This window comes from Phodopus roborovskii, unplaced genomic scaffold (genome assembly GCF_943737965.1).
Source record: "Phodopus roborovskii unplaced genomic scaffold, PHOROB, whole genome shotgun sequence".
Classification (NCBI taxonomy): domain Eukaryota; kingdom Metazoa; phylum Chordata; class Mammalia; order Rodentia; family Cricetidae; genus Phodopus; species Phodopus roborovskii.
This window is the reverse complement of record NW_026126588.1, coordinates 2,526,669-2,659,327: the sequence shown is the minus strand read 5'-3', so window position 1 is coordinate 2,659,327 and position 132,659 is coordinate 2,526,669. Positions and strand designations below refer to the sequence as shown.

General features: G+C 48.4%; 4 protein-coding genes across 5 annotated transcripts; 2 read left to right on the top strand and 2 right to left on the bottom strand.

Annotated features, from left to right (window-relative positions):
• The first annotated feature begins 29,806 nt into the window (after positions 1–29,806).
• On the top strand, positions 29,807–65,167 carry Znf318 (zinc finger protein 318). Of its 2 annotated transcripts, XM_051204535.1 has the most exons (10): positions 29,807–30,349; positions 32,571–32,722; positions 42,543–43,182; positions 44,520–45,962; positions 48,860–48,959; positions 51,188–51,492; positions 53,856–54,056; positions 54,514–54,613; positions 55,093–55,211; positions 55,489–59,570. In XM_051204535.1, the coding sequence occupies exons 1-10, from the start codon at positions 29,861–29,863 to the stop codon at positions 58,621–58,623; spliced, it is 6,684 nt and encodes a 2,227-aa protein (XP_051060492.1). In that variant the 5' UTR covers positions 29,807–29,860; the 3' UTR covers positions 58,624–59,570. The 2 variants fall into 2 exon arrangements, with proteins under 2 accessions (XP_051060492.1, XP_051060493.1); XM_051204536.1 differs by lacking the exons at positions 54,514–54,613; positions 55,093–55,211; positions 55,489–59,570 and adding an exon at positions 64,877–65,167.
• A 5,935-nt stretch (positions 65,168–71,102) lies between these two features.
• Positions 71,103–73,749, top strand: Crip3 (cysteine rich protein 3). Its single transcript, XM_051204403.1, has 8 exons — positions 71,103–71,180; positions 71,445–71,539; positions 71,925–71,982; positions 72,072–72,203; positions 72,900–72,971; positions 73,079–73,173; positions 73,266–73,323; positions 73,489–73,749. Exons 1-8 carry the CDS (start codon positions 71,138–71,140, stop codon positions 73,548–73,550), a joined length of 615 nt encoding a protein of 204 aa, XP_051060360.1. The 5' UTR covers positions 71,103–71,137; the 3' UTR covers positions 73,551–73,749.
• Positions 73,750–74,195: 446 nt separating this feature from the next.
• On the bottom strand, positions 74,196–79,524 carry Slc22a7 (solute carrier family 22 member 7). The gene is made up of 10 exons (XM_051204388.1): positions 79,104–79,524; positions 78,432–78,535; positions 78,178–78,332; positions 77,890–78,058; positions 77,313–77,436; positions 76,568–76,677; positions 75,951–76,165; positions 75,735–75,843; positions 75,015–75,221; positions 74,196–74,500 (listed from the first exon to the last, which is right to left on the bottom strand). Exons 1-10 carry the CDS (start codon positions 79,494–79,496, stop codon positions 74,461–74,463), a joined length of 1,626 nt encoding a protein of 541 aa, XP_051060345.1. The 5' UTR covers positions 79,497–79,524; the 3' UTR covers positions 74,196–74,460.
• A 13,376-nt stretch (positions 79,525–92,900) lies between these two features.
• Positions 92,901–131,653, bottom strand: Ttbk1 (tau tubulin kinase 1). The gene is made up of 15 exons (XM_051204436.1): positions 131,403–131,653; positions 128,203–128,364; positions 124,272–124,419; positions 123,688–123,761; positions 123,316–123,456; positions 122,576–122,680; positions 122,372–122,437; positions 121,883–121,975; positions 121,678–121,803; positions 119,199–119,353; positions 116,978–117,209; positions 116,642–116,820; positions 113,688–114,252; positions 94,134–95,674; positions 92,901–93,508 (listed from the first exon to the last, which is right to left on the bottom strand). Exons 2-15 carry the CDS (start codon positions 128,308–128,310, stop codon positions 93,127–93,129), a joined length of 3,915 nt encoding a protein of 1,304 aa, XP_051060393.1. The 5' UTR covers positions 128,311–128,364; positions 131,403–131,653; the 3' UTR covers positions 92,901–93,126.
• Between the last annotated feature and the right edge of the window lie 1,006 nt (positions 131,654–132,659).

Here is a 132,659-nt window from a genome sequence, read left to right as displayed (position 1 = left end):
AGCCTTGTCAGCTGGATCTTGTGTAGGGAGATCGCAGTTGCAGGAGTCCATGAGAGCCATGGCAGAGGCGTGTGGGGACAGCACTGCCCATCATTCCTTCCCATCTTCCTGCTTTGTCTGCGTGTGTGTCTATGTGAGGAGGTCAGAGCCCCTGGAACTAGAGTTACAGACAGTTGGGAACTGTATGTAGTGCTGGGAATTGAACCCCGGTCTTCTGGAAGAGCAGCCAGTGCTCTTAACCCCTGAGCCATTTTCCAGCTCCCTTCCAGTATTTTCTTTTTTAATTTCATACAATATATTCTGATCGTGGTTTTCCCTCCCCCAACTCCTAGATCTTTTTCTCCTCCTGACCCACCCAACTTCACACCCTTCCGTCCTGTCACTCTTTAAAAAGCAAACGAACAGGCAAAACAAAACAAGTTAAAGGTAAAATAAAGCAAAATCCAAACTGAAATTAAAAAAAAAAAAGAAAAACAGAACAAAAAGAAAGAAAAAAGAAATGCAAACGCAAGAAACACACGCAAAATCCATTAAAACACAAAACCAGAAAACAGAATACACAAGCAAAAGTCCAGTAAGACAAAAAAATGTCCAAAGAAAGCAGTATGAGACAAAAAGTCTACAAAAATACCACTGTGTTTGTTTTTGTTTTATGTCAACCATCTACGGCAGGACATGGGGACTATGCGTAACTACGGTTAATACTCAGTGAGACTCCATTGGAAAAAAACGGTTTCCTTTGCAAGCAGGTGGCAATGGCAGATCGATTCTTGGTTAGGAGTGGAAGCTAGTGTCCACTTCTGCCTCTCAGTGCTTGGTCCCTCTCTGGCTGGACCTGTGCATGCTGCCACGAGTCTCTGTGAGTTCATGTGTTCAACAGTACTTTTGTTTCTGGAAGACAATGTCTTTTTGGGAGTAATTCATCCCCTTTGGCTTTTGTTTGCTTGTTTTGTTTCCCAAGACAGGGTCTTTCTGTGTAGCTCTGGCTGTCGTGGAACTCACTGTGTAAACCAGGTTGGCCTTGAACACAGAGATCTGCCTGCTTCTGGAACTGAACGCTTCCCACTGGCTCTTACAGTCTTTCTCCTCCTCTTCTGCATAGCTGTCCGGACCCTGAAGGGAGGGGTGGTAAGGACTTCCCACTAAGGACTGGGTGACTCAAGGGCTCTCACTTCCACACATTATCCAGCTCTGGTTTTCCATGCTACTTCCCCATCCGCGGCAAGCAGAAGCTTCTCTTAGGCACTGATCTGAGGCTCCCCCCCCCCCCCCGTGGCCACTGGGCGTCTCAGGTAGAAAGTGTTTCTGAGCAACTGTGGCTGACACAAAGGAATGGAGATGGGCTAGAAGGAAGGACTGGGAGGACCCACAGCAAGAGCAAGCTGAGCTGGGTCCACACTAAGAGGCTACAGGGCTGAGGTGAGAAATCAGGATGGAGGACAGGAAGGATACCCAGGCGTGGCTGGGTAGACAGTGCTTTTAGGTATTGGAGGCTGCCGGTAAGCAATGAAGATGGGCTAGAAGGCAAGGCCAAGAGGGGCTGCAGGATAGAGCGAAGAGGGTTTGCAGAGAGCATGTTGAATCTCCAGGGAGTGGAAATAGGCTGGGAATTATGATGTGTTTTCAGCAAACAGAATTAACAAAACAAAATTGTGACGGCTGATCTTGGCTATCAACTGTGATACACCTGGCAAGAGGGAGCCACAGTTGAAGGATTGCCTCCATCAGGTTGACTTGCGAGGCATTTTCTTGGTTGTTAAATGATGCAGGAGGGCCTGGCCTCCTGTGGTCGGGTAACTTCCCTAAGCAGGTGAACTGAGCTGGGTAAGAAAGCAAGCTAAGCAGGCCAAGCAGACCGGAAGGGGCAGGCTGGAAAGCATCATTCCTCATGGTTTCCGCTTTCAAGCTCCAGTCATGTCTCTCCTCAATAATGGCCTGTAACCTTGTGGGTGCCCATAAAGATGGCTGCACTCCATCTTGGCACAGAGAGTTCAAAGCTGTCCTCAGCAAGTCATAAGACCTAAAAGTCAAAGGTGTGGCTACAGAAGGATGTTTGGCTGTCTTAGTCTAAATAACAACAGACCTGAATCTGAGGTGTGGCTACCCCTGACCTCAAGGCTAGGAAACAGGAAGTTGGAGCTAAGGTGTGGTTACTGAACCCTTAGAATAAGTAAGGACAAAAGTCTGTTCCGTATTCATGATACCGTGTTCCCCTTTTGGGATAAGGTATATAAGAGTGGTGAAAATAAACTCCTGTCATTTCAGTATTGGCCGATCTGCCCTCCTGACCTTTATTCTGTCTCTCTGTCTTTTTATCATCTATAGCTAGCCTTTCCCTCATCCACACTCCGCCACTCAGGTGCGAACTTAGGGCCGCTCAGCTGGTTCTGATTGCAGCCCAGCAAAGACCGCTCCCGACAAATGGCGCCCAATGTGGGGGGACCTAAGCGATGGATGAAAGACCAAAAAGTAAAGTTAAATGAAGGACGGTCTGACCTGGAAAGCTAACCAATATCTGTTCCTTGGAATTTGCTAGCTTCCTCTTGCCAGGCCCTGAGATGACAAGAATTCACACTGCCCCTCCTTTCTGCCCATCCTTTCCTGTGAGTCAGCAGGTGGTGAATAGGGTCCTTAGGAAACAAAGAGATAGCTGTATCTCTGGTTTGCCCAGACAAGATTAATTAGCACACCTGAAGCCCTAAGGTCTGCTGACCCTAATAGCAGACCATCAGACCTCCAAGGGCCACGTAATCAATGGACAGAGGGTCCCCCCCCAAGCTAGTGGGTTTGCCTTTAAAAACACCTGGGCCCAGGGGAGGGGGCTTCTCCCTAGCCTGTGTGCTGGAGGAGCCCGTTTGCGCAAACGTTTCCTGTTCATTAAAGCCTCTTGCGTGTTGCAGCAACTGGACTGGACATTGAGTTCTTGGGGTATCGACCGAACCTGGGAGACTCCTCATTCTGAGGGTCTTACAATGGACACCGCAGAAGACTAGACACCACAGAGGTGAAGTGAGCGCTCAAGAAAAAGGAGTAAAGTGAAATGCTGTGAGTGAACTCAGTCAGGAGTAAAATTGTATATAATTATAACTATGGGACCAAGAAGCAGCAAGCAGTTGACAGGACAGTCAATTAGAGATTTATTAAGAACAATGCGTATAGAAGTTGAGCAGCAACGATTACAGAAATTTCTAGAATTTGTAAAGCAGGTATGTCCTGAGTTTCCCAACCATGGGACTGTAGACTCCAGTACATGGAATGAAGTCGGGTTAAAAATCCAACAGTATTATATTGAGCATGGACCTGAAAGCATATCTAAACATACTCTTTGGCTATGGACACTTATATGAGAGAATTTAGAGTCAAGCACCGGACAGGAGTATCTACCTCTGAACTAGTTAGTAGCATGACAGAATCCTCCATGCTTACAGAGGAGCTGCTAGACAAGGAAGCGTGCGCAGGGCAGCGTGATGGTGATGAGTGTAGAGAGCCACCGGTGCCATTCCCGAAGATGGCGCCGGTTTCCTGTCCATAAGCCAGCAAGGCGCAGTTGTTTTTGACAATGCGCATGTGTGATCCACGTCATGGGGTGACCGTTATGAGCGTTGCGGGCTGCACCTGTCAGTTTAGGACACGACTCCCTAAAGCATATATAAGCAGTGCCTTTTTCCTCCTTAGGGATCTTCCCTCAACTTGCTGTAATGAGCCGCACAATAAACATAGCTGCAGAAGAATCCTGTTGTTGAGTGTCATTCTTGCAGGCGAGGCGACAGCGCTCGACAGATGAGTATATAGGAAAAGCTACTGAGTACCAGAATGGAGAGATTGCGGAAGGCAGAAACCTAGTAGTAAGATTCAGCAGAAGCTAAAAGGTTTGAAAGATTTAGTGGAATTGCACAGGAGACAAGAACCCTTCAGGTTTCCTCAGACCAGAGAAGCATCTCCTTGTCTACTCTTGTGGCTAGTATAGATCCGACCAAGATGCAGGGACCCCACAAGTCATGGCAAATAGTTGCAGCAGGTCAGGTATCTCCAGTACAAGCTAGTGCAAGAGAAGCATTTTACAGAGGGGGAAGATATGCAAAGATTTCAGACATTTCCTGTAATCAAGCAAAAAGATGCTCAAGGAAATCTAGTTAGGGTACACACGCCGATACCATTTAAGCAGCTCAAGGAGCTAAAGGCGGCTTGTGTTCTGTATGGACCAACAGCAGTTTTTACACAGACGCTAACAGAGTATGCCTATAGAAGCTTTACCCCTGGGAGATTGGAAACAGATAGCCAAGGCCTGCCTATCAGGAGCAGTGTCAGGCTGCAGCTGGGAGAAATAGAGCCCCAAACCTTCCCGTTTCTTATGATATGCTCACAGTGAAGGGCAGTACAGAGATATAGATCAACAGTTAGGCTTTGAAGTGGCAGTGTATACACAGGTTGGCACAGCTGCCAAGAGAGCCTGGAACATGCTTCCAGATGCTGAGGCTTAACAAAGGTCAGGCAGGGACCGATGAGTTGTTTCTTTTGTCGCTAGGCTAATGCAGGCATCATCCAGAATAATGGGAGATACGGACGGAGGCTGGACTCTTGATGGTAAAGCAGCTAGCCTATGAGAATGCTAACGCAGCATGTCAGGCCGCACTAAGACCTTACAGAAAGAAAGCTGACATAGATGGATTTACTCAAATTTGTTAAGGTATTGGACCTGCATATACGCAGGGCTTAACTATGGCTGCTGCTTTACAAGGGACTTCAATTAAGGATATGCTATTCCTACAGAGAAAACAAGGCATAGGAAGGGAGGGAGGCACAAAGCCTTCTGGGGGTTGCTTTGGATGTTGTCAGAAGGACACCAGGTCACACACACAGTGTCCAAACAGAGAAACAAAAGGAGAAACTTGTTTGTGCCAGATGCAGGAGAGGAAAGCACTGGGCAAATGAATGCAAATCTAAGAAAGATGCCCAGGGGATCCCTTGCAGGGAACCTTCTGAGGCCCTGAGACAAATCTACGGGCCATTCAGCATCAGTCTCCCCCACAGGGAGATCATTCAGGACCTCTGCAGAGCCACAGCAGGACAGGACCTCCGCTCAACCGCTGACACAGTTTTAACCCCAGATACGGGGATGCTAGCTCTTCCCGCTGGTGTTTACTGTCCTTTACCAGAGGGCATGGTAGGATGGTTGTTAGGAAGTAGTGTAGGGCATGGTAGGAAGTAGTGTAACTATGCAGGGAATTTGTGTGGCTCCTGGAGTAATTGATGCTGATTTTGATGGAGAAATAAAGTTATGACTCATTCTCCAAATGGAATTTCAGTAATAGAGTCAGGCCAGAGACTTGCTCAGTTGATTTTACACCCCCAGGTGAAGACAGAAAAGCAGGTTAAGAGAGACAAAAGAGGAAAATCTGGACTTGGCTCATCTGATGCCTATTGGCTACAAGCCATCAGTCCACAGCACCCAGAAATCACCTTATATATAAATGGCAGGGCCTTTTCTGGCCTTCTGGACATGGGCGTGGACAGGTCAGTTATTACAGCCAGTCAATGGCCTTCAACATGGCCAAAGACCGTGGCCATTACACAGCTGTAAGGAATTGGTCAGGCTCAGAATCCTGAACAGATTAGCAACAAACTTGCTTGGAAAGATTCGGAAGGTCATGAAGGAACTTTTCAGCCATTCGTTGTTCCTAGTTTGCCTGTAAATTTGTGGGGCTGGGGGTTATGGCCCGAATCGAGTGTATTTGTATAGCCCCAATGCAGTTGTTACTAATCAAATGTTCAGGCAGGGATTTTTGCCCAATCAAGGACAAGGCAGGGGGAATGAAAGTGAAAGACCCTCAAAGCGAGGACCTTCACGCTCCAACTCAGAAAAGGTGGCACCCCAAATCACTCACGAGAGCGGTCTGGATGCAAACAGCAAGAGGACTTTTATTCCAAGCGCGCTGGGGTCCACAGTCATATGCCACACAGGGGTAGAGGACCGAGGACCCCAAGTGCAGAATCAAGACAGCTTTTATAGGGTTTATAACAAAGTCGGCGCATCGTAAACCAATCATCTCATAGCATCCAGAGCCCGCGTGGCACCCGCATGGGCCAATCAATTTAAACCATCCAAGCCCGAGCTTTATAGACCAATCAGTTTTCTATAGCCCCGGAGGTCTGCATTTCCTGGGTGGGGTGACAAATGGCAGTTGGGATAGGTCACTGGGGCGGGGGTTTTACAAGCAGTTTACAAAGTCAGATAAGCGGTTAGTCAGCTCATTTCCTGTTATCTTACTAGGCCAGGATCACGTACTCAAGGGCCTGTCATAAGCAGCAAGGACAGGGTCTGGAATTTGAGGTATTTAGGGCTTCTTAGTATTTCTAAACTTCTAGCTTCCTGGGGTCATTGGAGAGTTAGGCTGCATTTTTCATCCTTTCAAAAGGCGAGCTGATCCTATTTTGCCAAGTGAGAAACATACCATAACAGGACCGGATCATTTTTAGCGGAGGTCACTGAGAAGTCTGCACTCCATACAAACCCTATTATAGGGGGAAATGATGAATCGATATGGATAGACCAGTGGCCTCTATCAGAAGAAAAAACACAAGCTGCTCAACTGTTAGTGCAGGAACAGCTGGACAGTGATCATATTGTACCTTCTAATTCCCCCATGGAATCCTCCTATTTTTGTGATTAAGAAGAAGTCAGGGAAATGGAGACGGATACAGGATTTGAGAAAAGTGAATGAGACCATGCAGTTAGGGAGCTTTACAGCCAGGGTTGCCTATTCCCGCAGCAATACCAAAAGATACTTACAAGATTATTGTGGATTTAAAGGATTGTTTTTCCACCATCTCATTAGCTCCTCAAGATTGTCAGAGATTTGTGTTTAGTATTCCGTCAGTTAATTTGAAGGGACCCATAAGGAGATACCATTGGAAGGTCTTGCCCAGGGCATGGCTAATAGGGCAACATTGTGCCAGGAGTCTGTGGCTCTAGCTATAAAAGTGATTAGGGATGAATTTGCTCAGGTCTATATTGTTCATTATATGGATGATATTTTGTTTGCTCATAAGAATGAGGAGGTTTTGCTTGTAACATGGACAGCTGCGGCAGAACCTTGCCAGAGCAGGGCTAGTAATCGCCCCTGAAAAAGTGCAGAGACAGCCACCTTTTCAGTATTCGGGCCATGTGTCACATCCTGAAGAAATTAAGTCTCAAAACTTAGAAATCAGGAAAGATAGCTTACGATCATTGAATGATTTTCAGAAGTTATTGGGAAATATTCAATGGTTGCGTCCTTTTTTAAATGCACCTACTGGTGATTTGAAATCTTTAAACTATATCCTGAAAGGAGATAGTGATCCCCATTCACCTAGACCGCTAACTAAAGAGGGTAGACAAGTTACTATGACGATTGGAGAATGCAATCCAGCATCATCAGATATGCTATATTGAGTATGCAAAACCATGGGAGGCTTATGTGCTTCCCACGTCTGTCTTATGGCAAGGGGGACCATTGTTATGGTTGCACTTATCTGTCTCCCCAGCCAAAGTGTTAAATCCTTCTTTTGAAGCAGTAGCTTGTATGGTACAAAAATTCTGTATGGAATCTAGGAGATATTTTGGCAGGGAACCAGGCGTAATACATGTTCACTTGCTTTTGCTCCGTTTTGGGGAAAAATTGGTAATCAGTTTCTAGCTCAATTTGCACTACTGCACCCTTTTGTATTCCCTAAAATTGTAAGGAGTAATCCTGTAAAAACTGCTATGTTAGTTTTTACTGATGGTTCTTCTAATGGAAAAGCAGCTTATGTTATTGATGGAAAAGACTATGTAGTACAGACAGATCCAGCTTCAGCTCAGATAGTTGAGTTATGAGTTGTTGCAATAATTTTTCAGCTTCTAATTAATGATTTATTTAACTTATATACCGATAATCTTTATATTTTCAGAGCTCTTCACGTTAGAGAGACAGTTTTGTACATTGGAACTAGTAATAATCAGGTTAAAATACTGTTTGAGCACATTCAGAGTGCCACTCATCAAAGAGAGTCACTGTGCTTTGTGGGTCATATAAGAGCTCATTCAAACCTTCCCAGCCCACTGGCTAAAGGTAATGAGTCAGCTGATAGACTGACAAAAATGGTCGCTTTATCTCAGGGAGAATTAGCTCAGCAGTCACACAGCTTTCATCAAAATAGTAATAGTCTAAGAAAACAGTTTGGTTTAACTAGAGAGACTGCTCCGCAAATTGTCAAAAAATGTGATGTATGTCCACAAAATTTACCTGTAACTAATATAGGAGTAAATTCTTGAGCCCTGCTTCCTAATCATTTATGGCAAATGGATGTTACTAATATTGCAGAATTTGGCAGAATAAAATATGTGCATGTGGCAGTTGATACGTATTCTGGCTTCTTAATGGCTCCTGCACAAACTGTAGAAGCCACTAATCATGTGATAAGTCGCTGTTTAAAATGTTTTGCTAACATGGGAGTTCCAAGAATTATAAAAACAGACAATGGATCTGGATATACTAGTAACACATTTCATCAATTTTGTGCTCAATGGAAAATTGAACATGGAACAGGCATTCCTTATAACCCTCAAGGGCATAGCATTGTGGATCGTGTTCATAGCTCCTTGAAAACACTAACTTCTAAAAATAAGGAGAGGGGAGTTGTGACTCCAGTCTCCATATGATTCATTAAATCATGCACTCTTCATTTTAAATTGCTTAAATGTGGATGCCTGTGAGCAATCTGCAGTGGACAGATTCTGACATGATGGAACTCAAGTCAAATGGAAAGGTCCATGCACTAGAGTACTGAAAGGGCCCGGTCCTGTCCTAATATGGGGTAGAGGGCATGTTTGTGTTTTCTCACAGGGAGAAAATGAGGCCCAGTGGCTGGGAGACCGTTTGGTGAGATGTGTGGAACAGAGGGAAACCAGATCTGAGACCACCTCGGTAACCTGTCCAAGCCAGTTCGAGTGAGACTTGCTGAACCTGTGATCTTGACTCTCAAGAAAGAAAGAAAACAATTGGTTTGAGATTTCCAGAAGGAAAGGAGATTAGAGACTTTCAGTTTGGTTTGAGATTTCCAGAGTCTCAACAAGCCTGCTGCATTGATCAGTTAGCCACACCATGTCTTGGGACAATTGAAAGCTATTATGGATGTGGTGTGGGGAAAAAGCCCATCTCCAGTATCTGAGTGGACAATGGACAAAAGTTTTGCAGTTAATATTTAATACTCAAACTTATCTTTGGAAATTACAAGCAGCAGTGCATTGGACTTTAGAGAGGGAAAAAGAAAGGATTCAGAATTATGGAGTTATTATTCATACTTCATTAGCCATGAGAAAATTTTATTGTCCTTGGATTGAGTTGAAATTATGAGAATTGTAATTTAGTCAATTATGTGTCAATTGTTAATAAGCATACTGGAACCACTAATGTTTATAACCCTTGCTATACTAGATATATTATGGATGAAAAAGTCAGCTTATTCTGTTAAGAATTAGACAGGATGTTTATGAATTGTTAGGTACAATGTAGTTGAAGAGACAGATTTAGATTTTGATAGAGCAAAAGCCACTCAAGACATCCCAAACCAATTTTAAAAGGCCATTTTATCTTGATTCATCCTCTCCTTTTGCAGGAGATGCTGTAGCCACAAAAGCATGTGCATTATGGAGCTTGCTTGTCAACTCTTGATGAAAAGTTGGCTCAGGTGTGAGGCATCAAGCTATGCACTATCCCCTAATGTTATTTATTATAGAGGCTGGGAGTCAGAGACGGGTAAAGTCTTTTTACCTCCCAGCAACCTAAGACAGGACACATATGATGGAATGTCTGCTTCCCATGACAGGTAAGGCTGGAAGGTTGAAGAAGACTACCTAAGACAGACACAGCCATCTGCCCTGTAGCAGGAGCACAGGTATTATTTAATTATGTTAAGAAGGGAGAATTTGTAGGTGCCTGCACTACAAGATGGCTGCACTTCATCTTGGCACAAGGACAGAGTTCAAAGCTGTCCTCAGCAAGTCATAAGACCTAAAGGTCAAAGGTGTGGCTACAGAAGGATGTTTGGCTGTCTTGGTCTAAATAACAACGGACCTGAGTCTGAGGTGTGGCTATTCCTGACTCTCAAGGCTAGGGAACAAGAAGTTTGAGCTAAGGCGAGGTTACTGAATCCTTAGAATAAGTGAGAAAAAAGTCTGTTCCGTATTCATGATACTGTGTTCCCCTTTTTGGATAAGGTATATGAGGGGTGAAAAGTAAACTCAGTGGCATTTCAGTATTGACTGATCTGCCCTCCTGACCTTTATTCTGTCTCTCTGTCTTTTTATCATCTATAGCTAGCCTTTCCCTCATCCACACTCCCCTGCTCAGGTATGGACTTGGGGCTGCTCGGATTGCAGCCCCACAAAGACCGCTGCCAACATAACCTGTAAGATGTAATAAACTCATTCCTCTCCAAGTTCCTATTGGTCACGGTATCTATCACAGCAACATAAATCAAGCTAGAACAAAACCCTTGCAACATCTCAAAGATACAGAGCATGCTTTGTCCATCTTTATAGACAAGAACCAGAAATAATCCTTGATAGCTACTGTTAGGGAGTTTTATTTTGTTTTCTGAAACAGGGTCTGTGTGTGTGTGTGTGTGTGTGTGTGTGTGTGTGTGTGTGTGTGTGTGTAGCCCTGGTTGTCCTGGAACTTGCTCTGTAGACCAGACTGTCCTAGGAAGATCTGCCTGCTTCTACCCCCAAATACTGTAGTAAAGGTGTATATCACACACCTTTAATCCTAGCACTTGGGAGGCAGAGACAGGTGGATCTCTATGAATTTGAGCCAGCCTGGTCTACCCAGCTAGTTCCAGGACAGACAAGGCTACAAAGAGAAACCCTGTCTTGAAAAACAAAAACACCAAAAAAAGGAATAGCTATAATTACAATTTTGCAGGAAGTTTAGCAATCTATAATGCAGGTTAGCCATCTTCTGTGAGAGTCATTTTGAGCTGTTTATAAAGTAACCACTTTATACTAATATACTAATATAGGCAGAAGAAACTTTGACTTAGTTAAGGCTAGATTTCTTTGTTGCCAGTGATTATCCTTGTTAAACAGAAACCTTTTTTATTTTAAAAATTCATATATGTGTGTGCATATGTATGTGTATATTAGTGTGGGCCTTCATTGCACAGCATGGAGGTCCTAGGAGAACTTTCTGGGGTTAGTCACACCTTCCACTTTGTCGAGAAAGGGTCTGTTGCTGTTTCTGTCACTTTGCCATGTACTGTAGGCTAGCTCTTGGCCAATTCTTCAAGCTGTACCTTCCATGCCCTTAGGAGTTCTGGAATCATACATGTATGCCCCAACATGTGGTTTTCTATGTGAGTGAGGTCCATGGATGTTTTTAACTACTGTACCACTTCTCTAGCCCACTTTGTTTTAAGCCTGTTTGTTTCCAAAAGCATGTCAATATTTTAAGAGCACCTCTATTTTAAACAGGGAACAGAATTGTGTGTGTGTGTGTGTGTGTGTGTGTGTGTGTGTGTACATGAGTGTATATCACAAGTGTGCAAGCTGCCCGTGGAGGCCAGAAGAGGGTGTTGGCTCCTCTGAAGCTACAGGTGGTTGTGAGCTGTCTAATAAGGGATCGGGGGACCAAACTGAGGTCTTAGGACCAGCAGGGGGAGCTCTTAGTGGCTGAGTCCTCTTTCCATCCCCCAGTGTACTAAATTTTGACTGGGAATTTTTTCAATAATGGAGCTTGAACTCAGAGCCTTGCACACTCCAGACAGATACTCTCCCACTGAGATACATCCCAGCTCCACCTTAGGAATTTTAATAATCTTTTGTTTGTTTGTCTTGTTTTTTGAGACAGGGTTTTTCTGTGTAAAGTCCTGGAACTAGCTTTGTAGACAAAGCTGGCCTCTAACTCACTGAGATCCCCTGCTGGGATTAAAGGCGTGCATCACCACTGCCTGGCACTGCTTAGGTTTTTAAAAATACTCTTTTACTCATTTTTTTCTCTTGGTCCCACATGAATCTGAGGATTTAGAATGTTACATTTCGTAATCAGTTGGCCACTATTAACAAAGCTTCCAATGGCCTTGGACAGTGAATTCTTTGGTATAAACAAGAAAGCAGAAGGGAGAGAAAATACACAGGGCCATAAATCTGCATATGTAACTGTGCAGGTTAGTTTCGTATAAAGAGGCATCTGTCTCATTGCTGAACTCGGGTAGATAATAGATGGCTACTTTTCCCCAGAGAGCAAAGGAGAAAAAAGAACAGGAGAGGTTATCCAATCAGTGCAGCCTGGGCAGAGACTTTCTGTGGGGCTCAGTGCTGTCAGGCTGGATCCAGAGAGTTTGCACATTTATTTAAATACATACATAGCATAGAGGCCTTACGTCTAATATTGACACAGGTTTGGTACTAGGGATTTTAGGACGATATTAAGTTTTCTGCCATCCTATTTTAGAGAAAATGACATAAGATCTATCACAGTAACTCCAAGTGCAGTCTGAAAGAGAAATGAGATTTGCTACCTTTGTTTTTTCTATTTCTAAAATTTATTTAGATGAATGCTCTGTTCGCATGTACATCCGAATGCCAGTAGAGGGCATCACTTCCCATTGTACATGTGAGCCACCATTCAGTTGCTGGGAATTGAACTCAGGACCTTTAAGAAGAGCAGCCAGTGCTTTTAACCACTGAGCCATCTCTCCCAGGTTTACCACTCTTAGATAGTACTTCCTTAAATTAAAACTGAAGCTCAGAAAATGAAGCTTGCCATATAGACTAATGGTAGCCTTTTCTATTTCCAATCCTTGGCAAACAGTTCCAGCTGTAAAATAGTGTCGATTTATTTATTGCTTGCTTGGTTTGTTGTTATTGTTGTTGTTTTTAAAACAGAGTTTCTCCATGTAACCTTGGTTGTCCTGGAATTCACTCTGTAGACCAGGCTGGCTTTGAACTCACAGAGATCCACCTACCTCTGCCTCCCTAGTTCTGGGATTAAAGGCATACACCACCAAGCCTGGCAAAATTTATTTTTAACTAAAATATTTATTTTCTGTGTATGAGTATTTTGTTTGCATGTGTCCATGTGCTTGCTGTCCATGGATGTCAAAAGAGGACATTAGGTCCTCTAGAACTGTGGATGATTTCGAGCCACCATTTGGTGCTGGAATCCAGGTCCTCCACAGGAGCAGCAAACACTCTTAACTGATGAGCCATCTCTCTAGCTCAGTGTAATAGCTTAGAGATCCATTTAGTGTCTGCCCCACCCGCAACCCCAGAACTCAATACAGAGAGCAGCTGAACTGGATTACAGTCATATACTATTTCCCCCATTGTCAAAGGGTTATAAGCACAATCAGACCAGTCTTTCAGGATGCTTCAACAAAGCCGTTGTCAGAAATGGAGGCTACAATATTAATCATTCTAACAGAGTTCTGACAGATATCAGGCAAAGCATAGAGTATTCTTAAGCCAAGAAGGAAATCAGAAAGCGCAATGCTTCAAGTTGTCAAGGCAAACTGATGGGGAGCTAAGACCCACGAAAGAGGAAGTCCTCAAGGGAATCATTTAGCAACCACTACAAAATCCCTGTACAGACTGATTTTATGTCAACTTGATGCAAGGCAGAGTTATTTGGCAAGACGAGCTGCAATGAAATGTGCCCATCAGACTGGCCTTTGGGAAGTCTGTAGGGGTGTTTTCTTGATTGCTGATTGATGGCCCAGTGCACTGTGGACAGAACCAACTCCCTACCCAGCTGGTTGTTCTGGTGCTATAAGAAAGCAAGCTGAGGCCTGACAGTGGTTGAGCTCACCTTTAATCCCAGCACTAGGAAGGCAGAGGAAGACAGATCTCTGTGAGTTCGAAGCCAGCTTGGCCTAGAAAACAAGTTCCAGAACAAGCTCTAAAGCTGCACAGAGAAACCCTGCCTCGAAAAACAAACAAAAAGAAAGCCAGTTGAGCATGCCAGGTGGAATAAGCCAGTAAGCAATGTCCCTCTTTGCCTCCGCATCAGTTCATTGCTATAGGTCCCTGTCTTGTCTTGAGTTCCTGTCCTGATTTCCCTCAGTGATGGACTGATGGAACGGAAATACACCGTTTCCTATAACAGTCACCTGGTCTGGAGTCTGAGTTCCTGGTGTAGACCTCCATAAGGACGCCTCACTAACCCTGTCTACTGGAGAGTTCCAGAACCACCACAGAAGAGTTGCCACAATATGTAACTGGCATGAAGAAGCTCGTGCCACCTGGCACCACAAACATGAAGAAATCAATGTCTAAACAGGCTTTGCTCAGAGAGCTAGTGATCTGCAGAGACAGTGGGTCAGCCCTTCTAGAACCAAACTGCTTCCCGTCTCATTTCCAGCAAACAGGCTCTATCAGAAGGGAGCGATTATTCTGGAGCTATGGCTGGTCCCTTTGGTCACATTTCTGAGACGAATCATTTTATAAACGGTGTATAGAATCATGTGGGTGTTTTCAGTACTTTTGTTTTGTTAGATATGGTCTCATTGTGTATCTCTACTTAATCTGTAACTCACTGTGTGAACCAGTCTGGCTGAAAACTCACAGAAATTCACCTGCCTCTTAAGTGCTGGGATTGAAGGCAGGCACCACCATTCTGGGTACTGATGTAGGTGTTTTTGTTTGTTTGTTTTGTTTTGTTTTCTGTGTAGCATTACTATGAGGGGCTGCCTTCCAAAAGAAGCAAGAGCCATCTTGAGAAGTTGAGCTCTCTCCCTTGCAAAACTGATTATCTCAACTGGGCTTGTAGACTGTTTACATGCCCACGCAAATGGGTAGTGTGGGGGCAGGGTCATGAAGTGCTCAACTGAGTAGCTAGTGGCTCCTTACCACCTGTCGTATGCAACTTTGCCTGAATTGCAATTGACCTGAGGAGGCACTAGAGGATATAGGTATATAGATTATGTGGGTATAGAGTATATGGGTATAGAGTATGTGGGTATAGAGTATGTGGGTATAGAGTATGTGGGTGTAGAGTATGTGGGTATAGAGTATGTGGGTATGGATTATGTGGGTATAGAGTATGTGGGTATAGAGTATGTGGGTATAGAGTATGTGGGTATAGAGTATGTGGGTATAGAGTATGTGGGTATAGAGTATGTGGGTATAGAGTATGTGGGTATAGAGTATGTGGGTATAGAGTATGTGGGTATAGAGTATGTGGGTATAGAGTATGTGGGTATAGAGTATGTGGGTATAGAGTATGTGGGTATATAGAGTATGTGGGTATAGAGTATGTGGGTATAGAGTATGTGGGTGTAGAGTATATGGGTATAGAGTATGTGGGTATAGAGTATGTGGGTATAGAGTATGTGGGTGTAGAGTATATGGGTATAGAGTATGTGGGTATAGAGTATGTGGGTATAGAGTATGTGGGTATAGAGTATGTGGGTATAGAGTATGTGGGTATAGAGTATGTGGGTATAGAGTATGTGGGTATAGAGTATGTGGGTATAGAGTATGTGGGTATATAGAGTATGTGGGTATAGAGTATGTGGGTATAGAGTATGTGGGTGTAGAGTATATGGGTATAGAGTATGTGGGTATAGAGTATGTGGGTATAGAGTATGTGGGTATAGAGTATGTGGGTATAGAGTATATGGGTATAGAGTATGTGGGTATAGAGTATGTGGGTATGGATTATGTGGGTATAGAGTATGTGGGTATAGAGTATGTGGGTGTAGAGTATGTGGGTATAGAGTATATGGGTATAGAGTATGTGGGTATAGAGTATGTGGGTATAGAGTATGTGGGTATAGAGTATGTGGGTATAGAGTATGTGGGTATAGAGTATGTGGGTATGGATTATGTGGGTATAGAGTATGTGGGTATAGAGTATGTGGGTATAGAGTATGTGGGTATGGATTATGTGGGTATAGAGTATGTGGGTATAGAGTATGTGGGTATAGAGTATGTGGGTATAGAGTATGTGGGTATAGAGTATGTGGGTATGGATTATGTGGGTATAGAGTATGTGGGTATAGAGTATGTGGGTATAGAGTATGTGTGTATAGAGTATGTGGGTATAGAGTATGTGGGTATGGATTATGTGGGTATAGAGTATGTGGGTATAGAGTATGTGGGTATAGAGTATGTGGGTATAGAGTATGTGGGTATAGAGTATGTGGGTATAGAGTATATGGGTATAGAGTATGTGGGTATAGAGTATGTGGGTATAGAGTATGTGGGTATAGAGTATGTGGGTATAGAGTATGTGGGTATAGAGTATGTGGGTATAGAGTATATGGGTATAGAGTATGTGTGTATAGAGTATGTGGGTATAGAGTATGTGGGTATAGAGTATGTGGGTATAGAGTATGTGGGTATAGAGTATGTGGGTATAGAGTATGTGGGTATAGAGTATGTGGGTATATAGAGTATGTGGGTATAGAGTATGTGGGTATAGAGTATGTGGGTGTAGAGTATGTGGGTATAGAGTATATGGGTATAGAGTATGTGGGTATAGAGTATGTGGGTATGGATTATGTGGGTATAGAGTATGTGGGTATAGAGTATGTGGGTATAGAGTATGTGGGTATAGAGTATGTGGGTGTAGAGTATGTGGGTATAGAGTATATGGGTATAGAGTATGTGGGTATAGAGTATGTGGGTATAGAGTATGTGGGTGTAGAGTATGTGGGTATAGAGTATATGGGTATAGAGTATGTGGGTATAGAGTATGTGGGTATAGAGTATGTGGGTATAGAGTATGTGGGTATAGAGTATGTGGGTATAGAGTATGTGGGTATGGATTATGTGGGTATAGAGTATGTGGGTATAGAGTATGTGGGTATAGAGTATGTGGGTATGGATTATGTGGGTATAGAGTATGTGGGTATAGAGTATGTGGGTATAGAGTATGTGGGTATAGAGTATGTGGGTATAGAGTATGTGGGTATGGATTATGTGGGTATAGAGTATGTGGGTGTAGAGTATGTGGGTATAGAGTATGTGTGTATAGAGTATGTGGGTATAGAGTATGTGGGTATGGATTATGTGGGTATAGAGTATGTGGGTATAGAGTATGTGGGTATAGAGTATGTGGGTATAGAGTATGTGGGTATAGAGTATGTGGGTATAGAGTATATGGGTATAGAGTATGTGGGTATAGAGTATGTGGGTATAGAGTATATGGGTATAGAGTATGTGGGTATAGAGTATGTGGGTATAGAGTATGTGGGTATGGATTATGTGGGTATAGAGTATGTGGGTATAGAGTATGTGGGTATAGAGTATGTGGGTATAGAGTATGTGGGTATAGAGTATGTGGGTATAGAGTATGTGGGTATAGAGTATGTGGGTATAGAGTATGTGGGTATAGAGTATGTGGGTATAGAGTATGTGGGTATAGAGTATGTGGGTATAGAGTATGTGGGTATGGATTATGTGGGTATAGAGTATGTGGGTATAGAGTATGTGGGTATAGAGTATGTGGGTATGGATTATGTGGGTATAGAGTATGTGGGTATAGAGTATGTGGGTATAGAGTATGTGGGTATAGAGTATGTGGGTATGGATTATGTGGGTATAGAGTATGTGGGTATAGAGTATGTGGGTATAGAGTATGTGGGTATAGAGTATGTGGGTATAGAGTATGTGGGTATAGAGTATGTGGGTATAGAGTATGTGGGTATAGAGTATGTGGGTATGGATTATGTGGGTATAGAGTATGTGGGTATAGAGTATGTGGGTATGGATTATGTGGGTATAGAGTATGTGGGTATAGAGTATGTGGGTATAGAGTATGTGGGTATAGAGTATGTGGGTATAGAGTATGTGGGTATAGAGTATGTGGGTATGGATTATGTGGGTATAGAGTATGTGGGTATAGAGTATGTGGGTATAGAGTATGTGTGTATAGAGTATATGGGTATAGAGTATGTGGGTATAGAGTATGTGGGTATGGATTATGTGGGTATAGAGTATGTGGGTATAGAGTATGTGGGTATAGAGTATGTGGGTATAGAGTATATGGGTATAGAGTATGTGGGTATAGAGTATATGGGTATATAGGGTATATGGGTATAGAGTATATGGGTATATAGAGAGTATATAGGTAGGAAGGCCATTGGAGGAGGCTCCACCTAAGCTGCTATGGGGAAAGCCTCACCCCTGAAGGCTTTCAGGGTGCTGCCTGTTTCAGAGGCAGAGCATCCACACCCCTGTAAGTAACCCTTTACCTATGCTTGGTAAGGAAGCCCAATAAACTCATCGGTTCCCCAGAGTGAACTTTAGCATAATTGTACCTTCCTTTGTCACTGGGACGTGGATGGGGGTTAGCCATTGCTTCTGTCTCCCCCTAGGAAGCAAATTTAGCAATAAGCATACAATTTCTTTCTCTACATTTTTCCTGTTGTATTTACAGGGTCTCACCCTGTAGTCTGCCTGGCCTGGAACTTGGGATCCTTCTGCCTCAGCCTCCTAGGTGTTGGAATTACAGGTGTGACCCACATGCCCTGCTGCCTCCTCTTCTCTCTCTCCCTTTCTTAGTTTTCAAACATTTTCATTAGACCTGGAGCTCACAAATTTTCCTAGTCCCAGCGATCTGGTCTCTAACTCCCCAGCACTGGAATGCAGACATGCACTGCCTTGCTCTGAGTGTGTGTGTGGTGCTGGGGATTGCAAGTCAACATGCAAAGAAGCACTTTATAAACTATCTCCCCAGCCCCCACTCACTTTTCTTAATGTTTTCTCTTAAGCAGATGTTAATTTTAATCAAATGAAACATATGAATATGTTCTTATTTGTATGCTACTATGCTACCCTAGATTCCCCAGAAACCAGAACCTGGACCAGGGACTCTAAGGCACAGGTATAAAGACAAAAAGAATCAGAGAAATATTGAGTGGGAAATAAGATTCAGGGACACAATGTAGGCTGAGGGTGTTTATTCCGGGAGAAATCACTTACACCAGAAACAGATGACTGCCGTGGGTTCCCGCTCCAAGGATGCCCCCAGATGCTCTCTCCAACACGACCAGGAAGTAAGAGAGCAAACTGGGGGTCCAGGACCCCAGACCTAGCCCCAACAGGTCACCTCTGCACCTGTCCCCATGCCCCAATGGGCGTGGTCAGTGCAACAGCTGTGGGCGAGTGGATATCTCACTACGTAAGGGTCAGCATGACAGTGTACACTGGATACAAGTCAAACTGCTTGCTCAATCTGAGGGTTATGTCCTCACTAAAGAAACGGTATCTTTTTTTCTATCTACATGTCTTTACATACATAGTTATATACATATAAACTTGGGTTGGAAATATCGCTCAGTGGTTAAGAACATTTGCTGCTCTTCCAGAGTGTAAGTGTGGCAGCTCAGATGCTGGCAGAGCTAAGCAATACCACAGTCACGATAAGCAGAGCATCTCTGACCTAACAATCTGCTCCCATAGGGGAAAGTTTCCCCAGGGAACCCAGTACCGCCCTGCTTCAGTCAGCAAAAGTGTCACAGCTGTGCTCTGCTCAGGGTAGTGCACACTGCGCAGCAAACATCACTCAAGAGGTTCATTGGGAAGGAAGAATCCAGGAGGGTGTCTGTCTCTGCTAGGGTGAGAGGCAGCAGCAACTGAACACGGGATGGAGCTTATGCAGGGTTTCATGGTTATGTAGGGTTTCATGGTTATGCAGGGTTTCATGGTTATGCAGGGTTTCACAATGGCTTGAGGTTGGTTTGTGTGGCCTGATTCTCGGGAAAGCTCAGGGATTGGTAGGATTTCAAATCTTTGGCCCTGGTCTGTGGTCAAGTCAGGGTCAAGGTGTTTTTCCCCTTGGCTCCCTGAATTCAGTTTCCAGTATCCATAATGTCAGGCACCTCACAACTAACTGTAACTCCAGTCTAACGAGGCAGAAAGGAGGCCTGGGTTAGTCTTGTTCACCATGGTTGTCATGACAAATGCTTTAGGTCCTTACCGGAGCTTCACCCGAAGTCCACACTGAGCTAGCCAACTGAGAATACCCAGGTGGCCTGCTCAGGTCACTCTGGGGCCAAAGAGTTGTATTTTCCAGTAAAATGATCTTAAGAACCTCAGAGGCAGTGCTGGCACCCTCTTCAACAAAGTATATCTTAAGACAATCCTGGGTGCATAAGGTAGAGGAGGAAGTGGAGGGTACCAGTCACTAATGCCTGCTCTACTGTTGATCAAAATTCCTTCCTCTAAATGTGATCACCCTCACACTTCCCAGTCAGACATACACGCGTTTATACTTTTTTTTTTTTTTTTTTGTGTGTGTGTGTAGCCCTGCTGCTCTGTAAAACAGGCTGACCTTGAACTCACAGAGCTCCTCTTGCCTCTGCCCTCTTGAGTGCGGGGATTAAGGACGTGCACCACCTCTGCCAGGTAGCAACCAAGTTTCTAAAACTGAGAGCCCTTTGGGGGCCATGTCTTATCTAAGCTGCCCTACAGGAGTGTGTCTAGTCTTCATTCTCTAAAGACTGTCAGTGTTTTATCTTCCCACGCACTTGGCACAGAGCTCTCAATAAAGATATAGCCCCGAGCAGAAGTTTGGCAACTGCCTTGTTCATCTTGCATGTAGAGGCAAGGGTGCCCTTGGCTGTGAGCTGAAAGTCTGGCTCCAGCCCTCCTATTCCTAGGAGGCATTACATCCCCGTTTCTTCCCAGGGAGGCGCACGCTGACAGCAGCCCTTATTTACTGCTTCATTCTGGAACCCGGGTGGGCAGCAGTTTCTCTGTGTGGTGAAGAGTTTCAGAATGCAGGCTGCTCAGGCTCTGTATTAGTTTGGCATTTTGTTGCTCTCAGTACCTGACGTGAACAACTCAAGAGGGTGAAATATTTAGGCTTACGGTGTCAGTGTCCTTGGCTTCACTGATTGTAGCAGGCTTTCTCTTGGGTCACTGATCCAAAATCATGTCGTGGAGACTTAATACCAGTTATGAATGCTTGCCTTTATCTTATGCTTATCTCACTAGCTCTTATAACTTAAATTAACCTATTTCTCTTCCTACATTTTGCCTCAGGGCTTTTTAACTTTAATTCTGTATGTCTACTTCATGTCTGTCTGTCTGGTGGCTGCCCCAAACATCTCTCTCTCTTTCTCTCTCTCTCCCCCTCATTCTCTTCTCTTTCCTGTTCTCTTCTTGAGCCTGGATTCCTTCTCCTACTTATCCTCTCTGCTCTCCAGCCCCTCCTAGCCCTCTACTGCCTACCTATTGGCTGTTCAGCTTTTTATGAGCCCAATCAGGTGCCCGAGGTAGGCAAATCAATGCAACTTCACATCATTAAACAAATGCAGCATAAACAAATGTAACATAGCTTTACCCAGTCAAAGTAATTTTCCACAACTGAGTCTGTGCCAATAGTGATATGGAACATAATAGCCTTGGAAACACAAGGCTGAGGCTACTCACCTCTCATGGCAGAGAGGAAAGCAGAGAGAGGAGGGAACCCTGCAGGCCAGGAGGAACCTTCAAAATCCAGGGTTCCACATTATACATTGGAAACTTCAAGGGCAGGCTGCTGATAGCCCGTTTCCCCTAACATTTCCATCACTTCTCAGAATAGCATCACCACCAAGTCTTCACCACATAAGCCTATGGGGCATTTCATATTGAATTGGAACATTCAATCCCTAATCACCAAAGAAAGGTTCGTAGAGTTTGTATATCACAAGCTGCATTTAATCCCATTCCCAAAGTCCCTCAAATCTTAACAGTTCCAACATTGTTCTAGGAGCTGGAGAGATTGTTCGGCGGTTAAGAGCACTGGCTGCTCTTACAGAGGGCCCATGTTTGGTTCCCAGCACCCACATGGTGGCTCACAATCATCTGTAACTCCAGGTCCAGGGAATGGGATGCACTTTGCTGGCCTCCATGGGCACCAAGTACATACATGTTCATACAGGCAAAACACTCAACATTGTTCAAAAGTCCATATTTAAAGTCAATTCTTAGCTGTGAGCCCCTGAAAAATAAAAGATAAAATGTAAACATCTATTAAAATGGAACAGAGTAAACCTTCTTCCAGAAAGGAGGACTAGCAAGGAAAGATTGGACAGGAACCCATCAGGTCCTGTAACTCTGTATCCAGCGACCCAGCGGGCACCTGAGTGTGAGCTCCTCTGGGCTTGGGCAGCTCTGCTCAGATGGCATTGACATTCGTAGCCCATGTGGCCTGTTTCTTGGGCTCGCTCCATTTATTGTTGCTGACCACTTTCCTTCTCAGACTATCCACATTCCTGGCATCTCTAATATCCGGGGCCACCAATTAAGGTGAGACTTCACTCTTATGGCTTTGAACATTGATTTCTCAGGGGCTGCCTGCACGAACTTAGACCGTTCAGATATTGCTTGGTTTCTCATATTTCCTCTAAAACTTGAGTGAAAAACCCCTACCATCTCTACCACCATGCAAATTCTTTTGCCTGCAAATCAGCATTGTGTGGATGGTTCCAAGATCTGCCGTTGACTCAAGCACAAGCCAGGCCCCTTGAACCATGACCACATTATCCCTGAGCATTCGAGCGAGCGTGGTGAAATAAGTTCCGGGAAAACAACTTCATAGGTGTCTCTGTGTGAGCAAGGTGCCCTGGAGGTACTTTTTCCCCCAAGGAAAAGTCTTTCATATGACTTTACTCTTTCTTTCTCTTGAGTTGGTAACGGGTGAAGTCTGGACACTTATTTAGATTCCTTGGACATGCTTCCAATCTTCTGATGCAAAATGCTATGTTTTTTTTTTTTAAATTTTACTCATTTTTATGTGTGTGAGTATTTTGCCTGCATGTATGTGTGTGCACCATGTGTGTGCCTGATGCCTGTGAAGACCAGAAAAGGGACTGGAGTTGTAGGCAGTTATGAGCCACCCTATAGATGCTGGGAATTGAACCTGGATCCTCTACAAGAGTAGCTAGTGCTCTTAGCCACTGAGCCACCTCCCCCATTTTTTGAGACAGTCTCTCTACATAGCCCTGGCTGTCCTAGAACTCAGTATGTAGACTATACTGGCCTTACACTCACAGAGGTTTGTTTGCCTCTGCCTTCCAAGTACCACGATTAAAGGCGTGAACCACCACACCCCAACCTCTTTTAAATGATGGTTTCTTCAGAAACGATGTCTTAGCGTCACTTAGCTTCAACTTCCTCTGGCTTTTGAATTGAACTACAAGTTTCTCATGTCTTTTTTATTTGCTTTCTGATGCTGATTCTCATTATAAGTCTGACTAACAGCAGAGAGAAACAACCATGTCACATTCTGAATTCCTAGACTGCTTTGAAATTTCTTCCACCAGATGAATTTGTCACATTTAAACTGGGCCTCCTGCAAAGTCTCAGGACATGGACAAAATTCAGACATGTTTCTTAACGAGTCCACAATGTCTTCATTTCCCCATGGAACTTCGTGATTATAGTCTTTTCTGTTCACATTTATACTGCATCCTGGTCTGCTGAGCTCCCACCCACTAAGTAAAACAGTCCAGGGTTTATCTAGTCTGACTTTCCAAATTCTCCCAAATTCCTCCAGAAAATCAGTTCTGATGGTTTAAAGAATCAAACGACTAGGTCAACCGGTCCCATCATTGACTCCCTTGCTCTGGTACCAGATTTCTGTATTGGTCAGCCTCTTCTAGCCATGACTGTTAGGTTTTCTGTACTGTTGTAATATGTTTCTCTGCTGACACAGTAAGCCAGGTCAAGCTGAATTGGAAAAGCAAAAAGAACAGGTTTGAGCAAAACAACTCCCAGGTGAGCCCTCCAGTCCCAGAAATTGGGTCCAGAGAAATCACATGCCCAAACTGAAGCAGGGAGCTTAAATACCCTGCAGGCTAGGGGTGATGATGTGTCTGTCGCAAGCTGGGTTTCTGCCCAAGTATGGTCAAAAGCTGAAATGCTTGGGTGGGGACTTGGGCTACCGGCAACTATGGGGAGGAGCTACCATAGCTGTCAATAACAGGAACTGGGCTTTTTGGTGCCTTCCCTTTGTTTAGAGAGTCTCTGAGAGAGGGTGCATTTTAGAAGGGGGTGGAGGATGGGGCTTTCCAGACCAAGCAGGAAAGTTCCTGCTGTGAGCTAGAGGTTCCAACTGAACAATGACCATTACCTGAGAGAAGAAAACTTAAGCAAGTAATTATTCATTTTGACTCAGTTTTACAAAATTTAGTCTATCATGGTAGAGCAATGTGGTCAGGAAGCAGGAGACTGGGGTCCAGGAAGGGGCCAGGCAAGTGCTAGTTTTCAAGGAAATGCTGCAGGGGCAGTTCATATTTGATGTGGGACATCTTTCTGTATGCTGTGAATATTTTTTTTTTTTTTCCCATTGGTTAATAAAGAAGCTGGTTTGGTCAATACCCAGGCAGAATAGAGTCAGGCAGGAAATCCAAGCAGAGATACAGGGAGAAGATGGGTTGAGTCATGAAGATGCCAGCAGTTGCCGAGAAAGCAAGACATATAGAAAATGAGGTACACCGGGCGCTGATGGCACACACCTTTAGTCCCAGCACTCGGGAGGTAGAGGCAGGTGGATCTCTGTGAGTTCAAGGCCAGCTTGGTCAACAGAGCAAGTTCCAAGACAGGTTCAAAAAAAAAAAAAAAAAAAAAAAAAAGAAGAAGAAAATGAGATAATACCATGACTACATGGTGATACACAGATTAATAGAAATGGGTTAATTTAAATGTAAGAGCTAGCCACTAATAAGCCTGAGCCATCAGCTAAACAATTATAATTAATATTAAGCCTCTGAGTGATTATTTAGGAACTGGTGGGCAGGAGAGAAACATCCCATTTTACATATTCATACCATAACAGAATACTATGACAAAGACTGAGTGGCTTAAATAGTAGACATTTAGCAAGGAACAGCATCTCACCTGTAATCCTACCATTTAGAATACTAAGCAGGAGGTCAAGCCTTTGATGGACTTGGGCTGTACAGTAAGTTTCAGGCCTGCCTAGGCTACTGAGTAATATTGTCTCAAAACCAAAAACAGAGTCTTTTTGTGGTTGCTCATGCCTATAACCTTAAGCACTTGGAAGGCAGGAAGATCAGGAGTTCAAGGGCATCTTCAGCTACATAGTATGTTGGAAGCCAAGCAAAGCTATGTGAGACCCTGTCTCAAAATAAAAACAATGGGGGGGGGTGTGTGCTGGAGAGATGGCTCAGAGATTAAGAGCACTGGCTGCTCTTCCAGGTTCAATTCCTAGCACCCACACGGCAGATAAAAACTCCAGTTCCAGGGGATCTGATACCCTCATACAGGTAAACCAATGCACATGAAATAAAAACAAATCATTTAAAAATAACAATGGACAGTTATTTCCCATAGTTCTAGATCCTGAGAAGTCTGACATCAAGGTGTCAGCAACTCAGCTCCTTAGAAATTTGTAGATGGTTATCGTCTCTCTTTAACCTCACGTGGTGGAGAAAAAAGGCTGAAGAGAGGCCTTCCTCACCGCCTCCTCTAACCCTAATTACCATCTCAAAATGGCCACATTAGGGATGGGAGTGTCAACAGATGAACTGGGGGTGGGGTGGGTGGGGCACAGTTCAGCCCACAGCATGTGAAGGGTTTTAACCATTTTCATGAAAAGTCCAGTGAGAATGTATTGAACTGATGACAGACAACAGTAGGAGGTTTTTAATTAGAGTCTTCCTATTGTCTATGGCCTTTCAGCAAAGGCCTCAAACAAAGGCAGAGAGCAGCACAGTAAATTCCAGGGTACTCCCTTCTTTCACCTCAAAGGGATGTAGTGAGAAATTGTGGATTGGCTTGCCACATTCCTAATACAGTCGGTAAACACAGTGAGGATTGTGTGGGAGAATTAATTACCTGCATTCCTCTCCCACCATGCTAAGGGATGGGAGAGGGTTTTCCCCCTTTGCCTAAAGCCAAGTTAGACAGAGACTTCAGAGGTTCAAGGGGATGTGTAAGGATGGCAAGCTGCGGTGTGGTATAGGGAGATAGATGTAAGGCTTTTACCATCAGTGCAGGGACCTGAGCTTTAATGGGGGAGCATCAGAAGGTAAAGGATGAAGGCGAAGAGTCATAGGCAATCAACCAGGGAAGGACCATTGCCTGTTTTTTTATTTTTTGTTTTTTGATAGAATTTCATTATATATTCCTGATTGGCCTGGAACTCTATATGTAGGCCAGACTGACTTCAAACTCAGAGATATGCCTGCCTCTACCTCTGGAGTGTTAGTTTAAAGGTAAATATTGCCTTTTTAAAATGCCCACCAAGATGACAGAAAACAGCCATCATTTGTAAGCTGGTCATATGCATTTTAGGGGAACGATTTTGGAAGAGAACATCATCCTGCAACCACCCAGATCTCTTTCTGTAGCAAATCTTGCTGTCAGAGAGAGGAGGGAACCCTGGGGAGAAGGGGCAGGGCTGTGGATAAACCCATGCACCCCCCCCCCAAACCTAGCAGGCTTTAAAGCTGGAGCTGAGAGCTGTCACCTGAAAGGAAGTTTAGAGGTGTGCTTGGATTAGTTTGGAGTTTTTGAGGCTGGAACTCTGAAAGACCATGAGGATGATCCTGCATGTCTGGTCCTCCTGCTGCTGTCTCCCAAGTGAGTGTCTCCTGCCTGCTGTGACCCTGCTCAGCAACACTATTCACGAAACGGAAAGCTGTCTGAAAAGTGAAGGATGCTGCGAAAACTTTCATCCAGGAACAGAAACAGTTCTGCAGAGGGCAGGCATGAAGGGCAAGGAGGAGAGTGTCTGATTCTATACTCTAGAGACTTACCCCTTTGATGAGAAGTACTTTATTGTTGGAGAAAGGCAGAGGAGGCAATGTTAATACCAGTATAGCAAAGCCCGATTTAAAATGTAGTAATTCTGATTGTAAATACTAATAGTACATATGTATGCTCCCAGCACCTGGGAAGTAGACAAAGATCAGGAATTCAAGGCCATCCTCTGATACATAGCAAGTTTAAGACAAGCCTCAAATGACTGAGACCCTAGTGTAAGCATTGCCATGGACCAGATCAAATGGGGATTCTGGCACTCAGGAACCACAGAATACTGAGTGTTACAGCTCAGATGCAAAGGTATTCAGGCACTTCTGAGCCAAGGAATACCACAGGTCACGATAAGCATAGCAGTTTACAGCTCTGCTTCAGGGAAAGGCTTCCCAGGTGTATCAGATCTGCTGGGGCAGGAGAGGGTTTCCCAGGGAAGATGTTACCATTTGGCTCCAGAAGTGTAATGTAACAACTCCAATTAGCTAGGGGAAGGTTTCCTGGCTTATAGCCCTGATCTGCTCATTCAGCTCTGGTGAAAAGTTACTTCTCTCCTCCACTCTATTCTGGCTAAGGAAGGTCTCACCCAAACCTCATTCAAGAGATTTATTGGGAGGGAAGAATGCAGGGCGGCAGAGGACAGCCAGGCAACCAAACAGCCACGGGCTCAATAGACAGAGAGTTTATATAGGGATTCTTAGGGGCAGAGTTTTTCTGGGGAGATTTCCAGGGTGCGGACTGGTCAGATTTCAGTCCTGAGCTCAGACTGCCTAGATCTGGTGCTCAGGGATTGGTTGGTTTTCTGCTCAGGGTCAGGGTCAGATTTGGCTCTGGTTTCAGGGCTGAAGTGTTTCTTTCACTGGTCTTTTTAGCCCTTTGGCTCTAATTCTAGGGCCAGGGTGTATCTCTTCCACTGGCTCTGATTCCAGGGACAAAGTGTGTCTCTTTGGCACAGGTTTCAGGGTCAGGGTGCGTTTCTCTGGCTCTGGTTGCAGGGCCAGAGTGTGTTTCTTTGGCTGGTCCTTTTCTCCTACACCTAGTACCCACAATAACCACTGACTTCAAGTAACTATACACTGTGATTTATCTTTTCTTACCATTATTTAAATTCCATGGGAATGTAAACAACTAAATGCAAAGATAGTATGATGAAGATGGGGCATATACCCCTCTCAGATTAACTTCTTCATTACAGTAATTTTATATTTAGAAATTACATCAACTATACAAGGGTAAAATAAACCGAGTATAAGGAAATTCAGTTGATAAAATTTTTATACTCGGGCCAGGTGGGAGGCAGAGGTAGGCAGATCTCTATGACTTCAAGGCCAGCCTGGTCTACATAACAAATAACAGACCAGCTAAGACTGTATAGTGAGACCCTATCCAAAAAAAAAAAAAGCCAAAAAATAAACAAGCCAAATCTTATACTGAAATATGAAGCATGTCTTTATACATATATGTTATAATTTACCCATAATATAAAACATAAATTAGCAAGAGAAATACTTTATAATTTACATTTTCTTGGATTTGCCTTTGCTTTAAAATCAGAAATCTGATTTTTATACAAATTTCAGATTTCATGTTTTGCTGACGAAAACTATGACGCTGTTGTTTAGAGTCAACTTATTTTCTTGTCTTTCTTTTTTATGTATATGAATGTTTTGCCTGCATGAATGCCTGTGCACCAGAGAAGGGTGTGGGACCCTGAGCTGGAGTCCCAGATGGTTGTCAGCCTATTCTGAAGATTTGTTTGTAATTTTTTTGTGTATGAGTGTTTGCCTCCATTATGTCCGCGCACCACTCCATGACAGGTGGCTGCAGAAGCCAGAAGAGGGTGTTGAATCCTCTGGAACTGGATCTATGAATGGCTGCCACCCGCCTTTTGCTCTCTCCCCCCCCTCCACCCCCGACTTTTGTATGTAGGATGCAAATCCCGCTGACAGGTGGGGAAAGTATACTTCTAGTCTGGGGAGAAAATTCTGAATGTCTCAAAAAATTTGCCGGGTTTCTTTCCTACCGCCAAGGCATGGTTTGCTCTGATGGTGTCAATATTCTGGTATCTGGCCTGGCCTGCCTTTGGAGCTCTGACAGGACGGGCCCTCAGCTGCTGCCCCCCGGGAACACCCCCTGCGCACTGTGCTCCCTTCTGAAAGGGCCCTGCCCACCTCCCGTCCCCCCCCCCCCGCCTGTTCCTGTCTCTTTCCCTGTCTGCCTCTTTCCTCTCTCCCCCAGCCTCTGTGCCCACTCCCCTTGCCCCGTTTCACGATCCTTTTCTAACAAGAAGCTCCTCGCGTGAACTCTGATGCCTGGCGTCTTTCTCTGTCAGGCGGCCCTTTAAAAATTACAGCAGTGCGCATCACCGCCATTTTCCCGTAGTGCTTGGTCAAAACTTGCAGCACTCTTCCCGATACCGGTTCCTCCTTGACTTTGGGGTCCCTGCACTTTGTCATCCTCAGTGCCACCCTCTGAATCGTGGCCTGGCAAGTCATCTGACACTGAAGCGGGGACGACCTCAGTGGGCGCTCTGCTTGAGGCTCAGGCGGCACGGCCACTTCGGTCCTCACTGCCGTTATTTCCTGTAACCTAGACGGGCGGCCGCGGGCAGGAGAGGCACCGACGGGCCGCAGCAGCCCGACCACGCTCTGAGGCCTGGGGCCCGGCCCGGGGCCGCCCGCGTGCCCCGCCCACCCGCGTGCCCCGCCCACCCGCGTGCCCCGCCCACCCGCCAGGCCTCTCGGCGTCACGTGGCCGCCGGGGGAGGGGAAGTGGGCGGCCCGCCGGCCGCCATCTTGCGAGCCGGGAGGCGGGGCCGAGGGCGCCGAGGGCGCGCGTCCGCGGCGCTCGTGCGGCTTCCGCGCTCCTCCCCGCTTTCCCGGGCTGGCGCGGCCGCTCTCCGCGTCCGGCCGGGCAGCCTGGGAGGCGGGGGGTGTGTCGGCGCGTGCCCGTGCCCTCCAACCGCTGGCCTGCGGGGCGCGCTCTGGGGGCCTCGGGGGCGGGCGGGGCGGGGCGGCGGGCGCGGGGCTGCTTCCTCCGCGAGGGCGGCGCGCTGCGGTCTCGGCGGCGGCGGCGGCGGCGGCGGCGGCGCGCTAGGGGCCCGTGCCCGCGGCGCTCCCGGCAGCCATGTACCGCAGCGGCTCCCGCTCCTCTGTGTCTTCGCACCGGCCGAAAGACGGCGGCGTGAGCGGCTCGCGGCCCGGCCGCCCAGGGGCCGCCTCCTCAGGCCCGGCGCGCCGCCCGTCCTCGCCGCCGCCCTCGGGCTCGTCGTCGCTGCGGCTCCCCGCTCGCCGGCACCGCTCGCCCTCGGGCCACCGCGGCCGCCGGGCCTCGCCGTCCCCGCCTCGGGGTCGTCGCGGCTCCCCGTCCCCGCCCCGCGGCCGCCGGGCCTCGCCGTCTCCGCCCCGCGGCCGCCGGGCCTCGCCGTCCCCGCCTCGGGGTCGTCGCGGCTCCCCGTCCCCGCCGCGCGCCCGTCGCGGCTCCCCGTCGCCACCGCGGAGCCGGCGACTCTACCCGCCGGGCCTGGCTGGCTTCCGAGGCAGCATTCGAGGCGAGTCCCGCGCCGACTTCGCTCGGGACGGCCGCGGAGACCATCCAGGCGACGGCGGCAGTCGGGTAATCCCACCCTTCGCCTGGGTCGCCCCTCGATCCCAAGCCCTGGGGCCTCCTCGTCCCTGTCCGATCCGAATGTCCAAGTCCACCCCGCGCCCTGACAGCCCCGGGCGCCTCGCTTACACGATACGGACTCGGGACCCTCTCGGTCACAGGGTCGGAACTGAACCCTCGCTCTCTTGGGATGAGGCTTTCGCTCTCTCTAGGTGGGGAAGTTAATCGAAGCGAGGGGAATTTCATCCATACTTATTGGCGCCTTGAGGTTTCCCTGGGTTTTAGTGAGATCCATTCCCCTTAAGGCCCGAGTTTAGAATGCCTGGTGGCAAGTTAGGAATGCTTGAACCAAAGCAGGCTGGATGCTTTAGCTGTCATGGGTTCTCAGTTGGAGCTGTCGCTCCGAAGCAAGGTTTGCAAAATCAGTTATTGTGATTGCTGCCCACCAGCCAGCGATGTTGACAGTAGCTACAAGCATTCTTTCAGCGCTCAAAGCCCTTTGAGGTAAAGCTCACAGCCCCTTGCACAGCTGAGGAATCAGCTCAGAAAGGTTTCAGTACCCAGACCAGGGCGACACAGCTACAAGTGACGAGGCTGTGGTTCAGTTCACAGGTTTGGTTCTCATAGCCCGCGAACTGAAGTGTTAAAACACGCAGCTAGAAGAACAGCGGGAGATTAATTCATGGTGGAGGTCAGAAATGGAGGGCTTGCAAAAGTATGAAACTGACTTGGATCCTCAGCATCCCGGTTAAAAAAAGACAGCGTGGATGTGATATGTTGACTTGTCAGGTAGCACTACAATTCTAGCAGAGTCTGCACATGGCCTGGTGTTTTGGAGTTTTTTGGTTTTGTTTTTAGTTTCTCTTGAATAGCACTATATGTAACATGTATCCTAGGACTCTGGTCATAGATAAACTGATTTGTCACTACAGAGGAATCAAAATAGAATACTGTATTACCGCCTCCCTCCTCTTCTGGATGTTGTATTTGCTCCAGTTCTCTGTCCTGTAGGAAGTGGATATCTCTTTTTTCTTCCTATCTCACGTGAACATTTACCTCATATAACCTGTTAGGTGTACCTTCAGGGTAGCCTATCACCTTCCAGCACTCCGATGACCCTGTTACTTCTTCCCTTGGATTGCTACATTTGCCTTATTTATAATTTAGCTTTACTACTCCGATTTTTTTTCTGTAAAGTTCAATAGTCAAAACTGATTTTTAAAAATATTTTTTAATTGTATTCACGTGTACCTGTGTATGGGTATGTACATAGGAGTGCAGATGCTGATGGAACTTTGGATCCCTTGGAGTTAGTAGTTAGCTGCCTGATGTGGGTGTTGGTGAACCAAACAATGGTTCTTTGCAAGAACAATGTGCACTCTGAACTGGAGACCCCAAACTGATTCCAAGCCTTCTCTTTATACATTTTGTAAGTGTATATTGAGCATCGTGGTCTTGGTGGTGGTCTGAGGTATGTTAAATGTGAAATTAACCAGTGAGTTACAACTTTTGATGGGATTCAAGGGGAAGGAATCCTGAGAAGTAAGCTTTGAGTTAAGACCTTAGAGTAGTCCAAGCACCTGGAGGAAGACTATAGTTGGGTCACGGGACTTTTAATACTTAAAACCTTCCTATGGCTCTTAGCACATGAAGAGTCAAATCCACATTTCCTAATTAGTTTTGTTTTTCTTCTGTCTGTCACATTGGTGCAGCTGTACTGTTACCCAGAGCATGCCAATTTACTCCTGAGAAGTTATTTCACTTGACCTGAAACATCTGTTTTCTTTGAAAGACCTGTAAGCTTCCCGTTTAGTGAAGTTAAATGACAACATCTCAGAATGCTGCCTTTAGCCATCCTATCTGGGGTGATCCCTCTTTTCCCTTAGCCTTTTGCAATTCATCTTTCAGTGATTGTGTCACTTATTGTCGCTACCTGGGGAAGTACTTAAAATTGGTTTTGGCTTTCCTCCTTTAGCTAGATATGTGTAGGGCTTGAGGGCAGGCATTTGGTTGACTTGGCTACTCCCATCTTCTGCAAGAATAAGAGGTCATATTTTAGGAGCAGTGGAGAATATAAGCTTTTATCTCTAAGTATAGTTCTAAAATCCTTTCTTATTGTGGAATGGTTCCTTACCTTGAGAGACAACAGTTAATAAGTAGGGGTGTAGAGGTGTCTTCATGTTGACTACCATATGGTTATTCTTTTTTTTTTTTCCCTTGACTTTTGTAGAGACATTCTCCTGGTCTATGTTCTGATTCTTCTTTGGAGCAGAGTTTAAGAATCACTGTTGGCAATGACCACTTCTGTGTTAACACACCAGAACGGCGTCGACTTAGTGACCGATTGGGATCACCAGTTGATAATCTGGAGGATATGGGCAGGTAGGCTTCAAGTATGGCAGGGTGCACCATAGTAGCTCTGGGATGCAGGAATGTGTTTAAAGTATGGTGCCAGCACAAGGTTATCTTCTTTGTCTGTGTCCAGTAGAAGATAGAACACTGAAAAAGGCTGAGTAGGAAGAGTGTGTTAACAGAGACTCTGATTCTGAATGAAATGTGTGCCAGGAAAAGAGCATGGTGGTATGACTAGAAAGAGAATGTTGAGGGGCATAATCAAATACTGGATTAAAATAAAATCTAAGAAGAGTCCTTTATACAATGAAGGTTTTAAACAAAATGGGAAGTCTTTTTTTTTTTTTTTTTTTTTTTTTTTGTTTGTTTGCTTCCTTTCCTTTTTTTTTTTCAATACAGGGTTTCTCTGTCTTGAAACTCACTTTGTAGAGGAGGCTGGCCTCTGCCTGCCTCTGCCTCTTTAGTGCTAGAATTAAAGACATGCACAACCATGCCTAGCATTTATTTTCTTATTGATGGAAAATTTATTTATTTGAGATAGAGTTTCACTATGTAGCCCTGGATGGCTTTGAACTCATAGAAATTGGCCTGCCTCTGCCTCCTAGTGCTAGACTTAAAGGCTTGTGGTACTATGCTTGGCTTTTTCGGGGGCATGGAGCAGTCTATGTACTCCTGGCTGGTCTGGAAGTCATAGAAATCTTCTCTCTGCTTCTTGAGTGCTGAGATTACAAGCATAAGGCCAACATCCTGCTTGAAAATTATTTTTTTAATGATTCTTTTTTTTAGCTTGTCCAGGCTAGAATATACATTCTGGAAGCATTTAATAAACTAGTAGATAATGTATGTATGTATATTAAGTATATGAAGCAGTAATAGAAAGTTAGAGATCTTTAAAAATGTTGTAAGTGTGGTTATTGCTTAAAATTGTTGAGTACTGCCAGGCAGTGTTGGTGCACACTTTTAATCCCAGCACTTGGGAGGTAAAGGCAGGAGGATCTCCGTGAGCTCGAGACCAGCCTGATCTACAAGGAGAGTTGCAGGACAGGCAGGGCTACACAGAGAAACCCTGTCTCTAAAACAAATAAATTGTTGAGTGCTAAGGAAGAACAAATGAACTACCCAGTGTTGAATATAGACCTTAATTACTAAAAGCTATGTATGGGAATTAAATAATTTTATTACCTCACAAAAGTAAAAAGGAGTATAGGACAGCATTTTCTCCATCTTAGGGCATCTCTGTTATAGTCTCTAGCACATTGGGGTTTTCATAAATGATTTATTAGTGATTAATCAAGGAAATATTGTTTGTTACAGGTAATGTTGAGTATTGTATAGAGTATAGGCAGGCAGATGAAGACAGCTGGTCGGGAAGTCTGAGGACAGTGTTACTACTGGACAGTGTTACTACTGGACAGTGTTACTACTGGTGCTAGTTACTTCAAGGTTCCAAAGGCTATGGATGCAATGAGGCAAGGCAAGGCAGTCTTATGTAACATTGAGACTTCTGAAGATAGGTATGTGACTAGATCGCTAATTGAGTCAACACTTCTTGCCCTTCAGTCTGCTTCTATTGTGGGAGGTGATTGAGTAGGTGGACTAGAGTGGTGGTGGTACAGGGTGTGACTTCTCTTCCTTCCTTGTTGGGTTTTAAGTAAACTTCAACATTTCCTTTTGTGGACTTAAACTGATATTTCCTCTTTGTTATGCACTTATGCTCCCGATAACCAACTACCTTTTTATGTTAAAAAATTTTAATTTTGTTCATAAACTGCAATATTTCCAGAATCATGTGTTTTAAAAAAAATCTGCTTTACAGAAGATGAGAATAAGGGTCTAAATGGGAGCTCTGTGTGTGTGTGTGTGGGGGTGTAATTTCTTTCTTTCTGTTTTTCTTTTCCTTTTTTGGGACAGGAGCTCTCAGTGTAGCCCTGGCTGTCCTTGAATTCACTATGTAGACCAGGCTGGCCTCGAACTCAGATCTGACTGCCTCTGCCTCCCTAGTACTAGGATTAAGGTGTGTACTGCCAGCACTCAGCTTTGTGTTTTTTATATTTTACTACCCGTACATTTGTGATTACTTTTTAAAGTTATTTTTATTTTATGTGCATTGGTATTTTGCTGTGGGTGTTGGGTTCCCTAGAACTGGAGTTGCAGACAGTTGTGAGCTGCCATATGGGTGCTGGAATGGAACCTGGGTCCTCTGGAAGAGCAATCAGTGCTCTTAACCACAGAGTCATCTCTCCAGCCTGTGATTACTTTTATATGGATAATTGCCATCCAGTAAAATAAGGTTGTAGAGTCGTTAGCATATTCAGTGTGTTTCCTGATGGTGGGCCTGATCTTCAGCTAATTAAATAGACCATTTCCAGGGCTGAGAGATAGCTCAGTGATTAAGAACACTTGCTGTTCTTGTAGAGGACCTGAGTTCAGTTTCTAAAACCTATGTCCAGCAACACACAACTAACTGCAAACCTGTAACTCCAGTTCCAGGGATCCAGTGCCTACTTCCGGCTTCCATGGGCACCTGTACTCAGGTAGACATAGCCAAACACAGACACAGAAACACACACACACACACACACACACACACACACACACACACACACACACACACTTTTTTTTCCATGATACTTTTTTTGGTCTTTAAGACAGGGCTTCTTGAACTCACAGAGACCCACCTGCCTCTGCCTCCCGAGTGCTGGGATTAAAGGTGTGCATCACTATCTGCATCCCCCCCCCCCTTTTTTTTTTTTTTTGGCTAGACAATTATTTTTTTGTAATTTTTCATTAATTTATTTTTTTTACATTCTAACTCCAGATCCTCCTCCCTCCTCTTCTATTACTCCCTCCCCTCACCCCCCAGTTTGTTCCTCGGAGAGGATAAGTCCTCTCCTAGGAAGTCTACTAGGTCTGTCCCATCATCTTGTTGAGGCAGCACCAAGGCCCCTCTCCACCCCCACACCCCTGTGTCTAGGCTAGCAAGGCATCTCTCCATATAGAATGGGCTCCACTAAGTCAGCTTGTGCATTAGTGTTAGCTCTTGGACCCACTGCCAGTGGCTCATCTAGTGTGTCAATCACACCACTGTCACCTATATTAAGGGAGTCTAGTTTGGTCTTACACAGGTTCCCCAGTTGTCAGACCTGAGTCAGTGATCTCTCACTAGCTGGGGTCAGCTGATTCCCCATCATGGTCTTGACTCCTTTGTTCATATTATCGCTCCTCCCTCACTTCAGTTGTACTCCAGGAGCTTGGTCCATTGGTTAGTTGTGGATTTCTGCATTTGCTTCCATTTGTTTGTGGAAGAGGGTTCAAGCTTTTTTGGGGTTGTGAATTGTAGGCTGGGTAGCTTTTGCTTTATATCTGGTATCCACTTATGAGTGAGTACATACTATATTTGTCTTTCTGGTTTTGGGTTACCTCTGTCAGGATGTTATTTTTGCTAGTTCTGCCCATTTGCCTGAGAATTTTAGGATATCATTATTACCACTGAGTAATACTCCATTGTGTAAATATACCACATTTTCTTTATTCATTCTTCAGTTGAGGGTCATCTAGGTTGTTTCCAAGATCTGACTATTACAAATAATGTTGTTATGAACATAGTTAAGCAAATGTCCTTGTGATGTGAGTCTGCCTCCTTCAGGTATATGCCCAACAGTGGTATTGCAGGGTCTTGAGGTAGGTTGATCCTTAATTTTTTGAGAAATCGCCACATTGATTTTCACAGCAACTATACAAGTTTGCACTCCCACCAGCAATGGAGGAGTGTTCTTCTTTGTCCACAGCCTCTCCAGCATAAAACTGTCATCAGTGTTTTTGATTCTGGTGGTATAAGATGGTATCTCAGAATGGTTTTGATTTGCATTTCCTTAAGTGTCTTTCTGCCATTTGAGATTGTTCTGTTGAGAATTCTGTTTAGATCTGTACCCCATTTTTTAATTGGATAATTTGGTAGTTTGATGTGTAGTTTCTTGAGTTCTTTGTGTATTTTGGATATTGTCAGATGTAGGGTTGGTGAAGATCTTTCCCATTCTGTAGGGAGCCATTTTGTCTTGTTGACCATGTTCTTTGCTTTACAGAAGCTTCTCAGTTTCAGGGGGTCCCATTTATTAATTGTTGCTATCAGAGTCTGTGCTACTGGTATTCTATTTAGGAAGTGGTCTCCTGTGCCTATGTGTTCAAATGTATTTCCCACTTTCTCTTCGGTGAGGTTCAGTGTGGATGGATTTATATTAAGCTCTTTGATCTTTTGGATTTGAGTTTTGTGCATGGTGATAGATATGGATCTATTTGCATTCTTCTACATGTTGACAGCCAGTTATATCAGCACCATTTTTGATTATGTTTCCTTTTTTCCATTTTACATATTTTAACTTCTTTGTAAAAAATGTTCATAGGTGTGTGGATTAATATTGGGGTCTTTGATTTGATTCAATTGGTCCTCATGTCTGTTTTTATGCCACTACCAGGCCGTTATCATTACTATAGCTCTATAGTAGAGCTTGAATTCAGGGATGGTGATGCCCTCAGATGATCCTTCATTGTACAGGATTGTTTTGGTATCCTGGGTTTTTTTTGTTTTTCCATATGAAGCTAAGTATTGTTCTTTCAAGGTTTGTGAAGAATTGTTCTGGGATTTACACACTTACTTTTTAAAATAAAATCTTTAGGCCATTTCCATGTTAATTTCTTTTTCCTTGAGAATACTGCCCCCAATATTTTTCCCTTTTATTGAATCTGTCAAATCTTGTTATTAGAATTTTGGGTAACAGCTAAGTGTCTTTGCTTTGGTGAAACACCATGGTCAAAAGCAAGTTGGGGAGGAGAGGGTTTCTTTGGCTTACACTTCCACATCATAGTTCATCACTGAAGGACATCAGGGTAGGAACTCAAGCAAGGCAGGAACATGAAGACAGGAGGCCATGGAGGGGTGCTGCTTATGGCTTGCTCAGCTTGCTCAGCCTAAGGTGGTGGTCAGTCATTAATCACTAATTAAGAAAATGCTCTACAGGCTTCCCTACAGCCAAGTCTTATGGAGGCATTTACTTAATTGAGATTCCTTCCTCTCAGATGATTATAGCTTGTGTCAAGTTGACAGAAAACTAACCAGGATACCAAGTTATCAAGATTATAGTCTTATCTTAGCAGTCCTATACTATAACTTAATTCTAAAAAGGGAGTATGAACAATGAGCAAGTTGAGTGAAAAATTCTAAGACACTTGAACAATAAGATACATATTCACAGAGTTGTATATCCACCAGTACAATAAATTTTATAACATTTTTATTATGTCTGGAGAAATCTTGATATCCTTTACTCCCCTTACCCTTACCTTAGTTCCAGGCAATCTTTGATTTCTTTCTTTTTTAAAAAAATTTTTTGAGACAGACTTTCTTTATATATAGCCCTAGCTATACTGGAACTCTCTACAGACTGAGCTGGCCTTGAACTCACAGAGATCCATTTGCATCTGCCTTCCAAGTGCTGGGATTAAAGGTGTGTGCCCCCCCCCCCACCCCCACTGCCCAGCTGTACTTCCTACTTTTATGAACTTGCCTATTCATACACTGTATGATTCTTTGCAACTAGCTTTCACATATTTTAAGGGTCATCTGTATTTATAGTGTCTTTTTATCACCTATAATATTTCATCATGGGAATATCAAATACTTTTTTTTTCATTATTAGTAAATGAATGAATACCATTGGGTTACCTTTTTTTAGCTTTATAAATAATTGTACAATGACTGTTGTTATGCAAGCTTCTTTAGGTATTTATATATCTATAGACCAATGTTTCTCAGCCTTCCTAATGCAGTGACCCTTTATGTGATGCCTATACATAAAATTATTTATTTGTTTGTTTGTTTGTTTTGTTTTTTGAGCTAGGGTTTCTCTGTGTTGCTTTGGAGCCTGTCCTGGAACTAGCTCTGGAGACCAGGCTGGCCTCAAACTCACAGAGATGCCTGCCTCTGCCTTCCGAGTACTGGGATTAAAGGCATACGTCACCAACGCCCGGCCATAAAATTATTTTTGTTCTATTTCATAACTGTGATTTTGCTGTTATGAATTATAATGTAAATATCTGATATGCAGGATATCTGATATTGGACCCCTGTGTAAGGGTTGTTTAACCCCAGTTGGGTTAAACCACTGCTATAGACAGATATTTTATTGTTCATTTACTTTTGTGGTATCAGGGACTAACCTCAAGTCCTGTGTATGCTAGGCAAATATCCTGTCATTGAGCCATCCTCTAGCCTTATATTTTTAATTTATATTTAATTTGTTTAATGGACATTTTAAAACACATGCATACATACATACATACATAATCAGTTGCATGACTAGTGCCCAGTTTGGATGTCCTAGAACTTGTTGTGAGCTGCTATTTAGGTGTTGGGACTAAATCCAGGTCCTCTGGAAAAATATCAAGTACTCTTAACCACTGAGCTATCTTGTTAGCTTCAGGGCTGTCTCTTATGACAGCCAGTTTTCTTTTAACCTCTGGGAGTCCTGAAGAAAGAGGATTGAATTTCTAATAAGCAGCCTGACTCTGGACTATGTTTACACAATCGCCTCTGGTTTTGTTTTCTTCTTCTAACTGTTCTTGTGCCTCCTTGTGCCCCCCCCCCCTTTTGCTGGCAATTTCAAGTCTACCCTGAGGTTTTCTGAGAGCCACCTTATTTTAGCTTCTTGATACTTACTGTCATATTAGCTCTTGTGTTGGTGTTTCATTTGGTGATGACTTGTCCTAGTTGTAGTGAGGGAAGGGAGATAGGTGGCCTTTCTACCATACATACAGTGTAGGAGGCTTCCTCCTACACTAATACGAGACTTGTTGGTACACAGTGAGGGGTTTGATGATAGTGAGTCAACTCATGAACATTCATTCCTCCTTGAAAATAGGTGTTGTAGTTGATGGACAGAGCAAAATTTTTATTTCAGTGGTGTTCGATTTCAGAGGTCATTCTTAGTTTATTACAGCCTATTTCATAATACAGTAAGACCTCAAAATTATCCAGATTTTTTTTTTTTAAGGTCATTTCTTTAGGCCTGTAGAGATGATTCATTTGTTAAGAGCACTGGCTGCTCTTCTAGAGAACCCTGATTTGATTTCCAGCACTCACACGAACCCTCATAAACATCTGTAAATTCAGTTCCGAGGGATCTGATTCCCTTTCCTGGCCTCCAGTGGTAACCATCCATGCGTTTGGTACACAGACATATGTGAAGACAAAACAATGTACACATAAAAATTTTAAATATTTTAAAAGGTCATTTTTAGAACTATGAAAGTTATTAAAAACAGTAACATAGGGCTAACTGGAGAGATGGCATGGTGGTTAAGAACATAGATTGATCTTTTAGAGGACCTAAGTTTGGTTTCCAGCTCCCAACTGCCTATAAGCTCCAGAGGATCCAACACCCTCTTCTGGCCTCCTGGAGTAATTGAACACACAAGCTCACAACAATAAAGAAATTAAATATCTTTTAAATTAAAAAAATACAGATACTAATAATTACTTTCCTCTGGTGATAATTCATTCTGTGTTTTTTCTTTTTTCTTTTTCTTTTTTTTTTTTGGCGGGGGGTGGGGGGGGTGGGGGGGGGAAGGGAGCAGTTCCATTTTAAAGCTCAGGCTCCCTGGAACTCTTTCTAGCCCAGTCTGGTCTCAAAACTCCTTAGTCCTAAGATTACTGGTTTCATTATTATTATTATTTTTATTCATTGTTATTGTTGTTTATGTTATTATTATTTTCATTTATTATTATTATTTATTTAGATGAAATTAGATTTCTAAAATTCTAGAGGATCTACTGGCATAGAGGATGTCCCAGCCAGCGAGATGGCTCAGCATGTAAAAGCACTTGCCACTAAGTCTGAAGACCTGAATTGATATCTAGGACACATACAGCAGAAGGAGAAAACCAAGTCCCACAAGTTCTCCTGTGAGCTCTATAAATGTGCTACAGAACACATGTGCCCACATACATATGGATATGTACACATAAAACGTTTTTTAAATGCAGTTTTGAAAAATCCTGTAAGCTCTTTATTTCTACCTGTGATTTAAATCAAAACCCTTGTCCTTTGGGTCATAGAAGCTCTGTAGCCATAGTGCCCCAAAAAAGCTAGATTTATTATCTGCCTCTGAGTTAGAAGGAAAACCATCTCATACTGAATTTTTACCTTTATGCCACAAAGATCTGAGACTTTTGTATTTCTGAAAAATAAAAATACATAGTGAGCCAAAACATTTATTTATAGGTCCTATGGTAGGAGACTACTTGTGGCTATCCAGACAAGGCAGGAAAGAGCGTGACTAAACAATTTTAGGGTACTTAGTTATCTTTGTAATCAACTTTTGCCCCAAAAGAAATATGTCAGACTTGAGTATATAGATGTGGAGTTGGACTGGTAGGTACAACTTGCATGAGGTGGGAGGTCTAGAACTTCCCTAATTGTTCTGCCAGCATCTTTCTTAGGCAACTCCTAAGTGCTTTGCTTTGTGAAGTCTCTGTGGACTCGAGATGCATCTGTTAGATGTTGAGGCCCAGGATCTATTCCTTGCACAGATTAAGAAACAACCCCAAACCATAGGACAAAGCTTGGGAGCCATTGTTCTTGAATGTTGTTTTTCAAACTTTAAAGCACCTGGAAATCTCATTAAAATTCAAACTCTAGTCCAATGGGCCTGGGATAGAGCCTAAGAATCTGTATTTCCTTTTTGTTTGTTTTTCTATTTTGTTTTTGAGATAAGGTTTTATAAAGCTAGTCTGTCCTTAAAGTTGCTGTAGCCCAGGTTGACTCTTTTGAACTCAGTATCCTTCCTGAAATTACAGATATGTACAGTCATGTCTGCTTAGAATCATTATTTTTTAATGAATTCTCAGTTAGTGCTAGGGATGCTGGTCCTGATAAGGAGCTTAAATTTTAGCTAGTCAAGTTTTGTTGTTATTATTGTTTTTAAGATTTATTTACTTTATAAGACTAGGTGTTTTTCCTGCATATATGTCTGCACTGTGCATGCATGGTGCCTGATGAAGAGGCCTAAAGAGGGCATTGGATTCCCTGGAATTAGAGTAATAGGTAGGTGGTTGTGAAACCATCATATGGTGCTGGAATTAAACCCAGGTCCTCTAGAAGAGAGAGTATGCAGTGCCCTTAATGATGGGTCATCTCTCCAGTCTCTGTTGTGTTTTTTGTTTCTCCAAGAAAGTGTTTCAGTGTGTAACCCTGGAACTCAGAGCTGTCTGCCTCCTTGGTGCTGGGATTAAAGGCCATATCTGGTCTAGCTAGTCCAGTTGTATCAATTAGGACTCTAATTTTTTTAAGATTTATTTTATTTTTCAATTATGTGTATATATGCATTTCTGTGTATGTACATGTGAATGCAGGTGCCCTTATAATCCAGAAGAGGGTGTCTAATCCCCTGAAATCGGAGTAAGTCATTGAAAAATGGGTACTGGGAGCTAAACTTGGGTCCTTTACAATAGTGTGCAGTCTTAACTGCTGAATCATTTCTCTAGGTCTCTAGCCTCTTTGTGATGTTTTGTATCTCCTGAGCACCTCATCCTCAGGCTAATTAAAAAAAAAAATAATTAGCTTAAGAGTTCTGTTGATATATTAGTAACAGCACCTCTTGATTAGAAAACTAAAGCTTCTGGTAACCCTGGGAAAGGGAAAGGAAATGTTCCATGTATAATCTGTCTTTAGATTTCATGATTATTTACTTTTGCTTTAAGAATTCTTTTTGTTTCCTTCCTAAATAATATTATCTTAGCATGGTCTGGCCTTTCTCTAAGTCCAGTGTATTCATTGATGCTTGTGTCTTTTCTCAGGGATGATCTGACTAATGATTCTGTCTTCACTCGAAGCTCCAAGTGCTCTCGGGGTCTTGAACGATACATTTCTCGGGAGGAGGGGCCACTTAGTCCTTTCTTGGGACAACTTGATGAGGACTACCGAGCAAGAGAAACTTTTCCGCATAGAACTGAGTATAGTTCCCATGTCAGTTGTCATGATGAATTGTTGAGGGGAGCAGAACGGAATAGAGAGAAACTCAAAAGCTCTTCTTACTCCATACGATCTGAGGAAAGAAGCCGGGAGACCAAAAGACCCCGTTATGATGACACAGAAAAGGTACATAGCGTAGGAGGGGATCACTCAAGTTTTACATCTGGGACTCGCAACTATAGACAGCGAAGAAGAAGCCCAAGCCCAAGATTTCTAGATCCCGAGTTTCGAGAACTGGACCTTGCTAGGCGTAAGCGAGAGGAAGAGGAGGAACAAAACAGGAGCTTGAGTCAGGAGCTTGTGGGAGTTGATGATCAAAGTAGCTGTTCCATCCCTGGGTTGTCAAATGTCCTAACAACGTCAGAGCCAGGATATTCTTTGCATCGGCCTGAGGAAGTTCCTATGATGCCCAAGAAGTCCATTCTGAAGAAGCGAACTGAAGTGGACGTGAAGCCTTCCTTGCAGGTCCGTGTTGTATTTCTCTTGATAGTCCCTCTGATATCTTAAATCCTGATACTTGCCTGGGACTGAATGTGTAACATGTGCTGTGCTGACATCCTATGCCTAACTGTGAGTGACCCCTTGTAGAATTCTCCAGAACTGGAGGCTTTTAATGCATCAACAAGGGCTTCTGTTGTTACATTACTTTTTAAGATTTGGGAGAGTATTTTTCCCCCTTAAATTGAATAGCTCTGTAAGAATCTTTGAATGTAGATTCTTGGAAATGAAGCTTAACGGCAAAAGAAGCTAATCCTGATTTCTTCATCTTTTTAGAAGACAGTGTATGAGTTGTAGGACATTAGACTAGACGTCAAGTGGTTCTGATTTAGGAACCATCAGCTTCCTGTGTAAATTTTAGATGAATCACAACTTTTCCTTCCCTTGGCATTGTTTTTCTTCCTATAAAAAGATGGTCAGGCAAGACTACTAGTGTGCCTAGAGGCTTCTGAGCCAGTACTGACGTTCTTAGAGAAACATGGGGAGGTTGATCAGTTAGAGTTTCAGAGTTTCCTGACTCCACAGCAGGAGTGTTTTTCTGTTGTGAGATGGTTCACACCTACCATCGCAGCAGCTGAGAAGCCAGTACAAGAGGGTTCCAAGTTTAAGTCTGTTAGGGAACATCGATAGTTAAGGCCAGCCTGAACTACATAGTTAGAGCCCCCAGCAACATGGCTGGGGGCAAGCCTGATGACTGAATTTCATTCCCAGGTCCTAATTCCTGAAAATCCACATATATACAGTGCTCATATATTCACACCCCACACACACACAACACACTATACTCACGTGTGCCTATATATTCACACCCACACCCACATACACACACAGTACACTGTGCTCATGTGTATGCATGTCTTAACACACCTCCCCTTTCCCCCCACCACACAACACACTGTGCTCATGTATATGTTGACACACCTACCTCTCTTCTCTTCCCCTCCCACACACACTGTGCTCTTGTGTGCCCATATATTTACATACCTCCCAACAATAACAATAATAAACACAGCTCTTAAAACAAAAAAGAAAAACAAGGTATGGAAAATGTCTAAAAATCCTTTTGAATTCAAATTCCTTGATAAAGAATAGAACACATGGGTAAAGGTCACAACCACTTGGTCATGGCCACTAGTCTCCTTGCTATGGCGGTGATAGGTGGTAGAGATGGGGATTTGTTTCTTGAACTTAGCTAAGATGACTTTCTTTTTATATACTCACATCTCCCCTATTCAAGAAACATCTCAGTTATTAGTGTTCTGTGATTCCTCATAGATGCTAAATTAGTGTCCTTGTGTTTGCAGCTTGAGAGCTTTTCCAGCAGTACCAGCTCCAGTCAGGATCATTCTCTCTATTCTGAACATTCACCTCTTCCACTAAGTGGTGCTATTGCTGCTTTTGCTTCAGAGATTGAAAATAAGGGAGCAACAGTAGAGGCTGACCTGAAGGAACCTCAGAGTAACATGTACCAGTGGGGTCCCCTCCGTGAGATACCTAAAGACAACAGTCCTCTTGGTGAAAAATTTGACAGTTTTCTGTGCTATAAGGAAAAATTGAATTTGAAGGCTGAGGGACTTGAACGACATACAGACTTCTTACTGCCCCATGAGAGAGCTAGCCAGGATGGCAGTGGCTTTTCCCGAATTCTGAGCATGTTGGCTGATCCTCCCAGTACACAGGAAAAAAGAAGACGTAGTTTCCCTGATATTGAGGATGAGGAGAAATTTCTCTATGGGGATGAAGAGGAGGATATAAAAGCAGAATCTCCACCTAAGTCCCTTGGGGACTCTGAGAGTAAAGGTTCAAGACAGAAAGCAAGTTCAGTGCCCTCAACTCCAGCCATAAAGCTAGAATCATTAGAAGAGAGCAATCCAGAATATGCCAAGATTCATGACTTGCTGAAGACCATAGGGCTGGATATTGGAGTAACAGAAATTAGTAAATTGGCTGCACGCACCCAGGAGCGACTTCATGGCAAGAAGCCATCATCACGACCATCCCTAGCTGACCGACGTCCATCTGCTGACCGACACTTCTCAGCTGACAGAGGTTCCTCAGTTGACCACAGTTTCATAACTGATAGACGCTCATCAGATCCTCACAGACTGGAGAGCAGGGAGGCACATCACAGCAATACTCAGTCCCCAGAAGCATCCCATCCACTCCCAGCCTCACCAGTAGATCCTTACCTGCTCACAAAAAGTAACCCTCCATTCCTAAAGTCTGACCATCCACTGAGTCATGTTCCAGGACCAGAAGTAGTTGGCAGTGGGTTTCAGTCACCTGTTGCTGTTAGATGCATGTTGCCATCAGCCCCACCTACTCCAGTTAGACTTCCACACTCTGCTCCTTTACCCCAGTTCTATATACCAAGGCCCTCTCAGTTTCCTGCACCTCGGATACCTCCAAACTACCAGGGGTCTGTCATTCCTTCTGCTCCCTTTGATGCCTATAGGCACTACATGGCATACACAGCCTCAAGGTGGCCCATGTATCCTGCCTCTCAACCATCAAGCCACCCTTTACCTGAGCCACACAGGCTAATACCAACAACCAAACAAGCTACTCATAGTAGTCGTCCCAATCTCCGTGTGATCCCCACTGTGACTCCTGAAAAGTCCAAACAAGAGGTATCAGTGCTAGGCTCAATTTCTGTTAAGCAAGTTCCTATTCAGGCGCCTCCATCACTCAGATACAATCCAGAGAAGATCTCTGATGAAAAGAACCGTGCCTCCCAGAAGCAGAAGGTGAATATTAGCTTTGGGCATCTCATGCCTGAGTTTTCTCTTTTTATTTAACCAAAAAAAAAAAAAAAAAAAAAAAAAAAAAAAAAAACAAAAAAACAAAAACAGGTAATTTGGTTTTGTTTTTTAGAGGAGTGTGAACATTTGTGAGGTCTTTTGTACTTAAACTATTTTAATTTTCTTTGATATTCAGATACTTTGAGCTGTAGTCTTAGGTTTCATTGACAGCTTAAATTTCAGTAAAGAAAAACAAACTTCAAGAAAGTGTTTGGAGAAGAACTCAGGTGTGGTGGTGCACACCTGTAATCCCAGCACTCAGGAGACAGAGGCAGGCAGATATTTGTGAGTTTGAGGCCAGCCGGGCCTTAGAGTGAGTTATAGAGAGAAACCCTCTGTGTGTGTGTGTGTGTGTGTGTGTGTAGGGGGGGGATAGGAAATGGAGCACTTTCTCTTACATTAAGTCAGGGCTGATAATTCATGGTTTTTCTCATTTGCCTATTAAAGACAAGTCATATTTGCTTTTTTCTGTTAGCTGGTAGGAACTGGTTAAGAGATAATAAATTCAGGACAGCTATATCTGTTTGTTTGTTTTGAGATCAGGGTCTTGCTGTATAGCCCTGACTGGCCTAGAGCTCACTCTGTAGACCAGGCTGGCCTCAAACTCAAAGGATCCATCTGCCTCTACCTCCTGAGTGCTGCCACCATGTCCAATTTGTATCTGTATTTTGAATTTACTTTGACTTATGTGACCTTGGGGAGTTTTGTTTTGTTCTGTGTTTTTGTTTTTGTTTGAGACAGTTTCTCTGTGTAACTCTGGCTATCCTGCAACTCTCTTTGTAGACCAGACTGGCCTTGAATCACAGATCCACCTGCCTCTGCCTCCCAGGTGCTGGGATTAAAGGTGGTGAATTGGGTTTTTTTTTTTTTTTTTTTTTTTTTTAAAGATTCTTTTTATTTTTAATTTAAAATTTTATTTAGTTTATCTGTGTTTTGTCTGCATGTGTGTTTGTGTACTGTATACATGTCTGATGTTCTAGAGACCAGAAGAGGGCTTCAGATCTCCTGAGACTGTAGAATTACAGGCAGTTGTGAGCTCCTGTGGAGGTGCAGGGAATGTATAGGACCCAGGTTTTCTAGAAGAGCAATGTCCCTAACTACTGAGCTTTTCCTCCAGCTCCAAGATCTACTTTTAATTATATGTATGTTTATGTATTGGGCTTGTTCACATGAGAGTGCAGTGTCCAAGAAGGCTGGAAGAGTATGTAGGATGCTCCGGAACTAGAGTTTCAGGCAGTTGTGAGCCATCTGATGTGGGTATTGGGAACTGAATTCAGGTCCTCTACAAGATCAATACATGCTCTTAACTGCTGAGCATGTCTAGCGCTGAGATACTTAATCCTATATGTCCTCACTTTTCCTGATTTAAAATAGAGAAAATGTTGTGACACTTAAATAACATGAAATATGTAATGCAGCTAATCTCACTCCTTCGTGTTTACCCCTGGGTTCAGAGTCACTACCCAGTGGTGTTGTCAGTGGCTTTGAAAACTCTCTTGGTAGTAGAGTTAGGTAGTATGAAACCCTGGTTTTGAGCTTTGACTACAAAGCCAGAGCTTCTGTATCCAGGCATTTCAAGTCTGGGTTAAGGACTGTTTTGAGATTTGGTCTCAATCTGTGGCCTTGTTTTTCCTGGAGTTTACTGTGTAGACCAGGCTGACCTTGAATTTACAGCAGTCATTTTGCAAAAGCCTCTAAGTGCTAGGATTTAGAGGCTGTTGGAAGCCAAGGGACTCCTGAAAACACAAAAACAGTTTCCAAAGGGAGGAAATTCATTCTATCCGGGCACTGTTGGCTTTGATGTCTTTAATGCTAGGACTCAGGAGTTAGAGGTAGGCAGATCTTTGAGTTGTAGGACAACCTGGCTTACACAGTGAGTTCTAGGACAGCCAGGGCGATACAGAGAAACTCTGCCTTGGAAAACCAAGAAAAAAAAAAAGTATTGTGGAGCCAAATGTGAGTGAGGATGGCCTAGGAACACAAATATTGTGTTTCATTATGTATATAGTTATGTGAGGGTTTTTTGTTTTTCTTATTAGGTTTTTGTTGTTTTGTTTTTGAAACAGTGTTTCTCTCTCTAGTCCTGGCTGTCCTAAAACTCACTCTGTAGAGACCAGGCTGGCCTTGAACTCTCAGAGATGGGCCTTCCTCTGCCTCCCAAGTCCTGGGATTAAAGGCATGCGCCATCACTGTCAGGCTAACTTATGTGAGATTTTTTATTACAGAACAAAATAAGTTATAAAAAAATATTTACAGAATACATTGGTAGGAGGCATAAGTAAGACAGGTTACAACAAAGGAGGAAAACTCTGCTGTAGGTTTCAGATGGTGTTAAGTGCTGTTCCTAGCTTTTAAATTGATATAAACTTGTGGCCTGCTAAGAATATTGTATGGCCCAGTGGTGATGGTGCATGCCTTTAATCCCAGCACTTGAGAGGCAGAGGCAAGTGCATCTCTGTGGGTCCAAGGCCAGCGTGGTCTACAGAGCAAGTTCCAGGGCAGGCTCTGAAGCTACACAGAGAAACCCTGTCTGGAAAAATGGAAGGAAGGGAGGGAGGGAGGGAAGAAGAAAGAAAGGAAGGAAGAAAGGAAGAAAGATACATTGTATGGTTTGGTAGTTACAAGATGTTAGGTCAAACAGCTCACAGGTGTGGGCTGTGGATGATTTTAAAGGAAGTAAAAATAGCTTAAACTAGCTTGACTCTGGTCTTCAACAATTTTAACTTTACATAATCTTGAAATTCAGTTATATAGAATCATTAACACAGGTTCAACCCCCCACCCCCTTGATCTTTTTTCTGGAGACTTCACATCATACTCTGTTACAATTTTGTACTCTGTAGGTTATTGAAGAGAGGGAAAAACTGAAGACTGATCAGGAAGCCCGGCAGAAGAAAATGTTTTATCTCAGGACTGAGCTGGAACGGCTTCATAAACAACAAGGTATCAGTCAACTCCTTGTTGTACAGATAGTAACTGAATAGGAGACTCAAGTGCAGGGTTGCTGGTGCTCAAATGTGCTCATGGAGAAAAGTTGTAGTAGCTGCTGCAAAGAATCCTCATGTAGTCTTCATCTCTCATTATTAACTTTTCTGTTCTCCTTTACTCTGTCTTTCTACCTCCTCTCTTTGTATTTGAGTGTGTAATTTGTTGTGGGGTTTTTTTTGTTTTGTTTTGTTTTGTTTTGTTTTTGAGGCAGGGTTTCTCTGTGTACCTTACCTCTGGCTGTCCTGGAAATCACTTTATAGACCAGGACGCAAACTCAGAGACTCACCTGCCTCTGCTTCCTGAGTGCTGGGGTTAAAGATGTGGGCCACCATGCCTGACACTGAGTATGTAATTTTTTTCTTAACTCTTTTAGAATAAATTGTAGACATGGTAACCTTGAAACTTAAGTATGTATTTCCTAACAAGAATTCAAGTATGCAATACATTAATCAAAATTAGAGAATTAGGAGTATAGGGGTAAAGGACTTGTACAAGCACTAGGACCTGAATGTAGATTCTCAGAACCCACAGAAAGTTAAATACAATGGCATGCATCTACAATCCCAGCTTTTCTATGGCAAAACAAGAGAATCCCCAGATCTGGTGTATGCAGCAGCAGATGAAATCCTATCTCAAGCAAGATGGAAGGTGAAGACAGATACTTGCCCTTTGACCTCCAGAAGGATGTGTATACCTGTACTCATACAGGTGAACATGTGCACACAAAGACAAACACACATGCGCACACACACTCGTGCACACAAAAAGATTTTCAGAATTAGGGAATTGTAATATCTAGTCTACCAATCTTATTTATATTTTACCTGTTATAATCATCCTTTATAGAAAAAGACATACAACTGTTATCACATTCAGTTGTCAGTCTTTTAGTCTTTTACCTTTTAATAATAGTTCCTGCGCCTTTCTATTCATAATTTGATATTTTAGAAAAGGTCGTGTATTTTACAGACCATTTCTTAATTTATCTGATGTTTTTTTATAATTAAGTTGGGATTATACATTTTGGCAAGACTATAACAAAAGCAATGTCAAGTTTACATCAGGAGTGTCTTTCAGGGGAAAGCTTTGAGACCATAGCAAAAATTATTGTTGAAGCTTCTTCCCACCAGTTTTACTTAATGTTTCTACCCTGAGAAACTTGTTTTCTCAGGGTTGCTAAATAGTGATTTTTTTTTTCTAATTTTATGTAGTGTGCTTTCTATTTTAAGGAGGAACTTCTAACCCCTACCCCAATTTGTTTAGTCATTTTGTATGAGTGTATATTCATTCAGTGATAGTAGGTTATCATCTGTCGTTGTCATTTATTTCCATGCTCACATTTTTCCAAATTTAGATAGTGGGAACTACTTTGAGTTGATTGTAGTGTCCTTTTGATATCTTCTTACTACTTTAAGATCTTTCATTTTAGCCCAAAATGTTCTATGATATTCCAGTTTTTGTTCTGTGTTCTGTTTCCCTCTCCTCTTTTTTTTTTTTTTTTTTTTTTTTTTTTTTTTGTAGCCCACACTAGCTTGGAATTCAATGCGTGGCTCAGGAGGATCTTGAACTCCTTATCCTCCTGTCTCTGCCTTCAAAGTGGTGGGATTCCAGATATGCACTGCCTTCCATTTCTTCATCTGTGCTTTTAAGAATTCATTTGCAAGAGGGGAAAAAATAACAATACCTAAACACTGCAACTGGATGATATATGAAAGAGAACAGAAAAATAATTGCTTGTGTCTGAATTTGTAATGTTTAAGATGAAAAACTTAAGTTATTTTGTCCTGTATGGATTGACCCATTAAGATCTGAAGTTTGGGACAAGAGATGATATTAGATATAAACCAGTGTAGAAATTGGAAAGTGTTTTTAAGTCAGATAAAGCCACATACTCTTTTTAGGAGACACATACATATAAACTTGCATACACTTGGAGAGTATGGAACTCTTAAAGCCCTACCCATAGAACTCTTAACTCATTATCCTTACAGAAGAGAGAATGTGATTGTTTGCCTTTCATCCCCAAATGGAAACAGAATCTTACTTGCTTTATATTTTTGTGGAAAATGATTTTGTAATGATACAGATTTGTAATCTATAGATTGCTACTTACAAATTTAAAAAACGAATTCTCTTAGTTTATCTCTCCCTTGGATTTCTTTTGGTAAATATTGGCCATTCAGGAGAGATGTTGCGCAAGAAGAGAAGGGAGAAGGATGGTCACAAAGATCCACTTCTGATGGAGGTGAGTCGACTTCAGGATAGCATTATGAAGGACATTGCAGAGCTACATAAAGAGACGGAAGAAGCAGAAAAGAAGCAATCTGAACTGGACAAAGTGGCACAGATCTTGGGAATAGACATCTTTGATAAATCCCTGAAATCCTCAAATGACAGTAAAGAATCTACAGAGAAGCCTGAAAAAGGAGAAAAATCTAAGAGCCCAGAAAAAGAATTGTTACCCTCAAACTCTTCCTCTAACAACCAGGTAATGATATAACTTCTCTATTTTTCTCCCCTCCCCCTACCCCATTGACCTAGGGACTGCTGTAGAGGCTTCCAAATATATTCTTGGGTCTTACTGGCCTGAAATTCACTATGTAGACCAAGCTATTCCTGACTTCACAGATATCCCCTTGGCTCTAGAGTGCTGGGATTAAAGACATGCAGTACTGCACTCAGTGCTACTACAGATTCAATCATCTCATCACACAAAGCTAGTGGTTGTGATACTCCCTTACCTATCTCTTGGCCTGACTGTATGTCTCTCTTCTCGCTTGTTCACTGTCATTCATGTAACCAAGGTTCTCATTTCCTAAGTGCCTTTTTCCTAGTCTAGTGACTAATTCATATAAATAAAAGCATTTATTATTGATAGCCATTGGGTAGTTATATTTTAAAAGAGAATTCAGGCTCAGCAGGCAGAAGCACTAAACTATACAAGCTGGATAACTTTGAGTTTAATTCTCAGAACCTGTAAAAAGTGGGGTTCATTGTCATGTAATATGGGATTCGGTGTCATTTTTGTGTATAAATCTAGCAGTTCTAAAATGAGATGGCCAGTAGAAACAGCAGAATGAGCCAGAAACTCAAGGGCTACTGTCTTAGGGTTTCTGTTGGGTGAAGAGACATCATGACTACAGCAACTCCTATAAAGGAAAACATTTAATTGAGGCTGGCTTACAGTTTTAGAGGTTTAGTCCCTTGTGGTCATAGCATAAAGCACGGTGGCATGCAGGCAGATGTGGTGTTGGAGAGGAGCTGAGAGTTCTACATTCAGAAAAGAATGGCAGGCAGCTGGAAATGAATATCACACTAGACCTAGCTTGAGCTTTGAGACCTCAAAGCCCACCACCTAGTGACACACTTCCTCCAACAAAAGTCACACCTGCTCCAACAAGGCTACATGTCCTAATAGTGCCACTTCCTATGGTCCTGTGGGGGCAATTACATTCAAACCTCCACAGCCACTTAGCTTAGAATATGCATCATAGCAGTAGGGGAGAAGGCAAGGACTGACACCAAAGTAGTTCTCTGGTCTCCAAACACATGCCATAGCACACAAGAACCTGCATGTGTACACACAGACACACAAAATGAATAGAATTAATTGTTAACCCAAAGGTATTAACTTTTATTGATGACTTTTAGGCAGTTTAGGAATATTTATTCTGATTCCTTTAGGTCATTCCATGGAAATTACTGTCTGGTTTATTTGTGTGTATCATTGGCTTTCCATACATATCAAGATACATAAGAACAGTGATTTGACTTGTTACTTATTTTCTTTATATTCATAACCTGCTAGCTACCTTTTACTATTTGTTTCTTTCTAGTTATTTTGATTTTAATTTAACATATTTGTTTCCATAGGTAATATATTCAATATCTGCTAAAGGGTATAGTGAAATGATACCTTTCCTCTGTTGTTCTCTAGTTCCTTCATCAGAGTGGTCAAATCTTTTCACAGTTTGGCTAGTCTCTTAATACACACACACACACACACACACATTACACACACATACATGCATGTACATAATTACTTTTAATTTAGAGATGTGTGTTTGTGTGTGATAGCAAATGTGAAAAGGTAAGAGGACAACTTCTTTCACTTTGTTTTTGAGGCAGAGACTTGATGTCTCTGCTGTGCTTCAGATTACAGGCTAGCTGACCCATGAGCTTCCAGGCATTTCTCCTCTCTCTACCTCCTATCTCTCTCTAGGAGGGCAAGGATTACAACTGTTTGACACCAAATCTAGTGTTTTACAGGAATTGTAGAAATGAAACTCGGATCATCCCTGGCTTTTACTGCTGAGCTATCATACTTGTCCCATATGATCTTGGTATTCTTTTAGAGAAACTTCAGGATATATAAGTATATGTAGGTTTGTTTTGTTTTGTTTGTTTGTTTTTTAAGATTCTCTTTTTATGTGTGTGAGTAATTTGCCCAAATGTATGTGTGTATACCACATACGTGCAGTGCAGTGCCTCTGAAGGCCAGAAGAGGGTGTCAGATCCCCCTGGAACTGGAGTTACAGGCAGTTGTGAGCCATCATGTGGGCCCTTGGAACTGATTCCTGGTCCTCTGCAAGAGCAACCAGTACTCTTAAAAGCCATCTCTCCAGTTCCAGTATTTTTGTTTTTGGTGTGAAAGAACTGTGGGACCTAATTCATTTTCTTGCGCTTTGATTCTATTAAGATTCTTCCCATCTTATATAGCTTTTTATTTTAGACACTAGACATATGGCCATAATTCCTATGGTCATACTTCCTATGATTATAACCATCTGCTTTTTTGAGTTAAATCTAGTCTGCCTTGAATTCTTTGTAAGTGTAAGTTTTTCTCTCTAGGAATCAAAAGTAAATGAAAAGTCCTGTATTAAGAGTCCTAATTCTGCTGAAAGCCTCCAGCCAGCTTCTAAGCAGTCTGACCAGCCTGTTGCTGCGTATGAGTATTATGACGCTGGTAATCACTGGTGCAAAGACTGCAACACCATATGTGGAACCATGTTTGACTTCTTCACCCATATGCACAATAAGAAGCACACACAGGTAGGTACCCTGACCACTGTTGCTTTACGGTCACCCTCATCCCCTCCAACTTCTGTGTACCCACCTACATTACAAAGCTGGAAAATGAATCATTCTCAAATGGGCAGGAGCCCCAGTCTGAAGATTCAAGAGATAAGAACAAAGGACATACCATCCCCAGGGCTCAGTTCAGGGGACCTACTATAACTAAACACCGTACAAGTGTAAGTGAGGCTTCTGTCTCTTTTGATTCCTTGAGTACCTGCATTTTTATTTCTCTGTTTCTAGTACTCGAGCTAACATGTTTTTACCTTTTCCACAGGTGATTCCGTTTAAACAGTTGGCAGAGTTGGTGGGTGGGGGTGGGTAGCTAAGGACTGCTGGTTCCATGGTCTGATATTTAGGGGCAGAAAAAGAAAAAAGTGGGTCGTTGGGATTTTAGTGCTGTTGTGTGAGCGCCTCTGCCTCTTGCAAATAGACCCTGGATCCCTACAACAGACCTTGGGCTTCAAAGACCCAGAGTGAGGCTAAGCAAGACACCGTAAAGCGAACTGACAAAATAACCGTTCCTGCAAAAGGTAGGTTTCCTCCCTCTCTGCCTTTTCAACTAAAATCTATAAAATGTTTTGACATGTTTTTTTAGTAAGAATTTTGAGAAGTCTTTAAAAGTTTGTTTCTTGTCTTTACAAGTAGTCAGTGTGCCTACTGCATCTGTTTAGAGATGATCCCTGGGGAGTCAGAACCTACATTAGAGCCCCTCATGCAAATGAGTGAATTAAGTATTTGGGAACATGGTTTTTAAATCTCTTCTAAGACGCTTAGTGCATGTTAGAGCTTAAGGAATGGATCTGGTATAGGGAGCTACTGATCTAACCAGGCTGGTCAGTGTACCCAAGAGGTAGACTACATAGAGAGTTCAGGCCTTAAACCAGACAGAGCATGCCCTTGGGATTTATCTAAACGGCACTTAGGATTCAAAACAGAATGATGAGATTTGCCTTTGGTTTCTGTCATCCTTGATGGAACAGGGTTACTTCCTCTTTTCTACTTCTTTCAGGCTCTGAGTTTCTGATTCCCATCACCGGATTTTACTGCCAACTTTGTGAGGAATTTTTGGGGGATCCAATTTCTGGAGAGCAACATGTGAAGGGTCACCAGCACAATGAGAAATACAAGGTTGGTCTTTGTAGTCTTTGTGGAACTCGCCACTTTTCTGTATTTTCTTATTCCTTTGACTTTATCAAATATCAGTTAGGAAGTTGCTGACATTTCATATCCCATCTAACTACTGGGAGATTCTCAGTCCTGGTGAGAGATGCTAGGTTAATTGAATTATCTATTATTCTTTATCTTTCCAGTGACTTATACTTAAATGAGTTATAGCAGTGGCAAGGGCCAAGACTTTCTTACAGCAGCTTGATAATTGATTGAGCCTCATCTTTTCTCTTTCCAGAAATATGTGGAAGAAAACCCATTGTATGAAGAACGAAGAAATCTGGACCGCCAAGCTGGCTTGGCTGTGGTCCTAGAGACAGAGCGACGACGGCAGAGTGAACTAAAGCGCAAACTTAGTGAGAAACCAAAGGAGGAAAAGATAGAAAAAAAGGCAAAAGTTGTGAAAGAACCAAAGGAAGATGACAAAACCTCCATAGAATTAGAGGACCATCTCTCTGAGGGTGGGAATTCCCCAGAAAAGGGCGAAGTTAAAAAGAATGCTAGCCTTAAACTCCCAGTAAGAGAAGAGGTAAAAAAGGAATCATCAGTAGCGTCTTCTTTTGGAAAGTTTAGTTGGAAGAAGCCAGAGAAAGAAGAAGAAGAAAGTTCAGTGGTGGCCCCGAGCGCCCCTAGAGAAGGCACTATGGAAAACAGTAAGGACAGGGATGATGGAAAAGCTGAAACCGGAAAGACAAAGCCCATCAAAATCAAGCTTTCTGGAAAAACTGTTGTGGCACACACCAGCCCCTGGACACCTGTTGTTACAACGTCAACACAGACTAAGATCCGACCAAACCTGCCTATCCCATCCACGGTACTCCGTAAGTCAGGTTCAGCCACAGTGAGCAAACCTGCCCCTCTTAACACCTTTCTGTCCATCAAGTCCTCTGGGACCTCTGCCAGACCTCTGCCAGTGGTTAAAGAATCTTCATCAGATCTACTGTTGCCTCCAGATATCATCTCCAAAGCTTTTGGAGGGGAAGAGGTGATTCTAAAAGGATCTCCGGAGGAAAAAGTGGAACTGCCTGAAAAGAATGAGCCATCCCAAGTACCTGAGCAAATGTTGGCTCTGCCACCACCACCACCGCCCCCACCTCCACCTCCACCTCCACCACCCCTGGCTATACCTCATCTGTCTGCCCCATCTCCTGCTCAGGGTCCAGTGAAATCCAGTTCAGTTGTATCTCAGACTCTTGGTCTTGGCTTCCAAGGTCCTAAGATTTTGAACCCAGGGTTGCCTGTAGCCTTCACGGCCTCAGAACAACCAGCTGCCATTCCTTCTGATGAGACAGCTCCTGGGGTGAGTGAGAGTGACCGGGACCAGACCCTAATGTCTATGTTAGTGCGGCCTCCACCACCCCTCTCAAGTGTATTCAGTGAGCAGGCCAAAAAATTAGAGAAGCGAAATGTGTGCTTAGCAACAGCCAATGCCAAGGACCTGTATGGCATATTCTACAGCAGTGGTGGGAAGGGGGCTCATGAGGCTAAGCTGAGTGGTGCTCCATTGGCCAACGGGGAGAGTGGCAGCCTCCCCAGAACCGCAAGTTCAGACACCTCCCCCACTTGTACTTTGAACAGTAGTGTGTCTTCAGAGGACCTGCCTCAAGATAGTGGTTCGGTCACTGCTCCTGTAAACAGCAAACTTGAAGATCCCATTCCAAAAGGTCTGGTGTCCATAGGGAAATGGTCAGTTGTAGATCATACAGATCCCAAAAGTAGAGACAGCAGCTATAGCTTCCTACAGCCTCTGACAAGGCTGTACCAAAATAGGCCTTATGAAATGGTTATCCCAAAGACAGACACTTTGGCAGTGTGGACTTCTGCTTCCTTCCAGAGTGACACTGATAAGGATAGACCTCCAGAGGGGAAAAGCAAGTCTGACCTGGGAGAGCCAGGGCCACCTGGTACAGACTCAGCTTCTCATCTATCAGATACACAGTGTTATACCAAGGCCTCTCAGAAGTTGGTAGAAATTAGCTTCATAGATAACCAAAATAAGAACCAAGAGTTGAGCCAACCTGAGGATTGTAGAGAAAGAGAAATAAAGAGAAATACTGAACTAAAAGAAAAGGTAGCTGTTGAAGAAGGAGCAGGTGCCAACATTGGACTCCACAGCATAGAAGATTCCAATTTGAACCATGGCAGCAGAAACACATGGGAAGGAGAAATAGGACAACCCAGATTATCAACAGTTGACAAAGAGGTGGAACAGTCTAGGAAATTGATGACAGGACCTGAAAATCCAAATAAAGTAGTAATTGAATCGAATCAGCCTCTCTCTTCCAAAAGGGCAAAAATAGACTCATTTCCATCATTGCTCCAGAACCCACAAGATGTGCCTGAATTACTTCTGCTGTCCCCACCTAGGTCAGATGGGTGTTTAAAGAAGCCAGAGACTTGGGAGAGCCCAAAGAAACCAGAAGGGAGCCCAGAGAAACCAGGGGTGGAAGCTGGGGAGCTGCAAGATACCCACCCAGAACCAACAGTGGCAAAGGAAAGCAAAGCCTTAGAAAACTTTGAAGGCACACACTTAAAAGTAGAGGGACTTGCCACCCTGAGGAATCTGGGGGACATGCGCACTGATTTCTGCAGTATTCATATAGAACGAACACATAAATCACCAAGTGCCCTGTCACAGAAAACGTGTGAAGAAAATTCTGTACTATCTGTAGTGTGTAACCCTTCTAGTCCCAGTGACGTTGAACCAATACCTTCTTTTTCTGGGTTTCCATTAGAATCTCCCAAAACTTTGGTGCTTAATTTTGAAACAGAGAGTGAACATAGTTCATCTAATTCCAGAAATGGGAGAATCACTTCTAACTGTCTAGACACAGAACACCCTGTAGAAAACGTTGACCGTGACTTGGGAGGTGAGAGAACACACCAGGCCCTCGACCTTTTGGCTGGAGGAATGTTGTCTGAGGAAGTAAAAGAAACTTCACAGTTACCAAAAGATTTACTCAGAATGGAATCCACAACAGTCGGTCCTTCAGGCCTTGGACCATCTCCTTGTCTTCCAGACCTTGTTGATTTTGTCACACGGACATCTGGAGTTCCGAAAGAGAAACTGTGTTCTCCACTGGGTGACCCAGATAACTTTCTTAAGTGTAATTCTTTGGACAGGAGATCACCACCGCTAGAAATTCTGAATGTATCTGTCTCAGAGGTAGTTCCTCAAGTAAGTGAAGACAATGACAGTGCTTTGAATTTGGTGAAAACTCCAGCCTCAGGGTCCCCCTCAAGGGATCAGGTAGTTGGAGGCAATATGGACCCTCAGGAAATGCCTGAACAAGAAGCTGCAGTTGATGTCATCCCAGACCACACAAGATCCAGTGTCCATGACCACAACAGCCAGGACTACCTGAATGGATGAGTCACACTGGATTTTAGAATCTGGACCCCAGCTGACCCAGGACTAGTTGGCAATCTCATCTAGAGCCTTCACAGTAAATGTTCATGGGAGCTAAAAAGTTTTGCCTATTTTTTCCACTCCTTTTAAAATATTAGACAAATCGGTCATAACTTCTCTACAGATCTGTTCAAATATTTTCTGTTAAGTTTTTAAAATTTTTGGTCAAATTATTTTCTCTTTGTCATTAAAGTCAAATGTCTATCTGGCTCACCACAAAGTGTGCTTTGATTCTGGCTTTGAGGCTGCCATTTCTGGAATGTGATGGGGGAGGGAAACAGCTGACTTCAGTTACTGTGTTGTATTCCTACCTACTTTTCTGGGCAATTGATGGCTCTCTGGGAGAAACACCAGAAAGCTTGCTGAAATGGAAAATTTCTGAAGAAAGAATTGTTCCTCCCTTAGGTTGCCATTCATTCGGATGAGACTGCCTTAACATTGTTAGAAATGCAACGTGAGTAGCCTTTTTTGCTTGCTGTTTAACTTCCCTTATTGGCATGTTAGCTCCATCTTTCCTTGCTTTTTGCCTTTACTTCAAATAGTCCTGGTCACTTACAGACTTATTTGGAAATGGCCTCAGTAAACGAAAGAAAAACTGGCAGGTTCAGGTTTGGAAGACGACAAACCGGTAAGGCTTATTCCTGGCTCAATACCAGGAGTGTTTGTGTTTCTGAGGTCACTTTTAGTTTTGAAATGGCCTTTGTTCATTATATTGTGGTCCAGGAACATTTTATGTTAAAGTATCAGCCACTTCTGTTGTGAACTCTAGAAGATCTGAAATTGGGATTGGACACATTCTCTGTCCCACAAACATAGATGTAACCCTCTACCTCTCCCTTACCCAAGTTATTACCACCACAGTGTGATGTTTTGGGTTGTACATTTTGTTTAATAAAAGATTAAAGAATTTATGAAGTCGGCTTGGAGAAGTTTAACCATTTTTAATGTGTTAATTTTTTGGAATAAATGTATTTCTCACGCTTCTTTCTGGATGTTTGTCTTGCCACCCTGCTGCTGTCCACCCCAGCCTGCAGTTGTCCTTCTCAGGGCCACTTCCTTCATGTCAGTAGGAGGTTGTACAGTCTGTACCCTGTGCTGCCTGAGTGGGAAGAAAAGACAGTACTGGTGTGGCTTTGGGGTTTCCTGCTGTGGAGCTCTTCCTATGCCCGTGTGTTGGCTCTCCCTGTGCTTCTGGAATTGGAGCTCCAGCAGGACAATACATTCAGGTGCTGGGTCAGGATGCACTTGGGAATCTCGGGGCTCAGGCCTCGGGTCTCTTACACTCTGTCCAGTTTCCTTCCGCCAGTCCTCTGTCAGCAGTTCGTAACCAGGCTCAACAGAAACTTGAGTAGAAGCAGCTTCACCATTTTCTTTCTTTAGGATTCCTTCCCTATCTCCGTATGTATGTATGTATGTATGTATGTATGTATGTATGTATGTATGTGCGTTTGGTGACGATAACCTAAGTTAATTCCAGCTTCCATGCCACGGCCTCTGTTGTGAAAAGGCGTGGGTATGAGAGACCTAGATCCTTGAATATGCTCAGCCTTCCGCTTTGCTATGATTTTGGATAGTTGTTTTATATCACTAGAGTTGTCATGTTGTGTTTGTTCCTTTAAGGGAAGATTATTACCTCATCTCAGAATCGAGTATTTACCTGAATAACCTTTGATCTAGTTTTTCAAAGTGTTAGTGTGTGTGTTTGTGTGGTGTGTGAGAAGGCATGCACATGGATGTCAGAAGACAACTTTGTGGCGTTGGTTCTGGGGATTGGAGTTAGGTCATCAGGCCTATGTGGCAAGCACTTTTACACACTGGCCCTCCAGTTCTTTTTAAACCGAAGTTTGAGTTGAAAGTGCCCTTGGCCTGGAAACTATAGTATGACCCCAAAAAGTGTTGTTTAGAAAAGCTGAAACTCCAGTGGGCTTCAGAAGAGATCTGCTTCTTCAGAAGGCATCTCCTCTCCTGTTGGAAGTATCTACAGGAGTTTAGGGAAAGATAAATCAAAACTACCAGTTTGCACTGACTTTCAGGCCTCAGTTCTGCTTCTCTTTTGGGAAGAGGGATTAATCAAACCTAGATTTAACTTCACTCACTTTCAGAGTAAGAATCTTTCCCTCTAGTTTAGTAGGGGCTAGAGAAGGCTAGAAAGGGAAGAGGCAGTATAAGGGCAGACCTAGTTTAGGCTGCTGGACCTACCTTAAACTGCATAGAGAACTTTGAGCCTTAACTTTAAAAAATTTCAGAATTGCTTCAGGCTGTGTTCAAAAGTTGTCTGTAAACCTAGGGTTTCTTCTAGACTACTCCCTTCTAAGAGTTGAAGGAATGACATTCTTTATATCTGTCCTAAACCAACAGAGGGAACAGAGCTTTTAAGATAATATAGCTTGCAGGAAGTGCTCCTGGCTTCACCCTTTGATCAGTGACATCTAGCTTTGGAGCCCATCCAAAGTAAGTGCAGAACTTTAGCCTAGTAGCTGGTGCTTAGAGTTAGACATTTTAATATTTGTTATCAAAGTACTAAAAGTTTGATATTGGAGATTTGAAATGGGCTCAGATCTTTTACATGAGCTTGTATTGTAATAGAATTATGTTTAAGTCAGGAACAATTCTTTTCACATTTATTTTAAGTTCATTGGTATTTTACAGAAAGATGTAGGCTGCCATGTGGGTACTGCTGACTGAACCCAGGTCCTCTGGAAGAGTGTCTCAACCACTGAGTTATCTCTCCAGCCTGCCAGGAACAATTCTTAACTGGATGACTTAAGCAGTGAGAAATTATAGGATATATTTAGGCATATATATGAATTAATAACAAATACTGAAAAAAGAGGCCATGAATTTGAAAGAGAGCAAGGAGGGTATATGGGAGTAGTTAGCAGTAATGTTTAAATATAGACAAATGCCTACTTTGACCCTGCTTGCTTACATTACTCCCTAACAGTCCCTTCTGCTTTGTGGATGCTTTTTCTGCCTTCTGTGTCATCTTTCTATTCATACTGTCTCACAGAGCATGGAAACCTCCAGTGATCTGCTAACACTACTGAGCAATACAGCAGAATACTCATACCTAACCATTCTGCTTCATCTCTAAAATGAAAAAGTGGTATAAAGCATGCAAAAAAAAAATATGTCTTATTAGATCCCCAGCTGCTGGGACTGAAGAAAATGGAAAATGGACATATGTAAGAACTGTGTGGGGCTGGGCGGGGGGAGTGTGAGGTGGTAAGTGGAGGCAGCCTCATCGAGGAGAGAGCCTGTAGCAGAATTAAGTGAGGTGGTTTCTTTTTCATGGGCTTCAAAGAATTGCATCTCCTCAATAAAGCTTACCTAAGTATTCATTCATTGACAATTAATTTGAAAACAATAGAAATGTGGAGTTTGGGGTATAAACACATTTGTCTTTACTAAGAGTTTAAGTTTTTATATATTTGTATTCATTAACAATATAATGTCTGTTTAGTCCTTTCACAAAATTTCTTTTTTTTTTTTTTCAAGATTATAATTGCAACATTTCTCTCTTCCCTTTTCTCCCTTCAAACAATCCCATATACCTTCCTTGCTCTCTTTCAAATTCATGGCCTTTTTAAACTTCATTGTCATTACATACATATATATGCCTAAATATAACCTGTTCAGTGTGTATAATGTTGTTACTTGTGTGTGTGTTTTTAGGACTGACAATCTGTATTGGACGTTCACTGGCTGTGCCCTCCCTGGAGGAGATTTTTAGCTTCCCTCCTGTAGGTGTAGGTTGAGGTCTTGGGGGCATGCCTATCGGTGTCATTCTTGGTCCGCTCATGTTGTTGCAGTCGTGTTGGAGACTCTAGGGGTGTAGCTTCTGACATTGCTAGGAGACACAGTCTCACAGCAGGCTCCCAATCCTCTGGCTATTAGAATACACGTTAGAAAAGGGGGCAGAAAGTATTCATTGGGACTGGGTAGAATTTAATTTTGCAGTTATGTGTATTTAATCCATTTTGGTTTTGTGGGGTATTTTCTTTAAGACAGTTTCTCACACTAGCCCAGACTGGCCTAAAGTTAACTGTAGGATAGACCTAAATTTGCAAGTCTTCCTGCCTCAGCCTTTCAAGGGCCAGGATTGCAGGCATGTGCCAACATGTCTGGCTTGCTTATATAATTTTAATTGTGTGTACAAGTAATACTTTCATCGATAGTGCAATTTTTAGAGTTTATAATCTTAAAAAAATCACCAGTATGCAAAAATACTGACCCATATACACTTGGAAGAAAACATCCATAAAATTATGTGCTTATGTAGAAGCATTTAACATGGTTACAATTTTATTCTTATGTGTCGCTTTGACTAATATATACCCTAACTGCACCCTAAGTCATTTTTGTTTACTGTGCTCCCCCCTGACCCCATTGTATTGACAAGTGAACAATTGCCTCATACATAGAAAATACTCAATAAAAATATTGTTGGAAAAAAATCATTGTGGTAGTAGCTCTTTTCCTTAACAGTTTGTTAATACTGAACAATTTGTACATGGATTAAAAATTCTCATTTGCTGCCTGTGTTTGCTGCTTGGCATTCTAGAAGCCGACTGTCCTTTTGTTCTTCTATTCTGGTTCTTTGCATACAAAGCTCTGTGGCAGTTACGTGTATCGAGGTGGTCCCCTCTTGTCAGTAACACTCTGGGGTAGTGATACCTGGGTAGGAGGGGAACACTACCCTTACAGCTTCTAGAAAAGAAGCTGAGATGGGAAGGAGATAAACGACTATGCTAAGAGCAAGAAAAGGCTTGAATATTTTGAGAACTCTGATTTTCAGTTGGCCTCTTATTTCCTTCCTTACAGCCAAATAAGTATGTTGATGTTAGGCATTCAAACTTCAAAATTACCATGTTTTGACTAAAGGAATAATTCAATGTTTTGTGTCCTAACATTTTCTTGGTATTTCATCACAACTGAAACTGTTTCATTTCTGGATACAAAGAAACAAATACAAAATATACAAGGTTATCTTGTAGGAGGATCATTTATAATTTTTTGTTTTTATTGTCTGTTGTATTTCAACCTTCTGATGATGAAATGCATTTTATATAAAAGAAATATTTTATATACAATGTATGTATTCACACACACAAGACAACATTATGTTGGAGTTGTCTAGTACTAAAAAATTATAAGTCAGGGTTTTTTCTGTATACATCTATGTGCTTAAAAAAAAAACAATTTTTTCCAGGCTGTGTCTTCCTGTTCAGTACACCCTGACTTTAGTTTCTGTCATTTTTCTTCCCATCAGTACAAATAGGTCCTGATATTTCCCCCTCAGGACCTGATAAATTACTGCCAGGGCAGCATACCTTATTCAAGAATTTCCACTTTTATGTACAAAACTTGGATATTACTAAAGGTTATCAAGACATTTGTGTCCACAAGGCTAACTTCAATGCAAGGCCACAACAGCTGTCAAAGATGTTACTACAGACAATTGATTGGAAGATAATACTTATCTAGATGTAGTGGCTTAAAGCTTTATAGGCTTGTGTTACTTCTAGTCATCAATGATCCTGGCAAACAAACAAACAAATAAGTAAATAAATGTTTCTGTTGGTGAGATGGCTCAGCAGGCTGCCAAGCCTGATGACCTGAATTCAATCTTACCCTGACTCCTGTAAGTTGTCCTCTGACTCACACACACACACACACACACACACACACACGCACTCACTCACGCATGCACGCACGCACGCCACACACAGACGTAAACAAAATTAAGGAATTTTGCAGAACATAAGTATGCTTAAAATAAGTGAATAAGTGAGAAGAAATAGAAACAAATATATAATGAAAGAACTAAAAGAGCTCTAAGGATAAGAGCATGTCCTACTCTTGTAAAAGACTTGTTTGGTTTCCAGAACTCACATCAAATAGCTCACAACTACCTGTAATGCCATCTTCAGGAGATCTGGTGTCTTTCTCTGGCTTCTGTGGGCACCTTCACAAATGTGCACACACTACCACCACCACCACCACTGCAAGCACAAGATAATTAAGAATGCTTAAAAGACTTTTTAAAACAAATGTGGAGAAAGCAGAGACATAAAAATCAACCTATTGAAGCATTATTGCATCTTTCCTCTGATAATCTTAGGATTGCATTCAGCTTTCCTGTGCCCTCCTACATTACACTAGTTATGATCACACTGTTACTGACTCTTGCCTATCTATCTCTTTTTCTTTCCAGGAGGAGTTCCAGAAGTCTCCAGATTTTCAGAAGGAAGGACCAGAGCGGACATTTTTGCTCCAGGAATGCAGGGATAGAATAGACAGAGATCATGGAGCTCATGAGCATCCCTTTGGCCAGCAGACTCACCCTTAGGCCTAACTTACAGAAGGTAAGTATGGCTGTTTGCAGCTATATGGAAAAAGCACTTTGATTTTAGCTACCAGAAAACAGTTGGTGAGTAAATATGTGTATTTCTGTCTTTGTATCTAGAGGAAGAACAAGATAAAAACAGACATAATGGGTATATATTTCAGACTTACTATTGCACACCTTATGTAGCATTGAATAATTTACTAAACTCCACTGATCATGTTAAAACTGTGAGAAGTGGTTAGACGTTTCAGTCAGTACAAGTGCTTGCTGCCAGGCCCGGTGACCTCACTAATTCCTGGGACACACGGTGGAAGGACAGAATCAACTCCTGCAAGTTGTCTTTTGACCTCCACACACATGTATGGCATGAGCATAAATAAATAAATATAGTTTTGAGAAAACTGGACTTCAAGTTCCCTGTTCTTTTTGGGCTGTGTGTCAGGAGGTGGGCTCTGTCTTGGTTGTAACCTCACTTTCTAGTTCATGTAAGAATAAAGGTAAAATTGGATATGGTCTTAGAGAAGCGGGATATACAGATGTGCAGAGAGCATCAGGAAGGAGGGCCAATCACAAGGAGGATGCTGAAGAAGTACCAGGCAGGGTGTGGTGGCGCACGCCTTTAGTCCCAGCATGGGGGGAGGAGAGGCAAGCAGATCTCTGTGAGATCATTGCCAGCCAGGTCTACATACTGAGTTCTAGGTGAAACCCTGTCATAAATAAGAAAGAGAGACAGACAGACTGACTGACTGACAAACCTTATGCACGAAGGCCTATGGAGACCAGAAGAAGAAGGCGTGAGATTCCCCTGGACTGGAGTTACAGACAGTTGTGAGCCACTGTGTAGGTGCTGGGTATTGAACCCAGGTACAATGGAAGAGCAGCCAGTGCAGCCAGTACTGCCTCTATACACACTGAAACTTGTGGTTGGCACACAGGAGCAAACAGGCACCCTTACAGGAAACTCTTTATTCTGCTTATCTAAAAATGCTGGTCAGGTGGTACTTTTATGAGCCTCTGTGACTTAGATATTGTGGGCTTGGTACTGTAGTGGAAAGGAGAACCAGGGCCCAACAAAACTTAGCCTAACTTAGCCTTTTAAATGCCTGTGGTCATTTAAATGTCATCTACCACAGTTACAGAGCTATCCAGACAACTGTTAGCCCAGTTTTTCTCCTGATTTGTAAATCCAGGCACTTTTAGAGCCATGGACATGTCCAAAACTATGGTTTTGGTGACTTTCAAGAATACTCATAACACTATAAATACTAATCTAAAAAATGTATTACTGAAGCTGATGAGGAGTACAGTGCTTCAGGGCCTCTTGCTGCCAAGAGGTTTGTAGAGCAGGACCCTGCAGACGAACCTGTCTGTGTTCTGTGTGCGGTGGGGTGGCCGTGGAAGAGAGAGGGCCGGCCACTCCTAACATATAACTCAGGCTTATTAGCGACAGCAGCGGGGGAGCCAGCTTCTCATGAAGTGACTGTGGGTTTGCAAAAGCCTCCTGTACCGTCACACAAATTACACACCTCTTAGCAAGTCAGTTTCCAGACACCGAAACAAAACCGCCTCAGGCATTGTTAGAAGGAAGCCTTTCCCTAAGCAAGTCATACCCATGAGACCTGGTTTGCCAGGTACTCTCGACTAAGTTATGCAAAGACTCTAATTCCTTCTAAAGAGCAACTCAAATAATAAACACTGAGTTTAAACAAAACCTCAGAGCTTAGGTGCTGTCACTCAGGAATCCAAGCCAGATGCAGTAGAAAACCAGCTAAGACTTTCGTCACCACGTTGTCTAGCTCCAAGTCTATTCTCATTGCCTGTCACATTTCCTCTTCCCAGGGACAGTCAGAGGTTTTGGTCATGAGCTGTCATCTCAGAGTGTGATTCCTCTCTCGTGCCAACTCATTGGTGTCTGGAGCCTGTGGCTGGGGTATACTGGGGTAGTCCAAGGGAAAGAAAACATTGCTAAATAATGTCTTCCCATCAGGCTTTTTTTTTTATTTTTCTGGAATCCACATATATTAAATGAGTAACTGTTAGCTGAGCAGTGGTAGTGCACACCTTTAATCCCAGCACTCAGGTGACAGAGGCGGGCAGAAGCCAGCCTGTTCTATAGAGTGAGTTCTAGGATAGCAAGCGATACACAGAGAAACTGGTCTCAAAAAAGAAACGCTAAACTTTTAAATTAAAATATAATTAGTATAACATTTAATTTTAATGTAAAACTTATCATTTACCGTATACAGTTTTCTGGGTTTGATATCTTCAAAGTTGTACAACTACCACTACTAATTCCAGAGCTTTAACATGCTTCTACTACCTCTAAACACACACATCACCCTATTCTTTTTCTTTCTTTTTACTAACTTATTTTTACATTCCAATCCAAGTTCCCCCTCCCTCCTCTCCTCCTGCTCTCCCCCTCCCCCTCCTCACATCTGCTCCACATAAAGGCTAAGGCCTCCCCTAGGAAGTCTGCTAAGTCTGTCCCATCATCTCATTGAGGCAGGACCAAAGCTCCTGTCCACCCCACACCCCTGCGTCTAGGCTGAGCAAGGCATCTCTCCATGTAGAATGGGCTCCACTAAGTCAGTGTGTGCATTAGAGTTAGGTCTTGGACCCGCTGCCAGTGGCTCACATATTGTCTCAACTGCACCATTGTCACCTGTATTAAGGGAGTCTAGTTCAGTCATAATCACCCTATTCTCAGGCCACTCCTGCCATTGGCAATCCACGGTGCTTCTGTCTTTATGTATTTACCTCTTTGGACATTTCATGTAGTCACACAATGTGTGATCTTCTCTGTCTGGTTACCTCCACTTAGCATAAAGTTCAGCTATCATATATCATTCCATCATATTTTATGTCTGAAGCCTGTTCCATAGGAACATACAATATTTTTATCCTGTTATGCTCTGTAGACCAGGCTGGCCTCGAACTCACAGAGATCCACCTGCCTCTGCCTCTGGAGTGCTGGGATTAAAGGTGTGCACCACCAACGCCTGGCTGTATATATGCCTTTTAAATTAGACAGAAAAGGGTGATGATATGGGGTCTCCTTCTGTGTCCTGCAAATATGTGTTACTTTTATTGGTTGATAAATAAAGCTGCTTTGACCAATGGCCAGGCAAAATGTAGCTAGGTGGGAAATCCAAACAGGGGTATGGAGAAAAAGAAGATGGAGTCAAGGAGATCCCACGTAGCTGCAGAAGGAGTAACATTCCAGAGCATTACCAGCAAGCCATAGCCTTGTGGCAATACATAGATTAATAGAAATGGTTAATTTATAGGGTTATAGGGTTAATAGTGTTAATTATAACACTAGCCTCTGAATGATTGTTTCATAAGTCACTGTGGGGACCTGGGGGTGGGAGAGAAACTGGTCCAGTGGGAGAAACAGAGAAAATCATCTCACTACACTACTGGGTTCCTCTTTTCTCCACAACTCTTCCATTAGTACCAGTATTCACACCAAGGGAGCTTTTGTATAGTACTCAACATTCACTCACCAACATATATTCATTTATTGAGCATTATATGTGAGATACATTGATATATAGAACAAGGCATTGGAAATGCAGTACTATGTGAGACGTCTCTGGCCCTTACCCTGATGGAGTTCACTGACTAAGGGGACAGACAGCTTATATTTGGTTGTGTGTGGAGGGGTAAGAATGAGACATTGGCAAGCCTAGTTTACTTCTAGAATATATTTGCCTTTTTCACTTTGAATCAGGTTCAGTTGTTCTGGGTTGGGCTCTGTGCACCCTCCAGCAGAGGGCGGTGTTATAGAGGAGTCACTAGTGCTCATAGCCTGGTATTGGATACATGCAGGGGAGCAAGGTTAGGCAGTGATTGATGAGGCGCCACAGAGATAGGATGTGCTTCCGTTGTTAGTGTTTGCACCGCTCACCCGTGCTGTAGCATGGATCGTGCTGCGTTACTCTTTATTACTGAGCAATGATCTGTGATATGGATACTATTCTGGTTTGTTATCCACTGTGAGAAACACCATGACCCAGAGCAACATGAGGAGGAAAGGGTCTATTTCATCCATAACTCAGTCCTCATGAAGGGAGTCAGGGTGGGAACTCAAGGCAGGAACTGAAGCAGAGCCACGGAAGAGTGCTGTGTAGCGAGCAGCCTGCTCAGCCTGAGCTCTCACCACCAGGGCCATCGGTAACACCCAAAATGGGCTAGGCCCTCCCACAGCAGTCAGTAGTGAAGAAAAGGCCCATTGGCATGCTACAAGCTAGTCTGGTGGAAGAATTCTTCAGGTGAGGTTTCATCTCTCCAGATGACCCATTTGTAAATACCAAATGTTGTTCATCTACTTATCAATTGATGAACTTTAGATTTTTTTTTTTCCACCTTTACCTATTGAAACTAGTTGTGGTATGAACGTTCAAATTTCTATGTGAACAAGTTTCTATGTGAACATATTTCTTTTAAAATATTTTAAATTTTATTATTTAAAAAGTTGCAAATAGCTGGGCAGTGGTGGCACGCAGCACTCAGGAGGCAGAGGCAGGCAGCCTGATCTACAGAGCAAGTTCCAGGACAGCCAGGGCTACACAGAGAAACCCTGACTCAGAAAACCAAGAGAGACAGAGACAGAGAGAGAGAGAGAGAGAGAGAGAGAGAGAGAGAGATATCACTTACTGAACCCAGGGCTAAGTGGATGACCAGCAAGCTTCAGGGATCCTCGTGTTTTTGCCTCTGTATGGGAATTATGCATATGCACATAGGCATATGCACAAATTCAGGTTCACAGGATTGCATAATAGGCACTTTACTGAGTGAGACCCCTCCCCAGCTATTTTTAAATTTTCAAGTCTTTTTTAATCTGTGTTTTTATTTATACTTTGTCAAATGTCATTTTCAAAAGAATTCCATCTGAATGGGGCTAGAGAGATGGCTCAGCAGTTAAGAGCCCTTGCTGCCCAGAATCCACAGGGTAGAGCACAGCCATATGTAACTGCAGATCATGGTCCCACCCTCCCCTCCAGTTCAGGGCCCCACCCTCCCCTCCAGTTCAGGGCCCCCTTCTCTCTCTCCTGGCCTCTGTGGGCTCCTGCATGTACATTAGTATACACACAGGCAAAACCCCTGTGCACACAGAATAAAGATTTAAGAAAGACTCATCTGAGCAAGTGTACACTGATAACAAATTTAATATTTATAATAAAGCCTGGTGTAAGAGTTAAGATGCATTCTACAACTAAATACATTCTCTCTGGCTTTGGGGGCATTGATTGCTAAGGGTTTTTTTTTTTTTTAATTGATTTAGTTATCTGTCAATTTCATTTATGTGTGCAATATATTCTAATTACTGCCATCTCACACACCTCGTCATCTCTTCTCACCACCACCCCAGTCCCTACTAGTCCCTTCCCAGGTCCATGATTTTCAGGTTTGAGTTTCATTTGTGACCCATTTAGTTAAACCAGGGCCAGCTGTGTGAGCACTGGGTTGAACTACCCATTGCATCCCTGTATGGTCAACAGTGACTACACAACATTTTAAAGTCTTTAAGTTCTAGAGATACGTAGCTGGTGTTTAACTTAAACGTCCAGATTTAACAAGTATGACAATCTTATGAGTGAGCCGTAGATTATAAGCAGGACCTCGCTGTGATTTAGAGACTGGCTTGAGTTCCTTTAAGGGACTCTTCCTATTGCTGAATAGCAGTTATGTGCCCCACAGTTGAGATTAACTTCCCAATTCCCATTACAACCGAGTGTCATGGAGACCGTTGCCATGTACTTTTTGTACAAACAGGAAAGTGGAGGGCTAGGGCCGTGACTTACTTGGTGGTCTTCACAAACCCTTGCTGGAAGCCCTGCTCACTAAGGGGGAATTAACCCTGCAGGCCTGCCCCCTGCTTGCTTGCGTGCTCCCCACTGACCTAGAAATGAACCACTGAACTCAGGACTTCTTCCCTCCCAAGTCTGGATTCCACTTTTTTGAAGTTCTTTAAAGAAAATTGATAATCTCCTCAGTCCCTCAGCTCTAAGTACTTGGTATCCAATGAGTGGCTGGACAGTGGGCGGGGCTGGCGAAGGGGCGGGGCTTAGCTCGGGTGCCTGTAGTTGCTGTTTGTAGTGGGCAGTCCTATGAAGAACCATGAGCTGGACTTGTCCGCGGTGTCAGCAATCAGTTTACTTCGGTGAGGCTGGGACTGAGGAGTAAAGATAATCGTGAGCCCCCGGGGCCCCTGTATCACCTAGTGAGCGAGCGAGCGAGCGAGTGAGAGAGCGAGCGAGTGAGTGAGTATGCCCGCCACACCTCCAAGAGGCTCTACTCATTGTCTCCAGAGACCTAGACTGGCTGGGCTGGTTCCCCCAGAAAGCTGAAGGAGCAAAGGGGGGGGGGGCGTCTGGTGCTGGGCTCCACTCAACTCTGCAGCCTGGATCCGCCTTGTTCCCCACAGCTGAGAAAGTCAGCTCCATAGGCAAGAACTGGCACCGTTTCTGCCTGAAATGTGAGCACTGCCACAGCATCTTGTCCCCTGGCGGGCATGCAGAGGTGAGGCCTGACCAGGGTGACAGCCCTCTTACCACACACCCCAACCCGATAGACCCCAATGCCAGCCTTGGAGACCTGCCAAAAGCACCCTCAGAAGACACCCTCAGGGGCTGCCCACTTGATGGGTCTCATAGTCAAAATTTGGGTGTCTCGGTGGTGCTGTTGGCCCACGGCTTTGAGGGAGGGATAAGCGGTTGCTGTCTTCCACCCATACCCTCAACCTATAGACCACAGTGGCAGCTCTGACACGCTAGCCTACCACCCACCCCATCAGACCCATCAGACTAGAGCACACACTTGACCTGATAGCCAGTACTGAGAAGGCCTGAGAGGCAGGCCCCTTGGCCCTGAATGATCCCTTCCCTCTGCCTGTGCCTGTGCCCAGCACAACGGGAGGCCATACTGCCACAAGCCTTGCTATGGGGCTCTCTTTGGACCTAGAGGTAAGTCCCAGCCTAGAAGGGGCCAGGGGCCACAGAGCTCTCCCTGTGGCTAGGAGCCTGACCTCCACTGTTGGGTCTTCCCTCTGCAGGGGTCAACATTGGTGGTGTGGGTTGCTATCCCTACAGTCCTCCAGCTCCCTCCTCTGCCAGCAGCGTTTCCCTCAGCCCCAGCAACTTTAGCCCCCCTAGGCCAAGGGCTGGCCTCCCCCAGGCCAAGAAAAGTAAGTGAAGGTGGGCTTCAGCTGTTCTGCTCCCCCGACTCTTCAGGCTGCGGTAGGCACTGCGTCCCAGAAGCCGCCACCTCCCTGCCCTCCCCTGCCCACCGCCCGGCCTGTGACAGCTCTTGGCAATCCTGTCTGTGGCTCTGGTTTGTTTTTTTCCGTTCTCTCGTGTGAGCTGAGTTTAAAAGGTAAACTGGGCAGATAGCACGATCCTCGTTTTTGCAAGTGACACCCGGATTAGAGTAAGGCTGGCCTGGAATCTGGGCCTGTTCCCTGGCCAGGGCAGTAAAAGGAAAGACCTAGAGTGACGGTTACTAGGATGGGCCAGGTCCTCAGACTGTCCGCAGCCCCTGTCCCTTCCTTATCCTCCGCACAGTGGGCAGTGATGCCATGCTCCCCAACACCTGACACCACTGCCCTGCCCGGCTCCTGTATCAGCTCAGGTTCCCTCATGATTGAGTTACCGCCACTGCTGAAACGTGGGACCAGTGGGTTCTCGAGGCCACGCGAGGGTGACAAGGAAGCTGATGGTCCCTAATGAAAATGACGAGTCTTGAACTCATGGATGCCTGGGGTGTGATGTGGGGATGAATGGGTTTGGGGAGAAGACAGTGCCACAAACAGGCAGGGGCTGGAGGGCTCTGCTTAGGGACTGGCCCCTACCACAGCCTTAGCTGGGGCCTCTTCCCATTAAAGGCCTTCCCTACACGAAGACATTCACTGGGGAGACCTCACTATGTCCTGGATGTGGAGACCCTGTCTATTTTGGTAAGCGACAAGGGAAAGCTTGGAGAGGTGCGGGGCGCTGGTCAGGCAGGGAGTTGGCCTTGCCCTGTCCCCAGGATGGAAGAGCTATCCCTCCTCTCTACCACCAGCTGAGAAGGTGATGTCTTTGGGCAGAAATTGGCACCGGCCCTGCCTGAGGTGCCAGCGTTGCAGGAAGACCTTGACTGCTGGGAGCCACGCAGAGGTGAGGAGGGCAGGGATGGAAGTTGTATTTGAGGAAGGAGTCTGGAGGTGGGAAGAGAGGCAGGCTGAGGAGAGTCTTTTTCTGTGTTCCAGCATGACGGCATACCCTACTGTCACATCCCCTGCTATGGATACCTGTTTGGCCCCAAAGGTGGGCAACATGACCCCAGGCACTGGGCCTAAAGTATCAGGGCCTATGGGAATGTGTGGACAACTTCCCTTGTGGTCAGACATCCCAGGCCCCTTCCCTTTCCCTTCAGCCCTCATCCCAACGTCCATTCCACCAAAGTCCTTGGTGACGGGCTTTCTCCTTCAGGTGTGAACATTGGCAATGTGGGTTGCTACATCTATGACCCAGTGGAGATAAGACCTAAATGAGCCATTCATGGGAGTGATCATCCTAACTCTGGCTTCCCACCCTCTCCTTCATGACCCAGTGGAGATAAGACCTAAATGAGCCATTCATGGGAGTGATCATCCTAACTCTGGCTTCCCACCCTCTCCTTCATGGTCCAGTGGAGATAAGACCTAAATGAGCCATTCATGGGAGTGATCATCCTAACTCTGGCTTCCCACCCCTTCATGGTCCAATGGAAACTCTGGAATTCCCTAGTCCTTTCTGGAGGAAGACGGTGAAATCCTGGGGGCCTGGGCCTAGGCTCTAAGGTAGACCTGTATCTAGATTTCTCTGCTTCCTCTTTCCTATCTGGGTGGGCTACCCCACTTAGAATGGCGATCTCCTGGCTTCCCAGTTCTTTCTCTCAGCAATGCTGGGTCATTTACTGAGTCTCAGCTCTGGTTTCTCTAATAAAATGTTGACTCTCATACTTTCAATTCTTTAGGTATGAATCCTAGACAGTAATGGGGGGGGGGCAGGGGCACCAGTAGCCATGGCAACAAGAAGCTCCATCTGTTATTCCCAGCCTTGGAATTGGGCAGATCTTATCCCTGCACCATAGGCAACATACCCATCAGCCTTGTGTGTACTAGAGATAATCATAGGACTGTCCTTTAGCAACATTTCTAGAGTCGCCTTGTTTGGTCTGAGCATGAAAATCAATCCTTCCTACTAGGAAGTTTCATTAGCCACTTGGGAGAGGGAGGGTGGCAAAGCTGGAGTCAGAGCTGAGGGTGGTCAGTGGCTTCCCATCCCGGGACCTCAGGTCTCAATGCTGCCCCAACCCATGAGGCATCTCGTTACAGACTCTCCAGCAGCCAGGGCATGTCCTGTTGTGGCAACTGCACTCTTCATTGAAGGGCTGTTTCCAGCCCCTGCGGAGGGCTGTCTCTAGTCTCCGTTCCGGACCTGCGTATCTTCTTCCTGAACACTGGACAGGACAATGGGGAAGGAGGGGTCAGGAACATGGAGTGTAGTCCTGGAGCCTACAAGGGCTGGCTCAGGGTTTGCCCCAGCTCCTTGCACACAAGCACACTCCCCCCCCCCACACACACACACAAGTCAGAAACTCCTATCTAGACGTATTGGCATACAGGCATAGCTGAATGTGCACATGTGTAACTCTTCTTAGACATTTGTATAAACATAAAGGTATATACAATGTTTTTTTGAGACAGAGTTTCTCTGTGTAACAGCCCTAGCTGTCCTGGAACTAGCTCTGTAGCTCAGGTTGGCCTCTGCCTCCTGAGTGCTGAGATTAAAGGCGTGTGTCCCACCGCCCACTCTCAATACATGCTTTTTGGAACACACTTTATGCACACCTTGAAACACATGTGTACACGTGTGCAGGTGTCAAGTGTAGTTGTGCAGCTGGCATCCCCTTTGCATCGCAAGTGCCGGGCTTAGGCACTCAAACTCACCATACCACACACATGCACACACACCTCTTTCTTTCCACATCCTGGATGGTCTCTGGCAGTTGTGACATCTTTGTCTCAGGCAGCAGGAGTACAGTGAAGGCAGCCAGCAGGGCAATTCCTCCATAAACAAGTTTGGGCAGCATCAGCCATATTCCATCCAGCAACGTTGCCAGTGGGGCCAAGGAGGCCCCTAGCCGGCCGATGAGTGCAGTGAGTCCTAGTCCTGTCTGTCTGTTCAAGAGACGATGAGGGGCCCATGTGTCACAAGGCTCCCTTCCTGGGCTGGCAGCCCCTGATACAGGCTTCTCACCCCCCTGCCCAGACCAGGGGCTCTTAACCCAGTGCCCACCAGAGGATGGAACCCCTATTCTGACAGTGCTAATCAGGGACCACTCCAAGAAGCTACAAGATGCTAGTGTGGAAGGGAGGTCTGTAGCTTACGGAGGCACTGGCATCTGAGGGGAAGCCCCTGGCCTTGTGCCCAGAGAAAATCCCCAAGGGCCCTGCAACATGTGGGCGGGCAGGGTGGGTGTTCTTGGGACTGTTCCTTCAAAGAATTCCCCACAAGACTGACTCAAAGGGTGACCCAAAGTCACCCAGTACAGAATATAAAATTCCCTGTGCTCTCCAAGACTTGGGCAAACAACCATGGAGTATCTGGCTGTAGCTAAAGAATGGCCAGGGCAGTATGTGACCGCAGATGCCTTTGTTAAGGCAGGACAGTCTCCTGGAACCCCAACTCACCTGAGCACAGTCGGGTACAACTCAGAGGTGAACAGGTAGGCTATAGTGAAGGCAGCTTCAGAAAACCCTTTGCCCAACACCACCAGCGTAGTGGTCCAGGCCTTGGTCCCTGGAGAGAAAAGGGTTCCTGCAGTGAAGGGACGATGCCAGGAACTCCCAGGGTGTGAGACAGAGTCTTGGCCCAGGGCAGAGCCAAACTGGCAGACCTCTGCTCACCAGAAGATACCAGCAAGCTGATGCCAAAGGTCAGAGCAGCACCCAGCAGCATTCCAGCCTCAGTGAGGCGGCGTCCTACATGGCGCACGAGGAAGTAGACTATGATTTTGGAGGGCAGCTCCGTAATTCCTAACAGCAGCTGTGTCTGGTAGATATTCAGTCCCAGTCCAGACACATCCAGAACCAGGCCGTAGTAGGAAAAGTTCACTCCAAACCTGAACAGAATTACAGTGCTCCTCAAGGGCCCTCTCTGACCAGGCCTCTCCTGTCACACCTGCAGCCCAGGAGCCCCACCCACAATCCCCAAGTAGGTTACCAGTGGCCAAAATGCCTTTACCCCCAATCTTAGTAGCAACCGCGTGACATGGAACTTAACAGCAAGCTGTTCATTTCACAAAAATAGTTAAGGATCAGTGTCACATAGTCAGAGCCTAAATGTGAGCCTACATGTCCCTGCTGTCTACTACACTGGACCTGTGGCAGAGTCCCCTGCCTGCCCACAAGAGCATGGGTGGCCTTCCTACCCTCCCCAGTCACACCCTTGACCCCAACTTTGTCAGTCCCAGCCCCTCTTTCCACCACCCTGCTCCATCAGACCCAACTCAGCCCTGTCTCACCACAACACCATGCAGCACAATGAGATGTGCCGGAGGTGCGGTGTTCGGAACAGGCTTAAGTATGAGGGTCTCTGGAGCAACTCTTCCATGCTGATCACTTTGTTCAGGGCCTGGTGAGAGAGAAAGCAAGGTTGTGACATGAGAGCTTGTCTCAGAAGCCGGTGTACTCTGTCTCAGTGTCTCTCCTCAGCAGTACTGGGGGAGGGAGCACACACGGATGACACACACGCACACGCACACGCATGCACGCGCACACATGCACTCATGCACGTGCACACACAGAGGCACGCACATGCACACATGCACCCACATGCACACATGCACTCACGCACGCAGGCACGCACACACATGCACTCACGCATGTGCACACACAGGCACGCACACGCACACATGCACACGCTCGCACATGCACACGCACGCACGCGCACACATGCACTCACGCACGCGCGCACACAGGCACACACACGCACATGCACACATGCACACACACATGCATGCTCGCACACGCACGCACGCGCACACATGCACTCACGCACGCGCACACACGCAGGCACGCACACGTACACGCACGCACGCGCGCGCCTCGGGGCGGGGAGACTGTTCTGAAGCCAAGCACTCTCCACTAAGGGACAACAGCTTTTCTAGTCATCTATGATGGGCCCAGGAGAAGGGGCACTTAGACACACACCCACTCCACCTACCCCTGTGCATTCTCTCATACTCTGATACACAGTGACACCCTCACCTCCTGGCTCAGACTGTCCTCACCCGCAGGCCGCCCATTCAGCTTGGCACAGCGGACTAAGTATTTTCGGGCCTCCTCCACACGGCCCTGGGTTAGAAGCCACCGTGCAGACTCAGGTACCCACCTAGGGGAGAAGCCAGAGGACCTTCAGCCAGAAGCCAGCCTGGCAGCCACCTCCCCCTCCCCCTCCTGAGCTTCCGGGCTAAGATAGACCCAGGTTCTCACACAGGCAGGCAGTCCTCTGCCCCCAAGTCTTCTACTGCCCAGCCTCATGAACTCTTTGTTCAGGCCTAATTTAAAAGCTACCTTGTAGCCAGGTGGGGGTAGCACATGCCTTTAATACCAGCGCTTGGAAGGCAGAGGCAGGTCAATCTCTTCTGAGGCCAGCCTGGTCTACAGAGTGAGTCCCAGGACAGCCAGGGCTACACAGAGCTGGATTTGCATGCTGATGGGTGTCCTGGGAATTGAACTTGGGTCCTTCTGTGTATGCTGTTACCAGCTAAGCCTCCTCTCCAGCCCCTGTTTTAGAACCTTAGTCTCTAGTTATCTCTCCCTCCCTGCTACTTGCAGTTCTCACCAGATGCTGATGATGCCTGGGACACACGGCAAGGTGACAGCTAGCAGAAGCCACCGCCAGCTCCGGATCAGGTACCCAACTAGTGCCAGCAACAGCACACCTGCCGTCCAGAAGATGGTACTGATGACCCCAGCCACGGTGCGGTGTCCCACATCCAGCCACTCCAGCTCTAGACCCAGAGTCATCCGAGACAGGAAGACAGTTAGCAAGGGCCAGATGGGCCCGTCTCACTCTAACTGCCTCCCACCAGGCCTGCAGGCCTTGCCCACGTTTGTTTGTCGGCCTCACCCAGTGGCAACACAATGATGGTGAGGCCAGCCAGGGCTAAGCCAGTGAGAGTTCGCGTGATGACAAACACGACATAGCTGACCGAGGCCGCGGATGCCAGGCCCAGCACCAGGGAGCTCACGTAGGCCACCAGCAGAAGCCGGCGCCGGCCAAACCTGCAAAGAGCCATGTAAGGCCAGGTCCCACTGGGGCTTCCCAGCACGTGGGTGAGAGGCCCCCAGCCTAATCCCTTATTTGCCTTGGGCCCATCTCACCTGTCAGACAAGTATCCGTACACCACAGCCCCCAGAATCATGCCTATGAAAAAGCAGGTGGATGTGATCTTATTCAGTCCTCTCTGCTCGCACACCAGATCCCACTGCAGAGAGGCGAGGGAAGAGCCTTTTGTGTGAATGAACCCCTCTCCAGCCAGCACCAGGCCCTCCTCTCCAGGCTCCAGAGCAACTCTGACATTCCAGAAGATACCCCACCCCTGGCTAGCAGCCTCAGAATCAGAACGGGAAGACTGCCTCTCCCTGGACCATCACTGCGCCCAGGAATCGCATTGTCTTCCTCTCCCTGGGCAGACTCCCCCCCCTCTCTGGAGGAATCATAAATCTCAGACCTGGGCCCGGAAATGAGGGGGAGAGGACAAATAGAGGCCTCTGTAGTCTCTCCATCTCCTGCTGCAAGGACATCCTTCTCAGCTTTCTGTTCCAACCCTGAGCCACCTTAGCCCTCCCCTGCCCTCGTCGCCTCCCAGTGAATTATAGCTGATAGTCTCTCAGTCCAAGCCCAGATCTCAACTGGGGGCTTTATATGCATAGATGCTCTGCACACGGGCAAGCAAAAACTCAGAGCACAGGCAGTTATCACATACACACAACCCCCAAGGCAGTAACAAGCCTACCCCACTCACGCATCCCTCACCCCCTGGGCTCAGGTACCTCAGTTGCAATGGTGGAGGAGAATTCTGAGCGGTCGTACTCCCAGCCCCGAGAGCAGGGCACTGTGGAAAGTTCTCCCTCCGGCTCCCCAGAGCTGTGTACCTCTGCCCCCAAGGTGGCATTGTGGAGAGCGTGGGGATGGGCAAAGCGGAGGCAGGAGCTAAAGCTGCCATCAGGCTCCTGGGGTAGATGGGCCTTCAACCACAAGTCCCGGTGAGTGAGGTTGGCAGGGGCACCAGGCAGGACACAGTGGTGGGCGGGCACGGCGGCCATGAAGACGGGCAGGAGGATATGCATGGGCAGCAGCACTCGGGGCAGGGCCATGAGTAGCAGATTCCTCACCTGGAAGGGCCCGAAGCCACCCACCTTGTCCAGGAGCTCCTCAAAGCCCATGCTGCCCACCCCCAGATACCCCTCTGTAGTGTGTAGCACAGCTCAACCTGCCTGCCACGTGGACCCTTGGACTCTGAAGGTGGAACCGGCTGTACTGATGAGTGGAGAGTCTGTAGCCAGAATCCAGCCCCCTGGGCTGGCCTGGGCCGGGGCCCTCCCCCATCACCCACACTTTGGGAGATTGTACCTTGCTAGCCTAGTGCCTAAGGGGAAGGACTATCATCTATCAAAGGTCATGGTGTGTATGGATCTGGCCTTTACACACTGGACCTCAGAAACCAGGCAGGAGAGCCAAGGGCCAGCATAGTAGGGTAGCTGGGTGTACAGGAGTCTACTTATGCATTAGTATTTCAGGCTCTCAAAGTGGAGGAGGTCCCCTGGACACAGTGCCTGTTGTCCTGGATGGCCTTTGTCCTGGGCAGCTTTAGGTCAACCTTGTCTATTTGCGGTCACAGCACAGTTTGGCCCGCAGCCCAGGATTCAGGATGAGGGTGGGACTTTAATCATGTAACCCAAATGACACCCCGCATCTATGTCTGGGGTGGATGCCCTGACCTGTGCTGGTCCCTCTTGGGATCTCAGGAACACTGTCTGGCCACCTGGTATGCCTTTTTTCAAGGGCATTCCAGATAACCTATTGGAGTAGGGTTTTCCCGAGCATGGCCGAGAGTCCGCGAGAGTTGGTGTAGCACTGGCTCTCTAGAAGGCTTTGATCCTTCTGATGCTCCAGACAGTCTAGCTCACTGTGCCAGTTAGTTTTATGTCAACTCAACACACGTTAGCATTAACTGAGAAAATGTCTCATAATATCTAACAGCTGTAAGGCATTTTCTTAATTATTAATCGACGCCGAAGGGCCCAGCCCATTGTGGGTGATGCCATCCCTCGGCAGGTGGTCCTGGGTTCTGTAAGAAAGCAGGCTTAGCAAGCCATGGGGAGCAAGCCAGTGAGCAGCACCCTCCATGGCCTCTGCATCAGCTCCTGCCTCCAGGTTCCTGCCCTGTTTGAGTTCCTGTCCTGACTTCCTTCAGTGATAGACTACAATGTGGAAGTATAAGTGAAATATGCCCTTTGCTCCCCAAGTTGCTTTTGGTCAAGGTGTTTCAACAAAATAATAGACACCTAAGACACCCACTCGGTAGCGAAAGCAAGGCAGAAGCCAGCAGTGTCAAACACAGCCTGAGCTGATTCCGCAGATGCCAAGGCTCCTTTAGATGTCCTTTGAGAAAAGGCCCACTGCATTTTTTTTTTTTTTAAGTTGCAAAGCACTGATTTAATCGGTCTCCCATTTTGAATAGAGAAACCAAAGCCAGGGTGGAGACCTGTTGTGGTTGTACAGTGACAAAGTCAGAGCTAAGACAGCACCAGGGATACAGACACATCCAGGCCCAAGCTGCCGACTGGGTGTGTCCCAGTCAGCTTCAGGCTGGGCCCAGACACTGGCAGAGAAATCTCAGAGGACTCTGGGCAGTGGCCTCGACTGCAATGTTTGGTGTGTGCTGATGGACACACAGTGAGGGGTTGGTGTGTGCTGATGGACACATGATCAGGGTTGTCACTGGGAGGCTGGAAAGAGGGGCTGGTATACTGGGATGCTTAGTCTAATGCAACCCAGGCATCCTGCAGGGCACAGAGGTGCTTCAGACACAGTTCCTGCCCTCCAGGAATCTATAGGAAGGTTCAGACAGGTTGTACAAATATGGAGGAAAATGTGGGCGTGCATGTGTTGAAGAGGGGTTACGAGGGGGCTGGGGAGAGGAGCTAGTTTTGGGAGGGGAAACAGGCTCAACTAAAGACCTGGTCTTTCTGCCTGTTTGAGTTAGGATTTCTATGGCTGTAAAGAGACACCATGACCACAGCAACTCTCATGAAGAAAACATTTAATTGGGGCTGACTTACAGTTTCAGAGGTTCAGCGAATTGTCATCATGGGGATGGTCATGGCGGCTGGCAGGCAGGTATAGTACCAGAGCTGGAGTGCTCCATCTTGCAGGCAACACGAAGTCTGACACACTGGGCTGAAACAAATCTGACTGACACATAAAACTAGCACACTGGGCCTCAAAGCTGCCAGGTGGTGGTGGAGGCACACACCTTTAATCCCAGCACTCAGGAGACAGAGGCAGCCAGATCTCTGTGAGTTCCAAGCCAGCCTGGTCTGCAGAGCGAGTTCCAGAACATCCAGAGCAGTTACACAGGGAAACCCTTTCTCGGAAACAAACAAACAAAGTAGAATCCTCAGAGCCTACTCCCCACAGTGACACACTTCCTCTAACAAGGCCACACCTCCCAATATGGCCTCTTTCTTTCTTGGCCATTTTCTTTCAAACCTCCACACCGCCTCTAGCAATGGGAGCTATTGAAGGTTCTAGCCGGATCTTGATCCTGTCATTGTGTTTAGTTATTATTTTGTTTTGTTTTGTGACAGGGTCACGAGTAGCCCAGGTTGGCCTTAAACTCACTATGCTTCTGGGAATGCCCTTGAATTCATGGTCATCTTTTTTTTTCTACATCCCAAGCATTGGGATTCAAGGCAAGAACTGCAATGTCTAGCCCAGGAGTCTTATTTGGTTGATTTATTGTTATGCTGTTATTAATATTATTGTTGAGAAATAATACCGCAGTGGCCGCCTCTCCCTCTTTACCTTGGCTCTAGGTAAATCTAAATCTGCAAGCCTTTTCCTCAGGGGGAAACTGGCTTCATCTTCCCTGACTCCACTCAGCATGGCCACACTCAGCATGGCCACACCTCTCTCCTGTCATCGAGAATGGTGGTGTCCATGAGGCAGAGGATGATGTGGACAGCAGGCATGAGGACAGGTCGGCTCTGAATAAGCAGTGAAGAGCTGGCCACAGTTGCGTATGTGTGTAAGTGTGTGAGAATGTGTGTGTGGCTGTGTGTGTACTGAGTGTGTGTATTGAGTGTGTGGATGTGGGGGGTTTATGCATGTATTGTGTATGTGTGGGAATGTGTGTGGGGTTATGTGTGTATTGTGTAAATGTGTATAGATGTGTGGATGTATGTGGGTATTCTGTGTGTGTAGGTGTGTATGGGTATATTGTGTAAGTGTGTATGTGTATATGTGTGTGGGTGTATGTGTGTATTGAGTGTGTATATGTAAGTATGTGTTGGTGTATGGGGTTATGTGTCTATTGAGTGTGTGTATTGTGTAAATGTGTGTAGGGGTGTGTGGGTATATGTGTATATTGTGTATGTATGTGTTGTGTGTGTGTGTGTGTGTGTAGGTGTGTCTGCATGTATGTGTATTAAGCTGCTGAGACTGGGCTTGTACACTATTTTTCTCTCACCTGGCCTTGTATTCTCTTCCCACCTTGTGCAATGTATGGCCTCAACTCTGCTGAGAACTGAAAGGGGCCCAACCTTCCTTTACCACCGTGCGATTGGCCTCAGCTTCCTCCCTCCCTTCCTGCCTGCCTTCCTCCTCCCTTCCTCCTTCCTTTCTTCCTCCTCCCTCCCTTCCTTCCTCCTCCCTTCCTTCCTTCCTCCTCCCTCCCTCCCTTCCTTCCTTTCTTCTTCCCTCCCTCCTTCCCCCCTTATTTTGAGATAGCATCTCACTCTGTAGCCGAGGCTGTCCTTGAACCCAGGGTGATTCTCCTCCCTCAGCTGCGGAGTATGGGGTACAAGGTAAGCAACCCTGGCTCCAGTTTTAGCTCTTGTTCTGGCCTTGGCCATGAGAAACCAATGGAGCCAATGATGGGGTCACCCCAGTTTCTTTTCTAGGGTGTCCTCTCCACTTGACAGGAGCTCCTCCAGGGCCTGGAGAGCTGGCTCGGTGGCTAAAAGCACTTGCTGCTCTTGCAGAGGACATGGGTCCAGTCCTTAATACTCAGACGTTAACTCACAGCCATCTGTAACTCCAATCCAAGGGCATTTAATGCCCTCTTCTGGTTTTTACAGGCACTTTATGTACAAATTGAACATATAGATGCAGGTATTAATATTCACATATAAAATAATTTTTGTTTTGTTTTGTTTTTTTTGAGATAGGATTTCCCTGTGTAGCCCTGGCTATCCTGAAACTCACTCTGTAGATCAGGCTGGTCTCAAACCCAGAGATCTGCCTGCCTTGGCCTCCTGACAATTGGGATTAAAGGTGTGTGCCACCACTGCCTGGCATGAACAGATGCTTGTCTGTGGATGTCAGGGAGTTCCTACAGCTGATCTGGACTTTGACAAGTGACTTTGGCATGTCTTGGGATCCTAGGGAAGGGTTTGACTCCAGATGGTCTCTGGAGTCCCCTTAGTTCTTACATGGCCTAGCCCCCCCCTTCCAGGGCCAGGGCCTGCTCCATCTCTACTCCTGATAGAGCTTCCCGGTTCTTGCCTGTGAGCAGTGAGCTGCGATCTCTCTCACACCTGTCACTCACTCACACCTGTCACTCGCTCACACCTGTCACTCACACCTGTCACTCACTCACACCTGTCACTCACTCACACCTGTCACTCACACACACCTGTCACTCACACCTGTCACTCACTCACACCTGTCACTCGCTCACACCTGTCACTCACATACACCTGTCACTCACACACACCTGTCACTCACATACACCTGTCACTCACTCACACCTGTCACTCTCACACACCTGTCACTCTCACACACCTGTCACTCACTCACACACCTGTCACTCACACCTGTCACTCACTCACACCTGTCACTCACACACACCTGTCACTCACACCTGTCACTCACTCACACCTGTCACTCGCTCACACCTGTCACTCACATACACCTGTCACTCACACACACCTGTCACTCACATACACCTGTCACTCACTCACACCTGTCACTCTCACACACCTGTCACTCTCACACACCTGTCACTCACTCACACACCTGTCACTCACACCTGTCACTCACTCACACCTGTCACTCTCACACACCTGTCACTCACTCACACACCTGTCACTCACACCTGTCACTCACACACCTGTCACTCACACACACCTGTCACTCACTCTCACCTGTCATTCACACACACCTGTCACTCACTCTCACACCTGTCACTCACTCACACCTGTCACTAACTCACACCTGTCAATAACTCACACCTGTCACTCACACCTGTCACTCACACATACCTGTCACTCACTCTCACACCTGTCACTCACTCTCACACCTGTCATTCACACCTGTCACTCACTCACACCTGTCACTCTCACACACCTGTCACTCACTCTCACACCTGTCACTCACACCTGTCACTCTCACCTGTCACTCACACACCTGTCACTCGCTCACACCTGTCACTCACTCACACCTGTCACTCACTCTCACACCTGTCACTCACACACCTGTCACTCACTCTCACACCTGTCACTCACACCTGTCACTCACTCACCTGTCACTCACTCACCTGTCACTCACACCTGTCACTCACTCTCACACCTGTCACTCACACCTGTCACTCACTCTCACCTGTCACTCACACACACCTGTCACTCACACACACCTGTCACTCACACCTGTCACTCACTCACACACCTGTCACTCACACCTGTCACTCACTCTCACACCTGTCACTCACCCCTGTCGCTCACTCTCACACCTGTGCACATTGCTGGTGCTGGTGCTTCAGCTGGGAATGCCCTGTGCTCTTCAGCTGCCCATCCTCTCTGCCCAGAATTTAGTTCAAGAGGCACACTGAGATGCAGACGCTGGCGCCGAGAGGCAAGGGTGTGCCGAACAGCCCAGTCAGCCCTTCCTGAGAAACTTGAAGCTGTGATTCCTTTTGTTTTAGATATGCCCAAAGCTGCATAGCGGGAGAAAGTCACCCAGGCACTGTATGCTGACAGGATGAGGAGCAAGCGGGTAATCTGGGAGCTCCTAGAGGCTCCAGAGGTCCCAGAATGCCTCAGGGGAAAGGCGTTCTCCAGCTGGCAGCTACAATTCCCAAGAGGCATGCATTTGAACCTCCACAGATATGATCTCTGATTCCAGTCATGCAACAATTGGTTCTGGCAGAAGGATTTATCTGAATAACGGTCTCATCTCTCCAACAAGAGGCGTGTGGCCAGTGTCCCTCACCCTGAGATCTTACCCAGCCCTGGTGATTGCTGATAGCTGACATTTCCTCACCTTTTAAGTATGATAAGCCGGCAGTGGGCAGAGACACATGCCAGAAAGAAGGAGGCTGACGAAGAGGGGACACTGGGCAGCTTGAAGCATAGGCATATCCCCGGGGGTGGGGTGGTGTCCTCATCGCCCTTCATTGATGGGTTCTTCCACACGGAGTCTCAATTGTTTGCTTTTCTTTCATTTTTTCTTTGTATTTGATATTATAATTTTGTATACTATAAAGTACATTATATACATATGTTTTGCTGCACAGTTATTGCAAGCATTATGGCTCGGATGGAGAAGTATTCTGGCACTCTGGAGCCAAAGAATACCACAGGACACATAGCAGCTCACAGCCCTGCTCTAGGGAAAGGCTTCCCTGGTGTATCAGATCTGCTCTGGCAGGGGAGGGCTTCCCAGGGGAGATGTTATAGTTCTGCCAGTCCCTGGAGTGTAAGCTCCCTAGGAGGTCCATATTATCGGGATTCTTAGGGGCAGAGTTTTCCCGGGGAGATTTCCAGGGTGGGGATTGGTCAGACTTCAGTCCTGAGCTCAGACTGCCTAGATCTGGTGCTCAGGGATTGGTTGGTTTTCTGCTCAGGGTCAGGGTCAGATTTGGCTCTGGTTTCAGGGCTGAAGTGTATTTCTTTCACTGGTCTTTTTAGCCCTTTGGCTCTAATTTTAGGGCCAGGGTGTATCTCTTCCACTGGCTCTGATTCCAGGGACAAAGTGTGTTTCTTTGGCTCTGCTCAGGGTGTATTTCTTTGGCTGGCCCATTTTCGCTACAGTTATTCCCAAAAATATAGTTCATTCATTCATTTCTTTGTTTGGTTTTTGAGACAGGATCTCACTCTATTGTCCTGGCTGGGCTGGAACTCACTCTGTACACCAGGCTGGCCTCGAATTCACAAAGATCTGCCTGTCTCTGCCTCCTGATTCAAGACATGTCCTTACACCTAGCAAGTTTGTTTTATCTTGTACATATGTATTTTGAAAGGTAATTTTTAATCTTTGTATGTATGTTTGTGTATGGTGTGTGTGTGTGTGTGTGTGTGTGTGTGTGTGTGGTATGTGTGTGTGTGGGGGAGAGAGAGAGAGAGAGAGAGAGAGAGAGAGCAGGCATGCATATGGAAGCCAGAAGACAACCTTGGATATTAGTCCTCACTTTCCATCTCTTGTCATCACTGTGTGCCATGCGGGCAGGCTGGGAATGAAGATAGATGCTCAGCACGTGGGTGGCTTTATATGGGTTCTGAGGACCCAAGTGGATCCTCATACTTCAGCAGCTACCACTCTACCCAACTCGTCACCACCTTGAAAGCTTTTTGTTTGTAAAGTTCTTTTATGGGTATAGGTGTTTTTTGCATGATGTGTCTTTGCATCTTGTGTGTGCTTAGTACCTGCAGAGGCCAGAAAGGGGCCTCAGATGCCCCTAGAATTAGAGTTACAGACAGTTGTGAGCTGCCATGTGGGTGCTGGGAATGGAACCCAGGTCCTCTGGAAGAACAGTCACAAAGCCTATCTCAGAAAAGAAATGGGCTGAGGGGATGATTTATGGATACCAACATAAGTAACATGTAATCTGTGGTATTCATTCAATCAATAATAAACAACTTAAAAATAGAAGAAAATACTACTTTCATCTGTTTGTTTATTCTGGGAATTCCTAAATAAGCATTTATAGGAATAAGGGGCCTCAGAACTATGGTGTTCACTTGGACATGAGTGGCCCATAGGGACCTGGTTAAGTTAGATACAAAACGATTGTGTGGTGTGACATTATTATATAGTTGTTAAAAGGAGCATAGGGGTCATTGTCATTGTTGGTGCAAATGGAATATTGATGATTCCCCAAAATGTTAAATGTGGTTTTATCACATGACCTAGCAATTCACACATATGTGCACACATACACACATACTACACAAACACATGAAGTAATGAAACACACTCAAAAACTTGCACGTGGTAGCATTCTTGTAATAATTGAAACAGTTTGTCAACTTAGGAGTGGAGAAGTAAAATGCCATGTGTCCATACAGTAGAATATCGTCTGTTATAAAGAGGAAGAAATAAGATAACTGGAAGATCACAAAATGACCCCATATGATTTTGTGTATATAAAATGTCTAAGATCAGCAACTGGGGTTTTGTTGTTGTTATTGTTTTGAGATAAAGTTTCTGGTACTCAGTCTGGCCTCAAAGTCTGAGGATGACCTTGAATTTCTAATCCTCCTGCCTCTACCCTCTGAGTGCAGGAATTGCGGCATGCATCAACATGCCCCTTTTATGCAGTGTCAGGCCTATGTATGACAGACAAGCACCCTACTACAGTGAGTTTCATTCCCCAGCCCCCCCCCAGGTAGGTGGAGCTATAGACAGAAAGTGGACTAGTGATTGTGTGGTGGCAGTTACACAATTGTGAAGACACTGGGTTGTGTAATTGAAGTTGGAAAGCTACACTTTTTTCTTTTGTCTGAGACAGGGTCTCTCTGTGAACCCCTGGCTGTCCTAGAACTCACTCTGTAGACCAGGCTGACCTCAGATTCAGAGATCCACCTGCCTCTGCCTCTGGAGTGCTGGGATTAAAGGTGTGCGCCATCACAGCCTGGCTTCAAAATAACTTTTAAAAGATGGAGGAGGGTGGGAAAGATAGCTCAGATGGTAGAAGAACCTGCCGCAATGACCGCCTGGGCTAAATTCTGGGGACCCACGTGATAGGAGAGGAGACCCTGAAAGTTGTACAAGCACACTTTGGCACACATGTGCGGACATGCACGCTTGTATATTGCATAATTTAATATATACAAACATGTATGTTTACATGTTTTTGTCTTGTCTCTTTCAAGACAGTCTCTCTGTGCAGCCCTGGCTGTCCTGGAACTCACTCTGAAGACCAGGCTGGCCCTGAACTCGGAGATTCCCCTGCCTCTCTCGGCAGTGCTGGGGTTAAAGGCGTGCAACACCGCCACCTGCCATATTTTGTAAATTAATACTAACAAATTTGAAACCCAGTGAAGTTGGACACTGCTCAGTAGGAGAGCACTTGCACCAGACTCTGGATTTGACCCCGGTGTCACAGGGCAGGGAGGAAGTGTATTTCAGTACATGCTGTTGGGAACAAACGCCACATTTCTGAACAGTAGTTATAATATGCTCTTCTTTTATTTATAAGAAATATATATGGACAGAGAGAGATAGGCATTATTATAAACATAAAAAAGGTCCGTGATGGTACACACCAAGCTGTTCACAAGTCTCTCCATGGTCAGGGTCATGCACAGGGGGTGTCTGTATTTGATATGCTTTTAGCATTTACTACAAGTATGTCCTGCTCTGGACATGTTAAACAAGGAGGAAAGAGAAAGTACTTTGGGCTCTGCCTGTCGAAGGCCCCGGAGCCCACTGGCATTCAAGTTACAGGAAAAGGGTCCCAGGAGGCTGAGGTTCTGGATAACCGAGAGCAACCCCCCAGGAAGGGAGAGTGGGCTTCCTAGATGGCCTCACTTCCCACCCCAGATGTGGCCCAGAGACAGGCCTGGGAGAGAAACCGTGGTCCACTAAGCGAAAAGACTCGCTTGTGGTGAATTCAGGATCCAGTCTCCACAGGGCACTTCCTGTCTCGTCCCATGGAAACCTCCCTTCACCCTGTGCGGCTGTGGGGCTGCAGCCACTCAGCGACCAACTGCTTCATGGCCTCACGCATTGCTTTTTCTTAGTTGTGGAGACTGGCCCATAAAAACACGAGCCGCTTCCGGCACTTTGAGCCTCGCAGTACCCAGCGGAGTCCTTGTCATGTGCACCGTCTTGCTTTGCTGACCACCCCAACCAATGGCCGTTAAGATTGTTCTTGAGCCAAGTCTTTTTCCGGTCCACAATCTCTTACCAAAACCATTGCCATCACAGAAGAAAGATAGATGAAATACTTTTTGTTTTAAAGGAAGGAAAGAATTCCATGCATAGTCCATATATCATAAATAGGGTCAAGAGCAGTGTCTCATAATCAAAGACATTAATATCGCCACGTAACTAAGCATCGTGGAACACACCTCTGTTCCCAGCACTTGGGAGGTTGAAGCAGGAGGATGGCACATTTGAGGCCAGCCTGGGCTAACTGGCAAAACCTTGTCTCAAAAAAAATTTCATTCCACTGAAACATGTATAAGTGAAATTAATGATATAAACATCTTGCCATGGCTTTTTGTTTTTTTCTTGAGACAGTCTTATATTTAGCCTAGGCTGGCTTTGAACTTACTGTGTCGTCCAGGCTGGCCTCGAGTTTTCAGAAAAATCCCCCTGCTCTAGGTCCTGTGGCTACTGGGATTACAGGCCTGAGGCGGCCACGCCTGGCTTTTCTGTTGGGCTTTGGTACCGAGTGAATGTGTACCGTCCAAGGCAAACTCTCACTGGCTCACAACTTCTTGGGCTTCAGACTTGTTGACAAGGCTCTGCAGGGCCACACGAGGAGGGACATGGTGGATGACTTTAGACTTGTGTCCTTTGGCAAGGGTAAACTTGTAGGTGTGCGAGGCCCTGTCAGAGGCGGTGCTCAGGGTGGGGTTTGCCGTGGCGTTGCCTGAGAGCTGCTACGTACTCTGCCTTTCCAGCCACTCACTGCTATCTGCTTCTTTAGGGCAATGATAGTTTTCCTTCTTTCCTCTCTCTGGGCCAGGCCAAATGGAGGAGCATCCTCAGCCTTCAGCAAAGACAACCAAAGAGCCCAGTACAGCTTTGCTTTTTCTTCTGTAAGACCCTGAACAAATTACCTGTACCAGACCCGAACTCTCTTTTCCTCCTCTGTGGAGATGACATCTCTGTCCCCTTGGTCCCATCCTGTATCTTCTCTCCTGCCCACCCCGCCCTCAGGGGTGGGCTTTGCCCTGCCCTCCCTAAAGGGAAAAAGAGTCCAGGCCAACAGAAAGGTCCACAGGCTTTTTAATGGTGTAATGGCTACTTCCCTTGTGAGACCCCATCTAGTTGTGACAGCAACTTCCAAGGTGTTGGTGTCAGGGGCGTGGGCAGGCACAGGATGGGCAGAGGCCATGCAGTGACTGGGAGGGACACGGCCAAGGGCTGTTACATTCTGTTTGGCATGTAAACATTCTTCTGTTGCTTCCCGGGGAGGGGGAGGGCAACTCCTGTCCCCCAGCACCTACCCAGGGGGCTCAGAAGACTAAGCCAGCCAGGCCCCTCAGGAGGCACTGGGAAGCCACAGAAGCCATGTGCCTGGGGCAGGGCCCTTGTCCTGCAACCCTCTGCACATGGTACTGCTGGGGAGGGAAGGCGCCTTAAGGTGAACACACCTCACATCTGAGCCAGTGACTTAAGCAGTGACACATGTCCCCGGGTGGGGACATGCGGGATGGCGTGGTAGTGTGACACTCTCGTAGAAGGATGGGGACCTGAAGGGTTGCTTCTCGAGGAAAGAGCTTCAGCTGGGCGTGGGGCATTGGGAAGGAGTCTTTCCTCTGCCGGGTCCCTCCTGGGGAGAGGAGCCACTTAGCCCCCTTCCCACCACCCCTGCCGGGCCTCTGTCCCTCCTTCTTCCTGGCCTGAAGACACTACTGACTCGGAGGCCTGAGGTTAGCCGGAGCCCTGTGAGGTCTGGAGTCCCAAGGGCAGACAGGGTTTTGTATCTGTGCCGCTCACGCGCTGCTGAAGCTGGGTGGGGCTTTCTCAAGCCTCCTTCCCTCCTATCCCCAAGCCAGGGTGGTGTTGGTCCCACCGCAGAAGTGGGAGTGAGGGGGCCTACATTCACGTTTCCGTTGGTGGTAAGGAAAAGGCCCGGGCCTGGGCACCAGGGGTCACGCCCTGGTCCCCACCTGGCATGAGCTGATTGTCATTCATAAAAGCTCTGGGTGGGAGGAAGTGAATCCTTTACCCCTCTGCAATTACAGGGGGGCCTGGGGTGACAAAGATAACTGAATCCAGAGAGGTTTCCTGAGTGTTCTGGGAGCTTCTGCATCAGTGTGGGATAGACCTCAAAGACTATCCACCCTGGTGTGCTCCCAGGGCTGGTCTATAGAGCTGCCTTCTTGGCGTGGAAGCAACTGGCCAGACCCCCTGTCCCTCCACGAGGATTTAGCTGGCCCCAAGCGGCTCCCGGTCATCAGCGCAGTCAGTCACCCTGGGGGTAGCTGCGGCCGGCCGGGCCGCTGGTACACGGAGGCCTTCCTTCCTCCCTGCCACCTGAATGTTGTGGCTTGCTCTCTGTGGCTCAGGGAAGGGTACCAGGGCCAGAACAGGGGATGGAGGCTGAGAGCTTTGTAGGAGCCCTGTCCCTGACAGGAAGGTTGCCTGCCCCTTCTGCAGCCAGGGTGCTGCTTGCCTCAGATGTTAGCAGCTGAGGCTCCTGATGAGGTGGGCGAGCTGTGCAGAAGCCAAAATGCAGGAGGAGGCCCCGTGTCAGGCCCAGAGCAGCTCAGCTGTGTGGGCTGGCTCGGAGGAAGAGAGCGCAGGGTGAAGTGGGGAGGGGTGGGGGTGGGCACCACCTAGCGTCACACACATAAGCTAGAGTGAGAAGAGCCTTCTGGCTCATCCCACTTTCCACGCCCACTTAGGGGGATGATGCCTGAGCCAGCCCATTGCCCACTGCAGAGGGGCAGGATGGCCAGCACAGAGTCCCTGAATCTTCAAATGACCAACACAGAGAAGGTGATAACCGGCCACTCCACCTGGGTGGAACTCAGAGCGAGGAGAGTTGACTGAACAGTATGCAGAATTGAGGTTAGATAGCAGGAAGGACTTCCTGATGGTAAGGGGTCCTGAGTGCTAGACTATAGGACCAGAGAAATGAGTAACCGTTCAAATTCCCACTGAGACACACTTGCCCAGGGAGGCAGCTGCGCTTCCAGAGGCCGCATTCAATCCTATTCAGGAAAAATATTCTGTTCCCCAGAGACATGTCCTGTGCCTCTCATAGAGCGGACTTTAGCCAGACTAGAGATGTCCCCTTAAGTCTAAATAAACCAATGACCCCTGGGTCCCACTTCCCCAATTCTAGCTTGACCTTCCATGGCCACCATGGCTTCTAGGAGTCTGGACAGGCTGGAGCCTGCACACTTCTGGAATTTGAGGCTGTTTCTCCTTTTGGGTAGGGTTGGAAGCTGAAGAAGATGAGGATGAGGACAAAGTGGGCCGCAGGAGGTGTAAGCAGATGTAAGCCCCTTGGGTGTGGGGCGAAGAGACCAGCCAAGACCTGGTGGGTGAAGGGGACAGGCCCTAAAAGCCGAGTCGGGCGGGGCAAAAAGTGACTGAGCCTTCCGGGGCAGAGGATCTGCTGTGAGCCTGTCCCTGCAGAGGGGCGGTAGGAGGGAGGGGGGACGCGGAGAGAGGAACCGAGACGAGCACCCTCCGGGGTCAGTGGGCTGGCTGGGCTGCAGGGCGCGACACGTGCTCACGTGCGTCCTGGCGGGTGCAGGCGGGAAGCTGGGGCCGGTGGCGCGCGGGCGCGTAAGGCTGTGCTGGAAGCTGCTCCAGTGTGGCCGGCTGCGGGTGGGGACCGGGGTGAGGGTAGGGGGCGCCGCAGAGAGCCGCGGGCGGGCGTCATTATCTGGTCCCGGGCCGGCCCTCCGAGACTGCCGCCCGGCCTTTGGTTGCTGCGCGCTGAGTCTGCGGTGGTTTCCCCTTGGGTCCTTTCTTGGGGGCCCCTGGGGAGGCCTCGGGCTGAGATCTGACCTGCAGGACCCCCCGGGGTGGAGGGACGCCGGGTCGGGCTTGATGCGATGGGGAGGAGCTCTCTTTGCGGGACACCGACTGGCTCCGCGGTGACCCGCTGGGATGGCGCGCGGTGGAGGCGGGGAGGCCGGGACTGCGGGGCGCTGCAGACCTGGAGACTTGGACGCGACCTGGGCCAGGACCCCGGCTCGCGGAGTGTTTGGGGCGGAGGTCAGCAGCGGGGGTCGACCCTGAGGGCTTCTGCAGCTGGAGCCTGCTGAGGGGCAGAAGGCAAGAGAAAAGGACAGGGGTGGGGGACAGGGAGACATTTTCAGAATGTCTTTGAGCATTGAGCCTTAGAGATCTGGGTCATCAAAGATGGGTAAGATTTAAGAGGCCAGACACAGCCGAAGAAACAGGCTAGATGTTCCATCCTGCAGCGCAGGGCCTTTGGGGTTTGTCCTTAAGGGCCATGTGTCAACTTTAAAATTCCCGTGGGTTTTGCATCCTAATCTAGAATGTGCTCATGTTAATATCAATACAAAATACTATACATGTTAGTTACAGAACACCCAAGGCCTTTGGTTTCAAATGTCCCATGGCATACCAGGGACCGTGTGTGTGTGTGTGTGTGTGTGTGTGTGTGTGTGTGTGTGTGTGGGCTCTGCTGGTCTCCAGCAGCCTCCCCTGGTCCTACCTCACAGTATCCCCTTCAAACATGCTGTTCCTGTTCCCTTGAGCCCAGTGACAGAGTTAACACTTGAGTCACAAGTAACACAGTGCCTAGATACGAGATGGTAGTCTGGAAGGTATCTGAGGGTGTTACAGTACCTAATATTGGCTCTGAGAAGTTCCTGTGGGCCACTCTGCCCACAACCAGCCCTGGCAGCATCTCTCACCTGCTGGTGATGGTCAAGTCAGATGCCGAGGCCACACCATGGGGTCTGCCAGGAAGTTGCTGTCCTTCTGCAGGCGTGGGCACACCGATGGGGCGTGGAATCCGGCTCCGGGTGGTCGCTGCCCGCCCAGCCTTCCTAGGCAAAGCTGCTGTGGGCTCTGAGGCAGGTGTGTCCTCCTCAGAGCCGGTGCCAGAGAGTGTCTCAGAGGCCCTGCGCTGCTCCTCGCTGGAGGAGGAGGAGGCTCCTGAGGCCAGCCTCAACAGCAGGCGACCCTGCCGCTTCTCCATCACCAGCCTCGCCAGATCCTGCTGGGGCCGACCCCGCTTGCTCCACCGCTCTCTGGCCGACAGCGAGCCCGAAGGCTCTGAGCCTGTGTCCTCTTCAGACAACAAGACAGGAATACGGCTCCGCGGGCGAGAACCTGGCATAGTGTGGCGGCTGGGGGAGATGGTGGTCCCTTTCTTGGCGACTGGTTCCAGCGGGGATGCTGGAGCTGGCCCATCAGGAAGGGCTGGGCCGCTGGGCAATAAGTCTGTGACCACTTCTGATGGTGTTTCCCCAGGGGGGCCAGACAGGGCGCAACTCTCTGTCTCAGTTCCGTCCAGCCCTGACAAGCCCATGCCATTCTCCAGAGGCACTGGGACACCCTCCTCTGCAGTGACCCCCTCAGAGAGCATCTCCAGGCCCAGCTCACCCCCAGTGCTGAAGTCCTCTGGCCTGGAGGTCTGCCCTCCAGAAGACATGACATTGAGGTGGGATTTCTCTGCAATATGAACAAAGGTCCTCTCGACTTTGGTGAAGGGTGAGGAGGTGACAGCCACCACCCCACCAGTGGCCACCAGCCCTACCCCAAGCCCTGCTCCAGGTCCTGAGGGCTTGGGTTCCGACTTGAGGATGGAGGACAGAGTGCCGGGCTCTGATACATCCAACTGGCTTCCAGTAGGCTGCGGCTGCTCGTGCTGAGGGGTGAGCGCAGCCAAGGTGCCCAGGTCAGGGTCAGGGGCCAGTTCGGCAGTGACTGGAGACTTCTTCATGTCACCAGGGGAGACAAGCACCAGCGTTTTGGAGCCCTCCTCGGGCTCCAGGTCCCCATCAGCCATGGAGGCCCGGCCCCTGGCCTCCTTCTGATCATCAGCCAGCAGCGTGGAAGGGGCACCCTCCTGGCTCCGCTCCGTGCTGCGGTCACTCACCTCACTGTTAGAGCCACTGTGAGGCCCCAGCACCTCCCCAAGGACCCCTGCTTCCTCCTCCTCTTCTTCCTCCTCCTCCTCTTCCTCCTCCTCTTCCTCCTCCTCTTCTTCCTCTTCCTCCTCTTCCTCCTCCTCTTCCTCCTCCTCTCCCTCCTTCCCATTGGCCTGAGGCTGAAAGGGAGCCAATGGGGCCTGTGTGGTGGTGAGCAGCATGTGGGAGAAGCCCACCCTCCGGACCCGTGCCCGTTCTCGATAATCAGAAAGGTCTCTCTTGAAGTCCTGGTAGGGCAAGCCCAGAGGCACAGCTCGTGGAAGGCCATTCATCTCAAACGGGGGCGCCACAGAGGACACCTGCAAGGGACACACAGGGACCCACTGAGGTCCACCCGCCCTCCTGGACCCCAGGCGGTCTCACCCGTGCCCTGAGCTGGGAGACCCCACCGCCATGGACACCCTCTGGCCCTAGGATGATCCCTGGCGCCTAGTGAGGTTCAGGGCACCCTGTCTGAGCGTCAGATCCTCTCTGCCCTCTCCTCCCCTCACCAGACAGAGTCAACTTTAGGGTATGACTGGCAGCATCTCAGAAAACCCTTCTATAGGCCACGGGACAGGAGGGCTGAGTCACTTTCTGGGATGCAATGTCCTCACGGATGCTAACTCTTGTCCTCTCCAGCCAGGGCGGGGTCTCTGAAACTGCAGCCTAGGACCAGGAGACAGGTGAGGGGAGTCCTCCCGCTGGAGTGCGAGCACTCACTGGAGCACTACCTTCTTCCTTTCTGCCCTCAACTGGCCTGTCAGGGAGAACTAGATCCAGTCCACTCTCCCAGGAGCTCAGTTAAGTTTTGGTCTTTGAAGCTGTGTGCAGAACCCTTGGCGATCCCATCGCGGCTAACCGTCTTCCTGCTGTTGGATTCCCATTACACCCTTTCTGTCTCCTCCTTTCTAGACTAGAAGGGCCCCGTCTGCTTGGCACTTCTATGCGTCTTGGTACCTTCTCTAGCAGTACCCCAACCCACTCTGCAGACACCCTCAGACAGCACTGCATTAGGGCCTATGGCGTTGACACGGCTTTGTTCCACAGTGTGTGAGGTGCTCAGTGCCCAGCACTTTTTTTTTTTTTAAACACACGGGGCCTCTGTCTTCCTAAACCAACAGGCCACAATCCATCCAAACCAGAAGCCTAAAGGGGAAACCATTCTGTCACCTCCCGCATCACTGTCCTACGTAAATCAATGTCTGCTCCCTAAGAGCTTCAGGAACTTTTCCCTGCCAGTCTAGTATTCCGCAGCCACCAGCCTTTCTCACAACTGCAGGACTGAACTCCTGAAACTGAGACCCTCTCTCTCTCTCTCTCTCTCCCTCCCTCCCTCCCTCCGTCAGCCTCATGTGCTGAAGCGCCTCCCACGTCCCCGCCACGCCCCTGCCCAACCACGCCCCGCCCAACCACGCCCCGCCCCGCCCATGTATGTTCTAGCCTGTCTATGTTGTCAGCGGCTCCCTGGGTGTGCCATGCATCTCACACTTAGGTCTGTCACCTCTAGTCACATGACAAATCCCTGTTGTCTTTCAACATCTCTCCCTTCTACCTGTTTGCCAGCCCCCTCTATGTGTTCCTTTCTCCTCTGTAGTCCTTTATTTAGGGGTGGACCGCCATGGCCCTCTCTCATTTAAAAAACAGTCTTATTATAGCCCAGGTTGGCCTCAAATTCCCTCTGTAACTCTTCCTCCCAAGAGCTAGGGCTACAAGTATGTGTCACTGCAGGTGGTTAAGGACCTCTTGAATGAATGAACAACAACAAAACCCTCCAGGGAATTACTCTTTCCCAGGGACTTGCCTATCTAATGCAAAGCAGTCAGCCCTGAACTCATATGCACAGGCAATGCTAAATGCACCCAGCAGCTTGTATTTATATATTCATGTGTGTACATATGTGTGTGTGTGTGTGTGTGTGTGTGAGAGAGAGAGAGAGAGAGAGAGAATAATCAAAGAAACCAGGTCATCAGTTTAAGACAGTAATATGGGAGGAATTGGAAGAATGAAAGGGAAGGGGGAGATGATGTGATTATATTTTAATTAATTGTTTTTAAAAGAGCAGGGGCTGGGGGCAGATGGTTCAGTTGGTAAAGTGTTTGCCGCCTCAGTTTGAACCAGGTGTGTGATATGCGCTGGTAATCCCGGTGCCAGGGAAATGAAGACAGGGAAATGAAGACAGGTAAGTTTCTGGGTCTCACTGGCCGGCCAGACTTGCCAGATCTGCATCTGCAAGCCCCAGACCCCAGTGAGAGAGCCTGTCTCAGAAAACGAAGTGGACTTCTCAGGAATGATGCCTAAGGTTGATCTCCAGCTCACACACACACACACACACACACACACACACACACACACACACACCTGGTTGCTACACTACGCATTAAAAATCTATGGTCGGGTATTGAATAAGGCAGACATGCATTTATTTGAGTGGAACAAGGGATCTCTACATGAAGACAATTGGGCATAAAGTACCCACACAAAGGTCCCAAAGGTAAAGGGGTCACATAAGCGACAACGTGAAGGTAGGTAGCTCAAAGAGTATCCGTCCCCACCCTTTGCTCTGCTCACCCTGGTTTGCAGACCACTGTCCCTTGCATGACTTCTGGAGTAGGCCTAGGAGATGCCCACCCAGTAGCTTCAGTGTACTTAGAGCTCCGAGGCTGGCAGAGAATGAGACAGGGATCCCCCAGGCAGAGCACCCTTTGAACTGGTCATGTCCTCCCCTCAACGTCCACAATCTTCCCTATCATTCCCTATCTCAGAGGACTCAGTGAGGTGGTGGCGGAGGGGGCGGGGAGACGGCCAAGTGGTCATGTGCTTGCTGCACAAACACAGGGACCTGAGTAAAAAGCCAGCATGTAGGGAGGCACTTGCCTGGGAAGGGACACAAGGAAATTCCCCCAGCTGGCTGAGCCATCAGTCTAACCAACTGATGAGCTCTAGATCCAGAGAGAGACCCTGTCTCGAAAAATAAGGTGGAGGGCCTGGAGAGACAGCTCGGTAGTTAAGAGTACTTGTTGCTCTTGCAGAGGACCTGGGTTAGTTCATAGCACTCATGTAGTGGCTCACAACCATCCATAGCTCTGGATGAGGGATCTGGCCCCTCTTCTGACCTCTGTAGGCCTCAGGCACACGTGGTGCACATACATACATGCAGGCAAACACTCGTGCACACAAAAGAAATAAATTTGGTTTTTTTTATTTGAAAAATAAAGAGGAAGATGCCTGACCTTGACCTCTGACCTCCACACTCATACGCACTCTGTTGCGCAAACAAATGTGCAGAGACAGGGTAGCCTTGGCCCCCAAAGGAACCTCTGGTTGCCTAGAAGCTTCTTTAGCACTTTGTCCTCTTTACATCCCTGGTGAAGCCCTCAGGAGTTTTCTTTTTTTCTGTAACCCTAACGTGGAGGAGTGAGAATTTTCATTCTCTCTTCAACCCTTCGCCCAGCTAACATTGAGGTGCCCACTGTGTACTGCCCACCGCTGACATGCCTGGCCAGGGTTACAGCTACGGAAAACGACTGGCCAGATGTGCAAGGTGGCTCTAGGTGATGGGATCGTGGGCTGGGTGAATGCAGGGGCAACCAAGGACAGGAGGACACTTGGGAGCTTTGCCTTCCCACCCAGCCGCAGCCCCACCTGCCCAGCAGAGACAGCCCTGAGCCCTACCCTCTGAGCATCTCTCTACTGAACAGCTGCTGACTTCTATCCCCTCTCCCAAGCCTTGGCTGTTTCTTTCGGAACCACCTTTCTTCCGTACCTGGCCAAGCCCTGAATCTCTACACAAAAGCCTCGTTCCAGGTGAGACCCACCCCCTCCCCACAGCTGGATAAACACAGGAAAAGTCCTTCCCTCCCTGCTAGGGCCCTTTGCCCTAATTGTCTGGGAAGCAAGAGAGCTGAGAACCAACCAGGCCAACGATGCAGCAAAAAGCACTGACCCAGAAAGCACCGGCTCAGATTGGGAAATATGTTGACAAAGGCTACCAAACCCCAGGCTTTGCTAGTACCTCCTGTCTCCCCCACAGGAGAACGGAGGACCTTCTGCAATTGGGGGGACAGGGGCTGTGGATCTCAGAGCCGTGCCGACAGGAGCATGGCCACCTGTTAGCCTGGGTACACTGGGATTTGTTTAAATCCCCCTGGCCTCTATCACACCTTCTGTCCTGCTAGGAAGGAGCCCTCCCCTCAGGTAGCAGCAGAGTACTCTCCATGCCTCTCCAGGATGCCCAGTGAGCTATTTGCTGTCTTCATCTCCCAGTCTGCTGGTCCCGCCAGACACTTTCTGTGTGCTTGGCCATGGAAGCATGAAGAAACTGTGGGAGGGCAGCATAGTAAGCAGGCTGCACCCCCCCCCCCCCGTGTGTGTGTGTGTGTGTGTGTGTGTGTCCAACAAGGGCTAGATGGCCTGGAGGAGGGCACACCTGTCCCAGGGCAGTGGCCTTTATGATTCTCACTTGTACGTTCAGGCTCCCAAGCCTGCCTTGGCATGGCTGCTCATCCAGCTGATCTGAAGCACCCTGGAGGGTACACAGCTTTAATCCCAGCACTGGGGCACAGAGGCTGGAGTCTGTGAGTGCAAGATCAGCCTGCTCCACGGTGTGAGTTCCAGACCAGACAAGACCCCATAGTGAAACTTTTCCAAAAGCGCCAGGTCCCAGATGATCAGAGTTCAGCAGAAGGGGGTATGGCTGTTTCACGACTGGAGGGGAAGCAAGCCCTTCAAGCTGAGGCTCTGCTCAGAACAAAGGCCCCAGGCATCTGTGTCCTGCACTGATCCCTGAAGCCTGAAGCCAGTCCCTCCAGAAATGGCCGGACCTGGTCCCTCTTGGCTACTGATTGTGTTGGTCTCTCCTCAGCCCTGGGAGGACTTGTGACATTGGCACTGCAGACCTTCCCACTCTACCCCATCCCAATACCCACAGGGTGCATGAGGTGAGGGTTTTGCCTGGACCCTGGCCAAGCGTTACCTGGAACCACACTTTACCTGGAACCACACTCCAGCTCAAAGTCCCAAGGTTGGACACAGACAGGCTGAGTGACAAAAGCAGAAGGGTTATGTGGCACTCCCCCCAAACTGACGGGGGGGGGGGGCTGTGCCTTTCAGGACTGCCCAATGTCCCAGATCCCTCCCCCTGCTCTAAGAAACCCTAAGAAAACATGGCTGTCACACCACCCTGGTCCCAGACGTGCTGCCTGAGAGGAGAGGACACACAGACCAAGCAGCCACTGGCAGCCCTTCAGTCACATCTGCTGAGTCACTCACCTGCCTCAGTCTACCGGCTCTCCCTCAGAGTGTTTCTGTCCAGCCAAGAGCCCTCCCTCCACTCCGCCATTGCCTCCCAAGAGAGAAGCCCTGCCCCCAACACGCCAGGGACGGGAAGGAACATGGCTACCAGCTCCATTCAGACCTTACTCAAGTGACTAGATCTCCCCCTCCAGGCTCCCCTCATCTGCTCTAGGACCCAGGGCCAACAAGTATGTGGGGAGAGGGGCTTCTGAACCTCCTAAGGAGTAGAAACGGCTGTCACTGGCCCTTCAGCTGATGGAAGAGATCACGCTAAGACTGTCTCAGTCTATCCCAGAACCATCACTATACCAGCTCCTGTCTTCTGGCCAGCCAGAGTAAGGGACAAGAGGGTCTGGGCAGAGAGAGAAAGTCTCCAGTCTGCTCAGCCTGCTTCTCAGGGTGCAGGCCCTTTCCCTGCCTGCATGCCCTGAGCTAACTCTGCATCGGTGCTGTCCCGTCCCTTCCCCGGCCGCCCCCTCCCTGGGACAGAAGAGGGCAAGGACAGTAGCAGAGTCTGTTTGGCACAGGAACTCTCTGGCTTTCTGGCTGCCACACTCACTCAGTGGGACACAATCTCCTGCTTCCAAGCACACTCCTCTCTGGGAGCTGGATCCCAGAGTCCACTCATCATTCCTGGGCATAACAAAAGGAGGCGCGGAGGGCAGGGGGGGGGGCGTGTGGCAATTCCAGTCCAGCCCCTTACCCTCCGCCCCGCCCCCGCAGCCGAGGTCCTCACGGACCTGAGCGGGGCTGTGAAAGAAAAGCAGGCCAAGGCAAAGGTTCCTGGAAGGCGTCTTTAATCAGGATTTGGTAGTACACAAGCTCTCCGGATTGTCTGCATGAACATACAGGGACTTTAAAAGGCACAAGATCCCTCGCACAGCGACGCCTGCCGGCGGGGCGCCCCCACCCCCGCCCTGCACGGCCGTGTGCGCGTGGGTGCGTGTCCGTGTCCCACCCCCGTGGCGGCGCCGCGCGTGTGCGTGTCGATTTCAAGTGTTGGATTTGTACAGTACTCGCAGTCTGGGGTGGGGGTGGGGGGCTCAGTGCATGCTTTTCTACCCGGGTCCGGGGCCCCTGACGCCGCTATGTACACTAAGGGAGGAACGCACCCCGGAGAGAGAGAAGAAGAAAAAGGAGAAGAGGAAAAAGAAAAGAAAGAAAAGAAAACGCGTCCCATCTTCGAGTGTGTGGTTTTGAGTTTCTCGTGCATGCTTAGGCTGGCCGGGGTAAGGGAATAGTGCAAGCGTATAATACAGTATTATTGCAATACAAAAGGGGTTGAGGAAAGACTTGGGATGAGAGGCAGGGGCGCTCAGGAATAAACCGGCTGGGACTGGAGACCTCCGAGAGGGTCTTCTTGCCAACCACCCTCCCGTCCCTCGCTTCACCCCATCCCCGGATGGGGGGCAAGGGGGACTTTGTAGGGAGAGAGCTCTGTTAGGTCCTGGGCTGAGTTTCCCCACACCACCTTTCACGGGGCAGGGGCCAGCCCCTCTCTGCGTCAATACTGTCAACTCTCGGGGCCCGGGAACCCGCCCCTTCCCCCACGGAAGCCCCTCACCTGGGGGAGGGGTCTACGGAGCAAGTGCAAAGGAAGCAGATGTTGGTCCCTGAGTTTTATTTTCGGGGGTGGGGGTGGGGAAGAGCTGGAAGTGGGGGCATGTTTGGGGAGCCCCCCCAGGGCCCTTAGTGGTGGGTGGGGTGGGACAAGGGACGCGGACTGGCATATGGGCAAAAGGGAGTGGGGTTGGGTGGCTCTGAGAGACCTAGGCTCAAAGTTTGGCTCCCCCTCAACTCTGGGCTCTTTGGCATCCAATTGCAAGGCCAAGGGTGGGGACAGCCCTGTGGGCGGTGAGGTAACGGGAATCGGGTTGGGGGGGGTCGGGCTCTTGGAGCCAGCTCGTCCCACACACACACACACACACATACACACACACACGCACGCACGCACACACGCACGCACACACACACACCCGCCCCTGGTCTGCACCCTAACCCTGGAAGCACTCAGGGCCGAGTCCCGCACTCGTCCCCGCCCTGCCTCCAGGCCAGGGACCCAGCGGCCGCGAGCCGGCAGAAAGGAAAAGCAAACAAAACTGAGAGCGAAGGCGGACGGCGGGGGGCGCTAACCCAAGAGAAGAATTTCAGCAGCAGCAGGCAGCTGGGCGGGGCAGGGCGGGGCGGGGCGGGGCGGGGCCTCCGAGGCCGGCGGTACCGGGAGGGGGGGCACGCCAAGTAGCAGCTGGTTAAAAAGACCCAACGTACATTCGAGGTGCGACGGCTACCGAAGGGTGGGGCGGGAACAACGGGCCCCGGGGCGGGGACAGAGCTGGAGGGGGCATCAGACGACCCTTACAGTCAGAAACCTGTGACAGGGGCTCGGGCGCTCTGGGTCGGGGCTGCTAAGTTTGCTGTCCGGAGAGTGGATGAAGGGTGCGAGGCTGCGGAGTGTGAGCGTGCGTGCGTGTGCGTGGGTGGTCATTCTCCCCACCCACAGCCTGTGCAGGGTCCCAGGGCAGGTGGTGGAGTGACAGGAAAACCCAGGGGAAGAAGGGTCCCCAGTTCCTTTCCCACCTCTTCTCGGGTGGGCTCAGGGGCCTCCCAGCTTGGGAAGTCCCCTGAGTATGTGTGGGGTTATCTGAGGGAGCCGATCCTCAGCCTTGGGGCCTCTCCCTTAGGGAGAAGGATACCTTAAATGTCAGACGGTATGGGGTGGGCATGGCTCCTGTCCTCCGGTTAGGAGTGCCCCATATCTAAGTGGAGCTTGAGGTGCAGCAGAAATTACCCTACACTTGTCTACACTTGTACCCCAATTGCCACATTAACTCGCCAGCAGAAAGCACATCATCTGTGTCCCCAGCCCCACAGCGCACCCCAGCCGCCAATGGGAACCACATCGTCTCCAACCACGGTTTCTCCCCAAACCACCCATTGACACTGACGCGGTGCGGCTCCTAATCCTCCTCAGTGGCCCAGGCTCCCCCACCCCTCCTGAACAGTCGGGACAGCACCACCCTGTGGCAGGGCAGAAGACAGAGGTAGGAAGGGGGTGCTGGGACCAGCCTGGCTCTGAGGTGCCACCTCTAACCCACCGGGAAGCTGGGTTTGTTTTCCTGCCAACTAGAAATTCAGAGATTTGAGAGATTATTGGGCTCGGGGTTAGTGGTTGGGATGAATGCTCAGTGGTTATTGCTGTGACCCAAGCTGCCTTGAGTGTATGGGGTGTGCATTGATTATGAAGAATTCAATACAGCATTTTCACTGACCTACAGTCCTTAGGACACACTCTTCCCTGCCGAGAAAATACTGGCGCTATCAGGCGGTCCTATCCTACTCAATGAAAAAACCCAATGACCCCACACAGTAACACACACACACATACACACATACACACATACACACATGCGCGCGTATACACACACGCACACGCGTGAGTATGCACACACACACGCATGCACACGCATGAGTATGTACACATGCACACACATGAGTATGCACACACGCACACACACACACACACACACACACTTGTACCACCTCCCCCTCCACTGCTAGCAGCTACCTTTCTAAGCAAGCAGCTGCTTGGCTTGGCTTGCTGAGGAAGGCCTTGCTTTGACAGCTGCAGCCCTGGACAGAGGATACAGTGAGGAGGCCTCGGGGTCACAGAAGTTAGGTCACTAGCTCTTCCCAGAAACTGGTGTGTGCGTGTCTCATGTGCGTGTGCCTGTGTGTGTGTGTGTGTGTGTTTGTGTGTGTGCATGTGTGCGTGTACCTGTACATGTGTGCGTGCATGTGCACGCATGCGCCTTGTGTGTGCATGTGTGTGTGCACGCGCATGTGTGTACATGCACCTGCACATGCAAACATGAGTTTGTTACCAAAAATTACAAATCTGGAGAGTTCATATAAAAATTGGAAGACAGTGGCAACACCTGGTTGAGCTAAGGAAAGTGACTGAGTAGGGTTCCTTTCAGTAAATTTACCATCACGATTTGATGTCCTCTATGAGTTGGTGACACCCTCTCAAAGTCCCCTGTCAGTGCTCAGCAAATGACGCCAATTTCTGCTGAGCCTGACGTTAGGAACGAAGTGCCTGCTTTCCTACAGCACCTTCATCTGCCCCTCCCCCCAGTCCTCAGTGCTGCTCTACAATCCTTGGGGTGGCCACAGGAGGAAAACAACGTCCAGCCAATTCAACCGACCCTAGTACTCTGGGGTGCCTTGATCTAGATGCAATCCCATGAAGAGGGGACTGGGAAAGAAGGTCAGGACAGTTCTGAGACAACATTCCTCTTCCAAGGGGGGACCAACAGGAAACAACACCCAGACCAAAATATCTGAAGATTCCTATGGAACAAGACCTCAGTTACTCAGCACCGCTGGCTCTTCTATTAATTTATATTCTTGTAAAGGCAACATCTGATTACTCCATTAAATGCGGTAGCATTGGGCTCTATCTCATAGGTTGGTATGAGTGGGTTAATTCATCAAGTGTTCAGATCATGGCTTGACACACAGGCAGCCAGCGACTCGAGAAACTATAAAGTACGGGAAGACACCGCCAGTTGCAGGACTTGAGTACCAAGGGAAAAACACCATGCTTTAAGCATGGCCAAGAGCACTGCCCAGAGCACTGGCAAAGCCGGTGCTTCTCCCCCGTGACACTCACATCTCCAAACACGCTGGTCTGTTCTCTGGGGAATTCTAGCCCTGCCAAACACAGGAGCCAGAGACCAGCCCCAAACCACAGAGCTCCGCCCAGCTCCATGTGACCGGCGGTCTAACCCAGGGGGCTTAGAAGAGACTTGTGCAGTTTGCAAAAGTCAGAGCAGCCCCACGCCAAAGACACAGACAGATCTGTCAAAGTCACCTTCCTCTGCCACAGAGGCCACTGCAAAGTAATGGCTTCTGGAGGGCCAGACTTCCAAATGGTGGCCTTGCTTTAAAGGACGCCTACCTTCCCACGGGTGTTGCCCACAGTGACGGACAGATTTCCCTTTCCCTAAAAGCTTGGGAAACAGTAACATATACATAATGCTAAAACTGAGGCTCAAGCCAGTGCCACTATTTTTGATAAGCCTTAAGGCACTTGGGGATCTCAGAACAGCTCAGGGACAATTCTAGCCACTGAGGCAGAACTCTGGCCAGGTCTGGCGGTGTAACACTCTGCAGAGCAATGCCAGATGGCAAAGTACTTGGTGCTTCTGACTTTCTAGGAAGCAGATGGACAAAGAGACCCGGTACCATCACATGGGGGTGGAGGGCAGAGGGAGGGGGCAGTGCTGGAAGCAGGGAGGGGCTTCTTGTAGCCCCGCCCCTCACCTTTGTGCTTTGTGTTTCTGTTCTTTCCTCCCCCAACTCCTGCCTGGGCAGAAGGCAAAGCCACCCGGAACAGCCCACAGGGCAATAGAGCCCTGGATCTGAGGACGTTCAAAAGTGAGCAGCCTGGCTTGGGTGAGAACTGGGGTCCAGCTTTGGTTGCTACATGGAAACGGGAAAGATGCTCTTGGCCCAGGCATTAGTGTTAAAAAAGAAACGTTTTAGAGACGTGAGGACTGAGTAAAGTGACGGTGAGCTGTGTACCACGTTATGTGCACTTGTGGATAGCTTGCTCCTTGCCACTGACCACTAGATATACTCATTCCCATGCTGGTCCAGCAGCGCTAAGACCTCTACTAAATTCAGGGATATTGGAGGAAGTTGATGGGCCACAGGGTTGGGAGGAAACAGAGGTCAGAGTGAAGCTTCATAAAGAGGAGTAGAGAAAGAATAGGGACATAGGAAGCTAGCAAGGACAACACACACACACTCACATACATGCACACACTCACATACATGCACACACACAACTCACATACATGCACACACACTCACATACATGCACACACACATTCACACACATGCACACACACATGCACACACACATTCACACACATGCACACACACACACACACACACGGCTGCAGCACCATGAAACTTCCGTAGGTGCTGGTCATACCACGGTTTGTGTAAATTGCATTCTCTGGAATTGTGCATGACACAGCCTGGGCGGGCATTCATCCCTGACAGCCGTGCTGGGTGCACATCATGGATTAGCACACTCTCACTCATATGGGTACATGAATTCCCACAAGCTCACCTAAGCACGTGGTCTGCGAACTCTCTAGCCTCCTCCCCTCCTGAGTCAGGCATTGCTCTTTCTGGGAGACTCCTCACCACCACCTCCCTAAGCCTTGCTGGCTGGCATGGGCAGGAAAAATTGGGGTCCTTGCAGTGACAGGGTGGGGACCTGAGCAGTGGACAGCGGGGGAAGGGACAGTCGGGTCCTCTTCTGGCGCCGGCGTCCCTGGTAGGGGGCGGATGGCACTGGAGGAGGGGGCTGCAGGCTGCCCACCCAAGGTCCAGCCTCGGAACCACCATGTTCTACCTGCACCACACCCAGGGTACCTCCAGGAGGAGTCTGGGAGTGGCAGATCTGAGCTGTCTGTCTGGGACCTGTCCTGAGACAAGATATCCAGGTCAGGTGGGTTCGGGCTCCTTTATCACATTCTTCACTTTGCCTGCAGACTGGCCCTTGGGAGTCCTCTCTCCACCCCCAGCTCCTGAAGGCAGGCCAGTCAAGTCTCTCAGGGGCTTGGGGATGGTGGGGGTGAGCCTATGGGGTAAGAGATGGAAGGAAGGGACTCTGGCCTTGGTGGTGGCATGGGAATGTCTGCTAGGTCACAGGGCTGCCCACTCCCCATCACAGAGTACAGACACTCCCACCACACTCCAAGCTGGGTTTGACCAGCCTCCATCACATTCCTACCTCAGGTCAACTAGACAGACAGTCGCACATCTGCTTAGGTTCGACTCCCGCCAACCCCTCGGGTGGATGCAACCCAGACTCACCAAGACACTACAGAGTAAACAGAACCTGACCCCACAGCCAGACTGCCCCAGAACACCTCAGCTCCCCACACCTTGGTTTCCCCTGGACTCTGGAGCCGCTGGTCCTCCATCTCAGGACCCCTGCCCTGTCCAACTGCGTCAGCACGCCACCCCTCCCTGCACCATTTTGGATGGCCCCCAGCAAAGGAGCCCACCCGGGACAGAGCCTCTGTTGGGGTGGGAGTTTTACAGTATCTCGGGCCAACCTTCTAGGGGGCATATTGCACGTGGGTGGGATGGGCTGTGTGGCCTAAGATTATTGCGTCCTGGGAAGGAACCGTGGTCTCTGTCTGCTCCCCAGCCCCCCCCCACCTGCCCCCTCCAGGAGGGGGGGGGCCCAGCCTAGGTCTTGTGGGTGAACCGTGCCCACACCTGCTGCAGCTGGGACCGCGAGATGCGGAGCACCGAGGGCACGAGTCTGTGGTTGCCGGCGGCCAGGGGCGCGTGGCGCCGGTGGGGAGCACGCACGGGGCTGCTCTCGGCCGAGCGGCTGCGCTGAATGAGGGAACCGGAGGAGCCCGAGGAGCCGCTGCCGCCGGGGTGAGGGTAGTGCTCCGTCTCCAGCGTGGAGGAGGAGAACACGGAGGACGCCAGTCGTCGCAGGGGGCTGTACCGCGGGAGGGAGTGCCCCGAGAGTCTGTCCTCCTCCAACTGAAAGAGACCAAGAGAGTGGAGGAAAAAGAGGCATCAGGCACAGACTGGACAGCTCTTCTCGGGGGCCACCCGCCGCTCACAGCCCCTGCGGCGCCGGCGTCCCTGGTAGGGGGCGGATGGCGCTGGAGGAGGGGGCTGCAGGCTGCCCACCCAAGGTCCAGCCTCGGAACCGCCAGCGCCCCGCCCGCCTCCTCCTCTCACACTGCGGTCTCTGGGTCAGAGACCTTGATCGCTCACCTCCTCCGGGAAGCCTTCTGGGCTTAGTCCCATCTAGCACAGGGCTCTCTCTGGGCTGGAACCTTCCTGTCAGGAAGGCCCTTTTTGTCGCACCTCTTAGCCAAGTGCCCCACCCCCCAACCCAGCCACACTCCACACTCCTCCAGATAATTTTCTAAGCACATTTGCGGTGCTGGAGCGCGAATCCCGGGTCTCCTGCTTGCTAAGCAAGTGATTTGTAATGAGCTATGACCCGCAGCCCTCCTCATGAGGTCTCCCTCCTTGGCACCCCCAGCCTCCTTGTGGGAGGTCTCTGGGACGGTGGATGGACTATGGAGGAAGTCAAGAGAGTGTTTCCTGTTTGATTTGCAGCTCTGGGGGTGAAGGCCAGGGCCTTTTGCTTGCTAGGCAAGCTCTCTACCAGGAAAGCTTTTTGTTTTTCTTCATTTTCGTTTTTTGAGACAGAGTCTCAGTGTGGAGCCTCCACTGGCAGAACACTCCCCGTGTAGCCCAGGCCGGCCTCTAACTCTGGGTCAGCCTCCCAAGCACTGGCATTACAAGCACCAGGCATCTCCCCCGCATCAACCCCGGGATGTCTTAACCCCAACTCTGTCACTTACTGCTGGGTGACCCTTGACCTCAGTTCTCTGTGCCCCAAGTTCTTCCCCTGTAAAATGGGTTAAATTTGGATGCCACCTCCTAGGGTTTGAGGACATTTACAGCAGAGAGGGACAGTGGCTGTAAAGCTAGCAGTAACCCTAAGAACCCTGCCTAAGAACAGGGACCACTTCCCAAGCACATTCAGATGGACATGGTGGCCTGGTGTCTGCAGACTTGGCTTCCTCTAGCTCTCCCTGGGTCTGAGGCCACTTAGTTCACCTGTAGTGCTGTGGACTAGCTGGCTGAGGGAATGAAGGAGGAGAGAGGGAAGGGGCTAGAGCCACCCAGATCCAGTATTCCCTGCTGGTGTCAGATGGGAAGGGGTCGCAAGAGACCGCCTTCAGGGAGGGGCCAGGGAATATTCTAACTTCCTCTCCTGCCCCACCCCACACCAGTTTGCTTCCTTTGCCAGCTTCTTTGGGGGCCAAGTTTGGTTCTGTTTGCAGTGAGAGCGGACCAAAATGCCATGTGGGTGCCTAGAGTTCAACACCCAATCAGAGTTTGTGCTCCACCCAAGAGGTCAGAGAAGCTGAAACTGGGCCCCAGCATGTTACCCCCCCCCCCAGGCCAGGCATCGCTTGTGACCACCCACTTGTCCTCAATACCCGGAAAGAAGGCACCTTTGTGAGGACATCCCAGCATCCCCACAAGTCCCCAGAGCAGATAAAAGTCCTTCACTCTCCTGATGGCCCTAATTGTAACTACCCATCTTCCCGCCCTCTCCTCCCAGTCCACTCCGTTTGCTTGTAAGTTCTGACCTGAGGACAGAGAGTGAGGCTTTGCTCACCTTTGTCCTCCAGACCCAGGACACCGTCCAGCTTGTAACAAGGCAGTGTTTTGGTGGCTTTCCAGCAAATGTCTATGTGTTTAAGGAATGCTGTGCATTTGGCCTCAAACATCTAGCAAAAACACAAACAGCCAATCCCAAATCCTACCCTCTGCATTCCCTCTGCCCAAGCCGAGCTGTCTCTTTGGCTCCTGCCAATTTGCACCTGAACCGTCCCCTGAGAAGGGAGCCAGGTATTCACACAGATACACTATGCACACCAAGGGACAACCCAATGCCTAGCTGCCGGTAACGGGTTACTGCATTCAAGTGGTAATGATTTCTGCAGGGACAGCTCATAACACCAGGTCTAGGAGGGAATACTCAGGGGGGTAAAAGGTGGTGGAGGATGGGGTGGGGTGTTCTCTCTAGTCATCCAGGAATGAAGAAGAATCTCACAGGTTTATTATAATGTGTAACAAAGCACACAGCCCCGGCCTAGCCCAAAGCAACCCTCCCCAACAATGAAGTGAACACACACTAGTCCAGCTCCCTCCTTCCCCTGATGTCCTGAAACACATACAGGACATGTCCCATCCGCCTGCAGGCACATCTGCCCATGAGGCCAGCCAGCGGGCGCATCAGGCATTCCAATGCTCCGGGCACTCTGACCATGCACAGAAACACATGCCTTAGATCGGGTTCCCAGCAGACCGAGCTGCCTGGTGCCGTGTCCCGGTGCTACCATTTGGCAGCTCCAGCCAGAAAGCTTGCTTCTTTATGCTAGGTTACCACTTTGAGGCTATTTCCCGACCTTGTAAGTCAGGGTTGCTGGTGTATACAAGGGCCATTGCAAGTACAGCTCCCAGAGTCCCATGCTGGCTGCCATCATCGTCACTCCTCTCCATACCCTCCCTGCTCTGGTTCCCCTACAAGCTCCCAGACGCAATGATTTGTGCACAAATGTCCACATCCACACATCACTGCACACTCAAGATCAGCGAGCTCAGAAAAGCTCAGATGTAATTGCAGAATGTAAAGCTGCCTCAAATCTGCACAGTGTTGGGGACTGAGGCTGGCAAACATTCCCCTTACCCCACAGACACAACTTACTTCCCTGCCCGTGTTACACACATACACCACGGACGCACTACGGCCTGTCCCTGGTCCTGAAAGAGCTCCTCAGCGCTAGTGTGACACCTAGGATTCACACAGTGTTTGCAGGAGACAGCCTCGTGCTGAGACCGGAAGGAGACAGTGTCTGGCCCACCGTGACCAGCAAGGAACAACAGGACGGAGAGCCTGGCTGCTTCCCACCACTCCCGCACCGCAGTCTGTGCCCTTACAGCGACTGACCCTGCATTTCCTGAGGGGTGTCGAGGAGTAAGAACAGGGTGCCAGAAGTCCTGAGAACATCTTGTTTGCCGCCACCTTCCCCAGAGCCGTTTATGGGAACAGTGCTCATGGCCTAATCATACCAGCACACATACCACATCAGGCAGCAAGGGCCTCTGGGTGGGGACTCATGGCCCCAGTTTTCCATTACTATTTACAGGTACAAGGCAAGACCAGATAAATATCCTCCAGGGTTGTGGATCAGAGCACCGCTTCTAGAAAAGGCCTCCTAACATGAACAAGGCCCAGTACACCCCTCCCAAGATACCCATGCCACCCCAGGCCAGGCCTCCTAGTCTGAGTGTATGTCAACGCTGGCTCCTGGCCTGTACCTAAGCACCACACAAAGCTCCAACATAAGACCATCAAGTGGAGTGAGCCGCAGGCCCCAAGACAGTGCAAGAGATGATGTTTGCTTCTCCGTCAGAGGTCTTTGGCATCTCACACAGAGAAGCGTGGCCAGAACAGTGGCTCACAAACGTACTTAGCAGGAAACACACACACACACACACACACACACACACACACACCACTCAAATAGTCTCTCACACATTCTCATACTCACACACACACACACTCTCTCACACACTCTATTTCTCTCTCACACACACACTCACTCACACACACTCACATACACACTCCATGTCTATCACATTGACATACACACTCTCACACACACACATTCACACACATATTCTCACACACATGCTCTCTCTCTCACACACACACACTCATATACTCTCTCTCAGCCAAATACTCACAAACTCTCTCTTACACACACACTGTCACACACACACACTATCTCTCTCATACATACTCAGATACACACACTCACACATATACATACTCTGTCTCTCTGTCTCTCTCTGTGTCTCTCGGTCTCTCTCTCTCACACACACAGTACTGTTTCCACTATGAGACAAGCTTCAGATCCTCAGATCAGCATTTCCAAATCCTTTACCCTGCCCCCACAAATGTTTCTTCAGCAGTCTGGTCATCTAAACCAGGGAGATTTGTGTGGGCCTGAACCTCGCATGCACTGAAGGCTGTCAAAGGGACTAGAACCCGGGCTAGGCTACACAATGGAGCCCTGTCTCAAAACACCAAGGGGAGGGGAGACAGCACTCCTAACATGCCCACTCGTGTGAGCTCCCTGAGCAGCTTAGGATGGCCTTGACCTTCCAATCTTCCCAACCCTCCCTGCCAAGTACCGGAACTACAAGAATGTGTACCAAGTACCGGAACTACAAGAATGTGTACCAAGTACCGGAACTACAAGAATGTGTACCAAGTACCGGAACTACAAGAATGTGTACCAAGTACCGGAACTACAAGAATGTGTACCAAGTACCGGAACTACAAGAATGTGTACCAAGTACCGGAACTACAAGAATGTGTACCAAGTACCGGAACTACAAGAATGTGTACCAAGTACCGGAACTACAAGAATGTGTACAAACACGATAGTTTTATGTGGCCCCGGGGACTGAACCCAGGGTTTTGTGCATGCTTTCCTCCCCAGCACCATCCCTGACTGGGGGAATGGTGGGCTGCCATGCATGCTGATCTTCCTCACTCTCTCCCTAGGGCCTGTCCCATGTTCTGATCCCTCCTGGGTCACGATTAAGGACTCCTTTCTCTCCTCCGACTCTTTATATGTGAGTATTTCCTAACCTCTGCCACACCCATCGGACCTCCCCACCCTGCATGGCTCTCTCGGTGACAGCAGCCACCCCCCACGGTTCCTATGAGTTCAGGTGAGATGTCTCCTGAGCAACGGATATCACAACATGGCCATCCTTCCGAGGTCAAGAGGTCACTGTGTCCAATCTGAATCCACACACTACGGCAAGGTTGTCATCAGAGGCCCTGCAACCTGCCCTCTGTCATAGTCCTTCTGCGCCCCACCCATCAGTCTACTTCCTGGCCCACCAGGGTACTCCCACCACTGAAGACATATGGCCATCCTGCTTCTAAATGTTTGCCCTTTCAACTCATTTTCTACAAAGCCGCCCAGTGGCGGCGGGGGTGGGGGTGGTGGTGTTACCAAGCCTTCAGGATCAAGTCCAATCCCTTCCGTGTGGACCAAGGCCTCTGTGACAACCCCAGGACCGCTCCACACCCTCCTCAGTACCGTGCTCAACACTGCCACCACAGGCCTTTGTATGCTGTCCCTGGGTCCCAGGAGGCCTCTCTCCTGCTTCATCATCTAGCTGCACTACTCACAATACAAGACTTATTCCACAACTTTAGCCTCGTCTGTCCCCACATAATGGTGTGGAGCCTTGTCTCCACCATGACCCTATCACTGCCGGATTCCTAGGCCAGAGGGGCCACAAGGGAACACACCAGGCCTGCCTGCAGAACTCTAGGGAACCCCGGGATAGGAAAGCCATATCCAAGCCCAGTCTTACCTGTCTCTGAGGGCCTGTGGGGTCTGACTCTCTCCGTCGAGGGCGGGGTCCCGAGTGCAGGGGCGAGTGGGAAAGGCTGCCAGGTGTGGGTGGCTGTGATGTCTCTGACCGGCCATCAGCCTGGCTCAGCTGAGGTGGCGCAGGCTGGGGCAGCGCCTGCCGCAGCAGGTCCTCCTCTGCCAGCGTCTGCATGCCACGTCCTCGGGGCCTGACAGCGGGCTCTGTCCCTAGCCGCCTCCTTTCTTCGCCCTCCTCAGGCAGAGGCCGGAGCTCCTCAGGCTCTTCGTCCGTGGTGCCTGATGTGCTGGGCTCAGCCCCGGGAGGGAAGTCCTTGAGCTCTGTCTCCTTGTCAATAATGACCCATTCCTTGCTGTCAAAGTCTTCCTCCTCGGCCAGCGGCACCGAGCGGAAGGCATTGCTCAGGGCCTCCTGCTCCACAGATGCTGACACGTCCATGCGCCCGCTGGCCTGCCTGTCAGCATGGCCCGTGTCCACTGACAACATCTGAGCCGGCTGTGAGGAGCAGGCCTGTCGTGAGGGCGAGCCGGGCAAATCCATCCGTGACCTGCGAGGGACACCCAAATGGAGCTCAGTGCTGGCCTCTGAAGGCCAAGGACATCTGCCAGTGGCAGGGTACCTTCTAGAAACACTTATCTATCCACCTGTCATGTGTTCGCTCAGCAGATACCGTATTCCAGGAACACGAGCATGCGGAACACGAGCCCATCCCTCTCTGGGCACTGTGGGAATCTAGTCTTTCCAACACGCGTGGGGTACTTACACTTGTCTGTGGCTCCCTCCTGCTGCATCCAGGGCAAACGTACCAGCTGGCTCTTGAGTTTACAGATGGCTTCTAGCTCTACTCCTCAGCCCTCAGCCCTGCCCAGCTGGCTCTCTATAACTCCAGGTAGGCTGGGCCTTGCATTCCCCAGCTGCAAGCCAGAGTTGCATTCCTTAGCCGGACCCAAACCCTCTCAACCTAACTGCTTCAGATTCACTCACTCTGCTTCAGCTGTTCACCCACACCCCACAGCCAGTGCCTCCATCCTCGCTCTCTAGCCCCACTCAGAAACACTTCCTGTTGTGAGCCCTCCCCTTCCTGCGTGGACAGTTACTTGCCCCCACAAGGCACCCTGAGCCCCCACCAAACTACGAGCCTCAGATGTGATGGTGTATGTGTCTCCCTTACAGATAGACTGTGACCTCTGCCCGGCAGTGCCTGGGCTCCTCTAACCTTTGACCTCAGGGCACGGATCCTGCCTGGGACATCATCTTGAACTGTGCCTTTGACTCTTACTGAACACCTAGACCGTCTCTGTTTGGCATGGCACCAGCTCCAAAGGGAGGCTGCTTCTTATACAGTGCTGTTGTGTGTGGTAAAGGAAGAGGCTACATATGGATGAAGTGTTGGCTCCTGACCCCAGAACACCAGCAAAACCACCAGGCCTAACTGGGCTCTGGGCTCCAGGCAGGGGGTCATTAGCCCCCAGTGACTCAGCTGCAGAAGGAAGATGTGCAGACTAGAACTCCCAACAGCCCTTCTAAAAGACCCTCCCCCAGCCTGCACCCTCCCCCAGCCTGCACCCTCCCCCAGCCTGCACCTTCCCCCAGCCTGCACCCTCCCCCCCCAGCCTGCACCCTCCCCCAGCCTGCACCCTCCCCCAGCCTGCACCCTTCCCCCCCCCAGCCTGCACCGGAGCCGCCCACCCCCATTCTACACCCTATTTGTAACGATTTGTTGGGAAGACTTAAAAGAAAACACCATCAATGAGGCTGCCCTGGGACCCCCTGTAAATGGCCGGTGACATTTCTTTTCCTGAAAGGACAGAGGGTAACAAAACAGGAGGTGAGCCGTGCACACGCGTGTCTGTGTGTGTAGAGTGAGAGCTAGGACACCCAGCCTTGTCTGCTCCATACTTTCTTGAGCCCCGAGTGCCACCAAGCCACCCCTTCCCTGTCTGTGACGTCCTGAGCCTTCTGTAGCAGAAACTCTTCAGCCAGCCACTCCTGAAGGGGCGTTCCCTGTGACGCAACAAAGTCCTTTCTAACCGGCAGCTCTCCAAACTGTCTTACTGGGGACACTTGCCCCTCTCCACTCAGATCCCTTCCTTACTTCTGTATCAAGGGACCCCATGCTGCCACGGGTAAAGATGAGGTGAGTGCTGTCACACGCTCAGGGACCCAGACCCGTCTTAGGTTTGTCTACCTCCCCCATGGGGAAAAAACAAAACAAAACTGGTACTGTGTTTGATCTGGAAGATTAGGACAGTTTAGGGTCAGGTCCGGGGGAGGGGCCATCAGGAAAGAAACCGAGTAGGTATCAGAAAGGGCGCCCTCTTCCTGTGTGGCTGAGAAAAGAGTCTTCCCTAGTGCAGAGAAGGCCCTGGTCTACTGCGGAGCAAAGGTCCTTGGAGGCCAAGGAAACCAGTGACATTTCATGCTGGAGGTGCCCCACCTGGTGTCCCATGTAATCAGGTGTGACTTGGCTAACCTCTGCCAGCTGTACCCCACTCACAGGCACCTTTACCCTCCTGCGACCTCCCGAAGGCCAATCCCCTCTCTAACCCTTCCCCTCATCAGCCAGGTCCCTGCTGGGTCTCCGGCTCTCAATTCATGCCCCCAAAACTTGTCCCTTAAACCCCTCTCAGGCTCTCTGTCTGCAGACCAAAGGAAGCCCATCTCTCCAGGCACCTCTGAATTGTTACCTAGGAAAACGTCACCTAGAACCAGGTCCTGTGTCCAAAATACTGGCCTGTCCCATCCTTTCCTCTCTGGATGCCTCGCCACAGGCCACCGACTGACCCCAATTAGGTTGAGCCTAACCCCAGGCCAAGCATAACCCTCACCATGCTTTCTAGGCTTCCTCATTTTGACCTTTCACAGACCAGCCACGCTGATGAGGGCACATGGGACCAGAGGCCAGTGTCACCCCGAACCCCTGTCTACAAACTCACCTCCTTTCATGCATCTCTACCCGCCCATCAGCTGCTGTAGACAGCCTCTCCGACTCTGGGCTGTTGACCCTCCGGTAGCGTAGAGACCGTACTGGGGTTGTTGGGGAGTCTGGGGGGGCACGCACTGGGGAGCTGGGGATCCCTACTCCTCGACTCTGCTCTTCCTCCACACAAGGGGTCTGTAGGAAAGGGGATGCTGTGAGTTGGGGTTGACAAGATGGCTATGGGTGAGAGCCTTTCTCAGGGTAAAAGGGACATGGGGGGAGTGGGGTGGGGCCAAGGGCTGGGAACCTGGGAGGGGAAGGCACCCACACCCTTCTGCCTGGGTGCAATTACTTTGCCGATGTTGATGCGCAGCTTGTTGCGGTTGACATCTGTCTCCTCCCACACTTCGGCCTCAGGCCCCCCGGGGTGGGGGGCAAGGTGGGGACTAGAGCCCAAGCCCTCTGGAGGCCTCCCAGGCAGGATCGGGGGTGCGTTCTCCTGGTCACTCAGATGCTCGCCCTGCAGCACGTCCTCAGTGTTCTCACGAAGCAGGTCCCCAGGCACTGGTGTCACATTGACCACACTGGGAGACCAGGGAGAGGCGGGATAAGTCTGGCAGGGATGCCCTTTCCCCCTTACTCTCTGCCTGCACAGGCCCTGGGGACCATCTCCAGAGTGGACACTCCATTGCCATCCCTGACCCTCCAGGCCTCTGACACCAGACCACCCTCAAGTTGGCAGGGGCTGCAAAGAGATGTGGCCAATAGGGACGGGCGTGTCCCCACTGAGCTCCACCTTTTCAGGAGACCTGTGGGTTCCTAGCCCTTGCTGCAGCCCACTGTTAGTGTCCGGCTCCCTTCAGGGACAGCCTTAAAAGGACCCCTTTGTACTCCTTATCCAGAGACCTTTTCAAAAGAGATGTATTTACTTTTATGTGGATGAGTGTTTTGCCTACATGTATGTATGTGCACCCTGTGTGTGCAGTGCCTGAGAAAGCCAGAAGAGGGCAGTGGATCCCCTGTCTGGAGTTACAGACAACTCTGTGTTTTTGTTTGTTTGTTTTTGTTCATTTGTTTTGTTTTGGGGTTTTTGTTGTTTTGTTTTTGTTTGGAGACAGAGTCTTACTATGTAGTCCTGGCTGGCTGGTCTGGAACTTGCTATGTAGATCAGGCTGGCCTCAAATTTCAAGAAATTTGCCTGCCTTTGCCTCCTGAGTACTAGGATAAAAGATGTGTGCCACCATACCTAGCCCTCACCCTGTTTTTTGAGACATGGTCCCTCAGCTAGACTGAGTGGGCTGCTAGCTCCCAGGATCCACTAAGGTAAGGGTCTCTTGTGCATCAGGCTGGCTGAACTGCAAGCTTCCAGGAGTTTCTTTCTGTCCCTGCCTCTCATCTCACCATAGAGACACATAGATTATAGGGATGTAGTCTTTGTGTCCCCTTTCCGTGGTTTCTGGGGACCCTAACCCAGGTCTTCATGCTTGGTCTGCAAGGGCTTTATCTGCCGAGCCATCTCCAGGCTCCTTTCTGTTTTAAAACAAGGTCTCCCTGTGTAGCCCAGGCTAGTCTCAAACTCATAATCCTCCTGTCTCATCCTCCAAAAATTGCTGCAATTAGATATGTACATACGTCCCCAAGCAACCTCAGCACAGAACTGGGCCACCGTGCTGTGCCAGCAATTTCTGTGACGTCCCCCTCCCATTGTGGCCCTGGGCTAGGTGACATGATGCCTATTCTTGGCTATCAACTGACTCTATCTGCAATTAGCTAAAACCCAAATGGCTGTGCACCTGTGAGGAGGTTTTTTAATTAAATCATTAGCAGTGGTGAGACCCATTTCACATCTGGATCTTTAAGGTGGGAAGCCACACCTTTAATGCAGATGTTCTGAAATCTCAGGGGATCCAGCTTTAATGGGGGCCGTGCCCTCTGCTGGCAGAGTATTTGTTCCTGCTCTCACTGGCAAGTCCGCTCCATCACTGGCTTTAGAATTCGCTTCTTCAGGATACTGGTATACACTGAGGATCAGCTGAGACATCAGCCTCATGGACTGAACAAGTACTAATTCTTGGACCTTGCACTGACAGACAGCCATTGTTGGATTAGCTGGATCACAGCCTATAAGCCATTCCAACAAACATGTTCATTCTATAAGTTCTGTTCCCCTAGAGAACACTGACTAATGTCGGTGAGAACCATTCTTAATCAGGCTCCTTCTGTGTGTCCCCTGTGGTTCTGAAATTACTGGACACAAGGTAGCAAACATCCCAGCATTGGCTGAGGCCCTGTGAAGACAGGAATCAATGTCTTCCTGAGCTCCCATGGCATTTGAATGATGTATGGCATACATGTCCATTATTTACAATTTCTTCCTGAGTCAAAAGCTCTAAAGGAAGAAGATCCCACTCCGTGCTCGGTTCAGGGTGGATTGTGAGAGACTAGCTCAAGAAGCCTCCATGAAGACACAACTAGGTGTGTCCCAGGAGGGTGAGAGGGCTGCTTTCCTGGGTGACAACTCTAGGTGAGAGTCACTGACTTCCCAGCCACCATGACGGCCCACTCGGACTCACCCGAACATGGCTGCTGTCTGCCGGGTGTTCTGCTGGGGTGGGGTGGAGGAGCTTGTGGACAGGAGGGTGTCGGTGCCAGCCCTCTCCCAGTCGAAGGCCTCGTTCTCGGCGATGCCCCGTTCCTTCATGCTGTTCTCAAACACCGACATGATCAGCTGCAGGGGATGGGGATGGCAGGGGGGCAGAGAGGTGACCCCAGGGCTAGCCAGGTGGGGGGGCAGTAGCTGGGACTGTACTGAGGGGTTACGACGGAGGCTGCCAGGTCAGGGACGGGCCTGGACGGGGCGTTGGAAGGAAAGCGCACATTGATTTCAAAGGAAAACGTAACACAAAGCAGTATGCGAATTGTCATCCTGGATTAAGCCCCATCAGATGGACACTAGTCCTCCCAGACTGTCCCGTGAGGACAGTTTCCAAACTTCTGCCATCTCAATAGGCATGTGAGTGTCCCCGAGACACTGGGTTTTCTCTTGGACTCATGACTCTCTGCAGGCTCCTGCCTCTGAACGGGTCCTCTCCTCTCTGTCGCTGAGCAGAGCATCCGTTACGCATCACTTAAATGCTTTTCTGCCAGTCCTACACCTCTAACAGCCATCACGTGCACAGCCCGTAGGTGTTTGCAACTGTCTGGACCAAGAGACTCAGTGAGGCTGAGCCAGGACAAGCCCCGGGCAACCGGGGTGCCAGGTTCAAGAGGGAGCGGGAGGCTACAAAGGCTCTGAGAAGCCCAAGCCACTCAAGGTTGGGCTGGCTCTCCTCAGAGCCCAGAGAGGGCACTCTGCTGACAGGACACACTGCTTCAATGTCTGACTCCCTACAGTGTGCAGCACTGTGCCTATCCAGAGTGGCTTCTGGGCAAACACTGACAGCCTGTCTCTACATTCTCCAAACACTGTGACGGGTCCCGTGAGGGGTGGCGATGGAGCCATGGGGAGAGCATTAGACTGGACTCAGCTGAGCATCCTTCGCCACAATGACATGTATGAGGGTGTTGCCATGAGGTAATTGAGGAGGTGGGAAATGCCTGTCACCTGGTTATTGTGACATTGCCGTACAACACTACTCCAGTGTGCGGTGATGCTGGCGTCTCCAGTCACATACAGAATCTGATGCGCACAGTTATGTAAAGTACATAGTACCGCGTGTCTGATTTTGGTTTTTGTGTTTATTTTATTGTGTGCAGGATGGGAGGCTACGCACATGGATGCAGGAGCCCATGGGCACCGGGAGATGGTGTCAGGTCCCTTGGTGCTGGAGTTATGTGTGGTTGTGACACTCCTGACATGGTGCTGGGAACTGAACTTGGGTCCTCTGCAAGGTCGTCATGTTCTGTCAACCAACGAAGCACTTCCCTGCCCTGGTTGTTGTTATTGTTGTTGCTGTTGAGAGAGGGTCTCCCTGTGCAGCCCAGCCTGACCTCAAATTCATGATCCCCCTGCCTCTGGCGCGAGTTCTGGGATTACAGCTGTACACCGCCGCGTCTGGCAATACTACTTTTTAAATCACTATTTTAGAGCATACACCCTCTATTTGCAAAACACAAAGTTGAGTGAGGTTGTTTATGTGGCTGTGTCATAGAATGCCGCTTGCTTGGCATGCAGGAAGCTCTGAGTTCAGTCTCAGGCGCAGTGCAACACTGGGCATGTCAGCACACGTCTAAAATCCCAGCAGTGGGAGGTAGAGGCGGGAGGGTCAGAAGTTCAAGGTTATTTTCAGCTACATATTGAGGACAGCTGGTCTACCTGAGACCCTGTCTCAAAAACAACAGACACTGTAATTTGCCACAGCATGCTGTGTTAGGCCAGGAGAAGCTTGGGTCTCATGATATGCGTCTCTTGTTTGGGTCATTTTCTCTTGAGTTTGAATTAATCTCATCTTGTCTGCCACACTGTAAGACAGGGTGCATGAAGGGGAGGTCCTGTCCAGGTTGAGAAGTGGACTCTACAAGGGTCATACGGTGACATATTAAAAACGGTCTCTACCCTGTCGCTATGCAATGTAAAACTGTCTCTGCATCCAGCCCTGCCCTTAACCATGATGTCTAATCTCAGTTTCCCATCTATGAGCAATCATGCCCGTTAGCTTCCTGCAGCGCTCTGCTGTCAAATATAGTCTGGTCCTCCCTGTCCCACAGGGTCTCCTTATGTAGCCCCAGCTGGCCTGGAACTCTCCAGAGCAGAGACCAGGCTGTCCTCAAACTCAGAGACATCTGCCTCCCACCCCACCCCAAGTGCTAGAATTAAAGGTGTGTATGAGCATGCCCCTGCCGCATGAAGCTTGAATGTGATAACACAAGAACAGTGTTTATACCGGGGAGGGCCAGCTCTTGAGAAATCTAAGCAGGGACTGCTGTTTGCAAGGGCAGGAACAGTTTGATACAGTCAGAAGACCACAAGGCAGATGCAGGGGCAGTCTTGAAGTAAGCTAAGGGCAGGGGCAGGGGAGGCACTGTCAGCGGTGCCCAGGCTGGAGGTCGCACCTGGTAATCAGGCTTGGTGAAGTAGTCAAGGCTGGCGATGTGGTCCAGGAAGAGATGGAACTCCGATGGCATGTGCTTCAGCAGCATCCGGTGCTCGTACTTCTCCTTGATCATCCCCACCTGTTCCTGGAGGGGGGCGGACACAGGAGATAAGGCCCCAGCTGCTCTACCCTCTGCCTCTTCCACCCAGCTGTGGGGGCCTCACCTTGTCCTTGATCTTCCTCCAGGGCAGCTGGCCCACCGCAAACTCCACCAGCATGTAGAAGAGGGACCACAGGTCATCATGGCGGCCCATCTCCTGAGACGTAAGGGGAGAGTCATCTGCAGCTCTCACTTCCCCCCCTGGGAAGGGATGGTGAACCCTTTGCTGGGGACATCTGACACCCGGACCCAGACAGACGACGCTGGGGTCTCTCTGTGGCTGTGGCTTATCCTAGACCTCAGCACGCACAGACACCACAGTAAAAACTTCTGAGTATGGTTTGCGTCTTCACCAGGGATTTTCAGTGGGAAGAGAGATGACGGAGGTCCAGAGAAGGACATCAGGGGCAGCCAAGAGCAACACATTCCTCCAACGCCAAGCTTCAGCCCGTACTCCATTCTTTTCCCTCCACCCTGACACCCACAGCCCATTCCATACCCAATGTTGCCTTCCTGTCCTTAGCCCATAACTCAGGCCATGCTGCTCACTCACCCGGTTCTTGTGGGCATTGACCGAGGCATAACGAACAGTCCCCCGGAACCCGGCCACATTCCGAGGCTGCAAAGAAGACCACATCTCAGCCACATTGTCAACCCTCCACCACCAAGACTGGTCCTGATACCCAGGAGCCTGCTTAGGCAGCTACAGGAGAATTCTCAGAGCCCTCCCCCCATCCTGATGCTCAGTGGTACTCACGGGCCGGACATCCCCTGTAGTGTTAGTGTACTGCCGGGCCAGCCCGAAGTCCAACATGTAGCACTTTCTGTAGGTGGAGGGTAGCCGGCCCATGGCAAAGTTTGACTGTGGGAAGACAGCAGCTGTGAGCTACTAAGACGTCAGCACCGAAAGGCCCCCACAGCCAGCCACAGTCATGTGAGTATGACCGGTGCGTCTCAGCAACAGAGCAGCAATGACTACCCTCAAATTAGAGACATGGAAAGGGAGGGTCGAAGGCCAAGGAGGCATCTCCGAGTCACAGAACTGGTGAAGAAGGTTTGGAGCACTGGTCTGTCCTGTTCTAAACCCTCAGCTAGCTCCCTACAGGGGCAGTGGGGTTTGGTGTGGCTGCCCAGCTCAAAATCGCCTGCCCGGCACATTTCTTGGTGTGTGTACCCTTGGGCCATCCGCTCAGCCTTCCGGGCTTCTCTTTTTACCCTTTTCAACTAGAGGACTTTACTTTCTTTTTCTAGACCAAGATCCGAGGTCTGCCACAGAAAGTTAGGTGGCCTCCCCTGACCTCCTCACCTCTGGACTGAAGGACTACACAGGGTGGTGGGCGAGAGATGGAAAAGAGCAGAGAATAGAGGCGAGATCTGGGCCCCCAGAGGTGAGAGAGAGGAGATGGGGCTTGGTGTGGTTCAAGTGGAAGAGGCTCGGGAGGCTCAGTACAGCCCCCAGGCCCCACAGACAACGGGAGAGCTCAGACACATGCTCACCGGCTTGATGTCACGGTGCAGGAAGCCCACGGAGTGAATGGCTTCAATGGACTCCAGGATCTGCTTGCCCAGCCGCAGTGTGGTGCTTAGTGTGAAAGTGCCCCTCGGCTGGCTGCGGCGCAGGTCAGCCAGGTTCCGGCCCTAGGTGGGGTGGATGAGATGGATAAGATGGGGTCGGATGGAAAGGGCAAAACCTATCTCCGCCATCTGCTAGCTACCGCCACGATGATGGCCACCCAGCCTTGGCCCAAAAGGGCTGTGCCTACCCTAACCCATCCCAACAGGAAGCCATAGCGCCCTTCCCCATGCCCCACCCGAGTCGCCCTCCAGCTCTTGGGGAAAGAGGCAGGTGGGCAGGGACCAGGCACGCACCTGCAGCTGCATTACCACATAGTTAAACTTCTCGTTCCTGCCGCAGCCGATGAACCTGCACACGTGGTCCTTCCCTGAACGGCACAAAAACAGGGCCTCCCAAGTCGCTGTTGGGCTCTGGTGTGTGCCCCCCCACGCTTTGTTGTGTGTGGTGTGCAGGCATGCCATGCACACCTAGCTCATGTGTGGGGTCTGAGAATCTGAGCTTGCTTTAACCTTGGACCGTTTAGCCATCCCTCTGGTCCAGGAATGCCTCTGAAATAGCCCGACTCGCACCTCTAGTCCTGCTTCTTTCTAACACTCTGGCCCCACCTCTGTAAGCCACAACCCACCTCACTTGGCCATCACCAACAGACTCCCTCATCACTCTCCATCGCTCTCCGAGACCCTGGTCCCATCTTCCTTAGATCCTGGCTCCATCACCTTCTTCCTCAACCATATTAATGTCCTCATTCAAGCCTCTAATCTCATCATTTTCCCACTCCATCACCCCTTCACTGCCCCGCCCCCACCCCGCCCCCGCCCCAGCCCCAGTCCCCGCCCCCGCCCCAGCTCCCCGTCCCAGCCCCCGCCCCAGGTGGTACCTTGAAGCTTTTTGAGCACAGCCACCTCCATCTTCAGGACCTGTTTCGGCTGTTGGGCTGACTCCACCTTGAGGGCCACATTCTCCCTAGTCAGCAGGTCCATGGCCTCGTAGATCTCACCAAAGCCGCCGCCCCCGATCTTTTTTAGCTATGGATGGATGAGGGGAGGAATTGTGCTCAGCGATCAAGCTGGACAGCTCCTCAACCCACTTCTGATTATGCTCTCCATTGATGGGCGTGTCATATTCTTCAAGGGGAGGGCCCGTTTGCCCAACCTAGTCAGTGCCCTCACCTCCTCTCCTCTGAGACAGGCAGCTCTACAGCTCTGCACGTGAGTATAGATCTACACACACACACACACACCACCAGCAGACAGGCATCTGAATAACATAGGGACTCAGGCTTCAGGCAGACAAGGAGACAGCCCTCAGATTGTGGGTCATCCTGCATCTTTTCTTCTCTTAAAGGACAGCGGGGCCAGGGGTGTAGCTCAGTTAGCATGCATGAAGCCCCAGGTTCAATCCCCAGTACCACATCCACTGGGCATGGAGGTGCACACTGGGGAAGGAGGTAAAGGCTCAATACCAGCCTACACTACATAGCAGGGCTAGCCTCGGGTATTTGGGACCCTGCATCCAAGAAGGGAATGGAGGGAAGGAGAGAGGGACACATGGGTAGGAGCTTAGCAAGTAAAGGAACTTGCTGCCAAGCCTAACATGCAAGTTTGACTCCCTAGACCCACATGGAAGGAGGGAGACAGATGCCTCGTTACCCTATGACTTCTACACGCACAAGCCATGACACACAAAGCCACGGCACACATCAGTCAATAACAGTGAAATAACAATAACAGAAAGAAACAGGCACACCCTGCCCTGATGGAAGCTAGTCGGCAATAGAACCCTGACAACCAGGTGGGACTAGACCCAGACTCTAGAGGCAGTGGTCCCTCTCCCGGGGAGCTCTAGCCGTGGGAGACATCAGCAGAGTCAGTCCCAGGCTCTACAGCACAGGTCAAGAAGACCCCTGACTCCCATGGCACACAGGCAAAGTCACAAGGCCCAGGGCCTGCAATGCCTTGGCTAGGCCACACAGCTAGTAAGTAACCGGGCTACACTTCCTCTACACTCCATCAACCGGAGACAGAAGCTACCAGTGCAGGACCCGTAAGGTTACAGGACACGGGCCACTCAGCACTGCAAGTGTGTGTGCTGAGTGGCCATCAGAGTCTCTGCTGCTGCGAACATATCTAACACACAGTCCCCAACTTCCCAGGGTCCCAGCTGCTCTATTGGCCTACTTCCTTCCCATTAGCCACCCATCTCTAGAACAGGGGTCTAGTGGCTGACCTTCTGCCCTGTGATGAGGGCACGCTTATCCATTGGCCACAGTCACTAGGCACCTCACTTTTTTGGGGGTCCACAAAAATGTGTTATCTTCAAATCAAAAGATGAAGAGAGGCTGGAGATGCCTCCGCTGTTAAAGGCTAGGCTAACAACCAAAAGGAAAACTCAGTCTGGAATATGAATCTATTACTTTCTATTACAATGCCGCCATACAATGCAATTTTTTGTACCCTATTATAGAAGACGGTATCATGAGGCGAAAGGGCCCAGGGCCCATGAATGTCACAAGGCAACCTGGCTCAAAGTCCCTGCAGAGAACACCCTTCGGGCCCTTTGCAGGCCCTGTTTCTCCTCTTCTGTATGTTTCAGCCATCCCAGTTCCTGTGGGGGGACCTCCCTAAACCACAGGAGAAATAGCACAATAGAGCCCCCGTTTATTTGTGATGGATACCCTTTTCTTGGCTCCACTCTGGTCAACCTAGAGTTATCTAAGTTTCATAAACTGAGCCTCCGCTGTAATAGAGAGTCAGATTGAAGCAAAGACCGTCCGGCCCTAAGGCCCCAATTCTCTCATGGGCTGATTTGTACTGACTGAGTTGACTGGCAGACAGACCTCAGCCTGTCATGAAACTTAGCAAGTTAGCTAATCACACCTATGGTAATTGCTGTATCTACTCCATCAGTTCCTGAGGTAACCCACAGAGGACACCTTCCCAGCCTCTGAGAACAAGAAAGGCACAATGAGGCTGGAGACCTGGCCCAGCAGTTAAAGGGCACTCACTGCGCTTCCAGAGGACCTGGGTTCAATTCCGAGCACCCACGTGGCAGCTCACAACTATCTGTAACTCCAAGATCTGACACCCTCACACAGGCATACATGCAGGCAAAACACCAATGCACATAAAATAAGTGGCTTTTTAAAAGGCACAGAACAAACACTAAGATTTTTATTACTGCTGCTTTGCTATGCTGCTCCCAAGAGTCATCTCTCAAGAACAACTTACTGTTTGTATTAATTTTTTTCAGGGCAAAGAAATTTATTTACAACTTACTAATTTTAGACATTCTTCCTAGATTGATGAACCCGATTTCTCCCCGGTGCAGCCCATCTCTGGGTTCCACACTCCCACATAGGTCCCATCCCTTCCCCGAAAACGGCTGCATCTGGCACCCAGTCTCTCCAGCTCTCCAGGGAAAGGAACGGGAGACAGCCATGGCAGCCATAAGGGCAGTCCAGGTCTGGCACACTCGCCCCTCCCCCCAGCCTCCCTGCAACTCCTTCTGCCATCTCTCCCTACAACGCTCATCCCTCCTTCCCAGAACACAACAGGGTCTTTAGTCTAAACTCAGTGTGTGTGAACAGCCTTTTTCTTGGCTTTTCAGTAGAAATGTTATTCAGCCACCCATCTGCCAGACACCGAGCTCATGTCCCAGGGACCCGGGGTCTTGAAGGAGGCTTCTCATTTTGCCAAACACCTCTTCCTTTTATGGCTGCCCTGGCTCCTGCATCTCTGTCCAGTTACTCTCCCTAGGAAATCTCCTCCCTAACCCCCACTCCCAATTCCTGAAAACGCTACTTTGCCTCTCTCCTTGGACCTCTAGCGGACCTGCGCGGCCGGGTGACTGTTGCCATGGAGATCCGCCGGCACCTAGACCCCACCCTCCTCCAGCACCCCTAGTGAACTGAGCCTCACCACACCAAAGCACAGGGACGCGCGCGCACGCGAACATCACAACTATAAACAATGAAAGAAACTCTGACCTCTATGGTTCTTTCTTCGCCTCTGTATCCCCATTTCCGTGCAGACCCCACAGTCACACACTTTTCCCACACTATACCATCCGACATCATCCCTCCCTACAATAAAGAGGACACCACGGTGCTTCAAAGCGATGGAGAAAAAAGGGTTTGGACGAGACTGACTGCCAGTAGACCTGGTTCCCTAGATACAACCACTGCCCCAACCCTTACGTGACCCCCTCCCACCCAGGATAGCATCCTCCCCCGACGAAGAAACTCGGACTACAACTCCCAGCAGGCCACGGAGCCTGAAGTCCTGAGTTAGAGGAACAGGGCACGCTGGGAGATGGAGTCCCGGCGTGTTGCACCTGCCGCAGGAACCCGGGAAGGGAGGAGGGTGGATGGAGAAGATGGAGTGCGGATGCGGTGGGAGCAGCCTGCAGGGCCTCTTTCCCCAGACCCAAGCCTTTCCGTCCTCTGCGGAAGCGGAGGAACACATGCTCACTCAATGTCCTTCCCCAAGGTGCGGCGGAGAAGGAGCCCCCTCCCCCACCACCGTCCTCCGCACCCCGGGCTCTGCAGCTCGCACCTAGACATCCAACCAGGAGTTGTTCAGGCTGGGCTGGACCAGCACGACCTAGCCCGGGAAGGGGTGAAAGAGGGCCGGGTGGGAGAGGGGGTCCTGAGAGAACGTGTGCGCAAAAATAACACTTTAGGAGAATTCCAAGGAGCTCGAGGACACCTCCCGCTTAGCGTAAGGGCTCCAAGGGCACCAGTCGTAGGGACTCTCCAGACCTCTTCTTTCCCAGACCCCTCCCTCTGCCCTGCCAGCTCACTCACTCACCACCTTCCAGCGATCTTTGACCACGTAGTTGGCCGGCAGGATGTCGGCCTGCTCCCCTCCCCCACTCATGTTGGTTTCGTCCTTAAGAGCAGCCGCTAGGCACTGCATCCACCAGCCGGAGGGAGGGGTGTCCGCAGGGCCTGCCCTTGGGGGGCCATCTACCTGGGAGAGTGAGGAAGGGCAGTGAACGGCCTGACTGCCACCCTAGACCACCTGACAGCTGTGGAAAGGAGCCCCATCCTGCTGGCAGGCACCCTTCCCAAGCTGGGGCCGGGGGTGGGGGTGGGGTGGGGGTGGAAGGGCTGCCCTCCAGGAGTTACTGGGGGAAATAGTCCTGGTGAAAGAGGTCAGTGGAAGGGAGATATACCACAAATGGGAGGTGTGAAAATCAGCTACAGGACACACACGAAGAGAACAGGAGAGGGCAGTGATGTGTGAATAAGCCGTGGCGGAAACCTTTACCATAGAGACATGCCAAACTAATGAGGGAAGATGTGCTAGCCAGCGGGCATCCTAGGCTGAGACCCAAGAATGACGAGCCTGAGTCACTCACTCTACCTGTGGTCCCAGGCATCCACACCTAGCCTGTGTCACAGAACTCCAGAGCTGTGCTTTGCTGGCTGGCTGAAAGGAAAGGCCTGCTGAGCGTGGGTAAGCCGTGGGATGCCCTCATCAGTGGCCCGGCCAGCCAACCAGAGAGATGTGACCATCAAGAAAAATGAGGGCATGCACCATAGCCCATTGAGGGTGACGTGAAAGCTGATGGATTGTTAAGAAGCGCACGCCACCCTACGTGTGGCCACAAGACGAGAAGCAAGGCTGTGTGCCAACAGTGAGCACAAGACCATGGGCTCAAGCTGGGGGTTTCAGAAGGACGGTACCCAGGGTCTATTCCACAGGCGCCAGGCAGACTGAACCGGTGGGGTGGGGGTAGTGGGTGCTGTCCGAGGGGAGCCAGGGTGATAGCGACCCACAGGTCTGGGTAGGCAGGGGCCAGCAAGCCCCTTTCTATATCCGTGAAGTCAGCCAGGAGGATGGCAGCATCTACTGTGCTTAGGTGGGTAAAAGCTGAGCATTGGAGTCAGCCTTCACAGGTGCTAAGACACAAGCTATCATAAGAAACATGTGCTTCATAAGAAAGGGTTGGGATGCTGCAATTACCGATTGTAGCTAAGTTCTTTGTACATGCAGGAAAGGACATTCATTACAATTACTCCATGAGCCTTGAGATGGCTAACTTCTCTGGTCCTGCGCCTAAGCATCCTGATAAGGACAGGCTGGGTTGTAAAGGACCTGAGACATCTTCTCGGGACATGAAGAGGAAGCATCTCCATGGGGAATGGCATTGTCACTCATTTTTGTTTTGTTTTGATTGTTTTAATCACTGAGCTGAATTGTGTCCCCCAATCCATACAACCCCAGGGTGATGGGGAATTATGGGTTTGGAAGGCAGGGAGGACAATGGCTAGGTGAAAGGAAATGGGTGAAGTTCTGAACATAGGTCAAGGAAAAGACCTGCGAGCCCAGCACTCTGGGGGTGGAGGCAGAAGGATGAGAGATTCGAGACTAGTCTTGGCTACACCACAAGTTTAAGGCCAGTCTGGGCTACAAGACACCTGGCCAAAAACAAGAAAACAAAACCAGGGGGAAAAAAAGACTAGAGAAACAATCAAACTTGTGTGGAGGAGGCCTCAGCTGGAACCGGACTGTAGTTTAATCCTAGTGTGTAGGACATCACCGGGCCCAGTCCCAGCCTCAGCACAGGGGGAAGCGGAAAGAGCTCTATTCAGGCTGGAGAGGAAGCTCAGTGGCTGAGTACATGTCCAGGATGGTCAAGGCTCCAGCTTCAATTCCTAACAGGAAAATGTATTTTTTAATAAAAAGGGGGCTGGGGGCCTGCCAAGCCAGTTCTGTGGGGGGAAAGCCCCAAGCCATCAAGTCTGATAGCCTGACTGCCATTCCTGAGGCCCGTGTGATGAAAACAGGGAATCGGGCCCCTGCAACTTGTCCCCTGACTTCCACATACGCACCGTGGCACGTATAGACGCTCCACACACAAAGTAAATAAAATGTAATCCAAAGTGGGGATTGAGATGTCTTGCTATATCTCAAGTCTAAGCACAAGGCCCTATAATCAGCCCCCAGCACTAAAAAAAAAAAAAAAAAAAAAAAAAGTTCTGGCCATCCTATCTCAGCGGATGCCTCCGTGGACCCCAGCTATCCCGCTATCCCAGACTGGGTTGACAAGCATGGCTGCTTGGCTACTGTCCTTTGAGGTTCCTTTGTGTGTGTGTGTGTGTGTGTGTGTGTGTGCGCGCGCGTGTGCGCGTGTGTGTGCGTGCGTGCGTGTGTGTGTGTGTGCATGTGTGTGTGTGCGCGCGCGCGCGTGTGTGTGCGTGCGTGCGTGTGTGTGTGCGTGCGTGTGTGTGTGCGCGCGTGTGTGTGTGCGCGCGCGCGTGTGTGTGCGTGCGTGTGTGTGTGTGCGCGCGCGCGTGTGTGTGTGCGTGTGTGTGTGTGTGCGCGCGCGCGTGTGTGTGCGCGCGTGTGTGTGTGTGCATGAGAATGCGGGGTAAGTGGAGAGGAGCACTAAGTGCTTAGGAGCAGAAGTGTTGGCGTGGGGCTATGCACGGTGGAAAGCAGGAGTGTGTGGGACTCTCAGAGGCCAGTTAAGGAGGTGAAGCCATGAGGAGTCGTGGGAACACGAGAAAGAAGGTGAGGAAGAGAATGCAGAGAACAAACACAGCCTCTCAGAGTGACAGGATGAGGGAGCAGGGTTGGTAAGACACGGAGGAGATGGCGGTGGCAGGGACAGAGTGACAGGACCACGGGAGGGGCTTCTGGAAACAGCTGGGGAGTAAAAAGGGAGGCTGGTGGGAGGAAGGAGGAACTGAGGATGGGAGAGAGGGTCTGGAGACAGCTGAATGACCTGTCAGAGGTGACAGGAAGAGTGAGGAGGGAAATAACGGGCCGGGGGTGAGGGGAGAAGAATGGGCTGGGGAGGGTGGGTCTGTGCGGGGGCAGGGAGAGGCTCCAGGCCTCAGGCTGCGGCCCAGGCAGTGTAGGCCAGCGTCCCAGCTCCTGACGGCGGCGACTACGACTGCTGCGGGATGGGAGCCGAGCCCTGGAGTGAGCCCGGCGGGAGGCCCGATGAACCCCGAAAGGGACCCCCGGCCCGCCCGCCCGGCCCCGCCCCGCCTCACCTGCTCGGTGTCCGCTGCGGCTGCGGCTGCGGCGGGGAAGGCAGCAGCACGGGGCGGCGCATCCCCCGGGGCCGGGGCGGGGCGGGGGCGGCTCAGTGCGGCGCTGGGCGGCCCGCTCTCTCCCGCAGCGGCGGCGGCCTCCCGACCCCGACCATCCCGGCCCGACCCGGCCCGGCCCCGATCCTCCTCGGGCGACGGCGGCGGCGGCGGCGGCAGCGGAGTGGGGAGCTGCCCACAATGCACTGCGCCGCCAGCATCAGCACCAGCCCTGACATCACCGCTTCACCGCCCCAGCCCTTACATCACTGCCGTTTTTTCTGACATCACGTTCCACACTGCTCCTTTTAGTCCCTGCCTGGGCACTCTCAGGTGATCCTGTAACAGCAACCGGCTCTTCTGAACTAATATGCCTCCTTACCTATCCTCCAGAAATCTCACTTGTGTCCATCACCTTTATCTTCCCCACTTCCCAGAATATCCCCATGACTCCTTTAGCCTCACCTGAGCCCCGATTCCATCCTCCACAAAGCCACTGTACTTCCCCCTGAGTCCTTCCCTCTATCTGAACCCATCCCGTCCCACACATCTCTACCACGGTTCTTACAGCACCATTCCACGTTGGTACACACCACCCTCACCTAATCCTCTCCTCATCACCTACCTTCCTTCTCTCCTGGTTCTCTTACCTTCTCTTTCTTTGGCCCTTTCTTCCAACTGCTGACACACTCTGTTATTGTTTCTTGTTGCTTACTAAATAAGATACACACTCTTTATTGTGACATTAAAAACTCTTTCCAACATGTGCCCATAAGGCGATTACTCTCCCAACAGATGGGATTACTCAATATTCTCTGAATATACTCTGTGCCCTGCCTCTCTCGGTTCCTTCTTCCATTGCTTATATCCTCAGCAAATGCGGAGGGAGCATCTGTAACAATAAAAGCCGTGCTACACCTGCCAGGCACATTCGCTCATTTAATCCCCGTGAGCATCCTATGAAGTAAGGGCACTTACTGTGCAAGCACAAAGACCCGAGTTTGGATCCTGGAACCCAGGAGCTGTAAAAAGTCAGGAGCTGTGGTGCACGTCTCCAGCCCCAGCACTGGGAAAACAGATAGGAGAATCCTCAAAGCTTAGTGGACAAACTAGCTCCAGGTTCAGTGAAAGAAGGCATCCTATCACATAGCAATTAAAGAGGAGAACCCTCTGGCCTCCACATATGTGAGTGCACATACATGCACACACGAGCTCTCACAC

Coding starts and splice junctions, on each gene's coding strand:
- Znf318 (XM_051204535.1), top strand. CDS start 29,861: ATGTACCGCAGCGGCTCCCGCTCCTCTGTGTCTTCGCACCGGCCGAAA. Junction 30,350..32,570: donor CAGGCGACGGCGGCAGTCGG/GTAATCCCACCC, acceptor TGACTTTTGTAG/AGACATTCTCCTGGTCTATG. Junction 32,723..42,542: donor AATCTGGAGGATATGGGCAG/GTAGGCTTCAAG, acceptor GTCTTTTCTCAG/GGATGATCTGACTAATGATT.
- Crip3 (XM_051204403.1), top strand. CDS start 71,138: ATGAGCTGGACTTGTCCGCGGTGTCAGCAATCAGTTTACTTCG. Junction 71,181..71,444: donor TCAGCAATCAGTTTACTTCG/GTGAGGCTGGGA, acceptor TGTTCCCCACAG/CTGAGAAAGTCAGCTCCATA. Junction 73,174..73,265: donor CTGCTGGGAGCCACGCAGAG/GTGAGGAGGGCA, acceptor TCTGTGTTCCAG/CATGACGGCATACCCTACTG.
- Slc22a7 (XM_051204388.1), bottom strand. CDS start 79,496: ATGGGCTTTGAGGAGCTCCTGGACAAGGTGGGTGGCTTCGGGCCCTTC. Junction 78,059..78,177: donor CATCATTGTGTTGCCACTGG/GTGAGGCCGACA, acceptor CTCTGGGTCTAG/AGCTGGAGTGGCTGGATGTG. Junction 75,844..75,950: donor CAGCTTGCTGGTATCTTCTG/GTGAGCAGAGGT, acceptor TTTTCTCTCCAG/GGACCAAGGCCTGGACCACT.
- Ttbk1 (XM_051204436.1), bottom strand. CDS start 128,310: ATGCAGTGCCTAGCGGCTGCTCTTAAGGACGAAACCAACATGAGTGGG. Junction 123,762..124,271: donor TGTGCTCAAAAAGCTTCAAG/GTACCACCTGGG, acceptor TGTGCCGTTCAG/GGAAGGACCACGTGTGCAGG. Junction 121,804..121,882: donor GGAGGAAGATCAAGGACAAG/GTGAGGCCCCCA, acceptor GCCCCCCTCCAG/GAACAGGTGGGGATGATCAA.